The sequence below is a fragment of the Staurois parvus genome, unplaced genomic scaffold (assembly GCF_062004578.1).
Source record: "Staurois parvus isolate SC_StPar_1 unplaced genomic scaffold, SC_StPar_1.0 ptg000211l, whole genome shotgun sequence".
NCBI lineage: Eukaryota > Metazoa > Chordata > Amphibia > Anura > Ranidae > Staurois > Staurois parvus.
Genome location: NW_028318007.1, coordinates 920136 through 1064314, shown reverse-complemented (window position 1 = coordinate 1064314; position 144179 = coordinate 920136). Strand labels below are relative to the sequence as shown.

Genomic DNA, 144179 nt, shown 5'->3' with positions numbered 1-144179 from the left:
ATGTTTTCCAAAGGGTGTGCAACCAAATATTAAGTTAAGGGTGCCAATACTTTTGTCCAGCCCATTTTTGGGGTTTTGTGTGACATTATGTCATATTTGCTTTTCTGCCTCTGTTTTATATTTGTTCCAATACATACAAAGGGAATAAACATGTGTATAGCAAAACATGTGTTAATGCAATACCTTTTTTGTGTGAAATACTTGATTTTCAGGAAAAATATCAAGGGTGCCAACAATTTCGGCCATGACTGTATGTATGTATGTGTGTGTGTGTGTGTGTGTGTATGTATATATATGTGTGTGTATGTATGTATATATATGTGTGTGTGTGTGTGTATATATATATATATATATATATATCTATGATGCACATATTTTATTTTTATATATATATTATATGCCTACAAAAAGGATCAGGGAGATGGATCTTTCGAAGGACAGGAATGGGGCGATATTTGGAGGAACAGGAAAGGGAATTGATTTTTCGAGGGATGGAAAAGTTAACACTGGCACTCATTTTGGGCTTGTAAATCTACCAAAATAAAAGTCACAGATGCAACAGTACAGACATACTTCAGCCACAAATGGCCTTACTCATAGCCATGGCTGAAACATGTCAGCACTGTTGCATCTGTGACTTTTACCTGGGTGTCTAATAAAGAAGATTTACAAGACCGAGGATGAGTGCCAGTTTTTACTTTTCAGTTGGATAAGTAGGACATATGGGAGCCCTTATCACAGCTCCACCTACCTACAGATATCAGGTCTGGCCAGGTTGAGCATGGTGAGATGGAAAATGTGGAGTGATGGGGCTGAGGGTGGATGTTTTGGCGCTGATCACAGGGGAATGCAAGTGCCGGTTCTCGGCTGCACTTTCCTCACGCTGTCAGATCGTGAGGAAAGTACTGCCGAGAACCGGCAGTTGTCAGAGCGGGAATCGGCACCGATCATCAGGGCACTGATGATCAGTGCCCTGATGATCGGTGCCCAGCAGTGCCACCCACAAGTTCCGCCCACCTGTGCCCAGCAGATCACCCACCTGTGCCCAGCAGTGCACCCGCCTGTGCCACTCTGCAGTGCCACCCACCTGTGCCCACCAGTGCCACCCACCTGTGCCCACCAGTGCCCACCAGTGCCACCCACCTGTGCCCACCAGTGCCCACCCACCTGTGTCCACCAACCTGTGCCGCCCACCAGTGCAGCCCAGCAGTGCTGCCAGTCAGTGCCACCAGTCAGTGCCCAGCGGTTGTGCCAGTCAGTGCCGCCAGTAAGTGCCCAGCGGTTGTGCCAGTCAGTGCCGCCTATCAGTGCTGCATATTAGTGCCGCCTATCCGTGACACCTCATTAGTGCTGCCTATCAGTGCCGCCTATCCGTGCCACCTCAGTACTGCCTATCAGTGCCTTTTAGTGCTGCCTATCAGTGCCGCCTATCAGTGCCCATCAGTGCTGCCTCATCAACGCACATCAGTGAAGGAGAAAAATTACCTGTTTGAAAAATTTTATAATAGAAACAAACTTTTTTTTTTTTTTTTTCAAATTTTTTGCACTTTTTGTATTTATAGCGCAAAAAGTAAAGCGCCCAGTGGCAATTAAATACCACCAAAAGAAAGCTCTATTTGTGAGAAAAAAATGATCAAAATTTCATATGGGTACAATGTTGCATGACCGCACAATTGTCAAAGTGCGGCAGCGCTGAAAGCTGAAAATTGGCCTGGTAAATAAGGGGGTATAAGTGCCCGGTAGGCAAGTGGTTAAGTATGTTCTGCCATTCCCTCTGCAGGTATCTAATGAGCCTGGAAACCGCTACAGCATCCAGCTGATCAATGCGCTGGTACTTTACGTTGGCACACAGGCTATTGCGCACATCCACAACAAAGGCAGCACACCTTCCATGAGCACCATCACCCACTCCGCCCACATGGACATTTTCCAGAACTTGGCGGTGGACCTGGACACTGAAGGTGATCTATCCTCAAAATGAGGGTTATTTACTAAAACTGGAAAGTGCAAAATCTGGGTGCAGTTCTACATAGATACCAATCAGCTTCCAGGTTTTATTGAACAAGCTGAAGTTAGAATCTGGTGCAGCTATCCATGGTAGCCATTCAGCTTCTGAGTGCACCAGTTTTTAGTAAATCTACCCCAATGTCTCTCCTGTCATTATTATGGTAAGCAGGTTCTCTCATAGCTGACATGTTTTCTCCCACGCAGGGCGCTACCTCTTCCTGAATGCCATCGCCAACCAGCTTCGGTACCCCAATAGCCACACGCACTACTTCAGCTGCACCATGCTGTACCTCTTTGCTGAGGCCAACACGGAGGCCATCCAAGAACAGATCACTCGGTGAGACTTGAAATAGAATTGTAAAACGGACATCTTTGCCAGGAAAGGGGTGGTGCTATGTATGTGGGGATGGTACCAATGGTGTAGGAACTCTTTGGTGATTGGTCCATTTAAGTGACTTGGGTATATATTTCATGTGATCTGCTGTGGGCTTTGTCTTTTAATGGTTTTCTGGCTTGTAGGGTCCTGTTGGAGCGACTGATTGTGAACCGACCACATCCGTGGGGTCTTCTCATCACCTTCATTGAGCTGATCAAAAATCCTGCTTTCAAATTCTGGAATCATGAATTTGTGCACTGCGCCCCGGAGATTGAGAAGTAAGTTTACCTTTCTGTTGGATGGGGCACACGCAGCTACTCTTGTTGGTGGGGCGGGGTACAGGCAGCAATCCATGTTGGCAGGGTGCAGACAGTAAACTCTTCTCTTTTACAGGTTGTTCCAGTCGGTGGCTCAGTGCTGTATGGGCCAGAAGCAAGCTCAGCAGGTGATGGAAGGTTCCGGTGCCAGCTAGGTGCCCACATTGCCCTCATGGACTGATAGTGCTGGCCACGCAAGCCGGCCGGAGCAGCGTCCGCAATGTGAAGAGTCGTTTAATCTCCGCCCAGCATTGTCACCCCCCCCTGGTGACCCCGATCGTTCTGCCCGGCATTGTCTGACATATCTTCCCGGTTCAGAGGGGATGAGCGCTGACATTTTGGATAATTTTTTTTTTTTCTTTTGCCCAAAAAAATCGACTTTTGGCCAAACAAAGTGTGAATATATATAATATTTTTTTCTTGATCTCTTGTAAATATCGTTCTTCTGAAATGCAACTTAAAAAAAAAACACAGCAAAAGCTTTTAGTCTTGGCTTTGTCTTTTCAGTGGCGTGAGACTGAGGGGGGGAGGGGAGGTGGTCATAAAAGGAACCCAGCCCAGGGGCGGAAAACTGGTGCATTCTTTGGCAGTGTATGAACTCAATGGGTGGTCCTGTTGTGGTGGGTGGGGGGTAACCAGCTGGGGCATAACTCTGTATTTAAAGGTGCCTCCCCAAAAACTTTCTGCTGCTCCGTTTTGTTTACAAACTTAGCTGTGTCTCCTGTGCTGCTGGTTGCGGCGAGATGCGTAGAGCCGTTTTTGCTTGTAAAGAGACCTGAACACTATTTTCTGAGACTTGTACATTTTGAGGCTTTTAGTTTGATTTCAGCGGGAGGAAGAGGAGCCATGATGGGCCTCTCTCTTCACTTTGTATAAAAGACACACACAGATCCCTGGACCAATACGAGGCCGTTTTGTAAGAATTTTGGATGTTTTGTAAATGTATTGGTCCTGTGTTGTATTTTGTAGGCTTTCACTTCTCACTTGTATGTATGGATTCTGTAGTTACACATTAAAGTCTTCAGCTGCAGCACCGGCCATCTGTCCTCGTTCTTCTGTTGTGTATGTGACACGGTGGGAGAGCTGTGCTGTGCTCGCCATCTCCTGTCTGGTGTCCTTTTTTAATGAGATACGGTTTAAACTGTTAGTGGGACTTTAAAGGTATCAAAAACGTATCAACACATTAAATATGATAACATTCAAAAGTCTATTACACAGAAATCTATATATTTTGAAAAAAGCTAGTCACATGTTGGAGTTTGTTTTTTGTGTGTGTTTTTTTTTGTTTTTTGTTTTTTTTTCATGCGTACTGAATCACTAAGAGCAAAATACCTCCTTGCTCAAAGCCCACCGCAATATACTTTATATCATATATCTATTTAAAGGAATAGTTCTCATTATCTATGAATGCAATTTATCCTCCACAATATTTTGTTAGATCAGAGGCCACTTCAACAGCCCATAGGTGCTTTTGAGACCAGGAGTTCAGAGGAGGCTGTTGGACCAGCGGACCGCCTCGGGAGTACAGAGGTTTCTGGACCGGCGGTCCGCCTCGGGAGTACAGAGGTTTCTGGACCGGCGGTCCGCCTCGGGAGTACAGAGGTTTCTGGACCGGCGGTCCGCCTCGGGAGGAGTACAGAGGTTGCTGGACCGGCGGTCCGCCTCGGGAGGAGTACAGAGGTTGCTGGACCGGCGGTCCGCCTCGGGAGGAGTACAGAGGTTTCTGGACCGGCGGTCCGCCTCGGGAGTACAGAGGTTGCTGGACCGGCGGTCCGCCTCGGGAGTACAGAGGTTGCTGGACCGGCGGTCCGCCTCGGGAGTACAGAGGTTGCTGGACCGGCGGTCCGCCTCGGGAGTACAGAGGTTGCTGGACCGGCGGTCCGCCTCGGGAGTACAGAGGTTGCTGGACCGGCGGTCCGCCTCGGGAGTACAGAGGTTGCTGGACCGGCGGTCCGCCTCGGGAGTACAGAGGTTGCTGGACCGGCGGTCCGCCTCGGGAGTACAGAGGTTGCTGGACCGGCGGTCCGCCTCGGGAGTACAGAGGTTGCTGGACCGGCGGTCCGCCTCGGGAGTACAGAGGTTGCTGGACCGGCGGTCCGCCTCGGGAGTACAGAGGTTGCTGGACCGGCGGTCCGCCTCGGGAGTACAGAGGTTGCTGGACCGGCGGTCCGCCTCGGGAGTACAGAGGTTGCTGGACCGGCGGTCCGCCTCGGGAGTACAGAGGTTGCTGGACCGGCGGTCCGCCTCGGGAGTACAGAGGTTGCTGGACCGGCGGTCCGCCTCGGGAGTACAGAGGTTGCTGGACCGGCGGTCCGCCTCGGGAGTACAGAGGTTGCTGGACCGGCGGTCCGCCTCGGGAGTACAGAGGTTGCTGGACCGGCGGTCCGCCTCGGGAGTACAGAGGTTGCTGGACCGGCGGTCCGCCTCGGGAGTACAGAGGTTGCTGGACCGGCGGTCCGCCTCGGGAGTACAGAGGTTGCTGGACCGGCGGTCCGCCTCGGGAGTACAGAGGTTGCTGGACCGGCGGTCCGCCTCGGGAGTACAGAGGTTGCTGGACCGGCGGTCCGCCTCGGGAGTACAGAGGTTGCTGGACCGGCGGTCCGCCTCGGGAGTACAGAGGTTGCTGGACCGGCGGTCCGCCTCGGGAGTACAGAGAAATCCTTTATAGATGTACACAGGAAGTGCATTGCTGGTCTAACAGGATTATTAGACTGACGGTGCACTTCAGGAATACAGAGGCCAAGACTAGGTGTGCATGTCACGTGTACAGATGTTGGGACCAGCGGTCCACTTCAGTAGTCCAGAGGCTTTGACCAGCGGTCCACTTCAGTAGTCCAGAGGCTTTGACCAGCGGTCCACTTCAGTAGTCCAGAGGCTTTGACCAGCGGTCCACTTCAGTAGTCCAGAGGCTTTGACCAGCGGTCCACTTCAGTAGTACAGAGGCTTTGACCAGCGGTCCACTTCAGTAGTACAGAGGCTTTGACCAGCGGTCCACTTCAGTAGTACAGAGGCTTTGACCAGCGGTCCACTTCAGTAGTACAGAGGCTTTGACCAGCGGTCCACTTCAGTAGTACAGAGGCTTTGACCAGCGGTCCACTTCAGTAGTACAGAGGCTTTGACCAGCGGTCCACTTCAGTAGTACAGAGGCTTTGACCAGCGGTCCACTTCAGTAGTACAGAGGCTTTGACCAGCGGTCCACTTCAGTAGTACAGAGGCTTTGACCAGCGGTCCACTTCAGTAGTACAGAGGCTTTGACCAGCGGTCCACTTCAGGCATACAGATCAGTTAGATGAGCAGTTCACTGTCAGGAGTACAGGGGGGTGGGGGGGTGTTGTTGGACCAGCTATCCACCTCTGCAGGACTGGAGGAGGCTGTCAATCTACAGTTAGACGAGTTGGGTCATAGGTTGGGCTTTTGCTCTTATTGAACCAGTATACAAAAGTACAATTTTAAGTCAGACGTGACTGGCTTTTTTTTTTTTTTTTCTTTTTTTTTTAACATCTATGTAATAAACTCATGAATTTAACACATCAATTCAGATAAATGTTTTGTGTTTTTGGTACCTTGAAAGTACCACTTTCTATTTAAATTGTAATAATTTGTGGTGTTGGTGCTTCTAGACGCATTCTGACTGCAATATATCCATCTATTTTTGTGGGTATTTATTGTGCCTGTAATGATGTAGCAGCTCCTGTTTGTGGGGTGACACCGGATGTTGTGTACTGGTCATTAGACCTGCCATGTCTCTTTAGGGCGGGTGAGGCCTGTCTAGGATGGTGTGGTGATGCTCCAGTCTCGGGTGGGTTCTGTTTTTCAGGTCTCCTTTTGTGAGCTTTCTGGGCTACTCTACTTCACCACCTGGTGAGTCAATAACTAGGCCCAAGCACGCAGCCAGTGTAGGAATGCACTGTATCTAGCAGACCACTAAAGTATTCAGACCCCCTTCATTTTTTTCACTTTTGTTATGTTGCAGCCTGATACAGTTGTTTAAATTCATTTTTTCCCTCAATCTACACCTGGTACCCATAGAGACAAAGTGAAAACAGAATATTAGTTTGAATTTATTAAAAAGAAAAAACAAATATCACATGTACCGAAGTATTCAGACCCTTTACTCAGTACTTTGTTGAAGCACCTTTGGCAGCACGTACAGGCTCGAGTCTTTGGGTATGACGCCACAAGCTTTGCACACCTGGATTGGGGGATTTTCTGTCATTCGTCTTTGCAAATCTTCTCAAGCTTAGTCAGGTGGAATGGATACCGTCGGACAGCCATTTTCAGTTCTCTCCCAGAGCTGTTCAAATCGGGGCTCTGGTTGGGTCCCTCTAGGACATTTACAGAGTTGTCCCTAAACAATCCTAAACACACAGCCAAGACAATACAAGAGTGGCTGTCAAGTTGGGAGATGAATGTTTGGCCCACTCTGAGGTCCTGAGTGCTGTGGAACAGGTTTTCATTGAAGATATCTCTGTACTTTGCTCCATTCAGCTTTCCTTTAACCCTGACTAGTCTCCCATCCCTGCTGCTGAAAAACACCCCCACAGCATGATCCTGTCACCACCATTCACTTTTGGGATGGCATTGGGCAGGTGTTGTGATGCCTAGTTTCCTCCAGACATAACAGCTCAATCTTGATTTCATCAGACCAGACTCTTGTTCCTCACAGCCTGAGAGTACTTTTAAGTGCTTTTTTTTTTTTTTTTTTTTGCAAACTCCAAGCGGCTTTAATGGGTTTTGCACAGAGAGGCTTCCATCTAGTCACTGCCATAAAGCCCAGATCGGCTAAGGACAGCAGTGATGGATGTCCTGGAATTTTGTCCCATCTCCGCACAGGATCTCTGGTGTTCAGTCAGAGTGACTATCGGGTTCTTGGTCACCTTTTTCTAAGGTCCTTCTCCCCTGATTGCTCGGTTTGGCTGGGCAACCAGCTCTTAGGAGAGTCCCTGTTGTGCCAGACTTTTTCCATTTTGAGAATTCTAGAGGCCACTGTGCACTTGGGAACCTTCAGCGCAGCAGAAAGTCGTGTTGTGTTTTTTTTGGTTTTTTTGTTTTGTTTTTTTTTAGCCTTTCCCAGATTGGTGCCTTGCAATAATCCTGTCTCTGAGCTCTGCAGGCAGTTTCTTTTGACCTCATGGCTTTTGCTCTGATACAGTATGCATTGTCAGCTGTGAGGCCTTTTTATAGAGAGGTGTGTGTGCCTTTCCAAATCCTGTCCAATCAATTGAATTTACCACAGGGGGACTCCAGTCAAGGTGTAGAAACATTTCAGCAATGATCAAGAGAAATGGGAGGCACCTGAGCTAAATTTCAAGTGTTGTTGCAAATGGTATGAATTACCCTCTTCCCTGCCATGGTTGTCTAGTTCTGAGAGGACGTCTAAAGACGTCCTCCCAGAACACTCCCCCAGCGGCGTACAATTGCCGGTTATCAGCTGCACTTTCCTCACGCTGTCGCAGCCAGGGGCGGACTGACCATTTGGAAACTCGGGCACTGCCTGAGGGCCCGGGGTCAGTAGGGGGCCCCATGATATGCCCCTGGTACCTTTTTCATAGGCTTTTTTGAGTTTGGGCAAGGACATGGGCCCCATGATCCCCTATTGAGGGTCCGGGGTCAGTAGGGGGCCCCATGAGATGCCCCTGGTACCTTTTTCATAGGCTTTTTGAGTTTGGGGAAGGACACGGGCCCCATGATCCCCTATTGCCTGGGGGCCCCATGAGTTGTCAGTCCGCCCCTGGTCGCAGCTTGAGGAAAGTACTGCCAATAACCGGCAATTGATCAGTGCCACCCACCTGTGCCCCCAGCAATGCCACCTCATCAACGCACATCAGTGACGGAGAAAAATTACCCGTTTGCAAAATTATAATAGAAACAAAAAAAATGTATTTTCTTTCAAATTTTTTTGCTTTTTTTTTTGGTTTATAGCGCAAAAAATAAAACACCCAGTGGCGATTAAATACCACCAAAAGAAAGCTCTATTTTGTGTGAAAAAAAATAAAAAATTCATTTGGGTACAGTGTTGTATGACTGCACAATTGTCAAAGTGTGACAGAGCTGAAAGCTGAAAATTGGCCTGGGCAGGAAAGCGGTAGAAGTGCCCGGTAGGTGAGGGGTTAAGTTCATGTAATACTCCAGTTTTTCAAACATTTCTAAAGTTTTTGGTTTGCATTTTGTCATAATGGGGTACTGAGTGTAAAGTAAAGTTATACTAAAGCTAAAAAAAACATTTTTTACCTTTTAATGCATTCCTTGCATTAGGGTAAAAAAAAAAAAAGTGTTTTATTTCTCTGTGCTCCTCCTTCCCTGTGTGAAGGGGCAGAGAATAGATCCAGTGCTGTGATTTCTTCTCTTCACATAAGAAGCAGTGGGGGTGGTCCCGGGATAGGTGGCCACCTGTGCAATAAGTCCATCCGTGACATTTCCTGGCTACTAAATATTCCACGGTCAACTGTTAGTGGGTTATAACAAAGTGGAAGCAACAGCAACTCAGCCACCAAGTGGTAGGCCAGGTCACATGACAGGGCGGGGTCAGCGCATGATGAAGAGCACAGTGCGCAGAAGTCGCCAACTGTCTGCAGAGTCAATAGCTAAAGACCTCCAAACCTCATGTGACCTTCAGATCAGCACAACAACAATGTGTAGAGAGCTTCATGGAATGGGTTTCCATGGCCAAGCAGCTGTATCCAAGCCTTACATCACCAAGTGCAATGCAAAGCGTCGGATGCAGTGGTGTAAAGCACGCCGCCACCGGACTCTAGAGCAATGGAGACGTGTTCTCTGAAGTGACCAATCACGCTTCTCTGGAACGGTACTTGCCTGACTGCATTGTGCTAAGTGTAAAGTTTGGTGAAGGGGGGATTATGGTGTGGGGTTGTTTTTCAGAGGTTGGACTTGGCCCCCTGGTTCCAATGAAGGGAACTCTTAAGGCATCAGCATACCAAGACATTTTGGACAATTTCATGCTCCCAACTTTGTGGGAAGAGTTTGGGGATGGACCCTTCCTGTTCCAACATGACTGCCCCCCAGTGCACAAAGCAAGGTCCATAAAGACATGGAGGAGCCAGTTTGGGGTGGAGGAACTTGACTGACCTGCACAGAGTCCTGACCTCAACCCTATAGAACACCTTTGGGATGAATTAGAGCGGAGACTGTGAGCCAGGCCTCCTCCCCCGACATCAGTGCCTGACCTCACAAATGTGCTTCTGGAAGAATGGTCCAACCTTCCCATAGACACCCTCCTAAACCTTGTGGACGGCCTTCCCAGAAGAGTTGAAGCTGTTATAGCTGCAAAGGGCGGGGCCAACTCAATATTGAACCCTACGGACTAAGACTGGGGGCCATTAAAGTTCATGTGCGTGTAAAGGCCGGCCGACCAATACTTGTGGCAATATAGTGTATATTATCTCCCATGCTGTAAAAAAAATAAGTCTCTCTGTGACATCAATTGCAATCCACCGCTTTTCATGCCAACCTTCACCTTGTGAATACTCCGTCGCCAAATTTGTACTGTCACCTGGTTTTGATGACCTATAAAGGACAAAGCAAGCATTCCCCTAATGGGGTTTAGAAAGTACCACCCGTTCCTCTATCCTGCGCTCCTCCTGAAGATTATATCACCCAGAGGAAGCAAACAACTCTCACCGTGCTTTCTGTAAAATAAACTTTATTGATTCAAAATCACTTAAATCAGTGTTATGACGTCACTTGGCTCCGCCCAACGCGATCTGACCTGACTCGCTGTCGGTGGGCCATGAGACTCTTCATCTCAAGGTTGTGGGTTCAAGTCCCACGTTGGGCGTATGACACTGCAAACGTTTGGGTGGAGCCGGATGATGTCACCACACTGTTCCAGGAAGTGGAAAAAAAAACCATAGCGGCTAGTTTTTAACAATACCTGATTGTTTTCCATGTGGAACAAAAGCGATTTCACTCACATGTGCTAACAATTTAGGATGAAGCTGGAAGTAATGAGGAATACACCACTTCCAGTTGTGGGCAGGGGTGAACTGACAACTCATGGGGCCCCCTGGGCAATAGGGGATCATGAGGCCCCTGTGTCCTCACCCACACTCAAACCACACCCAAAAAAGCCTATGAAAGGTACCAGGGGCATCTCATGGGGGCCCCCTACTGACCCCGGGCCCTCGGGCAGTGCCGAGTTCCCAAATGGTCAGTCCGTCCCTGGTTGTGGGTCTTTGTTTACAAGGGAGGCAAAAAAACGTTGAAATGCATTTTTATTACAAAACATATAAAAAATATTTTTAAAAATACATTTCAAATATACTGTATGTCTTTAAAAATACAAATCTACATTTTTGGAATGCATTTACAAATATATGTAAAAATATATATTAAAATTACTTTTTTAAATGTTAAAAAAAATCTGAAGAATACATTTAAAAATATATATTTTAAAAAATATATTCAGATTTTTTTTTAACAAAGTAATTTTAACATATATTTATATATATATTTGTAAATGCAATCCAAAAATGTGAGTTTTGTATTTTTAAAGACATGCAATATATTTGAAATGTATTTAAAAATATTTTTCATATATTTTGTAATAATGCATTTCAACATGCAGTATATATATATTTAGATAGTCTGGCTGAAAAAAGACAAGTACATCTAGTTCAACCATAGAGAAAAAAAAAAGGTATCCTACACCCACGGTTGATCCAGAGGAAGGCAAAAAAACCCAGCAAATCATGATCCAATTTGCTCCTGCTGGGAAATAAATTCCTTCCTGATCCCCCGAGAGGCAATCAGATATTCTCTGGATCAACTTTACCTATAAATGTTATATCCAGTTATATTCTGTGTATCCAAGAAACAATCCAGAACTTTATATGTTTATTGAAATATTTTGAATATGGCCAAAACTGTAGCATTTCAAATATATGGCAATATATTCGGGAAGAATATTTTTAAAATATACTTCAAATACATTTTTCTTCCATATGGGGAGGTACACTCCCATAAAGGATTTATATTACAATGCCATTCCATGCTATTGAATATTTTTCTTAAGAATTATCCTCTTAGAGTTGGTTTCCGTTGGGCAAAAAGATGTGGGGACTTTTGAGGAGGAACAGTGGGAAGAGGCCCTACTAGTAGTCCAACAATGTTCTTTAAATGTGGCTCAATGACTTTCACAATTATATTTGCTTCTGAGGGTATGCTATAAAATTATTTTGTATGGGAATGAAGGACAATCCCACTTGCACATGCTGTAGTAGGGATCATAGGGATTTAATACATCTTTATGGTGATGGCCAGAACTGCATTATTACTGGAAGGGGGTCATAGCCACTATTAACAAGGTCTTCCAGGTCCAGATATGTGAAGACCCCAAATATTACTTGTTAGGCATTCTTTGTGATATTCTTGCTGAGAATATACCTAAACAGGCCATCGTTAGGGTGCTTTTCCAGGCCCGTAAGTTAATCTTAAGGCACTGTAAATTGACTGATCCCTCTACTTTGACAGAATGGTGATCCCAGATGGGTGACACTTTATGACTTGTATAATATACGTATCAGCACCAACGGTGTTATGGTAAATTTGATAAACTCTGGGCACCATGGCTGGGTACTCTGGGCACCATGGCTGGGTACTCTGGGCACCATGGCTGGATACTCTGGGCACCATGGCTGGGTACTCTGGGCACCATGGTTGGGTACTCTGGGCACCATGGCTGGGTACTCTGGGCACCATGGCTGGTAACTCTGGGCTTGGCCCCAGTCAATCTAATTATGGATCGACTACTGCTGGGTTGACATGCCACTTAATGTCTTATGTCCTCTGTCCATGAGGGACAAGATCTGGTTGTACATTATGTCTAGATATCCACTTGAGCGATTGCAGGGGCTCTCCTTTGTATACTTTGTGAGGATGTCATAAACCAAGTATGATGCATATGACCCTTTATGCTTCTATGGAATGTTAGTGCTCTGGATGTTGTACTGTTTATTCTCAATGCTCAATAGCGTGTTTCTTGAGATAAAAAAAGTGGAGCACAAGGCTTGGCAGCAAAAGAGTAGACATGTTTTTCAAATTTGAAAATTTGTAGTTTGCCAATACTGGCTTGGGGAGGTCATGTCCCAGCAGCTGGTATCAAGCAGCCTGGAGAGCTCATTCTCCTGTGACGTCTCATAGAGTGAAGACGTGCTGGTCTGAGCTCTCAGAGAATTGTTTTTCTGTGACTGTTTCTGCGATTTTCACTGTGTTTTTTCCATGGGAGGAGAGCAGAAGCATCAGGAGAATTGGATGAGGAATAACACGAAAAATATGATTCCGCAGAAAAGTCAAGAGGCTAATAATGCCTTTCTGCAGAAAAATAGGGACGCCATTGACAAAAGATGTAAGAAAAAAAAAAAGGATGGATTTTTCACAAGGAGAAGGAAGACCCCTTGTGAGGTCTGTCCCCTCCTCCCATCCCTTACCGTCCCTAAGGGCAGACAAATTTTACCTACTGCATTGACTATCATGGATTCTCAGGACAGTACACCATGGCCTACACCAGCATCCTGTAGTAGAGAACAAAAAACAAAGCGCACCAACCTTGTGCATTACCACAGTAAGCAATTCATAAATTTATTGATAAATTATACTCACAAGAGTAGCAGTAAAAAAGACACATAACATCCAAAACCAAACACAGGGTTAGGAGACACGTGCAAGTTCCATCCGGAAGGCAGGTAAACATTTGGTCAACTGACGCATTTCGAAGGGGGTCCCTTCTTCCTGCGCTTTGTTTTTTTGTTCTCTACTACAGTCTATATTGCGCTTCCCCAGCTTTGTGTTCGAGCCGCACAACCTTTGATCAGTGTTGGATGAACAGTTATCATTTTATTTGATTGGCCCCCTTCTGATCTGAGTGCCGGAGGTGGTGGATGTGTGTCTACACCAGTGTCCATCATGGCACCAGTGGACTGTTCTCTGCCTACTGCACTCATCCCAAAAACCCCACTAGGTATGGAGGACAGTTAGAACAGATGAGATCTTTGTACTGAGACTGACCGTTGGCACTAGGAGGAATGATGACCGTTCTACATTCCTCCTGAAAAAGAGAAACATCTCAGCTGTCTTAGACACTGTGCAGGACTCCAACAAACCAGACAAGATGGAAGAGAGTACAACTCCCTCCAACTCTACAGAGGAATGCCGCACCATGAGAAACAGAGTCAATACAAGGCTCATAAAGGACCGACATGATTACATCTTAGGATGGAGAAAGATCGTGGATGAGGATGTGCAATCATCCAATGAAAGCGAAGAAAGACCGCTGATTGCCAACAGACACTGTGACACGGGAATGACAATGGTAAAGCGGCGCAGCAGAAACCGAGGAAGTCACACCTCTCGTGACTCCCCCAAGCTCTGATACTGGAATGGCCATGGTAAAGCGGCGCAGCAGAAACCGAGGAAGTCGCATCTCTCGTGACTCCCCCAAGCTCTGATACTGGAATGGCCATGGTAAAGCGGCGCAGCAGAAACCGAGGAAGTCGCACCTCTCGTGACTCCCCCAAGCTCTGATACTGGAATGGCCATGGTAATGCGGCGCAGCAGAAACCGAGGAAGTCACACCTCTCGTGACTCCCCCAAGCTCTGATACTGGAATGGCCATGGTAATGCGGCGCAGCAGAAACCGAGGAAGTCACACCTCTCGTGACTCCCCCAAGCTCTGATACTGGAATGGCCATGGTAAAGCGGCGCAGCAGGAACCGAGGAAGTCACACCTCTCGTGACTCCCCCAAGCTCTGATACTGGAATGGCCATGGTAAAGCGGCGCAGCAGAAACCGAGGAAGTCACACCTCTCGTAAGTCCCCCAAGCTCTGATACTGGAATGGCCATGGTAAAGCGGCGCAGCAGAAACCGAGGAAGTCACACCTCTCGTGACTCCCCCAAGCTCTGATACTGGAATGGCCATGGTAAAGCGGCGCAGCAGAAACCGAGGAAGTCACACCTCTCGTGACTTCCCCAAGCTCTGATACTGGAATGGCCATGGTAAAGCGGCGCAGCAGAAACCGAGGAAGTCACACCTCTCGTGACTTCCCCAAGCTCTGATACTGGAATGGCCATGGTAAAGCGGCGCAGCAGAAACCAAGGAAGTCACACCTCTCGTGACTCCGCCAAGCTCTGATACTGGAATGGCCATGGTAAGCAGTTTTATGATTTTGATACATAAATTACCAAACAAATCCCACTCAATAAGACAGTTATGAAACAACAATGTCCCGGGAATAGAAGTGTTTTTCCTTTACAATAGACCACCTCAAACAAAAGACATTCACAATGGTTGACTGAATATAGATGACCTCTTTGGAATACAATGAAGTCACACAGCCCTGACCCCACATAACCTGGCTAGTGTTGACCAAAAGTCATAAATGTTCATTGTGAAAACCCAGCATCTGGATACCTGAATCAGAGACATAACAAGTAAAGACAATCAGAGACCTTGAAGATGGCTCTTCCCAAATGACTTTATTAACTAAGTAAAGCCTCCAATGAATTTTACAATTGTTACCCAGGACAAGGATATGAGCTGTCTGCAACCTTAACACCCATTATCAACAGAGTCAAATATCTGCTGGAAGATCAACTGAATGTTTAGCAATGAGCACACAGACAATAGTCCTAGCTACTCACTCCTCAGGTGTTACATAGATTGTGAAACTATGCAATTCACTTCATGGGAACCAAGGTCTTAACCTCAGCAAAATACTCAGCTGACATATTCATACTGTATATTTTATGATCACAGGAATCAATTTAATCAACTTGTGCAACTACAAAATCATAAAAAGAATTAACCAAATATCAACAAGTTATGACATATGGTATGGATTGTGATTTGGGTAGACTGTTAAGAGATATTAAAACAAATGACTTGCTACCAATATGTACCTATCTCAGAGTACGGAGAGATATGAGATATGATATGATGGACTGAAATAACTCATGAGCATCATCCGATCAAGTACCATGACAAATTATGGGAATATTCTTCTGTAAAGCGGAGTTCCTCCTGAAAAAAAATAAAATAAAAGTTAGCACCTACAAAAACTGTAACTGCTGACTTTTAAAATACAGTCACTTACCTGTCCCTCGGTCCAGCGGTGTCCTCACCATGGCTGGTTTCACCGGCCGTCTTTTCTCCCTGGCACCGGCATCATTAGTGTGGGCACCCGGCTGTGACAGCTTGCGTCTTCACAGCCGGGTGCCCACTGCGCATGTGCGAGAAGTGCTGCGCTTTGTGAATGGCCCCGTAGTCGTCTTGGACCTGTCACATGTCCCAGAAGACTACGAGGAGGGGGGGAGGACAACTTCTGCTTCCGATCGCCTAGGTGATCACAGCGGAAGTGGGATCGGGTACCTGTCAAATTCAGGTTCCCGCTCCCCAAAGGTGTCAATCCTTAATGGGGAGCGGGGGAATAAGGCTTAAAGCGGAACTTCCCCTTTTGGGTGGAGCACCGCTTTAATATCTACCAGTTTCAGAATACTTGACAACCATAAAAATATAATTCTCGTCTAATAAGGATAGTCCATACACTTGAACCAACTCAAACAAATGGACATTATCCAGAGGGATATCTATGAGAGCCACTTTGATATTTCATGAAAACATTTATTTTATCAATGCAATACCCCTTCAGATCATACATTAGCTGGGAGATTACTCCTAACCAAGTAGCATTTCTATTCATGGAACATGACTGCCTCTAGTGGACAGGTAAAGAACCTCCAAAATAAACAGCATTCTTGGCTGTCCAAACGTCAGGTACCATGGGTGGATCCAGCAGACAATGGATCTCCATAGTCTATGTACAGGAGGAGAGAACGAAAAAAAAAAAAGGGAGTCAAAAACCTTTAAAGAAAAACTTACTGGAAAAGCTGACTGGAGATACTTTGTTGAATAAACCTCTTTGACTGCTTAAAAGACCCTATTTTTGATCTGAGATACATTTTTGCCTGCTATGACGCCTTTGCTTGCTTTCTGAGAAGAAGAGGACTTCTGCTGATCGGTGAGACTGCTGCTTGAAGAGAAACAACATTGCTGGTCCACCCAAAGATCTCAGAGAAAGCTGTCTAGGAGTGGTGAGATATTGTGGCCAGGTATCAACACTTTAATTCATTCAAAATCATTACTAGAACTTTACTAATATTTTATTGTACCGTGGTGCTGGTATTGTGCATAGTGATATATATATATATATATATATATAAATTGCTAATTATTTCATGATTGCATAAATCTTGTTTAACCATCGAGATTGGATGATGTATAGGGAGATTGGTTGCTAAATTATTGTATTTTATTATGCCGTAGTGCTGGTATTGTGCATAGTGATATATATATATATATATATATATATATATATATATATATATATACTACTATTTCATGATTGCATAAATCTTGTTTAACCATCGAGATTGGATGGTGTATAGGGAGATTGGTTGCTAAATTACTGTATTGGGTTGTTTTGATAGTAGAATAGAGTTTTATCTTTTCTCTTTATTGGTATACTGCGATTGCATTGTTCTTAAGACATATTTGAAGTGTTTCATTGTGTATTATATCAGAAATATTTTTCCTACTTCTCTGCGGCCGCGGGAATTGGGAACAATATACTGAATGCTGACAAATGATATTTACTAATCACTGAGAAAAACAAGGTTTTGTTACTTTACTCTGCTATGATATATATTTTGTGTTTGACCCAATTATCTTAGATTGTAAGCTTCCAGGATCAGGGCCCTCCTAACCCTCTTGTATTGAACTGTATTGTTGCTGTATTGTCTCCCGTTATATTGTAAAGCGCTGAGCAAACTGTTATAAATCCTGTATAATAATAATAATTGCAATTTATTGTGGATTATTCTTTGTGTGTAGGAAATCCTCATCACCAGTAAATTAGTTTGTATTTAAATATATATAAATATTTTTGTACATAAAATGATTTATTTATTAATCAAATTGGCTATATTTGGTAAGAAATCACGTTGGAAAAATGACAGTGTGGTGATATATTTATTCAAGTGTCTATATTATTTAATATTATTAATTAAGTTATTTGCTGTAACGGCTGTAGGCACTGCGTCATAATTATATATGGGAGTCGGACACCGCCCAATTTATTTATAATTGATGATCACAAAAGCACCACAGCGTCACAGCAAAAAGCAAGGAAGTCACATCTCTCGTGACTCTCCCAAGCTGTGATACCGGAATGACCACGGAAAGTGTCACCGCAGAAACTGAGGAAGTCAAATCTCTTGCGACTCCCCCAAGCTGTGATACAGGAATGACCATGATAAGGGTTACAGTAGAAACCGAGGAAGTCACATCTCTCGTAAGGCTCCCAAGCTGTGATACCAGAATGACCACGGAAAGTGTTACAGCAGAAACCGAGGAAGTCACATCTCTCATGGCTCTCCCAAGCTGTGATACCAGAATGACCACGGAAAGTGTCACAGCAGAAACCGAGGAAGTCACATCTCTCATGACTCTCCCAAGCTGTGATACCAGAATGACCACGGAAAATGTCACAGCAGAATCCGAGGAAGTCACATCTCTCATGGCTCTCCCAAGCTGTGATACCAGAATGACCACGGAAAGTGTCACAGCAGAATCCGAGGAAGTCACATCTCTCATGACTCTCCCAAGCTGTGATACCAGAATGACCACGGAAAATGTCACAGCAGAATCCGAGGAAGTCACATCTCTCATGACTCTCCCAAGCTGTGATACCAGAATGACCACGGAAAATGTCACAGCAGAAAGCGAGGAAGTCACATCTCCCATGACTCTCTTAAGCTGTGATACCGGAAATGACCATGTAAAGCGTCACAGCAGAAACCAAGGAAGTCAAATCTCTTGTGACTCCCCCAAGCTGTGATACAGGAATGACCATGGTAAGGGTCACAGCAGAAACCAAGGAAGTCACATCTCTCATGACTCCCCCAAGCTGTGATACCAGAATGGCCATGGTAGGTGTTACAGCAGAAACTGAGGAAGTCACATCTCTCGTGACTCCCTCAAGCCCTGATACTGGAATGACCATGGTAGGTGTCACAGCAGAAACCAAGGAAGTCTCATCTGTTGTGACTTCCCCAAGCCATGATACCGGAATGACCTAGGTAGGTGATACAGCAGAAACTGAGGAAGTCTCATCTCTTTTGATTCCCCCGAGCTGTGATGCCGGCATGACCATGGTAAGTGTCACAGCAGAAACCAAGGAAGTCCCATCTCTTGTGACTCCCCCGAGCTGTGACACTGGAAAGACCATGAAAAATGTAGCAGCAGAGGAGATCACAGTTCCACCTGTTGTGGCTCCCTCAAGCTGTGACACCAGAGAAAGTGTCACAACAGGAAACCTCATTGGACCATCCCATGTGAGTCCTCCACACTGTGACAACCAGCCACCATTCATATTGCACCATCTGCTCGGAGAAGGAGGTTTTGGACAGGTCTTTCAGTCAACCTTCTCTGCAACCAAGACGATGGTGGCCATGAAGTCAGTCGCTAAGACTGAAGAGCAATGGAACATTATCAAAACAGAGCGGAAGATTTTGATGTTATCGACCGTGTGTTCATACCTCACCCTGCTTCACGTCACTTTTCAGACACCCCCTCCGCTTGTTTCGTCATGAATACATCTCTGGAGGCGTTCTGTATGAATTCATCAAAGACCGTTTCCCTCTTGACCTTCCCATCTTAAGGTAAGTCTCATCACCACAATTAGAAAAGAACAGAAAGCATATTTGTTAAGATATGTAGTTTTAAAATCCAGGCTTTGGACTTTAGAATTACACTGGACTCCATGAGAGTGCTTAGCTACATCACTCCACCCAGAACGGACCTAGCTACTTTTGGCTTTACAGTAATGTCAGTTCCCATAAATATATGAGAGAAACAATACACAACAGGTGAGAGCCGTGGTAGGGTTAGGATTCAAAGTAGAGTATCCATCCACATGGTATTTTGCAATCCCAGTTTTCCCACAGTGGCCAGTGAGGGAAAGGAGATGGAGACAATCCAGAGTCACCTAGTAACATGTTACAGTATATATGTGTATAGAGACATGGGAAGAACAAGGGCAGTGTTGGAGGTGTCCATCTTTTATAAATGGGAAGCCTAGATTCTAGCAATGGGTTTTCTTAGGAGACTTCGGAGTCTGAGATCATGGAACAACTTGCACCAGAAATTGTGAGCAGGTGCCATACCCAGAACTCTGACCATATTGTTACCTAAAGAACCTCCAAGGCGGGACCGTTAATAGGATAGTGCCAGGAACTCCCTGCCCCTGCCTCCAACCCTATAAATGTGATACCTTCACAATCTAATTGTTTTCTCTCTTATACAGTATTATTTTTATTATTATTATACAGGATTTATATATTATTATTATACAGGATTTATATAGCACCAACAGTTTGCTCAGCGCTTTACAATATAACAGGAGACAATACAGCAACAATACAGTTCAATACAAGAAGGAAAGGAGGGCCTGATCCTTGGAGCTTACAATCTAGGAGGGAGGGGCTAGTGGTACAAAAGGTAGTAACTGTGGGGTATGGACTAGTAGGAGGAATAGAAGATTCCATTATTAGCTGAGGGCAGGATAGGCTTCCCTGAAGAGAGAGGTTTTCAGAGATCGCCTAAAAGTGAGTAGAGTAGGCAATAGTCTGATAAATTGGGGTAGAGAGTTCCAGACGATAGGGGAGACTCTGCAGAAGTCCTGGAGACGAGCATGGAAGGAGGAGACAAGGGAGCTAGAGAGCAGGAGGTCATGCGAGGAGCGGAGAGGACAGTTTGGGTGATATTTGGAGACGAGATTCATTGCAGTGGAAATAACCTGTGGATTGGAGATCCTCCACAACTGGGGCATCGTCCACAGGGACATCAAGGCGACCAACATTCTACTGGATGGCAAATGTTATGTCTGCATTGCAGACTGCGGGCTGGCAGTATCGGATGCGTATAGACGTGGGAAGGTCGAAGGCGCAGCTGGAACAATTGGATACATGGCACGGGAAGTAGGTAAAGATCTATCTACCCAACATTAGACCTCATCCATTCAATGTATCAGAATTCATTCGCTATCCCTCTGATACTTGCAATATTATTATTATTATACAGTATTTATATAGCGCAAGCAGTTCGCTCAGTGCTGTACATTACAATGGGAGACAATACATGAGACAGTACAATAACAATACAATGCGATACACGAGGGGTTCGAGGGCCCTGCTCCTTGGAGCTTACAATCTAGGAGGGAGGGGATAATGGTATGGGAGGAATAGCTGTGGGGGATGGAGTGGTAGGAAGAGTGGAGGAGATCGGCAATTAGCAGGGGGTGGGGTAGGCTTCCCTGAAGAGGTGGGTTTTCATGGTGCACCTAAAGGAGAGGAGAGTAGGTAATAGTCTGATGGATTGGGGTAGGGAGTTCCATAGGATGGGTGATGTCCTGGAGGCAGGTATGGGAGGAGGAGACCAGGGAACTAGAGAGAAGGAGGTTTTGTGAGGAGCGGAGTGTACGTTTTGGGTGAACATTGTAGACTGCATACACAAGAATGCAATGGAAATCATCGAACGGTTGTTCTTTACTATTCCTCTTGCTTCATGCGAGCCTATCTACAATGTTTATAATAGTGAACATATGAAATACCGAACATATAAAGATGTAAAAAGCTATATCAAGGGTAAAGTTACAATGATTTCTACTGGAGAGCAAATATCGCTACGTGCCCTGTTACACTCTGCAGAGTTATGGCCCATTCATAAAATGCCTGCCACTGTGTAGAGGCTGAGGGATCCTATTATTAATATACAGGATTTATATAGCGCCAACAGTGTGCGCAGCGCTGTACAAAATGAAGGTAGACATAACAGTGACAATACAATTTGGTACAGAGGAAACAGAGGGCCCGGCTTGTTAGAGTTTACAATCTAGGAGGAAGGGTTGAGTGATACTAGAGGTAATATCTGTGGTGGGGGATGAGCTGATGGAGGAAATAAAAGGCAGTTTACTAGGTAGAAGCAGGACAGACTTCTTTAACACCTTGGCAGCGGCGTCTCCCGGCCCTTTAAGGGTTTCAGAAGCCAGGAGGCGGGGCAGAGTTTTAGGGTCATGTGACCGCCGTGATTCGCTGTCACAGCGGTCGCATGATCGGGAAAGGTCCCGATCGAAAGAGGAGATCTGGACCTTTTCGTGAGTACCGGACATGTGTGCTGGGAGTGCGCAGGGCGTACACTCTCAGCACATATGTTTTTCTTAATTGCATGCAAATGTGCAGCCGCTCTGCGTCAAGGTCCAGGTGCCGGGAGGCTGCACATTTGCGTGCAGCCGGCGCAAAGAGGTTAAAAAGAAAGGTTTTCAGGGATCGTCTAAAGGTGGATAGATTAGGAGACATCCAGACAGATTGGGGTAGGGAGTTCCATAGGATGGGAGAAGCTCGGCAGAAGTCCTATGAAGTTCTGTATCCCTAAAAGTAAGTTCACATTACCCGCAGAGAAAAAAACGCAATGTAGTGGTGAAAGCAGGTTCCAGCCGAGGGGGTGGTGCCATTTTTACATCGCAAGGCACTGTTTCCCTTTTCTCTAAGTGACATTTAATTCATTTGTATGGATGAGCTGAGCAACTGCACATAAAAACGCAGGTTCACACAGAGCCCTGCGGAGCGGAAATTTGCAGCTTGTGTTGCACATTTCAACACCGCTCTACCCCGCAGGTGACAGCTGAAGGGAAGTGTGAATGGGGCACATAGAAAAGCATGTTTTGTCAGTGTACCCTTGCAGAGAGCTGTGCTTTTCTTATGCATAAAAACATGGCTCTCTGCTATAGTGTGAACGGGCCCTAACAGAGAGAGCTCTGTGATTGGATTAGGATTGTACACCCATTCACTGTAATAGCACTCAAAGTCCCAATTCCACTGCTGTGCTTTTAAAAATGTCAATTTTATTAGATCAGAGGTATTGCCATAGTAAGGACATAGACTGCTGCTTTGTAAATGCCTCCCTTAGAATACATGTTCAATGAATATACAGTGATACCTCGGTTTACGAATTTAATGCGTTCTCCGGGACTTTTCGTATTACGAAAAATTTGTAAACCGAAATGCGGTTTCTCATAGGAATGCATTGAAAACCAATTAATTTGTTCCAGAGGTCAGCAAAAAGTAAAAAGAAAGTATTTTATCTGTTCAAAACTCTTCATAACGTGCACTTTAAAGGCATAAATACTGTACAGGGACATCATTAAAAATTAATTCGTAAATGCACTGAAAATCAATAATCCATTTGTATTGTGAAAAAAAATTGTAAATGCATTGAAAATCAATTAATCCGTTCTGGAGGTCAGAAAAAAGTAAAAAAAAAAATTCTCATCTGTTTAAAACTCTTTATAAAGTGCACTTTAAAGGCATAAATACTGTACAAGGACATGATTTAAAAAAAAAATTGTAAATGCATTGAAAACCAATTAATCCGTTCGTATTGCGAAAATGTTTTTTATATAATATAAAATAATATTTTTAATAGATTTTCATTCATAAACTGAAAATTAAGTTACTTCTATAGCAGATTTCCAGGACAGGTATTGTGGCGGGAACCAATAATAGAATTGCGTACTCACCGGACGCGCATGGATAATGCGCATATAATCAATCTCCACCAGGATCTCTTAGGTAGGCGGAGTGGGTGAGCTTCCATCTATGGGTTGGTCATATGGTATATGGTAAAGCTGCTAGGTCCAGAGGTCCCCTTAAGTTTGGATGGGTGCTCAGCCTGGATACAGGGCTCCCTCCCTCTGGTAGTTGTGGATCACAATAGGGGTATCCTGCAAGTTAGTTAGCACTGTCAGCAGCTCTACTTCCTCCTCCTCTCTGAGTCGGAAGACCGAGAACTGCGACGTAAACGGGGACCTCTGGACCTAGCAGCTTTACCATATACCTTCCAAGGCAGGATGACCAACCCATAGATGGAAGCTCACTCACTCTGCCTACCTAAGAGATCCTGGTGGATATTGATTATATGCGTATTATCCATGCGCATCCGGTGAGTACGCAGTTCTATTACTGGTTCCCGCCACAATACCTGTCTTGGAAATCTGCTATAGAAGTGGATCATCATAATTACATTTTATGAACTATTTATCCCCTTACTTTTATTCCTATATGTACCTGTGTCTCTTGGAGAATTTTTATCATTCATAATTATTTTATAATGCTGCACTTTACTTATTTATTTGGTCATTTTATAAGGTTTGCTGTGATTACCTTTAGTGCTTTAGCCGCTGACACAAGAGCGCTCACTTTTATATATTATATTGTATTGAATTGAAAATTAAGTTAACCGAGGCATTCGTAAACTGAGGTACGCCTGTATTGCTAAACGTATTGGGCCCGCCCTCCCAATCATGTGATTCAGGTGTTCCAATCCCCTCCATGGCCACAGGTGTATAAAATCATCACCTAGGCATGCAGACTGCTTCTACAAACATTGGTGAAAGAATGGGTCACTCTCAGGAGCTCAGTGACTCCAAGCGTGGCTCATTTGTGCAACACCATTGCACAAAGCAGGTGCGCATAACATGTATGTTATTTCATTAAAAAAAATAGACTTTAGTAATACTTTAACCACTTGTCCTCCAAAGAATCCCCCCCCCCCTTCCTGACAAGGCCATTTTTTGCGTTATGGCGCTGTGTCATTTTAACTGACAATTACACGGTCACGCAAAACTGCACCCAAATGAAATATACATCCTTTTTTTCATTTTTTTCCCCCCATGAACAGAGATTTCTTTCAGTGGTATTTGATCAAAGAACCAGCAAACACAAATGCTCCTGTGCTTGGGGATGGACTCGATGCAGCCTACAACCACATTAAGAATGTCCTGGAACATGCACACCTTGCTGCCCTCAAATGGACCGGGGGAATCCAAATATACTGAATGGGGAAAGAACAAAGAGAGGGCGCACAGGCCGAGTGCATTACCATAAAAAATGTTTAATAAAAAATAAATAAAGTAGGTGTTGTACTCACAAACAACAATATAGTCAAGGGACATCATAAAGAACAGCTGGGTCAACACCGCGCTGAGTAACAGTCTGCAATAGGGAGTTTAGACATCCAAAAGGCTGATGCGTTTCGAGGACTTTTGGAGGCTCTGAGGAAGAGGCAAGTCCTCGAAACGCGTCAGCCTTTTGGATGTCTAAACTCCCTATTGCGGACTGTTACTCAGCGTGGTGTTGACCCAGCTGTTCTTTATGATGTCCCTTGACTATATTGTCGTTTGTGAGTACAACACATACTTTATTTTTTATTAAACATTTTTTATGGTAATGCACTAGGCCTGTGCGCCCTCTCTTTGTTCTTTCCCCATCAAGTGGTATTTGATCACCTGTGCATTTTTTATTTTTTGTATTATAAAAAATAAAAAAAGACCGCCAATTTTGAGAAAAAAACTATATTTTTGACTTTTTGCTATAAAACATATCCAGTAAAAAAAATATAAAAAATTTAAAAAATCTAATTTTGTCATAAATTTAGGCCAAAAGGTACTCTGCTCCATGTCTTCGTGAAAAAAAACCCCAATACGAGTAAATGAATTGGTTTATGTGAAAGTTATAGCATTTACAAATGGTGGTATATATACCGGGATTTTAAATTTTTTTAAATTTTTTTACTAGTAAGGCGGCAATCAGAGACTTATATGGAGACTGCAGAACTGCGGCGGGCATTCAGACACTGGGGGGGGGGGAACTGATTTGGTGTCACTGACATCCCCAGTAACACCAATACAGTGATCAGTGCTAATAAGAAGCACTGACACTATACTAATGGCCGGGGCTGCGAACAGTGGTGTGGGTAGGGTGCGCACCTGCCTTGTGCGCGCTCCCTGCCCATAAATGCGAAATCACACACACGCGTGTGTGTGTGATTTTGCACACCCGTGTCGCCGTGTAGCAGTACTTCTTCTATTGGGGTGATGGGAAGCGGTTAATAAGGAAAAACAATCACTGAGAACTGGCGAGTAATCACCGGCCAGGACCTGGTGACTGACAGCCGAGGCCGTGAATGGCAGCGTGGGAATGACACGCATGTGCCTTGCGCGCGTTCCCTACCCGGAAGTGCAAAATCACATATATATATGTATGTGTGTGATTTTGCACACCCGTGCTGCCCTGTAGCAGTACTTCTTCTATAGGGCGGACGGGAAGCGGTTAATATGGAAAAAGAAATGAATTTAAACAAGTTTAGTGTCAGGCTGCAACATAAAACTCATCAAAAAAGTGATGGGGGTCTCAATACTTTATGAATGCTTTGTATGTCCATGCTTGTTCCAGGTGCATAACAGCCAAATTGTAAATGAAAGATAAGAATGACCTCTTAAAAACATGTCTGCAATGGTAACCCCCCTCCCCATCCCCGTCCTTGGATTCCTGTTCTATATGGGTGTAGACACTGTTGCCTGCCTGTGCTTGGGGGCCAGATTTCGGGTGTTGGACTCTCTGCAAGGTGAACTGAACAGGTTTATTTCATGCTGATGTTATAATGCAGATGTTCTGTAGGTGGTGTAGGAAGATGGGTGAAGAATCCCCCTTCACAGGGCGTCTCTTTAGTGTGCAATGAGCGGACCACCCTGTAGCACTGGAGAGCATTGCATAAATGGCAGAGCAATGAGCTCCCCCTATGGCCCTGGAGGATATTCTGCAAACTCCAGAGCAATGAGTGGGCTCCTCTTGTGCCCCCCTGGCAAACATGCCATAAACTTCAGATCAATGAATAAACTCCGTGTCCCTGGAGGATATTCAGTAAACTGCAGCGCAATGAGCGGGCTTCCCCTGTGCCTCTGGAGGATGTTTCATGAACAGCAGAGGAATGAGCGGGCACCCCTTTGTTGCCCCAAATCAATGAGCTGCCATCACCCTGCCTGGGCAGCAGAGCTTACTATCAGCTGGCTACAGTGTCCTTCTATACACACATTTGGTGTTCAGCTGTCTGGGATGGATTATGTGTTGGATATCCGGTCTCCTCTGATGTCAGGGCTCGGCTGCAGCTGCCACCTCAATCTCCAGACGATGAGAGCCATCAATAGACTCCTTATTATCCAGCTGGCTGGTGGGAACTGATATCTGAGATTATCCTTCACTGCCTATACATAGCCTGATATGGACATTGAAGGGTACCGGTCACATGCTGCTGGCAGCCATCTTGTGGGAGGGGCCTAGTGCCATCAGACATGGACGTTACCTCAGTGGTCTCTCGTGTCTGTCCCCATGGATGCAGTCAGCAAGACGCTGTCATGCTGTTCCTTGGTGTTATTGAATTTCTGTTAGATGAAAGAAGAACATTGTAACATGAAACAGTCTGCAAATGTAACAATCATCCAGAGCACTCTTCTCCCATATACACTATAGTGCCAAACATATTGGGCCCCCCCTCCAAATCATGTGATTCAGGTGCTCCAATCCCCTCCATGGCCACAGGTGTATAAAATCATCACCTAGGCATGCAGACTGCTTCTACAAACATTTGTGAAAGAATGGGTCGCTCTCAGGAGCTCAGTGACTCCAAGCGTGGTCCCGTGATAGGTTGTCACCTGTGCAATAAGTCCATCCGTGACATTTCCTGGCTACTAAATATTCCAACTGTTAGTGGGATTATAACAAAGTGGAAGCAACTGGGAACAGAAACTCAGCCACCGAGTGGTAGGCCACGTCACATGACAGAGCGGGGTCAGTGCATGCTGAAGCACACAGTGCGCAGAAGTCACCAACTGTCTGCAGAGTCAATAGCTAAAGACCTCCAAACTTCATGTGGCCTTCAGATTAGCACAACAACAGTGCATAGAGAGCTTCATGGAATGGGTTTCCATGGCCGAGCAGCTGCATCCAAGCCTTACATCACCAAGTGCAATGCAAAGTGTCGGATGCCGTGGTGTAAAGCACGCTGCCACTGGACTCTAAAGCAGTGGAGACATCTTCTCTGGAGTGACCAATCACGCTTCTCTGTCTGGCAATCTGATGGACGTGGCTGGGTTTGGCAGTTGCCAGGAGAATGGTACTTGCCCGCTCTCAGCACATATGTCCTTTTTTAATGGAACGCAAATGGCGGCCGCTCGGCGTCTAGGCCCAGATGCCGGGAGGCCGCACATTTGCGTTCAGCAGGCGTGAAGAGTTCACTTCTTCATTGTTCAGTGATTCATACATTTTGACTTAATGATATTAGTTTCAGTACATTTAAATTAGAAGTGACTCTCTATCTGTATATCTGTTACCAATCGCACAACAACTGGATCGCACTTATTGAGTATTTGTATTGGTATCGCTGAGTGCGGTTCTTGTTTCAGTTTGTTTTGTTTTATGGTTCACAATTTGGATTTTTTGGCACTCAGCGCAGTTAAATAATTTTCACACTCTACTATATTTTTTACTGAAACTTTGCGTATCTTAGACCTTTGCGGTAATATCGTGTGGCATAAAAAAATTTGAACTACCACTATTTTATTCTCTAGGGCGCCTGCTTTCAGAAAATATACACTGCTCAAAAAAATTAAAGGAACACTTTTTTAATCAGAGTATAGCATCAGGTCCATGAAACTCCTGGGATATTGATCTGGTCGGTGAAGTTGCAGAGGGGGTTGTTAATCAGTTTCAGCTGCTTTGGTGTTAATGAAATGAACAGGTGCACTAGTTGGGCAACAATGAGACGACCCCCAAAACAAGAATGGTTTTACAGGTGGAGGTCACTGACATTTTTTTCCCTACTCATCTTTTCTGACTGTTTTTCACTAGTTTTGCATTTGGCTAGGGTCAGTGTCACTACTGGTAGCATGAGGCCATACCTGGACCCTACAGAGGTTGCACAGGCAGTCCAACTCCTCCAGGATGGCACAGCAATACATGCCATTGCCAGAAGGTTTGCTGTGTCTCCCAGCACAGTCTCAAGAGCATGGAGGAGATTCCAGGAGACTGGCAGTTGCTCTAGGAGAGCTGGACAGGGCCGTAGAAGGTCCTTAACCCATCAGCAGGACCGGTATCTACTCCTTTGTGCAAGGAGGAACAGGATGAGCACTGCCAGAGCCCTACAAAATGACCTCCAGCAGGTCACTGGTGTCAAAGTCTCCGACCAAACAATCAGAAACAGACATCATGAAGGTGGCCTGAGGGCCCGTGTCCTCTAATGGGCCCTGTGCTCACTGCCCGGCACCATAGAGCTTGATTGGCATTTGCCATTGAACACTAGAATTGGCAGATCCGCCACTGGCACCCTGTGCTTTTCACAGATGAGAGCAGGTTCCCCCTGAACACATGTGACAGACGTGAAAGAGTCTGCAGAAGCCGTGGAGAACGTTCTGCTGCCTGTAACATCGTTCAGCATGACTGTTTTGGTGGTGGGTCAGTGATGGTTTGGGGAGGCATATCCATGGAGGGACACACAGACCTCTGCAGGCTAGACAATGGCACCCTGACTGCCATTAGGCATCGGGATGAAATCCTTGGACCCATTGTCAGACCCTACACTGGTGCAGGGGGTCCTAGGTTCCTCCTGGTGCACAACAATGCCTGGCCTCATGTGGGGAGAGTATGCAGGAAGTTCCTGGAGGATGAAGGAACTGATACCATTGAATGGCCCCCACACTCGCCTGACCTAAATCCAATAGAACACCTCTGGGATGTCATGTTTCGGTCCATCCAACACCACCAGGTTGCACCTCAGACTGTCCAGGAGCTCAGTGATGCCCTGGTCCAGATCTGGGAGGAAATCCACCAGGACACCATCCGTCGTCTCATTAGGAGCCTCCCCCGACGTTGTCAGGCATACATACAAGCACATGGGGGCCATACAAACTACTGAGGACCATTCTGAGTTGCTGCAATGAAATTTCAGCAAAATGGAGAAGACTGTTGCATGATTTTTCACTTCGATTTTCTGGGTGTCTTTGAATTCAGTCCTCTGTAGGTCGATCATTTTCATTTCCGCCAAACAATGGGGCGTCCTTACATTCCTAACACATTACCCCGTCCATATCAGTATAGAGATCCAGGAGAAGATTCTTCCCCATGGAGATCTGATGTGTTTTCAAAGTGTTCCTTTCATTTTTTTTATTATTTAAATATTTATTGATTTTTCACGTTATTACAAATATCCATCAAAAAAAACAAAACACATATAAATATCTATAACATTTCTACATTTCCCCCTCAAAAAACTATTTTCTTTCCCGGCCCCCCCCGCCCTTTCCCAAACCCCCCCCCCCCCCTCCTCCCCTTTGCATTCTCTCTCCCACTCTGTTCTCTCAAAGCCTGATGACTTTAGCTATCGTCCTGGTTTATACCTTTCTATATTTCTCTTTCAATCCAGATTTTTCCCATTCTTCCCATCTCTTTTAATATACCCCCATCCTGTCTTCCTGCATATGGTTAAGTTTTTCCATTCTACCAATCTGGTTTACTCTATTGACCCAATCTTCCTCCTTCGGCACCTCTGTTTTCTGCCAAAACTTGGGTATCAAACCCTTTGCAGCGTTTAGATCAGGGGTGGGCAAACTTCTTGACTTGAGGGCCGCAATGGGTTCATATATTGGACCCGGGGGCCGGACCAAGAGTAGATGAATGATGTGTATGTGTCATCCATAGTAAGTATAGTAATATTCCCCCATAGTAAGCATAGTAATTAATCCCCCATATAGTAATTTATCCCCCATATAGTAATTCATCCCCCATATAGTAATTCATCCCCCATAGTAATTCATCCCCCCTATAGTAATTCGTCCCCCATAGTAATTCATCCCCCATAGTAATTCATCCCCCATATAGTAATTCATCTCCCATAGTAATTCATCCCCCATAGTAATTCATCCCCCATATAGTAATTCATCCCCCCTATAGTAATTCATTCCCCATATTAATTCATCCCCCCTATAGTAATTCATTCCCCATATTAATTCATCCCCCATATTAAGTCCCCAAGTCCCCCCTGTGTCAATTCACTTACCTTTGCTGCGTGCGTTCCTCTTGCCGTGTTCCCGCGCCGTTCCGGTGTAGCATGAAAATCTGTCTCCTATGAGGATCTGTCCCCCTCGACGTATCTGCGCATGTGCCAGTTTCAGGCATTAGCAGCCGATCGGCGATCTCCGGCACATGCGCAGATACGTCGAGGGGGACAGATCCTCATAGGAGACAGATTTTCATGCTACACCGGTCTTCAGGGCGGACTGTGAGAGGAGCCTAGCTCCCTTCACGTTCTTCACGCTGCCCCGCCTACACAGATCCTGACAGCCATCCTGACAGTATCACGCTCCGCGGGCCGGATTAAAAGGTCCGCCGGGCCGTAGTTTGCCCATTGCTGGTTTAGATAGTACCATACGCCTGATTCTTTGTATTTATTTACTGATGTCTCGACATTGTGTAAGAGGCAAATCGTTGGGTCTAACCCTATGTCATTTCCAGTTTTCATTTTTTTGAGCAGTGTATGTTTTTTTTTTTTTTTGAGGGGGTTGGGGGGGGGGGGGGGGGGCTGAGGGGGGGTCATGTAATCTTCAGTCTTAATTGATTTTTTAAGAAGGTTTGCAAGTAATGCAAAAACGGCTCTAGGACAGGAAGTGTAGGGAAATCTCACATTTGGCACAAAACAAAAAAAAACTGTCAGGGGTTATAACCCTCACTTATCCTATCTAAAAAAAAAAAAAAGTTTAGCCTATATTTTTACTTTCAAGTATGGAGAGTGGGAACAGCCAATAGGCATCCAGCATTTTCCGGAGAGCTCAGCGGTGTCAGGCTGTATTTGTCTCGGGAAAACAGAACATTCTTCAGCTTTAGTGAGAGGTGAGTGACTGCTGCCTGACCTCAGAGTCCGTCTCCCAGAACAGACCAATGACCGTGATCTTTGCCAGTCTCCTGCAACATTCTCAGTCTCTGACCATCCCCTGTAGTATGTCCGCAGTCTTGGATCGTCTCCTGTAGTATGTCCGCAGTCTCGGATCGTCTCCTGTAGTATGTCCGCAGTCTCGGATCGTCTCCTGTACTATGTCCGCAGTCTCGGATCGTCTCCTGTACTATGTCCGCAGTCTCTGATCGTCTCCTGTAGTATGTCCGCAGTCTCTGATCGTCTCCTGTAGTATGTCCGCAGTCTCTGATCGTCTCCTGTAGTATGTCCGCAGTCTCTGATCGTCTCCTGTAGTATGTCCGCAGTCTCGGATCGTCTCCTGTAGTATGTCCGCAGTCTCTGATCGTCTCCTGTAATATGTCCGCAGTCTCTGAACGTCTCCTGTAGTATGTCCGCAGTCTCGGATCGTCTCCTGTAGTATGTCCGCAGTCTCGGATCGTCTCCTGTAGTATGTCCGCAGTCTCTGACCGTCTCCTGTAGTATTTCCATAGTCTCTGACAGTCTCCTGTAGTATGTCCGCAGTCTCTGATCGTCTCCTGTAGTATGTCCGCAGTCTCTGACCGTCTCGTGTAGTATTTCCATAGTCTCTGACAGTCTCCTGTAGTATGTCCGCAGTCTCTGACCGTCTCCTGTAGTATGTCCGCAGTCTCTGATCGTCTCCTGTACACTGTACAGTTTTGGCCCTTTGGTGTAGGTATGGGCTTCACTTGACATCATGTAGTAGGGATCAGACAAGGATCGTAAAATCTATGGGGCCCCCTTCCAAGATTGGACATGGATCTGCTGGTCTATGGGGCCCCCTTCCCATGATTGGACATGAATCGCTGGTCTATGGGGCTCCCTCCCAGGATCGGACATGGATCGCTGGTCTATGGGGTCCCCTCCCAGGATCGGACATGGATCGCTGGTCTATAGGGTCCCCTCCCATGATAGGACATAGATCGCTAGTCTATGGGGCCCCCTCCCAGGATCGGACATGGATCATTGATCAATCGGGCACCCTCCCAGGATCGGACACGGATCGCTGGTCTATGGGGCCCCCTCCCAGGATCGGAAATGGATCGCTGGTCTATGGGGCCCCCTCCCAAGATCGGACATGGATCATTGATCAATCGGGCACCCTCCCAGGATCGGACACGGATCGCTGGTCTATGGGGCCCCCTCCCAGGATCGGAAATGGATCGCTGGTCTAGGGGGCCCCCTCCCAGGATCGGAAATGGATCGCTGGTCTAGGGGGCCCCCTCCCAGGATCGGACATGGATAGCTGGTCTATGGGGCCCCTTCTCAGGATTGGACGCGGATCGCTGGTCTATGGGGCCCCCTCCCAGGATCAGACATGGATCACTGGCAGGGGCGGACTGACAACTCATGGGGCCCCCGGGCAATAGGAAATCATGGGGCCCGTGTCCTCACCCACACTCAAACCACACCCAAAAAAGCCTATGAAAGGTACCAGGGGCATCTCATGGGGCCCCCTACTGACCCCGGGCCCTTTGTCAGTGCCCGAGTGGCTAAATGGTCGCTGGTCTATGGGGACCCCTCCCAGGATCAGACACGGATCGCTGGTCTATGGGGACATGTCGGGATCTGATGTGAATCGCTCCTCTATGGGTCCCCAGGGATTCGGCAGTGAAAGGGGGTATGTCGCTCAGATTGTCCAGCAGGTGGCAGACTATACACACTCTGCAGATACTGGACCCAGGAGCTGACACTCTACCCAGGGTAGCTAAACAGGACAGAAGAGGGAGGGGCAGTGACATGCCACCATTAACCCTTTCCCTGCTGGGGGCGGCACTGGGCGGAACAGGGGAGGTGTTGTCCTACTGTGGGCGTTGCCGGATAGGCTCTCCTAATGGTGGGATTCGGTGGCCGGACCCCTGAGGGTTGCAGCCCCTTGGGGATGGGGGGGATCCTGGTGTCCGGGGTGGTTCTGTTCACCTCGATCCGGAGCCGGAGGTTGTCAGACGCTCCCTGGCAGTGCCCGTCCAGGGGCGAAGTGGGCGGGGTGTGGGTGGGGCCTGGAGACCCGGCCGCGGATGGGGCGGTCAGGGAGCGTCTGACAATCCGAGAGAAGAAAACAAAAGGGAGAGAAGCCGGAGAATGGCGGCCCGCGGAGGGGGAGGGGGAGTCCTGCTGGTCTGCAGCCTGGCCGTCCTGTGCTGGGAGGGGAGCCGGGGGAGCGAGGCCGGGGGGGACCGGGACAAGGCCGAGGTATGTACACTCCCACCTCCGGGTGTGTCACCCCATTCTGTATCCCCCACACCTCAGGGTGTGTCACCCCATTCTATGTCCCCCCCACACCTCAGGGTGTCACCCCATTCTATGTCCCCCCCACACCTCAGGGTGTCACCCCAGTCTATGACCCCCCTACCTTCGGGTGTGTCACCCCATTCTATGTCCCCCCCCTCCACCTCTGGGTGTGTCACCCCATTCTATGTCCCCCCTCCACCTCTGGGTGTGTCACCCCATTCTATGTCCCCCCCCACACCTCTGGGTGTCACCCCATTCTATGTCCCCCCCACACCTCAGGGTGTCACCCCATTCTATGACCCCCCACCTCTGGGTGTGTCACCCTATTCTATGTCCCCCCCCCACCTCTGGGTGTGTCACCCCATTCTATGTCCCCCCCCCCCCACCTCTGGGTGTGTCACCCCATTCTATCTCACCTCTCCAGTCTCCTGCATGCTTGTCCCCCCCCCCTTCACTTCATCACCCCTCTGTCATCTCTGTACCCCACTTCACCCTCCGCCCTTCTTCTGCTCCTCCATGGCGTTGTCACCTTCACCCCAGTATATCCATTCGCTCTTCTGTTGGATCGGACTACACAGCCGCCTTTACTCCCCATCAATGAGTCTTGGCCACCCATCACCCTGTCGCTGGTTTTCCTTCCTTGGACCACTGGAGCCCGGGATCATCCCACAAGAGATGCAGTTTTGGAACCATTACAAGCTGGTCCTTGTCAAAGCTGCTCAAACCCTTACCAATTTTTCTGCTTTCAACTTCAGGGACAACATGTTCACCTGCTGCCTAATATATCCCACCCACTTTCAGATGCCATGGTAACAAGAGAATCATTGTTCTTCACTTTACCTGTCAGAGTTATGGCTGATCAGTGTGTACAGACCAGACCCTGAGATCCCACCTCTGTGACCCCCAACAAGAGAGGAAACCAGTCCTGACACCTGGTACCCCCAACAAGAGAGGAAACCAGTCCTGACACCAGGGACCCCCAACAAGAGAAGAAACCAGTCCTGACACCGGGGACCCCCCAGAGGAGAGGAAACCAGTCCTGACACTGGCAACCCCCTACAAGAGAAGAAACCAGTTCTAGCCTCGGAGACCCTCAACAAAAGAGGAAACCAGTCCTGACACTGGGGACCCCCCAGAGGAGAGGAAACCAGTCCTGACACTGGGGACCCCCCAGAGGAGAGGAAACCAGTCCTGACACTGGGGACCCCCCAGAGGAGAGGAAACCAGTCCTGACACTGGGGACCCCCCAGAGGAGAGGAAACCAGTCCTGACACTGGGGACCCCCCAGAGGAGAGGAAACCAGTCCTGACACTGGGGACCGCCCAGAGGAGAGGAAACCAGTCCTGACACTGGGGACCCCCCCACAGGAGAGGAAACCAGTCCTGACACAGAGGACCCTCAACAGGAGAGGAAACCAGTCCTGACACCAATGACTCCCCAGTAAGGCACCAAGACCCAGAGAACCTCCACAGTGATGTGTCTCTTGGGGTGACCGGTCCTGTGTAAGGAGTCCTACCTGCTTCCCAGCACAGCCTTGAGCTTCCCTACTGCCATGACAGAAATTCGTCAAAACTGGTCTGATCACTCTGATCCATCCACAGAAGGGTTAATATGTCCAAGTGCTGGTTTCTGTGTCCTTGACTGGTTAATAATTACTGATCAAACAACATCAGTATCGGTTGGGGGGGGGGGGGGTCATCTTTGTCCTATAGAGTCATAGAGGTTACCCACCCCATTTATTGATTGTATAGATCGATATTTATGCCAAAAAATGTTTAATATCTGATCACTCCCTAACACTGTAGAAGCTCTGCTCCATCATCAACCACTCCTTCTGTATAATAATACTTCCTAAGGTTAGTTCTGAACTTCCCTCATGATAGTCTGAGGTCCTATTCCCATGTTCTTCATGTCAGTTGTCCCCACCCCCGGAACCCCCTGAACCTTCACTAGGGACCACTCTATATAATAATCTACATAGAGGAATCAGGACCTCATTGCTACTGCTAGTGACCCCTCTAGTGATGTAAAGATCTATATAGAGGAATCAGGACCTCCTTCCTCCTCCTGATGACCCCTCTAGTGATACAGAGATCTATATAGAGGAATCAGGACCTCCTTCCTCCTGGTGGAGATCCCTCTAGTGATACAAAGATCTATATGGAGGAATCAGGACCTCCTTCCTCCTGCTGGAGATCCCTCTAGTGATACAAAGATCTATATGGAGGAATCAGGACCTCCTTCCTCCTGCTGGTGATCCCTCTAGTGATATAAAGATCTATATGGAGGAATCAGGACCTCCTTCCTCCTGCTGGAGATCCCTCTAGTGATATAAAGATCTATATGGAGGAATCAGGACCTCCTTCCTCCTGGTGGTGATCCCTCTAGTGATATAAAGATCTATATAAAGGAATCGGGACCTCCTTCCTCCTGGTGGTGATCCCTCTAGTGATATAAAGATCTATATGGAGGAATCGGGACCTCCTTCCTCCTGGTGGTGATCCCTCTAGTGATATAAAGATCTATATGGAGGAATCGGGACCTCCTTCCTCCTGGTGGTGATCCCTCTAGTGATATAAAGATCTATATGGAGGAATCAGGACCTCCTTCCTTGTGCTGGTGATCCCTCTAGTGATATAAAGATCTATATGGAGGAATCAGGACCTCCTTCCTTGTGCTGGTGATCCCTCTAGTGATACAGAGATCTATATGGAGGAATCAGGACCTCCTTCCTCCTGGTGGAGATCCCTCTAGTGATATAAAGATCTATATAGAGGAATCAGGACCTCCTTCCTCCTGCTGGAGATCCCTCTAGTGATACAAAGATCTATATGGAGGAATCAGGACCTCCTTCCTCCTGCTGGTGATCCCTCTAGTGATACAAAGATCTATATGGAGGAATCAGGACCTCCTTCCTCCTGCTGGTGATCCCTCTAGTGATATAAAGATCTATATGGAGGAATCAGGACCTCCTTCCTCCTGCTGGTGATCCCTCTAGTGATATAAAGATCTATATGGAGGAATCAGGACCTCCTTCCTCCTGCTGGAGATCCCTCTAGTGATATAAAGATCTATATGGAGGAATCAGGACCTCCTTCCTCCTGGTGGTGATCCCTCTAGTGATATAAAGATCTATATGGAGGAATCAGGACCTCCTTCCTCCTGCTGGAGATCCCTCTAGTGATATAAAGATCTATATGGAGGAATCAGGACCTCCTTCCTCCTGGTGGTGATCCCTCTAGTGATATAAAGATCTATATGGAGGAATCAGGACCTCCTTCCTCCTGCTGGTGATCCCTCTAGTGATATAAAGATCTATATGGAGGAATCAGGACCTCCTTCCTTGTGCTGGTGATCCCTCTAGTGATACAGAGATCTATATGGAGGAATCAGGACCTCCTTCCTCCTGGTGGAGATCCCTCTAGTGATACAAAGATCTATATGGAGGAATCAGGACCTCCTTCCTCCTGGTGGAGATCCCTCTAGTGATATAAAGATCTATATAGAGGAATCAGGACCTCCTTTCTCCTGGTGGAGATCCCTCTAGTGATATAAAGATCTTTATAGAGGAATCAGGACCTCCTTCCTCCTGCTGGTGATCCCTTTAGTGATATAAGGATCTATATATAGTAATCAGGACTTCCAGCTCGGTGCCCTAATATTGATGCACCCCATAATGCATGCCACTATTCACCTTGTGCATGCTACCTGCTGGTAGGTCTCCTTGGATCACTTTTCCCATCTCCCCACTTTTTGTTGTATTTTAGGAAATAAATACATCTGTAAATCAGAGAATTCAGACTGTAATTGGAATAATGACGATAAATTGAGACTGTCATCGGAGACTCCATAAGTCGTCTGTCTGTGATCTCCGCTGATTGGATGATGTTAGGTGGTTGGTTCCAGGCAAATGGTGCCCAAAGAACTTCCTAAATATAAATATGTAGCTGTAGGAATTTTGTTCCAGTCCATCATAATGTTGGTTTCTCTTGCAGTCCTGGCTCCGCCTCTATGGGTACCTCCCACAGACCAGCCGTCAGATGTCCACCTTGCGCTCCGCACAGATTCTTTCCTCCGCTATTTCTCAGATGCAGCAATTTTATGGGATTCCGGTCACAGGGGAACTAGACAAAGCCACCACAGAGTAAGAGCCACTTAGATTATCAGGGCTATTTGGGTGGGCTGGGGAAGGGGTCTTAGGCTCTTCTCACTATGCAGTGATCCTCCATCCAACTAACTGACTTTCTCAATGACAGGTGGATGCAGAGGCCACGCTGCGGTGTCCCGGATCAGTACGGTAGTAGAGCCAAATCGAACATGCGTCGGAAACGGTACGCTCACACAGGGCGCAAGTGGAGCCAACAGCATCTGACATACAGGTGAGTGTGTTCATCTTTGGTGTGCAGGGAGCCCATGTACTAGCAGGATCCTGCTGACATAAGTGATGACCTTCTGACATCTGGAGATATAAACTAATCTGCAGGGTAAAAACTCTTCATTCCGAGTGGGGGGGATCTGTTATGTGCCTGTAGCCCAACATCACCATTCAGTTTTTACTTTGCTTGGGATGTGTGTGTATAAGAGGTTCTATAGCTCCTCTGTAATAGGAACACCAAAGAGTAATTTCATCATACCCTCTGGTGGATCATTACAGGGTAGAGAAGAAGGTCATTAGAAGAGAAGGGGAGGCCCTCCAGAAGATCATGGGAGTTCTTTATAGGATGAGGAGGGACCTCCCAAAGATCCTTCTAGGATGAGGGGGGATGCTGCCAGAGATCCATATATGATGAGGGGAGACCCTCCAGAAGATTATAACAGGATGAGGGGAGACACTGCAGACGATCATTATATGATGAGGAGAGATCCTTCGGGGGATCAATATAGGATGAGAAGGAGATGATCATTAAAGGATAGAGAGTGAACCTTTTAGAAGGGCATCATCGGGTGAGGTGAGACCTTCCTTGGTATCATTATAGGATGAGGGGGGATGCTGCCGGAGATCCATATATGATGAGGGGAGACCCTCCAGGAGATTATAATAGGATGAGTGGAGACCCTATGGACGATCATTATATGATGAGGAGAGATCCTTCGGGGGATCAATATAGGATGAGGGGGGACCCTTCAGGAGATTGTCACAGGATGGGGAGATGATCAGGGTGATCATTAAAGGATAGAGAGTGACCCTTTTAGAAGGGCATCATCGGGTGAGGTGAGACCTTCCTTGGTATCATTATAGGATGAGTTGAGACCATTATGAAGGGGACACATCCATGAGATCAGTATAGGATAAGGAAGAGACTCTCTGGGAGATTGCCCCAATGATCTGCCCCTCGTCTTATGACAATCATTACAGGATGGAGTGGAAGACCCTTTTAGTTTCTCTTTATAGGATGAGGGGAGACCCTCGGGCGGGATAATTAGAGGATGAGGCTGGACACTCCGAGGGATCATTATACGTTAAGGGGAGATCTTTGAAGAAAAGGGAAAAAAAGATGAATTAGTACATGATGGGAGATATTCTGTAATGCTGACAGATGGGTCTATGAGAACCTGAGGATGGTCACTGCTCTCCTTCCTCTATGGAGGATGACATCACCACTCCATCCAATAATTGGGGAACTCTGACAATGCTGATCATGTTCACTTCTCTGACATTGGGTGAAACTAAATTTGAATCTTTTTCTTCCACATATCACAGAATATGCCATAGTCTCCATTCTCGCCACTATCACCATTCCCAACCCATCAGCACAGTTCAGCTTGGTGAATGCAGCATATGTACAGAACCACCCTCCTGGCCCATCTGCAACATTCCGGCCCTCCCTGTCCCCTGTGGACATTTGCCCTCCTCTCCCATCCCTTTCCTCTCATGTCCTCTCCAGTGTTCTCTCTCCAATCTCCTCCATGGTTGTCCTCCCTTTTCCAGGTAGTGATGTAGGTTAGAGATGAGCTCCTCCCAAAATGTATTAGTTTCTGATAATTTACCATAATTTCTCTTTCCACAGCATCCAAAATTACTCCGACAAGCTGGGTGTGTACAACTCTGTGGATGCCATACGGAAGGCCTTTGCTGTGTGGTCCAGTGCTACTTCCCTAACCTTCAAGGAAATTCCCTACGAGTCCCTGCGACAGCACCAGGCCACCGCCGACATTGTCATCCTTTTTGCCTCCAGCTTCCATGGTGACAGCTCCCCCTTTGACGGCCCTGGTGGCTTTCTAGCACATGCCTACTTTCCGGGTCCAGGGATGGGTGGTGACGCCCATTTTGACTCTGAAGAACCGTGGACAGTGAACAATGCAGACATAATGGGTGAGGAAATCTTTTTTTTTTTTTTTTTCTTTCATTTATAGCTTGGCAACATGTACTGCGGTGCTGTGCAATAAATATAAAGGGGTGGCATGTACAGATTTCCAGTATAAAAGATGACAGGGAGAAGAGGTCCAGGCCTAGTCGGATCGCAACCTGACAGCACCCAACCCCAATGTCACAGTGGGTGCAGCTATTACAGAGGCGGCCGTTGGGTGGGGCTGTCTCAGGGGCGGCCGTTGGGTGGGGCTGTCTCAGGGGCGGCCGTTGGGTGGGGCTGTCTCAGGGGCGGCCGTTGGGTGGGGCTGTCTCAGGGGCGGCCGTTGGGTGGGGCTGTGCTAGATGCAGTGGGTGGAGCTATGTCAGAAGCAGCAGTGGGTGGGCTTATTCTGGAAGCAATGGGTGGAGCTATGTCAGGCAAAATGGTTGGGGCTATCCTTGAGGCTGTGGATGGGGTTATTTCAGATGGAGCAGTGGGTGGGGCTGTCCCTAAATCTTGGAGTAGAGGGCCTGCTCTGACTGGCTGTCTGTCCATCAGCAGGATGTAGTATTTTGGATTCCCAACCCCCACCCCTGGTCTGTGTATTATAATAGCCAATGTCGTCCTTGGCAGGGAATCACCTTTTCCTGGTGGCTGTTCATGAGCTCGGACACTCGCTGGGCCTAGAGCACTCTAATAACCCCAGCGCCATCATGGCTCCCTTCTACCAGTGGATGGACACCGACAACTTCCAGCTGCCCGATGACGACAGACGAGGAATTCAGCAGCTCTATGGTAAGACCTGATTGGCTGAGTCTTCTGCCCTGCCTTCCCCTCCCCCATCCTCACAGAAATTTTAGAATTTTGTTTTATAGAAATTATCTTTTTTTCAGTAATACATAGCAACCCAGTGACCACACCAATCGCCTACCAGCACCTGTTGTTATGGCACATCATGAGCCCAATAGAGTGATGAATTGTACCATGATGGTTCTGCTCACCTCTCCATGCTCCTCTCTCTGAATGAAAGTAACTGGACTTTTTCTTTTTTCCCAGGGAGTACGGACAATGAGGCCCCCAGCACCCTGTCTCCTGTCCCCACCCCAAGGAACCCTGACCAAAGAACACCAAGACTGCCTCCAGGAGGCCGACCAGATAGGCCAGGAACCCCATCCCCCCCGGAGCGCTATGGGCCCGACATTTGCCAGGGCAACTTTGACGCGGTGACGGTCCTGCGCGGAGAGATGTTTGTGTTCAAGGTGAGCACTGATAATAGTTATGACCTCCTCCCCCGCCAACTGACAGATGAGTCCATCTCCCATAGCAACAGCATTCCAGCCATCGTCTTCCCTGAGGGTTGGACAGAAGAAGACGACTTCTGGTTGGTTGCTCTGGATGACAGATGGTTTTCTTCCCTCCAGTTGTCACTTGAGTGGTGTTGTGCCTCTGAGTCGCCGTTTGCGGCTCATCACATCTCGGTTTCCATCGGCAGGGCACCTGGTTCTGGAGGGTACGACATAACCGTGTCTTGGATAACTACCCCATGCCGATCGGACACTTCTGGAGGGGGCTGCCGGGTAACATCAGTGCTGTCTATGAGAGACACGATGGAAAATTTGTTTTCTTTAAAGGTGAGCAATGACGGCCCCGCCGTCCACCTGAAAACAAGACGCTGCTGACCTCTGACCCCTGACAGCTGCTAACCTCAGGACACTGCTGACCCCTTAAAGTGGTATTAAATACAGAAACAAAAAGGTAATATATTGCAGCTTACCGATCATTAGATGTGGTGGCTGCATTAGTTGTCTTTTTTTAGGCTTTCTTCTCTCTGTTTTCACCTGGTGATTTGGCCAGTAACACATCTCATGTATTAGAGTGTCTCCACTTTGGACGAAGGGGCACAACAGACAGCAGCATTGTCAGTCTGGGGACGGTTGGGGGGGGTGTTACTGTATTTAAAATTTCAAATAAGAATAACACTAACAAAATAAAGCCAAGTACCAGCTCACACTTTATAATCCGTTTCAATAAACATTAATTTTCCTTTTGTGATAAAGGTTTTACAGGAATAAAAGGTGACTATTTTCAGCCCCTCTGCCACTGTTAGTGCTCTCATTTGTGTAACTGATACATTCTGCTGGAGAGCTTGTGCTTTTGAAAAACAAACTTGCTGGCCAGATCACCAGATAAAAACAGAAGCCTAAAAAAGAAAAATTAATGCAACAATCACATATAAGAATTAGTAAGATGAAATATAATAAATGTTTGCTTTTGGGTTTAATACAGCTGTAATGCTTCTGACCTCTGACCCAAGGACTCTGATCGTGCCCACCTCCAGTCCCAGAATGCTGCTAACTTCAGGACCCTGCTGAACCCAGGATACTGCTGACCTCGGGACACTACTAACCTCTGACCTGTGACTCAGAATGCTGCTGACCTCCGAATGCTTCTGACCCCTGCAGACTGCCTCTGATGTGGAGGTCCGGGAGGCTGCCAAATGTTTCTGTGACCCCCGACATGCCGATGACAGGTTTAGTGGGATGCTAGTGATTTACACAGTCTGTCCACAGTAAAGGCATCATATGGAAAAGTCTGTCACCAGATCTGCTTCATTTCTGCTGATTAATTCATACGGTTTTGTAACTTATCAAAGCCATAATCATTTACTTCCATCACTGGAACCTGACCTTTTTGTTCTTGTCGGATATGTCACCTTCACACAAGCAATCCATCTGTATGCAGATAAATGGGAGGGGGGCTCGCCCCATCCCACCACCTTCTGTACTGATATAAATGGATGGGGTTCTCACTCTCCTCCTTTTTTCTCCCTTTCTCCCCCCCTTCTCTCTCCTCCCCCCCTCTTCTCTCTCCTCCCCCCCTTCTCTCTCCTCCCCCCTCCTTTCTCCCCCCCCTTTCTCCCCCCCTCTCTCCCCACCCCCCTTCTCTCTCTCTCCCTCTCCCTCTTTCTCCCCCACCTCTCTCCTCCCCCCATTCCCCCCGCCTCTCTCTATCCCCCCTCTCTCCCCCCACCCCCCCTCTCTCTCCCCCTCCCTTTCTCCCCCCCTCTCTCTCCCCCCCCCTCCCCCTCCCTCCCTCCCTTTCTCTCTCTCCCTCCCTTTCTCTCTCTCCCCCGCCCCTTTCTCTCTCCCCCGACCCTTTCCCCCCCTCTCTCTCTCCCTCTTTCTCTCTCCCCCCTCTCTCTCTCTCCTCCCCCCTTTCTCGCTCTCTCCTCCCCTCTTTGACACTTGCCATTTGGTTGATTTGTATAATTATTGATTTTCAGGTGACAAATATTGGTTATTCCGGGAGGCCCATCTTGAGAGCGGATACCCCCAGCCTCTAACCAGCTTCGGGTATGGGATTCCCTATGACCGGATTGATACAGCGATTTGGTGGGAACCAACCGGACACACTTACTTCTTTCGCGGCGACAGGTAAGAGTCTGGTTATGTGACTAAGCGCCCGCTATGACAGGACTGTTCACACAGTACATGCAGGACACCAGAATGCAGATAATATCTGGATATGATGTGGTGTTAGGCCATTATTGGGCACACATTGTTACAGCAGCTGGCTGACACGCGGCCTTGTTGGGGCTCGCAGGAACTGTGTTGACTCTCAGAATCTCAGGGTTGTGGATGAGTGCTTCTGGGGAAATCAGCTGTGTGACGGACGCAGGCAGATACAGCGGGATGTTTAGATAAATAAGTCTAAAAACAGGAAAAGTTTAAGAATAGTGGAGGCCGAGTAGAGGACAGGAAGGTCTCCCCTCCCCCACCAATTATTCCTGGGTCACAAACCGACAGGAAATTGTATGGAATCATATAGAGTGATATATTCCTGACTGCCGTCACTCCCCCATTTACTATTAACTGTGTATCGCCAACGCATTCTGCAGCAATGTGCAAAGACCGCTCATATGACTTGACTGTGTGGGAGGAAACAGTTCTGGTGGGAAGTGAATAGAGGACCCTAGTGCTGCAAGGCTACAGTTCTAACCACTTTGCCAACATGCTGCCCTGCACTCTCCTTTCTGCTCCCCATTCAACAGTTCCTGTGCTAGCTCCATCCTCCTCTGGTCCCTATGACAGCTCCACCCCCCAGTCCCTGCTTCTGCCCCTTTCTGGTCCCTGCTCCCCCTCTTTTCCCTCTCTGGTCCCTGCATGCTCCCCTCTCCTCTTGTCTGTGCTTGCTGTCTTCCTCATCTCCGATCCCTGCTTGCCTCCCCCCCCCTTCTCCAGTCCCTTCTTGCCCTCCCGCTCATCTCTGGTCCCTTCTTGCTCCCCCTCCCGTCCCACTCTGGTTCCTGCTTGCTCCCTCCCTATGGTCCCTGCTGTACTCCCCCCCCCCCCCCCCCCCCACACCTCACCCTTTGGTCCCTGTTGTGCTTTGTCCAGCTCTCTCTAATCCTGCATACTCTCTGTCCAGCTACTGGCGCTTCAATGAGGACAGCCGCTCGGTTGATCCAGGTTACCCCAAATCCATTAAAGTTTGGGCCGGTATCCCAGACACTCCGAAAGGCGCCTTCCTGAGCTCCGATACATGTGAGTATAGACTGGGCCCCTCCATTAGAGCTTTATGTATGGTGTCTGCTGGGGGGGCACTCTGCAATGAGACTTTACAATGCAATTATTTTACAAATGCCAAGTTCCCAGAGTTTTGGGGGTAAAGGGGGAGGGGAATTATAGAAGAGGCTAGAACGAGGGAGAGTGTAAAGAGGGTGTAGACTGGGGCAAGCACAATGAAAGGCAGAAGAGAGTGGAGAGAGAGAGGTGGTAGAACATTGGAAGGTATGGAGGGGGCACATGGTGCCATTGGGTATGGAGGGATCACAGAGTGCGGTTGGGTATGGAGGGGGCACAGGGTGCCATTGGGTATGGAGGGATCACAGAGTGAGGTTGGGTATGGAGGGGGCGCAAAACAAGTGTGGGTGGAGGAGGAAGTGAGGAAAGCATGGAGGTTGGGGATGACTCTGCTCTCACAGACAGTAGCATTACCCTTCTCCTCTGCAGAGTCCACCATTAATGATTAATTCTCCTTTCTATTAATGGCGGAGTCGGCTTGATCATCTCTATCATTGTCTGGAGGGCCCTTGAGGGAGGACATTGAAGAGGGGAAGGAAAGGAGGACAGTGAAAGGAGTGATGAGAGGACATTGGGGGGGGAATGGAGCATAAGGGGGTGATCAGATAGAACAGTGAAGGGGTGAGATAGAAGGGCAGAGTCTCTCCAGCAGTGGTTGAGGTCTTCCAATGCCTCGTGCAGCTCTCCAGAGTTAAAGAAGGTCTCTGCCTCCAGTGTAATGAAGCAGAATACGGTGAAGCTGAGCGGTGACGACTGATTGGATAACAAACTGTTTCTCTGTTTCAGCTTACACCTACTTCTATAAAGGAGCCAAATACTGGAAGTTTGACAATCAGCGTCTGAAGACCGAGCCGGGGTACCCCAAGTCTATCCTGCGAGACTTCATGGGGTGTCAGGAGGAAGTGCACAAGGACCCGGAGACTGCCCCTCAGTGGCCTGACCTGGACCGAACTCCATTTAACCCAGATGGTGAACCTGATGAGGTTGATGATGGCGGGGAGCCCGGGGGCGGGGAGGACACTGGACGAGATGTAGATGTCGTCGTCCACATTGACGAGTACACTCGTGCTGTCAGCGTTGCCATGGTAATCGTGCCGTTACTACTGGTGCTGTGCATCCTGGGACTTATCTATGTCATTGTGCAGATGCACAGGAAGGGTCCTCCAGGGCACTGCGATACTGTAAGCGTTCCCTCCAGGAATGGGTATGACCCGCCCCCACTAACTTCTTTATTTTCCTTTATCAAACTGTTTTTTGTGGTGCTAACCCAGGGAATTGTGGGAGCGGAGCGCCCCCCCCTCCACTCCGAGGGAAGATATGAAGGAATATTGCATCCTCTGACACATAATGCCAAAACCTCTGACCTGCTTGTGCCCCATGTGGAGGCTGCGCCCCCTGCTGGCCGCTATGAAAGTTGCCGGGCTGTGCACGCCACCTTGTGGCAGCTCTGTGAATTGCACTTGATGGTGGATGGTACACTAATTGCACTCTCTGCCCCGATTCTGCATCCTGAGCACTGTGAGGACAGAAAAAGAATGTTCCTAGAAATCTGCATTTTGCACTGAAAAAAAAAAAAACCCTGACGTGGCAGCCGGACAGAAACCAGAAACACACTGACCTCAGTTGCTGCCCTTCCTCCAAGCCCTACATGGCTTGTATGGGGTCCTTTGACCTTCCCCCTCCCTGAGCCCTCCACAGTTAGTCCTGGGTCCTTGGGGGATAGAATGGGGTCCTGTGACTCCCACTGAGCCCTCCACAGTCACTGCTGACCTCATGACACCTTTTGAGACATCCATGGTCAGTCCTGGGTCACTGGAGGATGGAAAGGAGCCCTTTGACCTCTGCTGAGTCCATTGAGGTTAGTGCTGGATCACGGATGAATAGAATTGGGTCCTGTAACCCCTGCTGAGCCCACTGAGGTCCACGCTGGGCTTGTGACGTCTAAGTCATCCATGGTCAGTGCTTGGTAGCTTGGAGATAGATTAGGGTCCTGTGCACTACCTGAGTCCTAAGAGGTTAGGGCTGGATCCCTGTGGAATAGAAAGGGGTCCTGACATGAGCCCTGCATGGTCAGTCCTGAGTCTCTGGGTGATAGAATGTGACACCCTCCCCTGGGCCTCTGAGGTTGGTGTCAGGTCACTGGGGGAAAGAATTAGGGTCTTGTGACCTCTGCTTGGTCATGGCAAGGTTCTGGGTGAATTAAATGGGGTCCTGTGATCCCCGCTTAGCCCTCTTAGGTCAGTGCTGGTCACATGACCCCTGCAGAGTCCTCCGAGGCCAGGGCTGGGTCTCCAGGGGATAGAGGGTTAAGCGCGGGTCACAGGACCACATGCGGAGCTGGGAAAATTGCCTCTGCTAATTTCTCCAAGGTCAGGGCTGGGTCTATAGGGGATAGAATGTGGTCCAGTGACCACCGCTCAGGCCTCTGAGGTCAGTGCTGGGCATATGACCCAACTGAGGTCAGAGCCGAGTCCCCAGGGGACAGAATGTGGTCCTGTGATCCCTGCTGGGCCTTCTGAGGTCTGTGCTGGGCACGTAACCCCAGCTGGGTCCCCTGGGGACAGAATGGGGTCCTGTGATCCCTGCTGGGCCCTCTGAGGTCTGTGCTGGGCACGTAACCCCAGCTGGGTCCCCAGGGGACAGAATGGGGTCCTGTGTCCTCTGGTTTCTGTAGCAGGCTCCATTGTTCCTGTGGAGTTTTACTTTATTAGGAAGGGAAAAGGCTGATTTTAAGTTATAAAAATCTGAATGTCTCGATTCTGTACGATTTTCTTCACGCGAATGTGTTTTTCTTTTTTTTTTTTTTCTTTTTTTTTTTCTTTTTGTTTTTTTAATTAAATATTATTTTTAACAGTGTTCTTATTTCCTGTGCCATCTGTCACATCCACCCCAGACAGGAGAGCCAGGCCTGAGGCAACTTTGGACTCCAATCTGGGGGCAGAGACACAAACTACTGGTGGGAAGTTGCACCATGGTGGTAGGGCAGAGACACAAACTACTGGTGGGAAGTTGCACCATGGTGGTAGGGCAGAGACACAAACTACTGGTGGGAAGTTGCACCATGGTGGAAGGGCAGAGACACAAACTACTTGTGGGAAGGCTCACCATTGTGAGAGGGGCAGAGACACAAACTACTGGTGGGAAGTTGCACCATGGTGGAAGGGCAGAGACACAAACTACTGGTGGGAAGTTGCACCATGGTGGTAGGGCAGAGACACAAACTACTGGTGGGAAGTTGCACCATGGTGGAAGGGCAGAGACACAAACTACTGGTGGGAAGTTGCACCATGGTGGAAGGGCAGAGACACAAACTACTGGTGGGAAGTTGCACCTTGGTGGGAGGGCAGAGACACAACCTACTGGTGGGAAGGCTCACCATGGTGGGAGGGCAGAGACACAACCTACTGGTGGGAAGGCTCACCATTGTGGGAGGGGCAGAGACACAAACTACTGGTGGGAAGGCTCACCGTGGTGGGAGGGCAGAGACACAACCTACTGGTGGGAAGGCTCACCATTGTGGGAGGGGCAGACACAAACTACTGGTGGGAAGTTGCACCATGGTGGGAGGGGCAGAGACACAAACTACTGGTGGGAAGGCTCAGACATTGTGGGAGGGGCAGAGACACAAACTACTGCAAGGAAATAGACAATAACTGCCCCATTAAAGTGTATGTCCAGGCATTGTGTTGTATGTTTTCTTCCTTTAAATTGCTGAAAGTATAGATTAACATCTGTTGCTCTGCCAGAACTCCAGTGATCTACTAACTTCCTTCATGCTCTGACAACACTGCCTGTTTTCTGCACTTACATCTCAAGCAGTGGTGTCAGACCTGCTCAGTTCTCCTATGTGGACTACAGTGCTCCCCCCATAACTCCTTCCCTCATCTCCATAATATAACGTGTGGGTAAACAACGCTGCTTGGAAGTTCCCTGCCACAGGGGCGGTGTTGTCGGGTCATTACTGGAAGTTGGGAGCTCTCTGCATTTCTGGCAGGTCACCAGGTATTTGCAGTGTTTTAAAGGAATACACCTAGGGAATGTCCCTTTACTGCAGATAGGCAATTGATGGCCTGCAATGTGCGGCTCTGCATCGCCCTTCCTGGGATCAGTGATGGGGTGACGCAGGAGGAAGCCGTATTATGTGACCCCATCACAGACATGATCGGAGATTTCTCTCTCCATACTCTCCCATCAGATCTGTCTCTGCAGCGGAAGAGGAGAATCTGGGAGAGTGGGGGTTAATCGCACATCCTCTTTCACAATTACATCATTCATTTCCTCTTTCCATAAGGGGGGGGGGGGAGGGAAAGGGGCTCCCAGGATCCTCTGGGGTCTCTGCTGTGACCTTCACAATGGAGTTTGTGCAGCGCTGTGCATGGGACAATCTGAGCAGCGGCCACCTTCCACCTCACTAGAGCCCATCAGCGGAAACTGAAGAGCAACTATGTATTGCACAGAGGAGAATGAATATCAGAGATAAACCTCATCCACAGGATGGGACATCATGAGTGTTAAAAGAAGGGGGTGATAGTACATACTGTATATGTAATAACAAGGGGGGGCTACTACATACTGAATGGTATAATGGGGGGGGGGTGGGATATACTGAGCATTATCACTGGATGGGGAATAGTGCATACCAAGTGGTAAAATGAGGGGAAGATAGTGGGATATACCAAACGAGGGGGCAGATGGACATACTGAGTGTTATAACACTGAGGAGCTGGGATATACTGAGTGTTATAACTGGGGAGGGGGTAGGTGGGAACATCCTGAGTGTTATAACAAGGGGGGGGGGGGGTGGACTTAGTGCTCTACTTCCTCATAACACTCTGTATGTCCATCTCCAACTTATTATAACACTTGGTTTATCCAAAAAACCCCCCCCCCCATTATAACACTTTGTATATCCACCCCCCCTCATTATAACACTTCGTATGTCCATCCCCCCTTTGTTATAATACTCAGTATATCCATCTCCCCCTTGTTATAACACTAAGTATATCCCATCTCCACTTCCTTATAACACTCGGTATGTCCATCCCCCCCTTATTATAACACTTGGTTTATCCAAACCCCCCCCCCCCCCTCGTTATAACACTTTGTATGTCGACCCCCCCCCCCCCTTCATTATAACACTTTGTATGTCCATCCCCCACCCTTGTTATAATACTCAGTATATCCATCTCCCCCTTGTTATAACACTTGGTATATCCAATCCCCCATCATTATAACACAATGTATGTCCATGCCCCCTTATTATAACACTTGGTATATCCAATCCCCACCCCCTTGTTATAACACTTGATATATCCAATATCCCTTCATTCCTTCATTCCTCCTACCACTCCATCCCCCACAGCCACTTCCTCCTGTACCACTACCCCCTCCCTCCTAGATTGTAAGCTCGAAAGAGTAGGGCCCTCTAACCCTCGTGTGCTGTTTGTAGTTGCTGTAATGTTTCATGTATTGTCCCCCCCCCTCTATTGTACAGCGCTGAGCAAACCCTTTGGCGCTATATAAACTAGATGTAATAATAATAATAATAATCCCCCTCATTATAACACTCGGTATTGTCCATTCCCCCCCCCCTTATTATAACACTTTATATCCAATCCCCCCCTTGTTATAACACTCGGTATTGTCCATTCCCCCCCCCCCCTTATTATAACACTTTATATCCAATCCCCCCCTTGTTATAACACTCGGTATGTCCATCCCCCCCATGTCCCTGTCACTCAGTATATCTCATCTCCCCTTCATTATAACACTTGGTATGTCCATTCACCCCCCCTTATTATAACACTTGCTATATCCACTCCCCTCCTCAATATAACACTCGATATGTCCATCCCCCCCTTGTTATAACACTTGATATAGCCAATCCCCTCCTCATTATTATACAGGATTTATATAGTGCCAACAGTTTGCTCAGCGCTGTACATTATAAAGGGAGACACTCGGTATTGTCCATTCCCCCCCCTCCTTATTATAACACTTGGTATATTCAATCCCCCCCTTGTTATAACACTCGGTATGTTCACCCCCCCCCCCCCCCCAAGCCCCTGTCACTCAGCATATCCCATCTCCCCTTCATTATAACACTCGGTATGTCCATTCCCCCCCCCCTTATTATAACACTTGATATATCCAATCCCCCCCTCATTATAACACTCGGTATTGTCCATCCCCCCCAATCCCCTGTTATAGCACGCGGTATGTCCACCCCCCCTTATTATAACACTTGATATATCCAATCCCCCCTCATTACTGTACTAATGACACTGGTTTTGAAAGGAATAACATCTAGAGTAATCAAAGGGTTAAGTGTGTGCCTAGTTATGTGCTTGTTGTACACTAGATGGTGATGGTACAAGAGGAAGTGATGGATCGTGTTCCCAGCTCTGCAGGTACACATGATCCATCACTTTCTATGTATGTAAACATAGGCACAGCTCTGTTCTTTCTCCCTGCCTGATGATCTGTAGGTGCCGGCAAAGATCCGTTCGCTGAGACTCATAGATCAGCTTCTCCTGTGACAGGACAGCAGAAGTGATCTGCTGGTGGCGCGCGCCCCCATGAGGCGGAAGGGCAAAATCACAAGTGTGTGTATATATATATGTGTGTGTGTGTGTGTGTGTGTGTGTGATTTTGCACAGGAGAGCCACCCTGGAGCAGTAAAACGTTTATAGGGCGGATGTAAGGTGGTTAAAAAAATGGAGGATGATAATACCTACTGAGGATTATAACAAGAGGAGATGTGACACACCAAGCGTTGTAACAAGGTGGATACTACGACGGGCATTCAAGCCAAGACGGGACTTTTGAGTTAATATAATAAAAGAACAAATATCAAGCAGTGAAAACTGCATTCATGTTTAGCCCACTGTTTAACGAATGCCTGTAAAGCTTCAGCACAGAAAGATCTGTCAGGACGCCTGAACCATCTTTGGACAGCCGACTTCACTTCATCATCATTGTGTTCACTGTCCCCACAGAAAGATTCGTCTCTTGTGCAATTTCACAAAAGTTCTGCGTTGATTATCCAGGATCAGGCGTTCCACTCGCTGAACGTTCACAGGAATGACTGCTGTGGGCTGGGAATCACCATGGCCGGGATTGTCACTGACGGACGGACGGCCATCGCTGAAACCTTTTTACCATTCAAATGTCTTACTGCGGCTCACCGTCTCATCACCGTACTTTGTTTGATTGATTGATACATTGATCACATCTGGATTAGTGTTGCCACCTCGTCCCTTTAAAACTAAACACATATTAAATACACAGGTTCTGGGGCTGATTACGGTGCTAATTAAACTCACCTAGTGCCCTATCTGTATTCAATTAGCCCCACAATCTGTGTAATTCATATGTGTTTGGTGCAGGGGTTGACTGACCATTTGGAAACTCAGGCAATGCCCAAGGGCCCGGGGTCAGTAGGGGGCCCCATGAGATGCCCCTGGTACCTTTTTCATAGTTTTTTTTGAGTTTGGGCAAGGATACAGGGGCCCCATGATCTCCTATTGCCCGGGGGCCCCATGAGTTGTCAGTCTGCCCCTGGTTTGGTGTTACAGGGATAAGGTGGCAGCCCTAATCTGGATGGATATTGATGATGATGGATTGGTAGATTGATCAGATCTCATTGGATATTGATGATGAATTGATAGATTGATCAGATCTGGTTGGATATTGATAATGATAGATTGATCAGATCTGGATGGATATTGATGATGACGGATTGATGGATTGGTCAGATCTGGATGAATAGATGATAGACTGATTAGATCTGGATGAATATTGATGACGAATTGAGAGCTTGATTATAGCTGGATGAATATTAGTGGTGGATTGATCAGATCTGGAGGTATATTGATGATGATGGATTGATAGACTGATCAGATCTGAATATTAATGATGATGGATTGATAGATTGATCAGATCTGGTTGGATATTGATGTCAAGATTGATAGATCAGATCTGGTTGGATATTGATGATGATGGATTGGTCAGATCTAGATGAATATACGATAGATGATAGATTGATCAGATCTGGTTGGATATTAATGATGTCAAGATTGATAGATCAGATCTGGTTGGATATTGATGATGATGGATTGATAGATTGATCAGATCTGGATGGATATTGATGATGATGGATTGGTCAGATCTGGATGAATATACGATAGATGATAGATTGATTAGATCTGGATGAATATTGATGACGAATTGAGAGCTTGATTATAGCTGGATGAATATTAGTGATGGATTGATCAGATCTGGAGGTATATTGATGATGATGGATTGATAGACTGATCAGATCTGAATATTAATGATGATGGATTGATAGATTTATCAGATGTGGTTGGATATTGATGGCAAGATTGATAGATCAGATCTGGTTGGATATTGATGATTGGTCAGATCTGGATGAATATACAATAGATTGATTAGATCTGGATGAATATTGATGACGAATTGAGAGCTTGATTATAGCTGGATGAATATTAGTGGTGGATTGATCAGATCTGGAAGGATATTGATGATGAAGGATTGATAGATTGATCAGATCTGATTATTAATGATGATGGATTGATAGATTGATCAGATCTGGTTGGATATTGATGATGTCTAGATTGATAGATTGATGAGATCTGGTTGGATATTGATGATGATGGATTGATAGATTGATCAGATCTGGATGGATATTGATGATGACAGATTGATGGATTGGTCAGATCTGGATGAATATACGACAGATGATAGCTTGATTAGATCTGGATGAATATTGATGATGAATTGAGAGCTTGATCATAGCTGGATGAATATTAGTGATGGATTGATCAGATCTGGAGGGATATTGATGATGATGGATTGATAGATTGATCAGATCTGAATATTAATGATGATGGATTGATAGATTGATCAGATCTGGTTGAATATTGATGATGACGGATTGATTGATCAGATCTGGATGGATATCGATGATGACGGATTAGTAGATTGATCAGATCTGGATGGATATTGAGGATGGATTGGTAGATTCACCAGATCTGGATTGATCCATACATGGACAGAACAAGGTTATGGGATAAGCAGACAAGCCCTTAACACCCCCTGCCTGCAGCAATGACGTGTATGAGCAGTGGGGGAAGGGATGCTTTTTCCTTAATGAAATCAATTGGATGGTCAGGGACTCATTAATGAGATGGAGAAGAAGCTGAGACATGACATTGTGTACTGCGCCGCTACAGCTGCAGGTAGATCTCCACCTGTCTGAGCAGTGATAATATCACCACGTAGAGAATTCTTTGCGTCGAATCATTAGGGCAGAGTCGGGTGTAACAACTTCCTATATGTCCGCCCTATGGGGGGCAATCTTTTCACCCTACATGTGAGACCAGGGACCTAATGCCAGCCACACATCTTCCAGTCTGATTGTACAATCTCCTTTTGGTCTACCAACAGCTGAGTAATCCAAGAGTCTGTTGAGTTGGGTGGGGAGGATCTAGTAGAGAAGATTGTACAATCAGATTGTACAGTGTGTGGCAATAAGGTATTTTCTGATTAAGAATCTGTGTGCTAAAATGCAGCGATCCATCAGCAGCAATCAGAACCCTCCAACTCTGGGGGAGCATGTATAAATCCTCCAAATCATACCTGATCCATATCCCAGGAAAGGAAATGATTGGTTGCTGTGAGTGATGGCACTTTCTGAATGATGGCAGCTGATTAGCCCTCCTGCATAGAAGGATCATTATGTGGGGTGGTGCAAGGCAATCGGTGTTCTGCATTCTCTGTATTTGATGCCTCTGTCACAAGACCGGAAAGAAATGTTCCCGCCATTGTCCCCACGCCTCCTATTATATCACTGCCAGTGGTTGCTATGGGTTACGACTCCACCCTTAATGCCGCACCTGTTGGTATCTGCAGAAAGCGGTAAGGCCACACTATGGGTGAGCGTTGTCCCTAGTCCGGCTCTGACACTGACAACCATTGGGGGAGGGCAGATTTGGATTGTCAGCTCTTCTGCCCAGACAGAGAAGCAGATAATTTGGATCCTGGTCTCTGAGAGAAGCTGTCCTATCCTGATTCCCAGGCTGGGATCTGATTCCATTCTTCATTCTGCAGTGGTAGGGGGAGGTTGGGCCCCATGTCTGTCTATTTACAGGGATAGGAAATCTCTCTGATGGTGACCACACACAGAATGATTTTATATCTGATCAGAGGATTGATACATCATACACTTAACAGTTGCATTCAGGGCTGAAACCACGGGGCCCCATATGGCCAACCTGACAGCCCCCTCCCCCCCCAAAAAAAGAAAAAACTCTTTACTATGCTTAAGCTATGAATGAACATAGTGAGTGATCAGTACTGATCACTCGTGTTCATTCAGGAAAGAAAAGGGCTGGTATATGTGACATATTTCCTTGACTCTTCTCCATCATGAAGGTCCCTATTGTGTTTGCAGCAGGGAAGGAGTAGAGGGAAGCTGGCAGCACTGTAGGGGTGGGACACACAGGGGGGCCTGGGCAGCAAGGGAGAAACATATGGTGCACAGGGAGGGTGATGAGTGAGGCAGAGGGGCAATTACTGGAACCGATCCCCTGTATGGCTCTTCTCTGCAGCAGCTGAAATCCAGTGGGAGGGAGAGAAGTCGTCCGCTGCTGCAAAGAGAGCCATACAGGGGATCGGTTCCAGTAATTTCCACCCCACTGTGACGATCACCCTCCCTGTTTCACTCAGTTGTCTGGGCCCCCCTGCTGGCCTGGGCCTGTACGGGAGGGCTGGTGGTACCTCCTTATCCACGGCCCTCATTGCATCCAATTATCAGCTTTGCTAGTAACGAATATTCTGTCCATAGCGATTGGAATAATTTCAGTGCAATTGATCGATGAACTGGTGAGCATCTTCCCATAAAATCCATACATGTGATCACATGATCCAATCCGAGAAGTCATTTCAGCAAATCATACTGTACATGGCTGCCATTACAGTGCCCCGTGTTGAGGTCCCCTCCCCCGAAATACTTCAATCTAATCAGTGGTGGTGCTGATGGAGGGGGGGTCTCTTTAGTATCAGCACCCCCCTCCCCCATGATGATATGATATAACCATGAAATATGGTCTGCAACTTTGGTGGAGAGGGGCAGGGGTCTCGCACAATGAATTGCCCCCTATGTTACCGAATAGAAAATACAGCGGGAGAAGTGAGACTCCTGCTACATCCGCACACATATATATATATAAAATTCTCAGAAATCCTTAAAGTCATATCAATATCCTTCCCCTGAAGTACTAATAAAACATATATTCATTGACTTAAACACAAAAACCCACAATTATAGTGAAAAAATCAAGACCCAAAGAGATTACCCAAAATAAAAAATATCAAATATATATAAAAGAACAAAAATAAAGTCCCAATATGCAAAGTGTCCAAATAATGTGTCCAAACAAAGATCAATTTCTTGATAGGAAGACGCTTCCTACTCCACTGAAGAAGATGCAAATCAATCACAGGTGCTCTTCAAATACCTCAAAAAACAAAATCTCAACATAGTATATTACCTTTTAAATCCCAGAACTAAAGTGCCACACGTGTATCATGCAAAAAAAACACTCCAGTGTCACAGCACTCATGTGAAAAAAAAAAAAATTAATAAATATCACTGCAAACTATATATAAAGTGCATAATTACCCTAAAACAAACAGATTCCACCTTGTAATCAACCACATATGTACAGAGTGTCTTAGATTGGTATCCTCTTGTCCTCAGGACCTCACAAACAGACCAGGAATCAGTATGTGAATTATAATCATATATAAAATTTATTTGTAGCCACTTACATATAAAAACGATAAGATCAGCAAGACAGCATCCAACTCCTCATGCCCAGTATATGATCCTCTTTCCGTGTGTAGAGGGTCTCCCGATCACCAGGTAATTCCCCTTGCTACTCCTATCCAGCACTATCACTTTGTAGCTCTGGGGGACACCTGAAGTGCACCGTTACTCTCCAGACCTCCAACACACAGGGATTCCAGAATCCAAAATGCTGCCGCAGCACTTCCAGGAACGTCACGTGCCCTGGACGCGTTTTCGTCTCTTCCGGACTTTGTCAACAAGGATTACAAGGTGGAATCTGTTTGTTTTAGGGTAATTATGCACTTTATATATAGTTTGCAGTGATATTTATTAATTTTTTTTCACATGAGTGCTGTGACACTGGAGTGTTTTTTTTGCATGATACACGTGTGGCACTTTAGTTCTGGGATTTAAAAGGTAATATACTATGTTGAGATTTTGTTTTTTGAGGTATTTGAAGAGCACCTGTGATTGATTTGCATCTTCTTCAGTGGAGTAGGAAGCGTCTTCCTATCAAGAAATTGATCTTTGTTTGGACACATTATTTGGACACTTTGCATATTGGGACTTTATTTTATTTTTTGTTCTTTTGTATATATTTGATATTTTTTGGTAATCTCTTTGGGTCTTGATTTTATCACTATAATTGTGGGTTTTTGGGTTTAAGTCAATGAATATGTTTTATTAGTACTTCAGGGGAAGGATATTGATATGACTTTAAGGGATTTCTGAGGATTTTATATATATATATGTGTGCTGATTTATACTTATTCTGTTTTAACACCAGGGGGTGTTAATTGAAGTTGGTTTACACATTTGGTTTAATATGACTTTAAGGGATTTCTGAGGATTTTATATATATATGTGTGCTGATTTATACTTATTCCTGCTACATCCAACCACAACTGGAATATCACCCCTTTCTGTGTCACATCAGCAGAGGAGCACAGTACACAGAGCGAGGGTTCACATACTTTCTCCCACTGGTACAGAACAGGTTAATCGTTCGCTCTGGTCTGGTGTTCCTTATCTGTAGGGCAGTGCTTTATAATAGTGAAGCTACTGGATGTGTATGACAGGATTTGGTATTTTTAGGGCCACAGTAATGTCATTGTCTGTATAGCTGTCCTGTAGAGACAGTTACTCTGTAGAGATCAGTGGCTCTGGAATGGCCACTCAGTATACAGATTTGTAGTGTCAGCAGCCCCATCTAGCGGTGAGGAGCGAGATGACAGCTCTCCTGTTTGTTGGTATTCCGCATTTCAGGAAAAGAAAAAAAAATCAATTTGTGATGAACCAGAGCTGATCACACTGGGCCCACCAGGCAGGGGTGGGAAGTTTATTGAGGGGTTCTGGTACACAGAAGGGGGTGCAGGATAACAGTGGGGCACGCCCCAGGATCACAGGAGAGATGGGATGCAGCATCATCATGAGTCCAGAGGTAACAAGGAGAGACACCCCAAAGACACATATGACCGGTATATGTACATTGGTTGACCATCCGGGATGTGGACAGTGGGCATGCAGCACTTCACGGGTGATTGGCTGTTCAGACACCCAGAGCTGTTCCGTGGGGGCAGGGCGAGGTCTTCCACACCCACACAGGACCTCCTCTCCAGAGCAGTCAGGGAGGGCCCTCTGGTATTCAATAAATCACAGCTTCACTTTAAATCTGACCTTTGGGCCTTCAGCCTTGCCCAGTTGTACCTCTACTCTACTCAGATTGCTTACTCTGGTTTGACTGCACACTGTGAGCTTCTGCAGCAAATTAGATAGAGCCCTCCTCATTTCCTGGAACCCAGCATCTTGCATAAATCCTTCAAGAGCCAGCTCACTGCTTTCATCAGGACTGAGGGCTCTTGAAAGGAGTACTGGAGCAGGGTACTCAATATTTTCAGGAAGCCCTGCCTGCCTCCCAACAGCCATGATCTTCCTGCATTTGCATAGAGAAGGGCAGAGACCCAGTGATAACATCACATGTAACAAAATCAGAAAGGTTTTATTTAAACATTTCATTATCAGTGTTGGGGAGGGGGACCTGGGAAGGTTAACTACAAGCAGATTATACTTCATCTTTAGGTTTCTGTAAGCTGCATGTCAGTGGTACACTCGGGCTCTTCTGAAGACGGTGAGGCAGCTTTTAAACATTTTCACACCAATCACATGACGCATGGGGTCCTCTTTGGGTCTCCTCCTGGTGGCAGGCAGCTACCAGTGATTACACCAATGGTGGTCTCCTCCTGATGGTGCGCAGGCCCCAGTGAAGACACCAATGGTGGTCTCCTCCTGATGGTGCACAGGCCCCAGGGATGACACCAATGGTGGTGTCCTCCTGATGGCACGCAGCCGCCATTGATCACACCACTGGTGGTCTCCTGATGGCACACAGCCGTCAGTGATCACACCACTGGTGGTCTCCTCCTGATGGCGCGCAGGCCCCAGTGATGACACCAATGGTGGTCTCCTCCTGATGGCGTGCAGGCCCCAGTGATGACATTGGTGGTATCCTCTGATCACACAGGGAATTCAGGGTACCAAACGCAGGGGCTGAGTCAATGACACCCTACACACTGTATGCTGAGAATGATCCAAATGTGGAAAACTAAGAACATCCGATTGTGTATAAGAGGTACTGCAGAGACCGTGTTTTTTTAAAATTTTTTCCCGGGCTTGGACTTTAATATATCCCTTCTGATAATTGCTATATACTTCTCCGTGTTCAGATAAACACTAGCTCTGTATTCTGTTGTTGTTGCAGTTTACGCTTTTAATATGAAAATGATACAATATCACCAAGCTCCCCTCACTGTCCTGTGTGGGCTCTGTACACCACAGCCTTCAGAAATCCTTCACTCATATGGGGACCCTCCTGACTAATCCTTTTGTCCATCCATAAGAATCTAGTATACAGTACTGGGCTCAGCTGAGTCCTACCCAATCCCACCACAGCAGCCAGGGACCAGTCGGTCCAGATGGAGAGGGTTCAAGTACTGTCTAGACTCCACTCTCCCACCCAGGACAGGTATTTAAAAAAAAGGAGGCACCTGCTAGGGCCCCAGACTCCACCCAGGACAGGTATGGATGGAAAAGCACTTGTTTGGGCTGCAGCCTCCACTCTCTGCCTTTTCCTGCCCAGGACAGGTATCGATGGGAAGGTACCTGCTGTGGCTTTAGCAGTGTCCAGACTCTGCCCTATCCCACCAAGGGCAGGTATTGATGGGAAGGCATCTCCTTGGGTTCTAGTCTCTGCTCCCTGCCCACAACACCTATGGACAGAAAGGGTCCAGACTCTGCCTTGTCCCACCTAGGGCAGGTATAAATGGGAAGATTCCTGCTGGGGCTCCCAGGGTGTCCAGATTTCACACGATCCTGCCCAGTACAGGTATGGATAGGAAAACACCAGCTAGGGCTCCCGGGGTGTCCAGACACCACCCCCTCCCACCTAGAACACCTATAAATTACGACAACTGCTGGGGCTCCTGGGGTGTCCAGACTCCACCCTCTACCAGCCAGAAATCTGTTGGGACTATTTAACAATCTCTCTATAATGTGCAGTCAATGTCAGATGAGTGACATGTTGAGATTTCCCACATGGATGCCATCTCCTCCGGTAGGCAGCTTCATGTAAAACCAGAAAGCAGTAAGCTCTCTTGTCATATGACCTGGGGACCTTTAGGGGTGCATACAAAATTGGTATGGTTGAATAAAGACTGTCATCTATCAAGGGTTGTGTGTTAAGATACTCATCTAGAATTGTATTGCTTTTGCTGGCACTGCCACCCCCAATTGTGGAAGGGTATTCCACATCCTTACCTCTCTAACCGCAAAGAATCTCTTACACAGTTTAAGGTTAAATCGTTTCTCATCCAACTTCATTGAGTGTCCTGTTAAGTGACCTAAGACTGAATATTATTCTCTTCATATCTCTGCAACAGGAAATTCTTAAATGTAACTGGAGCTGGTGCAGCTCAGGGGAAAGCAGATATTTGTCTCTAATAGCAGCCTCCAATTTGTTGCCCACAACACACACAATCTGATTGCATAAGCTTCCTAAAGAGCACCATACACTGTACAATCAACTTTAGATTTACAAATAAAGATGTACCTACTCTACCCAATCAATCTGCACCTATCAAGGGCAATAGATCAAAAGGGAATTGTACAGAAAAACCAAGTTTATGGCAAGTTAAATTAATTTCACTGATATCCAAACCGGAAGGTCATTTTTACAGATCAGCCAGTAATCCCCTCACTCCTTGTTTGATTAACACGTGCTCTATCGCTGGTTGTCTCAGCAAAAGTATTCACCCTTATGTCTGAGCCATGACATGACATCCAACAGTTTTCTTCCTATGGTCAGGGATATGTGTGAATCTTTGCTTAAAGTAGAAGAAAACCAGAAATGTTATTGTAGATGAACAGGGCAGGAAGGATTGGTCTGGGCCCCTGATGTGGCAATTCACCCATTTGTCACCATTGTAAATATTACACTCTTATCAGGACTGAAAGTGATGGGAAACCCAAAGAACAAGAATAAGGAGAACCCTGCTAGGGACAATTGTCTAAGCGGCGAGTTCCGCTCACTTCCTGCTGTGTCCTAGTGAAGAGATTTCTCAACACTGCCTGTCACAGAGGATGAGGAAAATTCAGGGGGAACCTCTATTGCATGCCCCAGGGAGCACCAGACTCATCCACCTCTGTGTGCATAAAGTCCTTCTCTCACCAGGCACCTGGACAACACTTACTCATCACTTTGGACCAGTGCATACATGGCTTACACATACTCAGACCTGAGGACACTTGGCATACACACTCACAGCCCCATGACAAGGGAAAATTTGATATGTGCACATCCCTGTCCCCTTGCTATGTATGTACACATAGGGGTGCATACAATACAGCACCCTGGAGCAGGGAACAACTGGCATGTGCCCCCCATCCCAGAGAACACTTAATAGGTGGGCATGCACACAAACACACCCACCCACCACCCCAGAAAAAAGGTGCACTGGGCCTATAGAACTCATGCATACACAGCTCTCATCTCTTCCAGCGCCTGTACAACATACACACAACAGTGAAGGAGACAGACACTGAGATGCTGAACAGAGGTATTTATAGACTGGATTCCAAGTGGGTGGCAGAGCAGTCAGGCAAGGGCCAGTCTGTACCTCGCACCTCACCCTGCTGGGCACTGGAGGGGGAAGAGAGACAATGGGTCCCACCGACCCACCTGAGAAACGGAGGAGAAAACACGGCCGAGACAGAACACGGCGCTCGTGTTATGTGTAACAGCAACAAGACCGTGAGCGGGGAACACGAAGCTGACCCCCCCCCACCCGCCCCCCACAAACACGCCGTACCAGGCCAGCCAGCCGAGCACGGGCATCTATACTGCAGACATCTAAGGAGGAGAGCCGGAAGCCCCACATAACACTGAATTCCGACAGTTCCACAGGAAGAGTCCGCCGGCACCGCACAATGTGCCCTCCATGAAATCGCTCTCATCCACCTGGAGGATTGTATTACGTAGCTTGCATTGCACAGACAGCAGATCACCGCGGGGCCGGTCTCCGAGGTAGCTAAAGAACAAACACTGAACGTGTCACTGGAGGGGGGATGTCATGTGACATAGATAGGGGGTGACATATAGCTACAGTAAGCCCCTCGAACACAATGCCCCGTGTCTCCATATCCAAACCTCCAATCAGGGCCTCGGTGTCCCCAAATCCCCTCCGCTCGCAGTGACACAGCCGCACTCAGAAAACACAAAATTAAGACTGGTAATGGCCCAGAGCTCGGAATCTTGGCATCATAACTTAAAACTTCCCTGGATATTGGTCATACAAAAAAAAAAAAAAAAAAAAAAGAAAGAAAGAAAAAGCAACACTGGAGGGGATATTGCTGCTTGAAGAAAGGTGGGTGTACCCTGTAACAGCACAACTAGTAAGTGGACTACCCACCCAGGGGAAGGGCACCTACCTGGGCCCGTCATAGGCTCAGCTCACCCTGGTAAGACCTGACAACCCTACAAGGAACTCCGTCCAGAAGGCAGAGGGTTAAATCAAGGTACAGAGAAGCTTCCTGTCCTCGGATGGAGGAAGGGCGGGGGAAGGGCTGAGACTTGGGCCCCCACTGGGTTTACACATGGCTGTTTCACTCTGGTTGGGGGGCTCAGACAGCCTGTCCATTGCAGTGTCTCAGTAAAGGAAAGGGTACTGGGATTCAGGAGCCGCTGGGATCGGTCACACACAATGTCCACATTCAATGTTCTGGAGCCCTCTCCTGGTACTGCTCACGGAAACTAGGTGGAAACGGCAGCGGCATCCTGCAGAGAAGGAGAAAGGATGGTGAATGACGAGGAAGGAGCCCAAGCCCACCCAGATGGCAATTCAACTATCCACACAATGGACAAATAAAAAAAAAAAAAAAAAAATATATATATATATATATATATATATATATATATATATATATATATATATATATATATATATATATATATATATATATAATCTCCACAGGACAGGCAATATTCAAGTGTTTACAAGCAAACCCTGATTGAGGAATGAGCAGATACTAACCCACTATGCCCAGTCCTCATCGAGCTGTTGACATGTTGCCAGGGAGCAGATTTGGGTCTGTTTGAGCCTGCTGCTCCTTTACTACTGGATCTGAGGAGGGAGAGATGAGAAATTAATCTACAAAGAATAGCTTTCAACTGGAAATGAATGGAAGAAATAAAGAATACTGAGCCACTTTGACATTTAAATCCACACAGGTAGCACAGATACAGTGGGGATCGAAAGTTTGGGCACCCCAGCTAAAAATGTGTATTAATGTGCATAAAGAAGCCAAGGAAAGATGGAAAAATCTCTAAAAGGCATCAAATTACAGATTAGACATTCTTATAATATGTCAACAAAAGTTAGATTTTATTTCCATCATTTACACTTTCAAAATAACAGAAAACAAAAAAATGGTGTCTGCAAAAGTTTGGGCACCCTGCAGAGTTAATATCTTGTACTGCCCCCTTTGGCAAGTATCACAGCTTGTAAATGCTTTTTGTAGCCAGCCAAGAGACTTTCAATTCTTGTTTGAGGTATCTTTGCCCATTCTTCCTTACAAAAGTCTTCCAGTTCTTTGAGATTTCTGGGCTGTCTGTCACGCACTGCTCTTTTAAGGTCTATCCATAGATTTTCAGTTATGTTGAGGTCAGGAGATTGTGAAGGCCATGGCAAAACCTTCAGTTTACGCCTCTTGATGTAATCCCCCGTGGATTTTGAGGTGTGTTTAGGATCATTATCCATTTGTAGAAGCCATCCTCTCTTTAACTTCTGCTTTTTCACAGATGGCATCAAGTTACCATCCGACATTTGCTGAAATTTTATTGAATCCATTTTTCCTTCTACTCGTGAGATGTTCCCTGTGCCACTGGCTGCAACACAACCCCAAAGCATGATTGATCCAACCCCATGCTTAACAGTTGGACAGAGGTTCTTTTCATTAAATTCTGTGCCCCTTCTTCTCCAAACGTACCTTTGCTCATTCCGGCCAAAAAGTTAAATTTTAACCTCATCGGTCCACAGAACTTGTTTCAAAAATGCATCAGGCTTGTCTATATGTTCATTTGCAAAGTTCAAACGATGATTTTTTTGGTGAGGACGTAGTAGAGGTTTTCTTCTGATGACTCTTCCATGAAGACCATATTTGTACAAGTATCTCTTTATAGTGGAATAGTGTACCACAACTCCAGTGTCTGCCAGATCTTTCTGGAGGGATCGTGCAGTCAAACGTGGGTTTTGAATTGTTTTTCTCACAATCCTGCGAGCTGTTCTGTCTGATATTTTTCTTGGTCTTCCAGATCTTGCTTTAACTTCCACTGTTCCTGATGACTGCCATTTCTTAATTACATTCCGAACAGAGGATATTGACATCTGAAAATGCTTTGCTATCTTCTTATAGCCTTCTCCAGCTTTGTGAGCGTCAACTATTTTCAGTTTCAGTTTTCTAGACAACTGCTTAGAAGAACCCATGGTGCTGATTGTTGGGGCAAGGTCAGATGAGTCTGGGCATTTAAAACCTTTGAGATTGACATCACCTGGTCTTCCCAGACAATGATTGAGAACAATCCATGACACTGGCAGGTCTCAGCTTGGCAAAGGGGGCAGTGCATGCTATAAATTCTGCAGGGGGCCCAAACTTTTGCAGACGCCATTTTTTTGTTTTCTGTTATTTTGAAAGTGTAAATGATGGAAATAAAATCTAACTTTTGTTGACATATTATAAGAATGTCTAATCTGTAATTTTATGCCTTTTTGGAGATTTTTCCATCTTTCCTTGGCTTCTTTATGCACATTAATACAAAATTTTAGCTGGGGTACTTTCGATCCCCACTGTACAGTCACTCAACAACTGTGGAATACGACAAGGCAGATGCTGATTGTCCAAGGCCAGGATGGGAGGTGGAAGAAACCCCCTTTTACTAGTTCCATCATCCCATTTTTGGGGTCAGGAAGTCTGGATGTGTATATACGCCTGAAGGTGTGAATCGTTCCCAGATCTCAGAGGTAAAGATCATAAAACAGCATTATATGTGGTAGACAGATGGTGTTGGACGCCCCCACCCCCTTTCAATGATGGAGGTTCCAGTGTGACATAGATGGCCTCTTTCACTCCTGACCTGTAAAACGTGTCCTATGTTGGGTTATTTGTGGATAGGTTACCTCATCACACCAATGTACAGGTCTTTGTATTCCTCACTGCACTGCATATACCGAGACACTTCCCTTATGATGGGTGTTTGGGATGTCCACCTTTTGTTTGGGATGGGAGGACACAGAGATTAGATATTAAAGAGCCTGCTGAGTTTTTTCTGACACTGGCTACATATGGAATATCCGTATCACGCCATAGGGGAAATTTATCAAAACTTAGGAGACAACTTATAGAGCCGTCATTCCGTGAGATCTTCAACTGAACTGAACATTAGAGAGATCATGGAGGCAGTTGACATCATATTCTTTGTATATTCAGTATGCCTTGGTGGACTGCATGTCCCAGGATGCACTGGGAAATCAGTGATGAAAGGGCACTGACAGTTCTTATGGTTTAGTCCTCTGTGTCTGTAAGAACGCTGAGTGCAGGTAAGTGTATTTGAACAGGTTGCCCATCAAGTTATGCAAGTGGGGTCCTCCAACTAATGAGAGCATGGCCTTAACCGCGCTGACTTGAACTACACAGGGACCAACCAATTACACCACCAATGCAGCAGTTCTCAGCAGACTTCTATAGAACCCTTCCCCAAGTATTTCCAACATCATACAGATCCATCTTAGAGCTTGTTTGCAGCTCTGGTCCTGCCTGTACAGTAGTTCCCCGCAGACTTCTAAAGTACCCCCCCCCCCCCCCCAAAGTGTCTCCAGCCCCTACAAGTCTATGTATAGCTTCTTTGCAGCTCTGGCCCCACTTTTGCAGCAGCTACTCACAGACTTCTATAGAAAGCTCCCACAGGCATCTATAGCCCCATACAAGTCTATAGGGAGCTTTTGTGCAGTTATGGTCCCACCCATACAGTATCTCCCTACAGGCTTCTATAGTACCCTCCCCCAAAGATATCCAGCCCCATAAAAGTCTATATGGAGATTCCTGCCAGCTTTGGACCCATTTAGTAATTGCCCTGCAGACTTCTGTAGTACTCTACCCTAAGCATCTACACCCTACACATGTCTATATGAAGCTTTTGTACAGCCCTGGCCTATAGAATCTCCACCCCCGTACAAGTCTGTAGGAAGGTTCTGTGCCGCTCTGACTTCACCTGTGTAGACTAGTGCCCTCCCGGGAACATCTCTGGTTCTATACAAGTCTATAAGTTGTATGTGTGCAGCTCTGACCCCACCTGTGCAGTAACTCCCCACATACCTCTATAGTACCCTCCCCTGAGCACCTCCAGACCCGTGTGCAGTTCTGTTCCCACCTATGCAGTAAGCTCCCCTAGACCTATAAAGAACCCCCCCACCCACATCCCATCACCAGCCCCATAAAAGTCTATAAAGGCGCTTATGAATCAGAACCTGCTCTTTCTAGATGGCATTACTGAGATATCTGGATCTCTGCAGACCTCGTACACCCTGAACAGTCTGGAAACAGTACTGACAGAGCAAGACACAACAGTTCATTCAGATGCAAAATCAGGAAGGAGATAAAGTGATATATTCACAGAAGCAAAGATAACACAGATTATTGGGTTGACTTACAGAAATAGGGGTGCTCCATGGCTTCTCTGGCGGTCAGTCTCTGCTGATGGTCGTAGCGCAGTAATTTATCCAAAATGTCTAGAGCCTCTGCGCTCACCAGATGCCGGTTCTCGCTGTGCAGGAAGTTCTCCCAACGTTTCCGCGAGTGTCTGGGGGGGGGGGAGGGGGGGGGGAGAGCAGACAGTGATTGATGGGAATGGTCACTGTGCTGGTGGCAGAACTGGTGATTCATACTTACTGTCCCAGAATATCATTAAAGTGGGGATCCAACTCTATATGGTACTTCTTTAGGTAATTGTACAGATCATCTGTACCCAGGACCTTGGCAATACGGACCAGCTGCAGAAATACAAAAGGGAAGTCAGAGCAAGACAGGGGAGGCCCTCTCGACAATGGAGGAGCCTATAACAAACAGAGGAGGCCTGTCTGAACAATGGAAGTGTGATGGATATGGTAAAATGCCTATTTGGTCTCTTGTTGAATATATACATTTTTCTATATATATCTACTTTTATATTTTTATATTTCTAAATGCTTTGTATGAACAACAACCCCTCCCATCGAACCAACTTGAAGACAAAGGAATATTTTTCTTTCTATAGATAAGACCTCGGCCAAGATTACGCCTATACTCTGAAGAAGGTTGTTTTTGTGTAGAGTGACCAATCAAAGACTAATATAATGCTTATGCTGGTCTCACGTGATGTTCGCATCATTTTGCACATATAAACTCACTTTTTAATTTCAATAAATTAGAGAAGTTTTCACAGACCAAACGTGTCAGTGTGAGTTTCTTTATGTGCGCACATTCCTGAGCTAGCCAGCAAGATTAATTAGGACAGGAGCAGATAATCACCGGACACTTAGTCCTCATCTAAATCAGAAGGAGCCCATCACAGACAGATAACACCCATGTAGAACTTGCCTGCAATAGGCTCCTTCCATTGTTCAGGTGGGCCTCCTCTGTCTTTTGATAAGCTCCATCTGACCATGTGGGTGTTATCAAAAGACAGAGGAGGCCCACCTGATGACAGAAGGAGCCTACAGCAGACAGAGCAGGCCCACCTGATGACAAAAGGAGCTATTGTAGAAAGGGGGGCCCCACCTGAATGACAGTGGAACTTATTGCAGCCCTCCAATCTAATCTCCGATTTGACTAGGGGCAGCTCTCTTACAGTCTGACCGCAATAGACAGTACATACATACTAAAAGGTTGGCCCATATAGATTTCCCTCCAGTCTGTCAGTTGTAGACTGACAAAACAAACAGATAGGCTGGGGGGGGGGGTCTCAATTCCCTATGGGAACACATCTCCCCATCACTAGATATGAACATTAAACCCTTCCCTGCCATCCAGACAGATGTACATTGCAGCAGAGATATGAGCTTTATTCTGTACGGCCACATAAATGTCATTGCTTCGTGCTGGGAGCATGCTCAGTTCACTTTTTCCAGCACTGTGACTGCATTATCATCGACAGTTTGCTCAGACAACTGGTAGCCAATAGGATGGGTGCCTGGTCACATTATCATTGGGACATCCAATATAAGTGATTACATGATCAGGAAGCCTATTAAACGCCTTCCCTATATATCTTTCTCCTCTCTTCCACATGAAGAAGCTCACCTGGTCGTAGTTGTCCTGACCGTGGAAAAATGGCTCCTTGCGGAAGATCATGCTGGCTAACATGCAGCCGAGACTCCACATGTCCAGACTGTAATCATACATCTGGAGAAGAGGGAAAAGATGATCAACGTGAGCTTGGAGGGGGAGCAGTACAGGGGAAGAGTCATTCACATTGACTAAAGATAGTTTTTTTAGAGGTTACAAAATAAATTACTGTATCACCCAATATATGGCTTCCATTCAGTAGCCCAAAGAGGCATACAAAAAAGAAGGGTTTGTGAAAAGGAATTCACAGAAAAGCGGCTACATTATGAACAGAATGTGATACTCAGAAAAATTTCCAAAAATTATGCTTTATTACATATAAATATTAGACATATGGGCAATCGCCCTGGTTTACCATCACCTCAGTATGAGACAATACACACAGACCTAAAACCATATAAAATAACACCAAGACCGGTCTGAATAAATGTGCTGCAAAGACAATGACCACTAAGGTCTAAAGTCTTTGTAGCACTGGCACATAGGTTAACACTTCCCAAAGGAGGTGTACACAAAAATTATACCATAGGTATATAGTGTCACATGTAATGAATATAAAGACATGTGTCATGACCATATAGGTTCTATCCCATAGAGGGGAATTCCGAAAAATTATACCGAAGGTATGAAATATCACATGTATACAATGCAGCGAGCACAGTGTGCGTCAAAAGAGAGGCATAACCATAAGCCTATGTTAGGCAGCAAAAAGAATATCACAAATGAAATGCAGTACAGTCCCGTGCCGGCACATGTAGTTGGGGCCCATTCATCTGTAATATAAGTGACTGATTCTTAGGACTTTTAGATATAAATAACGCCAATAAAGAGTCATTCACAGACTGCTTACCTGGTAATCCACCAACAACTCCGGCCCCTTGAAATATCGGGAGGCAACACGCACATTGTACTCCTGTGCTGGGTGATAAAACTCTGCCAATCCCCAATCTATCAGTCGCAACTGCAAAAGAAAAAGTAAATGTTGCACTGCATATGGAAAAGACAGAGGGACAACGCTATACAGCGATGGAGGGAGGAGGATGGGAGTGAGGAATGGGGGATACATTATTCAGGATGGAGGGAGAGGAGAATGGGCGCAAGGAACAAGGGTACATCATACAGCAATGGAGCGATAGGATGATGGGTGAGGGGAGTGCAAAACATGAAGGAAGAGGTAAATATTGGAGGGTTTATTATACAGCAATGGAGGGGGAAGCAAGTGGAGATCATGGGGGTGAAGATTTGGGGGTTCAATATACAGGAATGGAGGGAGAGGAGGATGGGGGAGGGGAGATATAGGAGGAAGAGGCAAAAAATTGAGTGCTCGCTATACAGCGATGGAGGGAGAAGAGGATATGGGAGGGGAGTGGAAAGGAGATCATAGAGGAAGGGATGAAGATTGAGAGGTTACATGATACAATGATAGAGGGAGAGATCATAATGGGGGAAGGGGCAAAGAATGGGGGGGTGGGGGGCTGTCATCATACTTTTATGAGGAAGAGGAGGGGGGGAGAGATTATACAGCTATGGAGAGATGAGGATGGGGGTGGGGAGTGGTGTGAAGACGGGGGGGGGGGGGGGGAGAGGGGGTTGGGATTTCATTATACAGTGATGGAGGGAGAGGAGAATGGAAGCACATTATGCAGCAATTGGGAAGGGGGGGGTTAGTGGTGGAGATCAGGTAGGAAGGAGGGGGTACATTATACAGTGATGGAGTGAGATGGGGGAGTAGTGGAGAACAGGGAGGAAGAGGTGAAAATAGAGGGTTCATTCATTATACAGCAATGAAGGGAAAGGAGGATAGAAGTGGATATCAGGGAGCAAGGGGTGAACATTGGGGTGTACATTATATAGCAATAGAGGGAGAGGAGGATGAAAGGGGGCTCAGACTACCTTCTTCTGCTGGTGATCAATCATGACGTTATGCGGTTTGACGTCTCTGTGCATCACCCCCTGGCTGTGACAGTAATCCAGAGCCTGATAACAAAACAAACAGCTTTCAATCATGACAGGAGACACAGGCCAAAGCGCAGTCACTATAAATCTAAGAAGAGACCACCATCACCCCTCTGCCATGCCAGACCCCCTGGTCACTATAAATCCGGGCAGAAATTCTTCAGTTACACCATCTCCTGTCTGTCATGCTGAATCCCCCCCAGTTACCCTCTAAGGAAAGATGCTACCAATATGGAGAAAATGGAGACAAGATGCCAGACTCTCACCTTTAGTAGCTCGTACATGTAATATCGAATGTCATAATCTGTCAGGATCTGATATAATTGCTGCAAAGAGAAAACATCTGTTAAAGGAGGAAACGCCACCACTCCCGGCATGCCCCGCCCCCTACCTCTGGCATTCATAGTCATGTACACATAGTTCCCGCCACTGATTCTTTAACATCCCAGACAAACCGAGAATCTCACAGCAAACTTCACACCCCACCCAGGCATAACATACAGACACTCTGGGGGTCATTTACTAAAACTGGAAAGGGCAAAATCTAGTGCAGCTGTGCACAGAAACCAATCAGCTTTCAGGTTTTATTGTCAAAGGTAAATTGAACAAGCAGTCATTGGTTGTTAGCGGCATCAAGGTTGTAATGGTGCACAATGAAAATCTATGGCTTTGTGTAACTAAAAGGCAGGCTTGATCCACCTGCTGGCTTGCATACAATTTTTGGGTAATTTTTAGGCATTTTACCAAAGCACCCCTGAAGAAACTTGAAGGCACACTGGTTAAAAAAGGCTGGCTTAATTGAACAAGCTGAACTTAGAAGCGGATTGGCTACCATGCACAGCTGCACCAGATTCTGAACGCTCCAGGTTTAGTAATCTACCCAGAAAAGCGGCTACATAATGAATAGAACGTGACACTCAGAAAATTTCCAAAAATTATGCTTTATTACACATATATAGATATGACATATGGGCATATGCCCTGGTTTACCATCACCTCAGTATGAGACAATAACACACAGACCTAAAACCATATAAAATGACATCAAGACCGGTCTAAATGCATGTGCAACAGAAAGAATGACTACAAGAGTCTAATACCTCTGCAGCGCAAGCACATAGGTGAACACTTCCATGGGGAGGTGTATCCAAAAATTGTACCATAAGTATACCATAATATAGAATATATAATGAATGACCATATCAATCTGGTGAATCCCAATAAGGGAATCCAAAAATTATACTATGGATATATATGTATATCACATGTATGCAAGGCAGCAGCACAAAAAGCGTGAAGAAGAGAACAATAGGCCTAGGGCCTGTATGGAAAAAGACATAAATGTCCAATATATGATACAATGCATTCCTGTGCCAGCACACGTGGTTGGGGCCCATTCATCTGTAATATAAACAGCTGTATCTCATAGCTTTTGAATGAAAATAAGCCCCAGTTATTCCCAGGATGGGAGAAAAGATGCAAATAGCAACATACTGCTTGAAATGGTGTCTTCACCACTGTTTGTGGACTACACACCACCTTTTGTAGAAAAAACAACAAGACATGTCCCAAGGTATCTTCTGCTTGTAGAAATATATATGGTGTTATATCTTGTGTCCTACATAAAGCACCATGATGTCCCCATCCTGTAGTAAAACAAATAATGTGGGAAGTCACTGACAGAGCTTACACTCAGTAAGATATATAGATCATATAGATCACAGAGGATCATATATCTAATGTCCCGCAACAATCCACTCACCACCTGTGCTGTGGAAAATGAAAATAAAAGAAATGTCCTTCATGGGTATTGCCATACACGGCCACAGAGACCAGGGAGCCACCGCTGACATCCGCCGAGGGTTTACGGCCTGATCAAATGATCTTTAGTACTTCCTTTCTTTGTACAATAATCACATTATGAGATGGCTGTTAAAAAATTGGGAAAGAATTGGGATATTTTAGTCGTAATGACCCTTATGTGAATTCTCAGGTTATATTGCCATCTTGTGGTGGTTTTAGGTAATACAGGATACCTGTTGATAATAGACATTGATTTTTAAGTAACCAGATTTGGTGAATGGAATTGTTGATTCTCTGATCTATATCACTATCTATTGGTGGGAATGTATGAAAGGCTTTAATAGATTGAGAGATATATATAATTTATGATCCATGTGATCAATATGTATATCGGTAAATAATATTCAGCCTCTCCCCTCATTGTTGACTCCAGCCGTCTGTTTTCTTTTAATTTTATTAAGACCAGCAGCTGTGCTAAGTATTTAGCCTCCCCCCCCTTGTTCTTTCCCATTAGAATAATTGCAGGTCATCCTCTTTTGCATAAATGGGTGGGTTCTTACCCACTATAAATAGGATATTGAAATGCAGTTATCTCATTGGTCCTGACGAAGCTGAGTGAGATACGCCCATCGGCGAAACGCGTTGACGTCATACGTCAGTTACGTCACTTCCGGCCATGCGCACTAGGTGGAACGCACGCTGGTCCATGAGGAGGAAGCCATCTTCACATGCCATGAGGCAAGTGTGAGCAGCACAAGCGCCAAGAAGGGGCTGGAGCCCGCGGTATATCGGCGGATGTCAGCGGTGGCTCCCTGGTCTCTGTGGCCGTGTATGGCAATACCCATGAAGGACATTTCTTTTATTTTCATTTTCCACAGCACAGGTGGTGAGTGGATTGTTGCGGGACATTAGATATATGATCCTCTGTGATCTATATGATCTATATATCTTACTGAGTGTAAGCTCTGTCAGTGACTTCCCACATTATTTGTTTTACTACAGGATGGGGACATCATGGTGCTTTATGTAGGACACAAGATATAACACCATATATATTTCTACAAGCAGAAGATACCTTGGGACATGTCTTGTTGTTTTTTCTACAAAAGGTGGTGTGTAGTCCACAAACAGTGGTGAAGACACCATTTCAAGCAGTATGTTGCTATTTGCATCTTTTCTCCCATCCTGGGAATAACTGGGGCTTATTTTCATTCAAAAGCTATGAGATACAGCTGTTTATATTACAGATGAATGGGCCCCAACCACGTGTGCTGGCACAGGAATGCATTGTATCATATATTGGACATTTATGTCTTTTTCCATACAGGCCCTAGGCCTATTGTTCTCTTCTTCACGCTTTTTGTGCTGCTGCCTTGCATACATGTGATATACATATATATCCATAGTATAATTTTTGGATTCCCTTATTGGGATTCACCAGATTGATATGGTCATTCATTATATATTCTATATTATGGTATACTTATGGTACAATTTTTGGATACACCTCCCCATGGAAGTGTTCACCTATGTGCTTGCGCTGCAGAGGTATTAGACTCTTGTAGTCATTCTTTCTGTTGCACATGCATTTAGACCGGTCTTGATGTCATTTTATATGGTTTTAGGTCTGTGTGTTATTGTCTCATACTGAGGTGATGGTAAACCAGGGCATATGCCCATATGTCATATCTATATATGTGTAATAAAGCATAATTTTTGGAAATTTTCTGAGTGTCACGTTCTATTCATTATGTAGCCGCTTTTCTGTGAATCTCTTTTCACAAACCCCTCTTTTTTGAATGCCTTTTTTGGCTACTGAATAGAAACCGAATATTGGGTGACATGATAACTTAACTGATAACCTCTTAACAATTACCTTTAGTATATGTATCTTTTTGGGTTCTGATGGACCTGTTCTTTTAGAGGTTAATTGACGTTGATAATTTGGTTTGCCATCACCCCAGATTGTGAGTGTTTTATTTTTATAGACGGCTGGAGCACCCTGAGTGAGGGGCTGGTATTCATGGCATTCATACCGGGAGATGAGGTAGAGTTGGAAATGTATCAAGCCTTTGTAGCAGAAGGCCCAAATCTATCTACTGAAGATGAGGACATTAAGATTAAATTCCGGGAACATAAAAAGCTTGTTATCAAACGTCTCAATCGTAAGTGGGATGTTTGTTTCTTGGAAGCTTATATCAGACAGAGTATTATCCCACGTGGTCTGAGAAGTAAGGTTGTTCCAGCTGAACATTTACATAATGAAAGGTTTTTGGAGAAGTGGAAAGTGCTGTGTATAGAACATGGGATTAATGGTATGAAACTTATTGTAGAGGAAGAAAAATTACAACTTGAAGAACTGGATCAGGCTATCAATAAAAGCGCACTAGATCTAGATCCTTTTAAAAATCAGGAGAATTTTGCAAAATATAATGAACAACTGAAAAAGGAAGTCGAAAAAGTACAGAAAAATCTTAGAACTACTAAACAAACTAAATTTAGACGTGATTTAAAAGACTGGGAAACAGGTGAGATATTTGATCTCACCACAAAAAGAAGTAGGAGTCGATCTAAACGAAGAGTTTTTCGTTCACATTCTAGATCAATGGGAGAAACTATGTCTAGTGAAAGTGAGTCAGAAAATCTTGGGAAATCGGTCTCTTTTTTAGACCAACAGAACGGAGAACCTCCTCGTATCCATCAATTACAGATGGGAAGAGGATCAAAAAAGAAAGTAGAGGAATCCTTAAAAAACAAACATCAGGAGGACAAGGGCAGAACAAGAAGTCAGAGGAGGTAGTAGAAGAGAATATTAATGACAAAAAGGTGATCAATTTGGCTAACTTTCCACTTAAAAGGGAACATATTTCTTTATTAAATAAAGGAATGTCCTTTTCACCAGTGACTCCCATGGACGAGTTCGAGGTATTTAAAGATGTAAACTTATTTCTAAGAAAAGTTTTCCTGAGAATGATACACAGTAATCCCATTATCTTGGAGGATTTGGCCTCTGACTCGTCCACTGAGGATCGCAAGATGCTGGATATGTTGATATCTCTCATAGAAGAAAATGAGGATGATGATGAAAATGTAATAGATTTGGATAATTTTAACAACATTATTAGAAAGGTCGATCTAAACATCAGATCGACAAAAATGCCGAAAATTCGTTCTAATATGAGGATCTCGACATTTCTAGACTTTGTTGCTGATGATCTTAAAAATCTTGAGTGGAAAATGCCAATTGGTGATAACCTCACTAAAAGAGAAAGAAAAGCTCTAAAAGAATTAAAAGAGACTAGAGATATTGTCATTAAGAGAAGTGATAAAGGGGGTAATGTGGTGATTATGAAAGAACTAAACTATGTTAGGGAGGTGAAACGTTTATTGAGTGATTCATCCACATATAGGAAAGTGACTGCGAATCCTTTCCATATGGTGGTTAAAAAACTGAATTCCATTTTAACATTAGGAAAAGAAGTGGGTTTATTAACAAAAAAAGAATATGACTATCTGAGAACTGAAGAATTCAATCACCCTACTTTTTACATTATCCCAAAAATACATAAAAACCAAGAAAACCCTCCAGGCAGACCTATTGTTTCTGCCATCAATGGTCCCCTAGATAAAACAGGGAAATATATTGACTTGTTTCTTAAGGATATGGTTCCGAATCTCGCCTCATATGTTAGGGATACTAAAGATGTGTTGGCTAAAATCAAAAATATGACTATTCAGGACAACTCCATTCTAGTGGGAATAGATGTGGAGTCACTTTACACCTCTATCCCACATGAATGTGGTGTGAGATCAGTTTCCTACTTCCTTGACAAAACATATCCCACTTTAGGAGGACAGAACGAATTCATTAGTGAGTTACTGGAGTTTGCACTGAAACATAACTTCTTTCAATTCAATAATACCTTTTATCAGCAAACTAGAGGTACTAGTATGGGAGCACCGTGGGCTCCGGCTTACGCATGTCTCCATTTGGGGTTTTGGGAGGAACAAGTAGTGTTTAGATCACCAAGATTCCTAGCTAATGTCCAGATCTGGTTAAGATATATAGATGATGTGTTCCTTGTATGGCAAGGAACATCTGAGGAATTAAAATTATTCCTGGAAGAGCTAAATCAGAACTCCTTTAATATTGGACTTACATACATATTTGATGAAAGATGCATTTCTTTTCTGGATCTGGAGATTAGACTGGAAAATGGAAAACTTCTCACTAAGACATATAGAAAACCCACAGCCGCCAATACTTTATTGGAGGCAAGAAGCTACCATCCACGTTCACTGATCTCAGGGATTCCTGTGGGACAGTTTTTGAGATGTCGAAGAAACTGTTCAAACATCAATGATTTTAAAATAGAAGCTCAGGACCTCTACAAAAGATTTAGAGAAAGGGGATATTCCCACTCCCAAATTAGAAATGCTCGGAGGCGGGCATATCAAACTGACCGCGAGGATTTATTATCTACCAAAAAGGAAGAAAAGGCCAAATTGAGTGATCAGCCTGTGAGAATGATAACCCAATTTGGAGCCCAGTGGCAAGATGTCAAATTGATATTGGAAAAACACTGGAAGATTCTCACCCAATGTCCCAGGTTGAGTAAGATAGTAGGTGAACGTCCCCAAATGGTAGCAAGAAGAGCACCAAATCTTGGTGATCTCCTTATTCATTCAGATTATCAACCATTAAAACAAACAACATGGCTAAAATCACGTACTAAGGGAATGTTTAAATGTGGGAAATGTCAAATCTGCAAGTATGTGGATCGCACAGATTCTTTTTATGATTCAGGAAATAATACTCACTACAAAATTCAGAGTCTTATAAATTGCTCTACAGTAAGAGTACTATATATTTTAACCTGTCCCTGTAAAAAGATGTATGTAGGTAAGACTAAAAGACAACTTAAAGTACGAATAGGTGAACATCTTAGAGATATCAGATCTAATGACCCTGATAGTAATCTTGCTCAACATTATGCCAAATACCATGGAGGCAAATTGGATGGTACCAAAGTAAAAGGTTTCTATGCATTGCACTTCCCACAAAGGAGGGGTGACTTTGATAGAGAACTGCTTAAAAAGGAGAAATATTGGATATATAAACTTGATACACTGTACCCTAAGGGGCTAAATGTGGAATGTGATCTCCAAGTGTTTTTGGAAAAATAGATCTATGGGACTATGTACGGGTTCACTACCATGTGACGGTTAGTTGATGGCATTTCCCCATCCCCCTTTGTGGTTGGAATTGTGATCAACTAATCTCATTAACCACACTATATACAGTGGGAATATTTATACAAGTAGGGATGATCCTATGATATGAACTTTCATGTAGCTTGTATAATATATAAGGGTTTACGGCCTGATCAAATGATCTTTAGTACTTCCTTTCTTTGTACAATAATCACATTATGAGATGGCTGTTAAAAAATTGGGAAAGAATTGGGATATTTTAGTCGTAATGACCCTTATGTGAATTCTCAGGTTATATTGCCATCTTGTGGTGGTTTTAGGTAATACAGGATACCTGTTGATAATAGACATTGATTTTTAAGTAACCAGATTTGGTGAATGGAATTGTTGATTCTCTGATCTATATCACTATCTATTGGTGGGAATGTATGAAAGGCTTTAATAGATTGAGAGATATATATAATTTATGATCCATGTGATCAATATGTATATCGGTAAATAATATTCAGCCTCTCCCCTCATTGTTGACTCCAGCCGTCTGTTTTCTTTTAATTTTATTAAGACCAGCAGCTGTGCTAAGTATTTAGCCTCCCCCCCCTTGTTCTTTCCCATTAGAATAATTGCAGGTCATCCTCTTTTGCATAAATGGGTGGGTTCTTACCCACTATAAATAGGATATTGAAATGCAGTTATCTCATTGGTCCTGACGAAGCTGAGTGAGATACGCCCATCGGCGAAACGCGTTGACGTCATACGTCAGTTACGTCACTTCCGGTCATGCGCACTAGGTGGAACGCACGCTGGTCCATGAGGAGGAAGCCATCTTCACATGCCATGAGGCAAGTGTGAGCAGCACAAGCGCCAAGAAGGGGCTGGAGCCCGCGGTATATCGGCGGATGTCAGCGGTGGCTCCCTGGTCTCTGTGGCCGTGTATGGCAATACCCATGAAGGACATTTCTTTTATTTTCATTTTCCACAGCACAGGTGGTGAGTGGATTGTTGCGGGACATTAGATATATGATCCTCTGTGATCTATATGATCTATATATCTTACTGAGTGTAAGCTCTGTCAGTGACTTCCCACATTATTTGTTTTACTACAGGATGGGGACATCATGGTGCTTTATGTAGGACACAAGATATAACACCATATATATTTCTACAAGCAGAAGATACCTTGGGACATGTCTTGTTGTTTTTTCTACAAAAGGTGGTGTGTAGTCCACAAACAGTGGTGAAGACACCATTTCAAGCAGTATGTTGCTATTTGCATCTTTTCTCCCATCCTGGGAATAACTGGGGCTTATTTTCATTCAAAAGCTATGAGATACAGCTGTTTATATTACAGATGAATGGGCCCCAACCACGTGTGCTGGCACAGGAATGCATTGTATCATATATTGGACATTTATGTCTTTTTCCATACAGGCCCTAGGCCTATTGTTCTCTTCTTCACGCTTTTTGTGCTGCTGCCTTGCATACATGTGATATACATATATATCCATAGTATAATTTTTGGATTCCCTTATTGGGATTCACCAGATTGATATGGTCATTCATTATATATTCTATATTATGGTATACTTATGGTACAATTTTTGGATACACCTCCCCATGGAAGTGTTCACCTATGTGCTTGCGCTGCAGAGGTATTAGACTCTTGTAGTCATTCTTTCTGTTGCACATGCATTTAGACCGGTCTTGATGTCATTTTATATGGTTTTAGGTCTGTGTGTTATTGTCTCATACTGAGGTGATGGTAAACCAGGGCATATGCCCATATGTCATATCTATATATGTGTAATAAAGCATAATTTTTGGAAATTTTCTGAGTGTCACGTTCTATTCATTATGTAGCCGCTTTTCTGTGAATCTCTTTTCACAAACCCCTCTTTTTTGAATGCCTTTTTTGGCTACTGAATAGAAACCGAATATTGGGTGACATGATAACTTAACTGATAACCTCTTAACAATTACCTTTAGTATTAGTAATCTACCCCTCTGCTTCCATCCAACCACAACAAACCACCACAATATTAGAGTGCAGTGCGGTCATGTATACCACTTAATATCATGAAACTCTGTGTATTATACATATAAGAGTGAAACTTGTGCATACCACACGATAAATAATACTAAAAATCATAAAACCATAAATTATAAATGATTCCTTTAAATCAGCGGTTCTCAACCTGGGGGTCGCGACCCCTTTGGGGGTCGAACGACCATTTCCCAGGGGTCGCCTAAGACCATCGGAAAACACATATTTCCGATGGTCTTAGGAACCGAGATACCGCTGCTCTGTCTCGCGATCTGTGGGCGGGATGATATGCTGCCCCTGTAACCTGGCCACACCTCCGGGATCACTCAACAGCTCCGCCTCCTCGCCGCTGATTGGCCACCGGAACTGTAGCTCAGGAGAGGCACACAGGTGGCCAATCACCGGCGAGGAGGTGGAGCTTGGAGAGGAGGAGCCGAGCGGCAGAGCGCGCAGATCGAAGAAGATCGAGGGAGCTGCAGGACCGAGTGAAGAGGAGAGAGGCCAGAGAAGGAAGACAGCTGACAGGTAAGTGCAAATTTTGCTTCTGCAGGCTGTAGATGGGAGAGGGAGAGAGCGAGCCCAGGCTGGAGCAGGGGTCAGCAAGGTAAGTATCATTGGTGTCAGTGGGAGGAATAGTGCCCCATCATTTGTGTCACTAATACCAACGATGGGGCACTATTCCTCCCCCCACTGACACCAACGATGGGGCACTATTCCTCCCCCCACTGACACCAACGATGGGGCACTATTCCTCCCCCCACTGACACCAACGATGGGGCACTATTCCTCCCCCCACTGACACCAACGATGGGGCACTATTCCTCCCCCCACTGACACCAACGATGGGGCACTATTCCTCCCCCCACTGACACCAACGATGGGGCACTATTCCTCCCCCCACTGACACCAACGATGGGGCACTATTCCTCCCCCCACTGACACCAACGATGGGGCACTATTCCTCCCCCCACTGACACCAACGATGGGGCACTATTCCTCCCCCCACTGACACCAACGATGGGGCACTATTCCTCCCCCCACTGACACCAACGATGGGGCACTATTCCTCCCCCCACTGACACCAACGATGGGGCACTATTCCTCCCCCCACTGACACCAACGATGGGGCACTATTCCTCCCCCCAATGACACCAACGATGGGGCACTATTCCTCCCCCCAATGACACCAACGATGGGGCACTATTCCTCCCCCCACTGACACCAACGATGGGGCACTATTCCTCCCCCCACTGACACCAACGATGGGGCACTATTCCTCCCCCCACTGACACCAACGATGGGGCACTATTCCTCCCCCCACTGACACCAACGATGGGGCACTATTCCTCCCCCCACTGACACCAACGATGGGGCACTATTCCTCCCCCCACTGACACCAACGATGGGGCACTATTCCTCCCCCCACTGACACCAACGATGGGGCACTATTCCTCCCCCCACTGACACCAACGATGGGGCACTATTCCTCCCCCCACTGACACCAACGATGGGGCACTATTCCTCCCCCCACTGACACCAACGATGGGGCACTATTCCTCCCCCCACTGACACCAACGATGGGGCACTATTCCTCCCCCCACTGACACCAACGATGGGGCACTATTCCTCCCCCCACTGACACCAACGATGGGGCACTATTCCTCCCCCCACTGACACCAACGATGGGGCACTATTCCTCCCCCCACTGACACCAACGATGGGGCACTATTCCTCCCCCCACTGACACCAACGATGGGGCACTATTCCTCCCCCCACTGACACCAACGATGGGGCACTATTCCTCCCCCCACTGACACCAACGATGGGGCACTATTCCTCCCCCCACTGACACCAACGATGGGGCACTATTCCTCCCCCCACTGACACCAACGATGGGGCACTATTCCTCCCCCCACTGACACCAACGATGGGGCACTATTCCTCCCCCCACTGACACCAACGATGGGGCACTATTCCTCCCCCCACTGACACCAACGATGGGGCACTATTCCTCCCCCCACTGACACCAACGATGGGGCACTATTCCTCCCCCCACTGACACCAACGATGGGGCACTATTCCTCCCCCCACTGACACCAACGATGGGGCACTATTCCTCCCCCCACTGACACCAACGATGGGGCACTATTCCTCCCCCCACTGACACCAACGATGGGGCACTATTCCTCCCCCCACTGACACCAACGATGGGGCACTATTCCTCCCCCCACTGACACCAACGATGGGGCACTATTCCTCCCCCCACTGACACCAACGATGGGGCACTATTCCTCCCCCCACTGACACCAACGATGGGGCACTATTCCTCCCCCCACTGACACCAACGATGGGGCACTATTCCTCCCCCCACTGACACCAACGATGGGGCACTATTCCTCCCCCCACTGACACCAATGATAGGCACTATTCCTCCCCCCACTGACACCAACGATGGGGCACTATTCCTCCCACTGATACCAATGATGGGGCACTATTCCTCCCACTGATACCAATGATGGGACACTATTCCTCCCACTGACACCAATGATGGGACACTATTCCTCCCACTGACACCAATGATGGGACACTATTCCTCCCACTGACACCAATGATGGGGCACTATTCCTCCCACTGATACCAATGATGGGGCACTATTCCTCCCCCCACTGACACCAATGATGGGACACTATTCCTCCCACTGACACCAATGATGGAGCACTATTCCCCCCACTGACACCAATGATGGGGCACTATTCCTCCCACTGACACCAATGATGGGGCACTATTCCTCCCACTGATACCAATGATGGGGCACTATTCCTCCCACTGACACCAACGATGGGGCGCTATTCCTCCCACTGATACCAACGATGGGACACTATTCCTCCCACTGACATCAGTGATGGGGCGCTAGTCCTCCCACTGATACCAATGATGGGGCACTATTCCTCCCACTGACACCAATGGCGGGACACTATTCCTCCCACTGATACCAACGATGGGGCACTATTCCTCCCACTGATACCAACGATGGGACACTATTCCTCCCACTGATACCAACGATGGGGCACTATTCCTCCCACTGACATCAGTGATGGGGCGCTAGTCCTCCCACTGATACCAATGATGGGGCACTATTCCTCCCACTGACACCAATGGCGGGACACTATTCCTCCCACTGATACCAACGATGGGACACTATTCCTCCCACTGACACCAATGATGGGGCACTATTCCTCCCACTGATACCAACGATGGGACACTAGTCCTCCCACTGATACCAATGATGGGGCACTATTCCTCCCACTGCAAAATTACAGTTCTGAAGTAGCAACGAAAATAATTTTATGGTTGGGGGTCACCACAACATGAGGAACTGTATTAAGGGGTCGCGGCGTTAGAAAGGTTGAGAACCACTGCTTTAAATGAATATATTTATTTGCAAAAAATTGTCTATTGTGTGTGGTTGTCCTCCCATCCAATGGTTGAAGTGTGCAAATTTTGCTTTCAATCAGTGTTCATGCTTCACCAACATACAGTGGATATAAAAAGTTTACACACCCCTGTTAAAATGTCAGGTTTCTGTGATGTAAAAAAAAAAAAGAAAAAAGAAAAAAGAAAAAAATTTCAGAACTTTTTCCACCTTTAATGTGACCTATAAACTGTTCAACCCAATCGAAAAATAAACTGAAATCTTTTAGGGGTGGAAGTAAACAAACTAAAATAATGTGGTTGCATAAGTGTACACACCCTCTTATAACTGGGGATGTAGCTGTGTTCAGAATTAAGCAATCACATTCAAAATCATGTTAAATAGGAGTCAGTACACATCCGCCATCATTTAAAATGCCTCTGATTAACCCCAAATAAAGTTCAGCTGTTCTAGTAGGTCTTTCCTGACATTTTCTTAGCTTCTAAAGTACCATGGAACACAGTGAAGACAGTCATCAAGTGGAGTAAATATGGCACATCAGTGACATCACCAAGAACTGGACGTCCCTCCAAAATTGATGAAAAGACAAGAAGAAAACTGGTCTGGGAGGCTGCCAAGAGGCCTACAGCAACATTAAAGGAGCAGCGGGAATATCTGGCAAGTACTGGCTATGTGGTACATGTGACAACAATCTCTCGTATTCTTCATATGTCTGGGCTATGGGGTAGAGTGGCAAGATGGAAGCCTTTTCTTATGAAGAAAAACATCCAAGCCCGGCTAAACTTGGCAAAAACTCATCTGAAGTCTGCCAAATGCATTTGGGAAACTGTGTTATGGTCTGATGAAACCAAAGTTAAACTTTTTGGCCATAATTTCAAAAGATATGTTTGGTGCAAAAACAATGCACATCACCAAAAGAACACCATACCCACCGTGAAGCATGGTGGTGGCAGCATCATGCTTAGCACGGTTTTTCTTCAGCAGGAACTGGGGTCTCAGTCAAGGTAGAGGGAATTATGAACCGTTCCAAATACCAGTCAATATTTGCACAAACCCTGCAGGCTTCTGCTAGAAAGCTGACATGAAGAGGAACTTCATCTTTCAGCATGACAACGACCCAATGCATACATCCAAATCAACAAAGGAATGGCTTCACTAGAAGAAGATGAAAGTTTGGAATGGCCCAGCCAGAGCCCAGACCTGAATCTGATAGAAAATCTGTGGGGTGATCTGAAGAGGGCTGTGCACAGGAGATGCCCTCGCAATCTGACAGATTTGGAGTGTTTATGCAAGGAAGAACGGGCAAAAATTGCCAAGTCAAGATGTGCCATGCTGATAGACTCCTCCCCAAAAAGACTGAGCGCAGGAATCCCATCAAAACGTGCTTCAAAAAAGGATTAGTGTAAGGGTGCGCACACTTATGCAACCGTATTATTTTAGTTTTTTAATTTTTACTTCCCCCCACATAAAAAATTTCAGTTTGTTGTTCAACTGAGTTGTACAGTATATAGGTTATATTAGAGGTGGAAAAAGTTCTGAAATTATCTTTGTCTTATTTTTTTTACAAACCTGACATTTTAACAGGGGTGTGTAGACTTTTTATATCCACTGTACACACACTGCTCAAAAAAAATTAAAGGAACACTTTTTAATCAGAGTATAGCATCAAGTCAATGAAACTCCTAGGATATTGATCTGGTCAGTTAAGTAGCAGAGGGGGTTGTTAATCAGTTTCAGCTGCTTTGGTGTTAATACAATTAACAACAGGTGCACTAGATGGGTAACAATGAGACGACCCCCAAAACAGGAATAGTTTTACAGATGGAGGCCACTGACATTTTTTTCCCTACTCATCTTTTCTGACTGTTTTTCACTAGTTTTGCATTTGGCTAGGATCAGTGTCACTACTGGTAGCATGAGGGGATACCTGGACCCTACAGAGGTTGCACAGGCAGTCCAACTCCTCCAAGATTGCACATCAATACGAGCCATTGCCAGGTTTGCTGTGTCTCCCAGCATAGTCTCAAGAGCATGGAGGGGATTCCAGAAGACAGGCAGTTATTCTACGAGAGCTGGAAAGGGCCATAGAAGGTCCTTAACCCATCAGCAGGACCGGTATCTGCTCCTTTGTGTAAGGAGGAATCGGATGAGCCCTTCCAGAGTCCTACAAAATGACCTCCAGCAGACCACTGGTGTGAATGTCTGTGATCAAACAATCAGAAACAGACTTCATGGGGGTGGCCCAACTTCTTCTAGTGGGCTCTGTGCTCACTGCCAGAATTGAACACCAGAATTGGCAGGTAAACTACAGGTACCCTGTGCTTTTCACAGATGAGAACAGGCTCACCCTGAGCACGTGACAGATGTGAAAGGGTCTGGATAAGTCGTGGAGAACGTTCAGCTGCCTGCAACATTGTTCAGCATGACTGTTTTGGTGGTGGGTCAGTGATTGTCTGGGGAGGCATATCCATGGAGGGACCCACAGACCTCTACAGGCTAGACAATAGCACCCTGACTACAATTAGGTATCGGGATTAAATCCTTGGACCCATTGTCAGACCCTACGCTGGTGCAGTGGATCCTGGGTTCCTCCTGATGCACGACAATGCCCGGCCTCATGTGATGAGAGTATGCAGGCAGTTCCTGGAGGATGAAGGAATTGATACCATTGAACGGCCCCCAAGCTTGCCCAACCTAAATCCAATAAGAACACCTCTGGGATGTCATGTTTCAGACCATCTGACGCCGCCAGGTTGCGCCTCAGACTGTCCAGGAGCTCAGTGATGCTCTGGTCCAGATCTGGGAGGAAATACCCCAGGACACCATCCGTCATCTCATTAGGAGAATGCCCCGATGTTGTCAGGCATGCATACAAACACATGGGGGCCATACAAACTACTGAGGACCATTTTGTGTTGCTAAAATGGAATTTCAGCAAAATGGACTAGCCTGCTGCTTCATTTTTTCACTTTAATTTTCAGGGTGTCTTTGAACTCAGTCCTCTGTAGGTCGATCATTTTCATTTCCATCAAACGATGGGGCATCCTTATGTTCCTAACACATTACCCCGTCTGTATCAGTATGGATATCCAGCATATTTTTCCCCATTGAGATCTGATGTGTTTTCAAAGTGTCCCTTTCATTTTTTTTGAGCAATGTATATACTCTCACCTCCTTTATATGACCTATGAAATTTAGGTCAGAAAGCACTTTTCCATTTAACCGGGGTTAGTATAGCCTCCTGCACTCTCAAGCCTCCAGTTTCCGGTGTAACTCAATCCATCCCCATTATCTTATCTATGATCTTCCACGGAGCTTCACTTATTTTTTCGCTTTGTCTGCCATACACCTTCTTTTTGGCAGTATATGGCGGACAAAGCAAAAATTAAGTGAAGCTCTGCAGAAGATTTTGGTATTATTTTTGTATGGTATGCACAAGTTTCTCTAATATATGTATAAGACATCGCACTGCACTCTGTTAATATTGGAATCTGATTGGATGTGGAAACGCATAGAGCAGTGATGGCGAACCTTTTTGAGCCCGAGTGCCCAAACTGCAACCCAAAACCAACTTATTTCTTTCAAAGTGCCAACACTGCAATGAAACCTGAATATCGAGCTTTTGGTTTAGAAAAAACAACTCGTACAGTAGTGCAAACTAATTAACGGTACAGGGATGACCAGAGACTGCGGACACGGTACAGGGATGACCAGAGACTGCGGACACGGTACAGGGATGACCAGAGACTGCGGACACGGTACAGGGATGACCAGAGACTGCGGACACGGTACAGGGATGACCAGAGACTGCGGACACGGTACAGGGATGACCAGAGACTGCGGACACGGTACAGGGATGACCAGAGACTGCGGACACGGTACAGGGATGACCAGAGACTGCGGACACGGTACAGGGATGACCAGAGACTGCGGACACGGTACAGGGATGACCAGAGACTGCGGACACGGTACAGGGATGACCAGAGACTGCGGACACGGTACAGGGATGACCAGAGACTGCGGACACGGTACAGGGATGACCAGAGACTGCGGACACGGTACAGGGATGACCAGAGACTGCGGACACGGTACAGGGATGACCAGAGACTGCGGACACGGTACAGGGATGACCAGAGACTGCGGACACGGTACAGGGATGACCAGAGACTGCGGACAGTACAGGGATGACCAGAGACTGCGGACAGTACAGGGATGACCAGAGACTGCGGACAGTACAGGGATGACCAGAGACTGCGGACAGTACAGGGATGACCAGAGACTGCGGACAGTACAGGGATGACCAGAGACTGCGGACAGTACAGGGATGACCAGAGACTGCGGACAGTACAGGGATGACCAGAGACTGCGGACAGTACAGGGATGACCAGAGACTGCGGACAGTACAGGAGATGACCAGAGACTGCGGACAGTACAGGAGATGACCAGAGACTGCGGAAAGCACAGGGATGACCAGAGACTGCGGACAGTACAGATGACTGCTGACCTTTGGGGAGGGAGGGGGAGCGGGTACCTGAATATGACAGGTACCCGCTCTTACTTCCGCAGAGTTTTTTTTTTTATCTTACCTGTTCCTTTATCCAGCCGCGCGCTGTCTTCCCGGCTTCTGTAGTGTGGGCGCTCGTCAGACAGCCGGATGCCTAGTGCGCATGCGCGAGAAGCGCTGCGCTTTGTGATTGGTCCGGCGGCTTCTGGGATCTGTCATGTGTCCCAGGTACCGCCTTACCATTCACAAAGAGCACTGCTTCTTGCGCATGCGCACTTGGGACCCGGCTGTCACGCACACTACAGAAGCCGGGAAGACAGCGCGCCGCTGGATAGAGGGACAGGTACGGTCCCACTGCAGAGCTGAGCGGCCGGCCCGGTATTCTGACACGGCCGCGGTGGAAATACCGGACCGGCCGCTCTATATTCGCTCCATAAGACGCACTGACATTTTCCCCCCTTTTTTGGGGGGAAAAAAGTGCGTCTTATGGAGCGAAAAATACGGTATTCTCCTGGTGTGCCCACAGATAAGGCTCGGCGTGCCGGCTGTGGCACGCGTGCCACGGGTTCGCCATCACTGGCATAGAGTGTCAGCAGCAGTCGGTGGTAGAGAACATAATAGGGTGACATATATTTGGTCTAATAATCAAACACTGCTTACCTTAAAGTCTGTGTTATTGATGTACTCGAACACCAGGGCCGGAGTCTTGGACTGGAAATACAAGTTATGTCATTAAAGGGGTACTCTACCATCTGCAAAGAGGACAAATACAATTTAATCTGAACACGGACCCCTCACTGCCATATCTGGTGATGACATCATACCTAGTGTTAGGTCTCCTTATTGGTTCTTAACTTGCAACTAAAGTCCAGGGCCCTAGGCACACTAACCATAAGGTGCAACTTGTAACCTAGTTTGGAATCCTCCGACAATGACAGGTCCTGTTGCTCCATTTCCTTGAATCCTGTGCCTGGCATCTTCTCTCTTTTCTCACAATTGATGCAACACTTGCGCATGCACCCCCACCCTCCCTCCATGAAAACTCACCAAAGGGCACCCTACATTGCCCTAAGCTCTCATTAGGCTGGACAGCATTGTTATTATGCCCCCTGCTGGTAAGAAGCCCCAAGTGTACATAAGGGCTTGCTGTAATATGCGGAACCTTGCCACTGTTCCCTCTGAAAAGCAATCTGCAATGGACACGTGGTGAGTAGGCAATGGCAGCCCCTAACACTTAAATAGGTTACATTCTACTGAATGTGGCATGCGGTTAAATTTTTGCTGCGGCGTGCGCAGTCATCATGGCACGGAAAGTGTACTGCACAGCGTACGGACCGCTCAGCGTACATTCTACAGAGGATTGTGAACAGGCAAGTTAGATGGTTTTATCGCAGGAGAGACACTGTATGTCTACATAGCATCATACACAGAATGTCTCTTTTACAATAAACAGCTGGTCTGTTCACAATATTTAGCCTTTAGATCCACCTTAACTGTATTGGAATACATAAAACTATAAGGGGTACTTATGACCCAACTCCACCCCCCCCTCCAATTCCTTTCCTACTCACCACGGGGTCCTTTATGGTGTCCAGCAGACGGATAATGTTGGTTCCTCCTCTCAAATTCTCCAAAATCTTCACTTCTCGCTTTATTTTCTTCTTCTTCACCGGCTGCGAAAGACATTCATGTTACGCGCACAGGTCATGTGACATGGCAGGTTATGGATATAATCACATGCAGAGATCTGCTGGGATGGGGTCCCTTGTAACTTATTAGTTCAGGATGAGTTGTGAGCTGTGCCCCCGGATTGTTTATCCTCTCATTAAGTGGATGTAAAGGACAGGGACCTATTCCTGTGAGATCAGCAGACTGTTGTAGGATTGATGGCTCTTTGAATTGTTATAGAAAGCCCTTAGCCATTGGTAGCTAACCTTACCTAGGACTTGGATCACTGATCATATCTGGATGTAGTTTAACCACTTCCCGACCAGCCGTTGTATATAAACGGCCGGCCGGTGGCAGTGCAGGGTCAGGTGGCAGTTTATAAACGACCTAACCGCACCCTGCTTGTGCGCGCAGCACCGCGATCCGGTGCCCGCTGTGTCCTCCGGACACAGTGAAACACCGATCGTCGGATGGGACCTCTGCACGAAGTCCCGATCATGTGATCACTGATTGGCCAATCAGTGATCACATGCAAAGTAGTAAGCAAGATGTCACTTCTGACATCATTGCTTACTATGTGTGAAATCTGTGAATGATCACAGAGGTCACATGGTACAAGGCTATTCACAACAGCCTTGTACCATGTGACAAGCTGTGACCAATCACAGCTCACTCAGTAGTTCTCAATGGCTGCAAGAATGCAGACAGAGAGAAAGAGAAATAATTGCTTGTACATGCTATATGGGTGTAAAAGCAATCAGTGTAAAAAAAAAAAAAATCATCACCCCCCAAAAGTAGTACAGTGTCACCACTGTACTGCTAGGGTGACAGTATGTAAAAAAATAGATAAATATAAAAAAAAAAAATGTTTAAAAATTATAATTTTTGGTTCTAAACTAATTTGGCTTTTTTTTACTAAAAAGATAACGGATTCAATTTTGGCCAAGATTTATGATGAAATATTTATTTGCAAAATTTTATAAGAAAAACACTTTTTTTTCAAATTGTTTGGACATAGCAAAAAAAAAAAATAATAATCCCAGGTCTGAATAAATATCACCAAAATAAAGTTTTATTGGTCTCAAAAAAAATGGTAAAAAATTCATATGGGTACAGTGTTGCATGACCGCACAATTGTCATTCAAAGTGTGATAGTGCTGAAAGCTGAAAATTACCCTGGTCAGGAAGGGGGTAAAAGTGTCCGGACTGGAAGTGGTTAAGGGTGAATTGATAAGTCCCAGATTACATGTAATTTATTTCAGGTACTCATATAGAACAGTCAATTTACGCAGCACTTTACATATATATTGTACATTCACATCAGTCTCTAACCCTCAAGGAGCGTACAATTTAAGGTCCCTAACTCACATACTAAGGCCAGTTTTTAGATAGTGATCAATGAATCTACCAGCAAGTCTTTGGAGTGTGGGAGTAAGCTGGAGTACCTGGAAGAAACTCACACAGGCACAGGGAGAACATGCAAACTCCAGGCAGGTACTGCTGTGGTTAGGATTCAAACCAATGACCCTAGTGCTGCCAGGCGGACGTGCTTAGCCTTAGAGTAATGATCTGCGATTTACAGAGATCCCCTTCATTCAGCAACTAGAATGTGTCCACATACAGTCTAAGACCAGGTTCACATATGTGCGGGTGGTGCCGCTGCGGATCTGCACAAAAATCCGTGCAGCCGCACCACCTACACAGAATACGGACCTGCGCTGGAAATCGCAATCGTTCTGGGAACCGAGGTTTCTGTGCAGGCTGCGTTTTTCGAAGTGCAGGGACTTCTTCCCTGCGTGTCCCAGGGCATGGGAGTCCATTCAAATGAATGTACCCGCGCTAACCGTGGAATGCAGATATGTGAACCAGGGGTAAGGGTCTATCTATTCACACCAGAGTGTGATAGGACTGCGTTGGGCAGCTATTCCAGTTCAGTCCCACCGCAGTCCTACCACAATCCAAGGCTAAATGCCTTGTCCCTTACTTGGACGGTTCACACCCCTGCATTGTGGGGAAGGAAAATGCAACCAACACCACCATGTTTTTCTATAAAAACATTAAGTCAATCTTACCGCCAGTCCAGTGAACTTCTCACAATGTGCATTAGGAGCTGAATCAAGTCAGATAGAGCCTGCCTCATATCCTGGCTGGAGGACATTTAGTATTGTCTAGCCCTTTCTTCCCCAGTCTGACTTGTCCCTAGCCCACCCTATTCATTTAGTTCTGTTAATAGTGGAGGCTAAAGCTCAACATGTGGGTGGTCCACATGCAAATACAGTCTGCCTAGAAACACTAACTGCTCCAGGCAAACACCCACCCAAGGCATTTTGATTTTTGCGCAACTCCTCCCACGTCATCTCACTACCTATAACAGAACTAAGGGCTCTCAAGAGAAGTCCTGGGGCAGGGTGCTGTGATGCTTTCTGGAAGCTATGTACAGCACCCTGCCAGCCCCTTCCACCAGCCAAGATCTGCCTACATTGTATAGAGAAGCACAGAGAACCACTGATATGAACAGGTCTATAATAAAGTAAGTAAGGAAAATGGAAAGGATTTAATAATGTCATTGTCATGTTAATAAGAGGAAGGCAAAATATAAGCCAATTAAGCTTCACCCGGCAGCATATCAGAGCGCTTACACCAATCTATATAGACCCACATCCGTGGCTTTGGTACACTTTGGTTTATAGTCCCTTAATTACACTAAGATATATCAAATCTCCATAGGATGCTTCACGCCACCAGTTGCCTGCCAGCCTGGCCTCTGAACAGGAAAGGAGTCTCCTGCCAGCTTGGGGAGAGGAGTCCCTTGACATCTTAGGGGAAGGGGACTCCAGTCTCTGGGTTCTAAAGGGGGAGTGGTTTCCTCGTGCACTATACTATTGGAGCGAGAGAGGACCAGTCAGTAAAAAGTGGACATTATCCAGTGAGCAAATGGGACGATTAAGGTGTGGGAGGAGACAATAACAGACCACTCCCCCTCCGCACACAGAAGTCATTCTCCACCAACCTTCAGTATCTTCACCACCACACGCTCATTGTTGGTGATGTTGATCGCCTCAAACACCTCGCTGTACTTCCCACGGCCCAACTTCCTCACCAGCTGATAATCTTCCTGATTCCTGCGAAGGAAAAAAGTGTGGCATCAGTGCTGAGAGTACCGGAGGAGATAATACAGAGAGTGGCATCAGTGCTGAGAGTACGGGGGGAGATAATACAGAGAGCGGCATCAGTGCTGAGAGTACCGGAGGAGATAATACAGAGAGTGGCATCAGTGCTGAGAGTACGGGGGGAGATAATACAGAGAGTGGCATCAGTGCTGAGAGTACGGGGGGAGATAATACAGAGAGCGGCATCAGTGCTGAGTATCGGAGGAGATAATACAGAGAGCGGCATCAGTGCTGAGAGTACGGTGGGAGATAATACAGAGAGCGGCATCAGTGCTGAGAGTACGGGGGGAGGTAATACAGAGAGCGGCATCAGTGCTGAGAGTACGGGGGGAGATAATACAGAGAGTGGCATCAGTGCTGAGAGTACCGGAGGAGATAATACAGAGAGTGGCATCAGTGCTGAGAGTACCGAAGGAGATAATACAGAGAGCGGCATCAGTGCTGAGAGTACCGGAGGAGATAATACAGAGAGCGGCATCAGTGCTGAGAGTACCGGAGGAGATAATACAGAGAGCGGCATCAGTGCTGAGAGTACGGGGGGAGATAATACAGAGAGCGGCATCAGTGCTGAGAGTACGGGGGGAGATAATACAGAGAGCGGCATCAGTGCTGAGAGTACGGGGGGAGATAATACAGAGAGCGGCATCAGTGCTGAGAGTACCAGAGGAGATAATACAGAGAGTGGCATCAGTGCTGAGAGTACCGAAGGAGATAATACAGAGAGCGGCATCAGTGCTGAGAGTACCGGAGGAGATAATACAGAGAGCGGCATCAGTGCTGAGAGTACCGGAGGAGATAATACAGAGAGCGGCATCAGTGCTGAGAGTACGGGGGGAGATAATACAGAGAGCGGCATCAGTGCTGAGAGTACGGGGGGAGATAATACAGAGAGCGGCATCAGTGCTGAGAGTACGGGGGGAGATAATACAGAGAGCGGCATCAGTGCTGAGAGTACCAGAGGAGATAATACAGAGAGTGGCATCAGTGCTGAGAGTACCGGAGGAGAATAATACAGAGAGTGGCATCAGTGCTGAGAGTACCGGAGGAGAGAATACAGAGAGCGGCATCAGTGCTGAGAGTACGGGGGAGATAATACAGAGAGTGGCATCAGTGCTGAGAGTACGGGGGAGATAATACAGAGAGCGGCATCAGTGCTGAGAGTACAGGGGGAGAGAATACAGAGAGCGGCATCAGTGCTGAGAGTACAGGGGGAGATAATACAGAGAGCGGCATCAGTGCTGAGAGTACAGGGGGAGATAATACAGAGAGCGGCATCAGTGCTAAGAGTACAGGGGGAGATAATACAGAGAGCGGCATCAGTGCTGAGAGTACATCAGTCCTGAGGGCACTAAAGGGGACAGTACAAAGGCTGGAGTCAGAGCTGAGAGTACCAGAGAATTTTATGCAGAGTACAAGGTGGGGGCTAGTGATGGAGGGGAAACAGTAGAGAGTGGGGTCAGTATAGATGGAGATCAGTGATGAAAGGGGACAGAATGGGGTGGAGACATTACAGAGTGGGGTCAGTGTTGAGGCAGAAGGAACAGTACAGATCAGTGTTGGGGGGGCACAGCAAAGAGTTGGTCATTGCTGGCAGCATAGTACAGTTGAGGAGTCATTATCGGGGGCAGTACCGAGTTGGGTCAGCATTGGAGGGGGAGGAAAGTACAGAGCAGGGTCAGTGCTGGGGAGAGGGGAACAAGTACCAAGTGGGGTCAGTGTTGGGGGAAGAGTACAGCGCAAGGTCAGTGTTTTTGGGGGGTGGGAGTCCAGAGCACGATCAGTTTTATTTTGGGGGGGGGGACAGTACAGAGCAAGGTCAGTAATGGGGGGGGTGGAAGTAGAGTGGGGTCAGGGTTGCAAGGGGGGGAGGGGAACAGTACAGAGCGGGATTAAGTTTGGGGGGGGGGCGCAGGAACCAGTATAGAGTGAGGTCAGTCGGGGGGGGGGGGGCAGTACAGAGTAGGGTCAGTGTTGGCAGCACAATACAGAAGGGGAGTAATTGTTGGGGGGAGGGGGGGGGACAGTAAAGAGCAGGATCAGTTTTGGGGGGCAGGAAACAGTACAGAGCGGGGCCAATGTTTGTGGGGGAAACAATACAGAGCAGGGTCAGAGTTGTGGGGGGCGGGGGGGAAGTATTGGTCAGTGTTGGGGGAAGGGAGCAGTACAGAGCGGGGACAGTGTTGGGGGAGGGCAGTACAGAGCGGGGACAGTGTTGGGGGAGGGCAGTACAGAGCGGGGACAGTGTTGGGGGAGGGCAGTACAGAGCGGGGACAGTGTTGGGGGAGGGCAGTACAGAGCGGGGACAGTGTTGGGGGAGGGCAGTACAGAGCGGGGACAGTGTTGGGGGAGGGCAGTACAGAGCGGGGACAGTGTTGGGGAGGGCAGTACAGAGCGGGGACAGTGTTGGGGGAGGGCAGTACAGAGCGGGGACAGTGTTGGGGGAGGGCAGTACAGAGCGGGGACAGTGTTGGGGGAGGGCAGTACAGAGCGGGGACAGTGTTGGGGGAGGGCAGTACAGAGCGGGGACAGTGTTGGGGGGGGGGGCAGTACAGAGCGGGGACAGTGTTGGGAGGAAGGGAGCAGTACAGAGCGGGGACAGTGTTGGGAGGAAGGGAGCAGTACAGAGCGGGGACAGTGTTGGGGGGGGGGGAGCAGTACAGAGCAGGGTCAGTGTTGGGGGGGGGAGCAGTACAGAGCAGGGTCAGTGTTTGGGGGGGGGGGTAGCAGTACAGAGCAGGGACAGTGTTGGGAGGAAGGAGCAGTACAGAGCGGGGACAGTGTTGGGGGGGGAGCAGTACAGAGCGGGGACAGTGTTGGGGGGGGAGCAGTACAGAGCAGGGACAGTGATGGGGGGGAGCAGTACAGAGCGGGGACAGTGTTGGGAGGGGGGGAGCAGTACAGAGCGGGGACAGTGTTGGGAGGGGGGGAGCAGTACAGAGCAGGGTCAGTGTTTGGGGGGGGGTAGCAGTACAGAGCGGGGTCAGTGTTTGGGGGGGGGGTAGCAGTACAGAGCGGGGTCAGTGTTGGGAGGAAGGGAGCAGTACAGAGCGGGGACAGTGTTGGGGGGGGAGCAGTACAGAGCGGGGACAGTGTTGGGGGGGGAGCAGTACAGAGCGGGGACAGTGATGGGGGGGGAGCAGTACAGAGCGGGGACAGTGTTGGGAGGGGGGGAGCAGTACAGAGCGGGGACAGTGTTGGGAGGGGGGGAGCAGTACAGAGCAGGGTCAGTGTTGGGAGGGGGGAAGCAGGGTCAGTGTTGGGAGGGGGGGAGCAGTACAGAGCAGGGTCAGTGTTGGGAGGGGGGAGCAGTACAGAGCAGGGTTAGTGTTGGGGGGGGGAGCAGCACAGAGCAGGGTTAGTGTTGGGGGGGGGGGGGGGAGCAGTACAGAGCAGGGTCAGTGTTGGGGGGGAGCAGTACAGAGCAGGGTTAGTGTTGGGGGGGGGGCAGTACAGAGCAGGGTTAGTGTTGGGGGAGAGCAGTACAGAGCAGGGTTAGTGTTGGGGGGGAGCAGTACAGAGCAGGGTCAGTGTTGGGGGGGGAGCAGTACAGAGCAGGGTTAGTGTTGGGGGAGAGCAGTACAGAGCAGGGTTAGTGTTGGGGGAGAGCAGTACAGAGCAGGGTTAGTGTTGGGGGAGAGCAGTACAGAGCAGGGTTAGTGTTGGGGGGGGAGCAGTACAGAGCAGGGTCAGTGTTGGGGGGGGAGCAGTACAGAGCAGGGTCAGTGTTGGGGGGGAGCAGTACAGAGCAGGGTCAGTGTTGGGGGGGAGCAGTACAGAGCAGGGTCAGTGTTGGGGGGGGAGCAGTACAGAGCAGGGTCAGTGTTGGGAGGCAGGGGGGATAAAAGAGAACAATAAAGAGTGGGGCCAGTAATTGATCAGGGGGTGGAACAGTACAGAATGGGGTCAGTGTTGGGGCGGGGGCAGTACTCAGCAGGATTAAATGTTGGGGGGGGGGGGGGGGGGGGGGAGTATAGAGAGGTCAGTCTGGGGGGGTTTAAAGAGCAGGGTCAGTGTTGGCAGCACAATACAGTAAGGGAGTCATTGTTGGGGGGAGGGGCAATACAGAGCAGGAATAATGTTGGGGGGGACAGGGAAAAGTAAAGAGTGAGAAAAGTGTTGGATTGGGGGGGGGGGGCATTACAGAGCAGGGTCAGTGTTGGGGGGGGGGGGCATTACAGAGCAGGGTCAGTATTGGCAGCACAATACAGGAGGGGAGTCATTGTTGGCAGCACAGTACAGGGAAGAGAGGTCATTATTAGGGGAGGGGGGAGAGTAGAGCAGGGGTCAATGTTGGGAGATCAGTATTGGGGGAGGGGGGAGAGTACAGAGTGGGGTCAATGTCGGTGGTCCAGTATTGGGGGAGGGGTACAGAGTGAGGTCAATGTTGGGGATTTAGTATTAGGAGAGGGGGGATAGTACAGAGTGGGGTCAATGCTGGGAGTTCAGTACTGGGGGAGAGGAGAGAAAACAGAGTGGGGTCAATGTTGGGGGTTTAGTACTGGGGGAGGGGGGATAGTACAGAGTGGGGTCAATGTCAGGGGTTCAGTGTTGAGGGAGGGGGGAGAGTATAGAGTGTTGTCAATGTTGGGAATTCAGTATTGGGGGAGGGTACAGAATAGGGTCAATGTTGATAGTTCAGTAATGGGGGAAGGTACAGAGTGGGGACCATGTTGGGACCGCAGTGTGGGGGAGGGTACAGAGTGGGGTCCATGTTGGGACCGCAGTGTGGGGGAGGGTACAGAGTGGGGACCATGTTGGGACCGCAGTGTGGGGGAGGGTACAGAGTGGGGACCATGTTGGGACCGCAGTGTGGGGGAGGGTACAGAGTGGGGACCATGTTGGGACCGCAGTGTGGGGGAGGGTACAGAGTGGGGACCATGTTGGGACCGCAGTGTGGGGGAGGGTACAGAGTGGGGACCATGTTGGGACCGCAGTGTGGGGGAGGGTACAGAGTGGGGACCATGTTGGGGCCGCAGTGTGGGGGAGGGTACAGAGTGGGGACCATGTTGGGGCCGCAGTGTGGGGGAGGGTACACAGTGGGGTCCATGTTGGGACCGCAGTGTGGGGGAGGGTACAGAGTGGGGTCCATGTTGGGACCGCAGTGTGGGGGAGGGTACAGAGTGGGGTCCATGTTGGGACCGCAGTGTGGGGGAGGGTAAAGAGTGGGGTCCATGTTGTGACCGCAGTGTGGGGGAGGGTAAAGAGTGGGGTCCATGTTGTGACCGCAGTGTGGGGGAGGGTACAGAGTGGGGACCATGTTGGGACCGCAGTGTGGGGGAGGGTACAGAGTGGGGACCATGTTGGGACCGCAGTGTGGGGGAGGGTACAGAGTGGGGGAGGGTACAGAGTGGGGTCCATGTTGGGACCGCAGTGTGGGGGAGGGTACAGAGTGGGGTCCATGTTGGGACCGCAGTGTGGGGGAGGGTACAGAGTGGGGACCATGTTGGGACCGCAGTGTGGGGGAGGGTACAGAGTGGGGACCATGTTGGGACCGCAGTGTGGGGGAGGGTACAGAGTGGGGACCATGTTGGGACCGCAGTGTGGGGGAGGGTACAGAGTGGGGACCATGTTGGGACCGCAGTGTGGGGGAGGGTACAGAGTGGGGACCATGTTGGGACCGCAGTGTGGGGGAGGGTACAGAGTGGGGACCATGTTGGGACCGCAGTGTGGGGGAGGGTACAGAGTGGGGACCATGTTGGGACCGCAGTGTGGGGGAGGGTACAGAGTGGGGACCATGTTGGGGCCGCAGTGTGGGGGAGGGTACAGAGTGGGGACCATGTTGGGGCCACAGTGTGGGGGAGGGTACAGAGTGGGGACCATGTTGGGGCCACAGTGTGGGGGAGGGTACAGAGTGGGGACCATGTTGGGGCCGCAGTGTGGGGGAGGGTACAGAGTGGGGACCATGTTGGGACCGCAGTGTGGGGGAGGGTACAGAGTGGGGACCATGTTGGGACCGCAGTGTGGGGGAGGGTACAGAGTGGGGACCATGTTGGGACCGCAGTGTGGGGGAGGGTACAGAGCGCAGTCACTGTTTTGGGGGGGGGGGTTCAGTACAGGGGGCGGGGCAGACATGGAGAATATCTTCCTTCAGTGAACACTGTGACCCCCCCCTTCATGTCTGACATCAATGGAAGGAGAACTGTCTGTGATGTCCAGATGGGCCAATCAGGTTTGTGCTGTCGTTGTGTAGGATGGTGAGGGGAATGGCGGGCAGTTGCTATGGGTAACGGATCAAAAACAAATATCTCCAGGTGACAACTGACAGAAAATCCCCCAACCACCATACACCCTCAACCACTCCTCCTAGCCCCCCTCCCCCAACACCCTCTTTCCATTCCCCCTACACCCTTCCCCCCTCCCCATCACCACTTACCCCTCACTGACCCCTCCCCCACCCCCACATATCCCGGTCAGTCACCCCCAGGCGGGCTGGTGCGCCTCGTAGTCCCAGTAGTCACGGCTCCTCTGGCTGTTGACATCGGCATACACCCGGGCTCTGCTCCCGGCCTGCGGGCCCGGCATGACGGCTGGAGGGGCGGAGCACAGGGCCCGCCGGCCGCCTCTCAGCAGCAGCTGCAGGAAGAGAGGGGGAGAGGCGGCAACCAGCGCAGCCAGCCCGGCGACACCGACACCGACTTCCGGGAGCCTCGCTGAGGAGGCGGCAACGCACAGCACCCCCGCCGGTCAGGAGGAGGAACTGCAACACCCGATATACAAAACAGAAATGACTGCACATTACACAGCGCCCCTCCGGGCTGGAGGAAACACTGCAATCCCTATACATAGAACAGAAATCACCGCATATCACACAGCGCCTCTAACAGGCTGGGAGGAGGGACTTCACCCCACTTACATTACCGTGGCTAGAGAGCGTTGCTCGGGTGACGGCGCGGCGTGGTGACATCACGTGTTGCCAGGGTAACCATGGCGGAGCCGGACGCTGAGAGCGTGCGGACCGAGTCTCAGGGCGGAGAGGAGCCTTATGTGACCGAGCTGAGCAGGGATCAGCTGCTGGAGGTGACCCGGCTTGTCCGGTGAGCCCGGATCTGGGGGTGGGAGGGCGATAACAGATTTACTTTCTACCAATCCTGACACTTCTCTCAACGCGTACAAATCATTTGTTTGCTAGAAAATAACTCCGAACCCCCGAACTTTATATATTGTTAGGCATAGGCCCGGGGGAATAAAACGGTGTATGCTGCATATTGGTATGTCACACGAAATTAGTGCAATGGGGACACGAGAAGACTGACAATCACATTCACCTGACTCTGATAGGGATGTGACAATCACACTCACCTGTCTCTGATAGGGATGTGACAATCACACTCACCTGTCTCTGATAGGGATGTGACAATCACACTCACCTGTCTCTGATAGGGGTGTGACAATCACACTCACCTGTCTCTGATAGGAGTGTGACAATCACACTCACCTGTCTCTGATAGGGGTGTGACAATCACACTCACCTGTCTCTGATAGGGATGTGACAATCACACTCACCTGTCTCTGATAGGGATGTGACAATCACACTCATCTGTCTCTGATAGGAGTGTGACAATCACACTCACCTGTCTCTGATAGGGATGTGACAATCACACTCACCTGACTCTGATAGGGATGTGACAATCACACTCACCTGTCTCTGATAGGGGTGTGACAATCACACTCACCTGTCTCTGATAGGAGTGTGACAATCACACTCACCTGTCTCTGATAGGGGTGTGACAATCACACTCACCTGTCTCTGATAGGGATGTGACAATCACACTCACCTGTCTCTGATAGGGATGTGACAATCACACTCACCTGTCTCTGATAGGGATGTGACAATCACACTCACCTGTCTCTGATAGGGATGTGACAATCACACTCACCTGTCTCTGATAGGGCTGTGACAATCGTTCATGTTCTGTATGGGGAGTACTGTGGATACACATGCCAAAGACCACACTTCACCTGTCTCTGATAGGAATGTGACAATCGTTCATTTTCTACATGGGGAGTATTGTGGATACACATACCAAGGACCACATGTCACCTGTCTCTGATAGGGATGTGACAATCGTTCATGATCTGCATGGGGAGTATTGTGGATACACATGCCAAGGACCACACTTCACCTGTCTCTGATAGGAACAGGGGCGGACTGACCATTTGGAAACTCGGCCACTGCCCGAGGGCCCGGGGTCAGTAGGGGGCCCCATGAGATGCCCCTGGTACCTTTTTCATAGGCTTTTTGTAGTTTGGGCAAGGACACAGGGGCCCCATGATCCCTTATTGCCTGGGGGCCCCATGAGTTGTCAGTCCGCCCCTGGATAGGAATGTGACAATTGTTCATGTTCTGTATGGGGAGCACTGTGGATACACATACCAAGGACCGTCCTTCACCTGTCTCTGATAGGGATATGACAATCGCTCATTTTCTGTATGGGGAGTATAGTGGATACACATGCCAAGGACCGTACTTCACCTGCCTCTAATAGGGATGTGACAATCGTTCATTTTCTACATGGGGAGTACTGTGGATACACATGACAAGGACCACACTTCACCTGTCTCTGATAGGAACAGGGGCGGGCTGACCATTTGGAAACTCGGGCAGCGTCCAAGGGCCCGGGGTCAGTAGGGGGCCCCATGAGATGCCCCTGGTACCTTTTTCATAGGCTTTTTGTAGTTTGGGCAAGGACACAGGGGCCCCATGATCCCCTATTGCTTGGGGGCCCCATGAGTTGTCAGTCCGCCCCTGGTGCTTCCTATATATGCATTCACTTTTGTGCGCGGAGGCATTTTAAAAACTTTTTTTTTTTTTTACACTGTTTCTTTAATTTTTTTTGTTTTTTTATCACTTTTTTGTTGTCACAAGAAATGTAAACCTTCCTTGTGACAGCAGTAGGCAGCGACATGTCCTCTTTATGGAGACATCTGGGGTCTATTAGACATCCCCGGGTGTCTCCTCTGCCCTTGCAAGCATCTAATCACACCAAGATTGGCGTGCTCAGATGCTTTACCGATTCAAAAATGGCGCTGTTTACATCTGGGAAATTTTAAGTGACGAAAATGTTCATCGCTCCTGGTTTCCTATACCATGGAGATCATCGAGGACCTTCCAGTCCTCCATGATCTCTATGGTCAGCTGGGACAGGATAGCTCCCGAAGGCAGTGGAAGGCAGCAGGAGGGGGGAACTTTGTCTGCACACCCTACCAGGAGCTTACCTCCATCTTGGCCTGCAGCCACCTGGGTCTGTCCAGGGACAAACTGCAGAGTTATCTCTTGGAACTTCCTACACCTTCATGGCCACTGCCAATGTGTGTCCTGCAGAAATCTCTATGTGAAGGAAATGACCAGACATGGAAAGTCTGCAAAATATAAAATTGTCAGAACTTCCCATCGTTCTCCTTTACTGCTTGACCTTCATGGCAGCACCAAACTCCCTGATAATAATGTCCAGATGTAGTACGGGGAGATCCTTCTCCATGAACTGGCTCTCTGCGGTTAACGAGGTATAGGCAAGCATAAGCAGCCACAGAGGCAAGAAAGGGAAGGAGAATTAAAGGGAGAATTATTAAAATGTCGTAATTTTCTATTTCATCCTGTAACACTTTTTTCAAAATTGTCAAACACATTGAAATATCTGACTGTTGTAACCATGGTGCCTCTTCTAGCGATGCCTTGTCTACACTCAAAGCTGAGACAGAGATGTTTGAGAAGTTCTGCAAGCGGCTGGACCCCAAGGACCTGGCACCGGTGGCAGTCTCTGAGGTCGGAGTATCCACCTTAGATTTTAACCAGGTTAGATGTGAGCACACATGGAGGGTTGAAGATGGTATGGGTCTCCAAACGTTCAAAACAAAGGGCTGTCCTATAGATTTTAGGGAGGGCAGGACTGTGGCCAATGGGAGTAGAAAATGTCCTGGCCTCAGTGGGATTAACAATGCCCCATAGTTGGTACCAGTGGGAGGAATAGTGCTCCATCATTGGTATCAGTGGGAGGAATAGTTCCCTATCACTGATGTCAGTGAAGGGAATATGGCCATTATTGGTGTCAGTGAGGGGAATATGGCCCATTATTGGTGTCAGTGAGGGGAATATGGCCCATTATTGGTGTCAGTGAGGGGAATATGGCCCATTATTGGTGTCAGTGAGAAGAATATGGCCCATTATTGGTGTCAGTGGGATAAACAACGCCCCATCATTGGTGTCAGTGGGAGGAATAGTGCCCCATCGTTGGTGTCAGTGGGAGGAATTGTGCCCCATCATTGACATCAGTGGGAGGAATAGTGCCCCACCCTTGATGTTAGTGGGAGGAATACGGACCATTGTTGGTGGTAATGGGAGGAATATGGTCTATTGTTGGTGTCAGTGGGAGGAATGTGGCTCATTGTTGGTGTCAGTGGGAAGAATAGTGCCCCATGGTTGGTGTCAGTGGGAGGAATAGTGCCCCATGGGCCAGATAAATGCTAGAAAAGAGCCACATTCTGCCACATCAGTGACCATTGGTCTAGTATGGCTGACATACACATACATGTCGAGCCTGTACTTACTTATGCCCTCACTAGATAAAATCAGTAGACAAAAACCAAGACCATCCAATCAGAATCGCCTTCACTGAAGTCAGACTAGTACAAAATAAGTTTTGATGGATCACTATGGGGACTGACCGGTGGACTGTTCATTAAATAAATCTGCAGATCAGTCAGGTGATTGCCTCTATATGTTACCATAGATGTATGTAGCCTCAGCATCCTCACCAGCCCTCTACAAAACAAGCACATATACAGGTCAGGAAACACTGGATGTATCACCCTTCCCATAGGAACAAGAGGCCTATACAGATCAAGGGGATTTGATGGGAGGACTAAGGGAAGAGCAGCTGCTGGTCCTCATTTAATTTCCTCTGTTAGATGCGAAGCCGGCGCAGGTCAAAGTCTCGTAGTACGATCTCAGAGCGCTTGTTGAGTCTGAGCGTTGATCAGAAACTTGAGCTGGTGCTGCGGGAACTGGAAGATTCCAAAGAGGAGGCACTAAGGGACGCCGAGAATGCAGATCGGATCCTTCAGGGTTTCAAGGTGCGTCTTCTCACATGGTTTGTCCTTTTCCTGTTTTCTATAGAGATATTTATTATGTGATGAACTTCTCAGCTCAGCTGTCAGGCTCTCTGATGTTGAGTCCAGAAATGACCTGAGACTTCTTTTCTGCCTTATTAGGCCACGATGGAGGAAGCTGAGATCCGCAGCATAGAAATTAGGAAAGCTGTGTATGAGTTTGAACGAGACATCGGGAAGGCGGCTGTAAGCAGCAAAAAAGGTAGAGGAGTTACCCCGGAAAAGGTTCTCCGCTACATGGAGGAGAAGACGAGAGCAAGGGTAATTCTTCCATGTGTACAATAATGTATCATGGTATTGGTATTGATATCACACAGCCAGGGCTGTAGGAACATGACCATGTTATCTCCAATGCTGATCTCCAAAAGTATTGGACATCTCCATCAAGGAAAAGACTAGGACGAGGACAAGTCTCCCACATGTACCATATTGTATCCTGTAATAATATCACACAGCAAGAACAGAAGGAACATGGCCATGTTGTCTTCAGTGTTGATCTCCAGAAGTACAGGACATCTACAGTATATGTAAAAAATGATGAGGGTGAGAGTAAAGCCAGCCATACATTTATCGAAATTCAGTGGTTCAGCAGGGACCTGACAAATTTCCATCCATGTATGAGCAGGCTGGTTGCACTCAAGTCGACCTATCGATTGACTTGTGTACAACCAGCCTGTTGGAAATGTTTTTCTCGATCAGTGCCGCTGTCTATAGTCAGCGGTGTTGATCGGTGTATTCTGACAGCGAGGAAGTCTCCCCACTGTCAGAATACAAAGACTAAGCAGGAGGGATTCCCTCATCCACATCGAGTGTGTGGATGGGGGAATTGAGTCATTTTCTTTCATTCAACCCACTGGTTGAATGAAAGAAATTACTTGTGTGGCCAGCCTTAGTCTTCTCTGTGTACAATAATGTATTATGGTGGTGGTATCACAGCCAGGGCTAGAGGAACATGGTCTTGTTGTCCTTAATACTGAGCTCTAGAAGTACAGGTCATCGACATGGAGGAAAAGATGAGGGTAAGAGTAAGTCTTCCATGTGTACCACGGTGGGGGTATGACAGCTGGGGCTGAAAGAACATGGCCATGTTGTCTTCAATACTGATCTCCAGAAGTACTGGACATCTGCATCGAGGAAGAGTGGTGGGAGTATCACAAAAAGGGCTAGAGGAACATGGTCATGTCTCCAATACTGATCTCCAAAAGTAACAGACATTTACATGGAGGAAAAGGGTGAGGGCAAGTCTCCCATATGAACAATATTGTAACATGGTAGGGAGAGTTTACACAGCCAGGGCAGGAGAAACATGGACATGGTCTCCAATGCTGATCTCCAGAAGCACTGGACATCTACATGTAAGAAAAAAACGAGGGAAGGGTAAGTCTCCCATATGTACCATATTTTATCATGTTGAAAGTATCACAGCCGGAATAAAGGTATGTGGCCATGTTGCCTTCAGTGCTGATCTCCTTACATACAAGACATCTACATGGAGGAAAAGATGAGGGGAAGAGTATGTCTTCTGCATGTACAACAATGTTTCATGGTAGAACTTTCACACCCGGGGCTGGAAGAAAATGGCCATGTTGTCCTCAACACTGATCTCCAGAAGTACCAGACATCTACGTGTACCAAAAGATGAGGGCGAGTTTTTGTTTTTTTATCCCTGTATCCACACAAGCCCCCCCATAAGTATACACTGATAAGCACTGCAGCAGCTGATTTTGCAGCAGGACCATTCAAAAGAAGCCAGTCTAATGATCGGCTTTTGTTGAACAGAGTGGGGTACTCGTGGATTGAACTTCATCTGGTTCCTGCTGAACCAGCTGAATTCCAATACGTGTATACCAAGCTTTAGTCTCCCATGTGTACAATATTGTATCATGGTGGGGGTATGACAGCCAGGGTTGGTGGAACATGATCTTGTTGTCTTCAGTGCTGAGCAAGGCCGTTCAAGTTATGGTATGAGTAATCTGTCATGGTCCACACACACACACCCACAGCGACTAGCTAACCGAGGCGCGCACGTGCGGCCGTGACTTGGGGTAAAAGGGAATAAGGGGGACTTAACTTCTAATATATAAAGTATATAAGACTGGCCGTGATACACTTTCACAGCCCGCACTACGTTTTGGCCACCACTGGAGGGAGACTCCAATCCAGCCGCCCGACCACACACTGGCAGATACAAATCTTACATACAATCTGATGCACTAACTAGGGTTGAGGAGCAGTTTAGCAATCACACACCCTTCTAGGATTCCTCCAGCTATCCTACAAGCCAGAACCCCACTGTCCACATACCCCCACACCAGACACAACACAAACGGTAGCTTGCTACCACCCAACAGTTTATCTGCAGAACGGTCTGTTGGGACACCACACACACACAGATCTCCGTCTGGCAGATCTGCTACCTTTACAATCTTCATGCAATCTGCCAACACACAGTGCAATTGCATACAGATTGGCAATGAACTTGACCGAGCATTTAAAGACACTAAAACACAATACAATCTAATCTCTCCGGAGATATGAGCCCGCTTAAGTACACAGAAGTCACTTATTAATTTTATGATTTAATATCCCGAAAGTGGGCAGTGCATAAAATATGTACAAAATATAAAAAGTTACAGAAAATACAAAAAATACAAGAAGACACACACTTGACTATTCACTATAAAATAAAAGGGAATAAAAAACAGAAATAAAACTTTTACCAAGATTTATCCTGCGACTGGAGCAAGTCAGGGAAAGTCAGCAATCTGTTAGTCGATCGAACTAGCTCCATACGAATCACAACGTCCATATCCCAGAGTCCTCAATTTATGGGAATATGGACGTAGGCGGGACATTCGTCCTCAGCCAATCAACCCTGGGGGGTGTTCTCGTACCAGCCCACAGGACGTTCTGGGTGCTGAGCTGCCCAAAGTCGATTGGACCAGGACCGGTTTGAATCACCAAGTCGGGAATTGAATTTCCGACACCAGTGCATCAGTCCGATCACGGCAGTACCAATCACTGTTCAGCTATCGCGATCCAGCGCCACATAACCATTTCCTGCATTTTTCTGGCATTCTACCTAGGCCACAAATACAGTTTTTACATGCCGATGTAGCCTACAGAGTGTCCAATCAGAAGGAAGTATTTTCATCTCTCTGCAACTAATATTTTAGCTTTTATGAGAGATGAAATCTACTCCTTTGATCTATGTATATTTGTCAGGGCTCCCCAGACATGCAATCTGACACATCGGAGCCCCCCTGGTGTCATGAAGCCGAAATGTCTGCGTTCCTCTTTTAAACTTCAGGAAGGTGGCAAAGTCTGATTATAGACAAATCCTATTGGCACCTAGGTGTCCCTTCAGATGCTAATGGCTGAGCACGTCTCTGAATACCTATGACTGAATATATCTTTAATAACAAGGAATGAACTAAATTTACGATTACATATTGCTAAAGGTCACATCTCAGCTACTCAAATCTGTACATTTATGTCACAGTGTTGCTCAGTAATGTTTTTATTGAGCCATTCTTCATTGTTCTTTGGCTTCTTTCTCATCAATGGGAGCACATGGAAAGCCAGGACCTGGGCAGAGTGTGGACTTCTCATTCCTCATAGGATCTCATTCCTCTTCTTTCTATGACAGGACAGCTTGGTAGACAAATTACGACTGAAGAATGCTGCATTGAAGATCCAGAAGAAGAAGCTGCAGATGCAACTGAAGCAGGTAAGACAGTGAGACACACTGTAGGGGGAGGTGACATTCATTCCCTTCCCTTGAGTATGAAACCCCCAGCACATATTATATCTAAACTGACACTCTTCTCCACAGCCGTTATGTTTGGTGCTCGAAAAATGGAATAACGGGTACAAATTTGCTGGTTGTGGAAACATAGTAGATGTACAATCTAACTACAAAATACATAAACTCATATCACTGGTGGCATCTCTTACATGAAGGTGTGTGGGAAAGACATGACAGATACACCAGCCAATCCTTCACAATTCTGCAGGTGACGTTCAGCTCTGTAAAACTCTTTCAGCCCATAATGACCTGAAGACAGTTCTTCAGATGAAACCAATGCCTGCTCTGGAGAAAAGGACTCTCTCAAATCTGATCTCCAGCCTTTCCTTCAGTCTTGTGCAGTTGTAAAGACTCCTCTATTGAAATTCCTTACTCTGATTTCACTGCACACTGTGAGCTTCTGACAATGTGCATTAGAAGCTGCAACTAGACAGACAGAACCCACCTCATTTCATGGCTGGAGGACGTACAGCATCATTTAGTCCTTTCCTTCCCAGCCTGACAGTCCCTGGCCTGCCCCTTTTATTCATTGGAATTCAGTTCTTCCAGTCATAAAGGCTCAGGATCACATGTGGGTATTACCTAGGGAGATCTGTATGCAACTACAGGCCGCCTTCCCATTCTTTCAGACTGACACCCACTCACACCATCCCATCTTGCTATTTGCATAACTCCTCCTGTGAGCCAGCCCACTACTTTCATCAGAGCTGAGGGTTTTTGAGAGAAGTACTTAGGCAAGGTGCTGTGATGTTTTCACAGCACTCTGCCAGCCCCTACCACCCACCATAATCTGCCTGCATTGCATAGAGAAGCACACAGTATTTTATACCCAGTGATGACGTCTGGGTCACTGGGTATAAAATAATGTATGTAATGAAAACGGAACGGTTTTATTTAAAATTGTCATTATTATGTTGATGGTGGGACAGGGGATCAGGGAAGGCCAAATATAAGCAGATTAAACTTCAGATACAGGTTTGGAAGTGGGGGGAGTCATCTGGCTGTAGTCTTTTACAAGCAGTTTTATACATTATTATTATTATACAGGATTTATATAGCGCCAACGGTTTGCGCAGCGCTTTACACTACAGTGGAAGACAATACAGCTTCAATACAAGAGGGATTTGAGGGCCCTGCTCCTTGGAGCTTACAATCTAGGAGGGAGGGGTGAGTGGTACAGTAGGTAGTCACTGTGGGGGTTGGAGTTGTTGGAAGATTAGAGGATTCCGGAATTAGCAGAGGGCGGGATAGGCTTCCCTGAAGAGAAAGGTTTTCAGTGATCACCGAAAGGCAAGTAGAGTAGGTGATCGTCCGATAGGTTGGGGTAGAGAGTTCTAGAGGATGGGTGCCGCCCTGGAGAAATCTTGGAGACGAGCATGGGAGGAGGAGATAAGGGAGGTAGAGAGTAAGAGGTCTTGCAAGGAGCAAAGAGTACGGTTTGGGTGATATTTAGAGATGAGATTGGTTATGTAAATTGGGGAAGTGTTGTGGATGGCTTTATATGTCATTATTAGAGTTTTGAATTTTATCTGTTGGGCAACTGGGAGCCAGTGGAGGGATTGGCAGAGAGGGGCGGCGGATACAGAGCTGTTAGTGAGGTGGATGAGGCCTGTTGTCGCAGTTTGTTCTTTTTCTTGTCTGCATGGTTCCAGTGAATTTTCACTTCCATGTACATTCCAGGGAGCTGAGCTTATAGGCTGCATTTCACAAGGCAGTGTGTACTCCTGGTGACTTCGGAGGCCATATACTGTACAGAATATGTTCTAAGTCTTGTTGTTGTTCACAACTTGTTAGATCTGCAACACCTTGTGTTACAGTAAAGTCACCCTGAGATTACACATTCTCTCTTTCAGAAGGAGGAGATGGGTGAGGTTCTGAATGAGGTGGATTTCCAGCAGCTGAAGATAGAAAATGCCCAATTTCTGGAGAGAATCGATGAGCGAAATCAGGACCTTCTCCAGCTGAAGCTGACTGCAGGAGAGACATTACAGGTTCTCAACTCCTACAAAGTGAGTGAGTGCTCAGAGGAGATCCTGGGAAGTCATGTGATGAGATGGGTCTCTGGGGGTCTCGTTTTCCTGCCAATATGTAATGATACAGAAATAAGCCAGTCATACATGGCACTTGTGAGGTCTGTTCATCTCCATACCAGCTTTTCCTTTTATTTACAGAAGAAGCTTCAGCACACCACAGCAGAGTCCACTTATCTAAGAAAAGAGATCTCAACCAGGAACGACATGCTGCAACGGATCGAGCAGGAAACCCAGCAAGTGGAGCAGGTACATTGCAGAAGAGTTTGAGAGTTCCTACCTCCATTGTGGGTGGAGGAAAGTGTTATGTTGCCATGGGGTGGAGGGTTCAGGGTTATGGTGAATTAGCGGGGCAGTTGTTGATCTTCAGAGATTTTAGTTGTGGAATGTTTTGAGTTAAGGACATAGAAGTTCTCATATCTGCAGATATGGGCTGGTGTCACAGTGGGTTAGAAGGACAGCAGCTGGCTCTCAGAGACTGCAGTTGAAGAATATTATGGGTTGGATTGTTGAAGTTCTCATATCTACAGGACTGGGCAAGTGTCACAGTGGATCAGAGGAGAAGCAGTTGGTCTCCAGAGATGCTTCAGTTGAAGGAATGTTCTGCGTTTGTTATAGAAGATTATGTATCTGCAGGGATGGGCTGCTGTCATAGTGGATTAGACGGCAGCAGTTGGTCATAGGCAAGACCTCAGTGAAGGAAAATTCTGGGTTGGGTTAAATACGTTCTCCTGTATGCAGGAATGGGCCGGTGACAGAGTGAAATTGTGGAGCAGCAATTGGTCATTGGGGACACTACAGATGAGGAATGCTCTGTGTTGAGTTATAGAAGTTCTCCTCTATGAGGGAGTAGAACAGTGTCACAGCAGATTAGAGGGGCAACAGTTGGTTTTCAGAGAGACTACAGTTGAGTAATGTCCTGGGTTGGGCTATAGATGTTGTCCCTTATGAGGGAACAGGCTGGTGTCAAAGTTGGTTACTTGATCATCAGAGAGACTTCTGTTGAGGAATATTTTGGGGTTATAGATATTCTCCTCAATGCGGTAATTAGAGGAGCATCCGCTGGTCATCAGTGAGAATTCAGTTGAGGGATATTCTGGGTTAGGTTTTAGAAGTTTTCACATCTGCAGGATTGGGCTGTGTTACGGTGGATTAGAGGGGCTGCTGCTGGTTGTCAGAGACTTCAGTTAAGGAATGTTCTGGGTTGAGTTATAGAAGTTATCATGTCTGCAGGAATGGGCCAGTGTCAAAGTGGATTAGAAGGACAACAGTTGGTCATCAGACTTCAGTTGAGGAATGTTCAGGGTTGGGTTATAGAAGTTTCCCTCTATGCAGGAATGGGCCAGTGTCACAGTGGATTAGAGGGGCAACAATTGGTTGTCAGAGAGGCTTCAGTTGCGGGAATGTTCTGGAGTCATAGATGTTCTCCTTTATGAAGGAATGATCCTTTGTCACAGTGGATTAGAGTGTCAGCAGTGGGTCATCAGGTAAATTAGGTTGAGGAATGTGTAGCAGTTATAGAAGTTCACATGATTGCACTTGTATCTGCAGGAACGGGCCAAGGCTGAAAGTCTGAATAAAAAACTCCGGAAACAGCTGAGTGACTATCGTGTCCCAGATGTCCTGAACTACGTCCATGAGAAGATGGAACAGGAGGAGCTGGAGAAAATGATCAGAGCATGGGAGAGGAAGGTGGAGATTGCTGAGGTAATTGATGCTGTAGTATGATGGATAGGAGACCTACCTGTGCTTCATGAGCCATTGTGTAAGACCTGAACCTGAGCGCACACAATATTTCAGATAACAAGTACTAAACATGTCTGTATCTGACCTGCAGCTCTCTCTGAAGACGCAGCGCCGGTCCTGGGAGCAGCTGAAGGCAGCCAATGTGATGTAAAGTCTTTTCTGGATCCACCAGGGGCTCGCTCTCTGCTGTTCACCTACGGGCCAACTGAGGACGAGTTATGATCTAAATAAATGTTTTGTCACATTATGTATATCCTGTGTGTTCTTCTGTAATTATCAAAGCCGGATGTGTGAAGTATTGTGACCAATATACAGCAAGGAACAGTTTTCTTCTTACAAAGTAACTTACAGCAGAAGAGACACTGTACACTGTCATATGATTTCCCTGAGATGGTGGAACAGTGCTGGGACAAGATCCTTTACCACCTAATGGAAAAAAAGCCTAAGCCCCCTACCCCAAGATGTGCTGTAAAATACTTCAACAGTATAGGCTGCAGGTCCTACCTTTCTTGTTCCCCCCTCTGCTGAAGCATTCAAAGCGGCCACCTCTTCTGTCTACTCCTAGGCCCAACTCTGTGTTGGAGGCATCATCAGATGAGTTGATGGAGGTGAAACCATCTTGGAAAATTCGATTAGTGATTTATTGTGTGAAGAAACAACGTATCTAGTAGTAGTTGGTCATATTCATCTGGATTTGCCACATCTTTAGTTCTAATGGGTGTCGGGAATCTACTCCAACATTTATACCCACACAGCTACCACAAACATCTTCCTCCAATTATCATGGAATGCATCAAGGCAGATGTTGATTGTCTGAGAACAGGATAGAAGCTGTGAGCATTGAGGTCTCTCCAATGTATTCCTCCCCACCCTGCATTGCATACAGTCATGGCCAAACATATTGGCAACCCAGCATCTCTGTCAGATAATGTATCATTTTGTCCAGAAAATTGTTGCAATTACAAATGTTTAGGAATTCTCATGTTTTTTTTTGTTGTATTCGTATGACACAAAAAAAAGCTGAGAAACAGAAAGCCAAATCTGACACATTCCACCCAAAACTCCAAAAATGGACTGGAAAAAATTATTGGCACCTTCAATGTAATATTTGGTAGCACACCCCTAGGAAAAAAATAACTGAAATCAATCGCTTCCTGTAACCATCAGTGAGTTTCTTCCACCTCTCTACTGGAATCTTGGACCACGCTTGTTTTGCCAACTGCTCCAGGCCTCTCAGACTGGAAGGGTTCTGTTTCCCAACTGCTGTTTTGAGATCTCTCCACAGGTGCTCAATGGGATTGAGATCTGGACTCATTGGTGGCCAGTTCAGTACTCTCCAGCACTTTGCCTGAAACTATTTCTGGGTGAATGTTGACGTGCTGTCAGGCACCGCCCGGCGGAATCTCTAGTGATCCACAGAATGGGATTCCCCAGGACGCGGAGTCTAAGTCCCAGTCTGCCTTTTCACCAGAGCCCCTGATGGTGGGGATGGACTTGGTGCGAGACTGAAACCAGGTCGTGACCCCTGAGTGCACCCAACTGTGGTAGAGGGGTCCCGCCGAGGGTACGTGCCGGGGGGGTGAGCCTGCTGTGAAGAGGCTGACAAGTCCAGGTCCCGAGCGGGATGGATGGATGACAGTCAGGAATGAGCGTAGTCAGACTAGCCAGGTCGGTAACGGTGGAGGCAGGTAGGTACCAAACAGTAGACAGAGAGCAGCCGGGTCACGAGCCAAGGTTCAGCAACGGGAGGTCCAATAGTAATATACAACAGGCAGGAGAGTAGTCAGGGACGAGCCGGGGGTCAGAGCAGGAGAAGGTCAACACAAATCAGGACACGCAGGATCGGCAACAGGAACACACTTCAGAACACGGGTACAGGAACTAGACCTTGCGGCAACCTAGTCACCGTCTGGCCGGTTTAAATAGTGCGCCCTGCACTGTCATTGGTGCAATTGCCGACGCCCAGGTCCTAGTGCCTGCACATTAGTGCACCTAGGCAATCTGTGTATGTGCAGACCTGTGCGCTGCTGCGAGACCCGCAGTCCCTGACACGTGTGCTTTGGGTCATTGTCCTGCTGTAAGACCCATGACCTCTGACAGAGACCCAACTTTCTGACACTGGGCCCTACATTGCACCCCAGAATTCTTTAGTAGTCTTCAGATTATATAATGCCATGCACACGGTCAAGACTTCCAGTGCCTGAAGCAGCGGAGCAACCCCAAAACATCAGTGAACCTCCGCCATGTTTGACTGTAGGGACTGTATTCTTTTCTTTAAAGGCCTCATTGCTTTTTCTGATATAGTAGAATGATGGGCTTTACCAAAAAGCTGTAATGTTGTTCCGTCTATTCACAGCATATTCTCCCAAAAGGATTTTGGCTTCCTGAAGTAAGTTTTGGCAAACTCCAATCTGGCTTTTTTATGTTTCTGTCTCAGCAGCGGGGTCCTCCTGGGTCTCCTACCATAGCGTCCCTTTTCATTCAGATGGCAACATGTAATGTGAGCCGACACAGTTGTACCCTGTGCATGAAGGTCAGCTTGAATTTGTCTGGAAGTCGATCGAGGCTCTTTATCCACCATTCAAACAATCCTTTGCTGCAATCTTTGTTCAATTTTTCTCTTTCATCCATGTCCAGGGAGATTAGCTACATTGCTATGGGCTGTAAACTTCTTGACAATGCTGCACACAGTGGACACAGAAACATTAAGCTCTCTAGAGATGGACTTGTAACCTTAAGATTGTCCATGCTTTTCCACAATTTTTGTTCTCAAATCCTCAAACAATTCTTTGCTGCTCTTTCTCTTCCCCGTGCTCCATGTGGCACACAGAGACACACAACAGAAAGGTTGAGCCAATTTTTCACCATTTCAACTGGTTGCCGGTGTGATTTCTATATTGTCAGCACCTGGTAATTGATACAGGTGAGTTTAATTACAAATTCCAGGAGCATCACAAACTTGGAATGCAATTATTTCCTACAATTTTGAGAAGGTGCCAATAATTTTGTCCAGACAATTTTCAGGGTTTTGCGTGGAATGTGTCAGATTTGGCTTTTTGTTTCTCCACTTTTTTTGTGTCATTCCAATAAAAACCAAAGAAATAAACATGAGAATGCTGAAATATTTGTAATTGCAACAATTTCCTGGGCGTAGTGGTGCATTACCTGACAGACATGCAGGGGGGACGAGATCTTTGGCCATGACTGTATGTCAAGTCACTGCACTTGTGTTTGGGTGTTGGGTCTTTGGGATGTGTTGTCTGGTGTATCTTCCTGCCATTAGAACTGGGAAAAATTAAAAATATCTTCGACATTAACCGCTTCCCTTCCACCCTATAGCAGAAGTATTGCTACAGGGTGGCACGGGTGCGCAAAGTCACGTATCTATAGATGATTTTGCAGTTCTGGGTAGGGGGTGCGAACGCCATACCTGCCCTGCCATTCACGGCCTTGGCTGTCAATCACCGGCTGGTGATTACTGGCCTGCACCCAGTGATCGCTGAGTATCTCCGACGTGTACTGTTTATACACAGATCTCTCCCGTCAGCTCCTGCACACTGCTTTGTATGGTTCTGCATAGCACAGCCATACAAAGCAGTGTGCTTACAGCGGAAAGCACTTAAACAGCCCCCATAGTAAAACAGCACACAGTTAACCCTTTGATCGCCCCAGATGTTAACCCCTTCCTGCCCAGTGACATTAGTACAGCGTCATTGCTTTTTATTAGAACTGATCACTGTATTGGTGTCACTGGGGATGTCAGGGACACCAAGTCAGTCCCCCCCCCCCCAGTGTCAGAATGCCCACTGCAGTCCTGCTTTAAGTCGGTGATTGCCGACATTACTAATGACAAAAAAAAAATCCCAGTATGTATACCACCATTTATAGATGCTATAAATTTCACGTAAACCAATTAATTTACACGTATTGGGATTTGTTTAGCAAAGGCATGGAGCAGAATACATTTTGGCTTAAATTTATGCCGAAATTAGATTTTTTTAAATTTTTTTGACTGGACATGTTTAACCACTTCCCATCCGGCCATTGTATATAAATGGCCAGACGGTGGCAGTGCAGGATCGAGTGGCTGTTTATTAGTGGCCTCCCCACCCCCTGCTTGTGCGCGCTCCCTGGGAACGTGCAGCACCGCGATCCAGTGCCCGCTGTGTCCTCCGGACACAGTGGAACACCGATCCTCGTACGGGACCTCTGTGCGAGGTCCTGATCATGTGATCACTGATTGGCCAAACAAGATGTCACTTCTGACATCATTGCTTACTACATGTGAAATCTGTCAGAGGTCACATGGTACAAGGCTATTCACAACAGCCTTGTACCATGTGACAAGCTGTGATCAATCACAGCTCACTCAGTAGTTCTCAATGGCTGCAAGAATGCAGCCAAAGAGAAGGAGAAATTGGTTACATTGTGTCCAAATGATTGCTTTTACAGCCATTATGGGTGCAAAAGCAATCCGTGTAAAAAAAAAAATCTTCACCCCCACAAGTAGTACAGTGTCACCATGGTGACCGTGCAATTGTCAGTTGCGGTGCTGCGTTACTGGTGATTGGTTACATTGGGGTTTATTTACTAAAGCTGGAGAGTGCAAAGTCAGACTCCCTTCTGCATAGAAACCAATCAGCTTCCAGGTTTCATTGCTGAGGTTAGAAGCTGATTGGTTTCTATGCAGAAGGGAGTCTGACTTTGCACTCTTCAGCTTTAGTAAATAAACCCCATTGTGTCCATGTTCCCCGGTTACTGGTGATTGGTTACATTGTGTCCAAATGATTGCTTTTACAGCCTTTATGGGTGTAAAAGCAATCAGTGTAAAAAAAAAATCTTCATCACCCCCACAAGTAGTACAGTGTCACCATGGTGACACTGTACTGCTAGGGTGACAGTATGTAAAAACAAAAAACAAAAACCATAAATAATAATATGAAAATGTAAAAAAAAGTTTAAAAATTTAAATTTGGTTATAAACTAATTTGGGTTAATTTTTTCCTTTTACTAAAAAGATAACGGAATAAATGTTGGCCAAGATTTGATGAAATACTATTTATTTGCAAAATTTTATAAGAAAAACACTTTATTTCAACATTTGTGGACTTTTTCATTTGCATAGCAAAAAAAAATAAAAATCCCAGTGGTGAGTAAATACCACCAAAATAAAGCTTTATCTGTTTCAAAAAATGCTAAACAATTCATATGGGTACATTGTTGCATGACCGCGCAATTGTCATTCAAAGTGTGATAGCGCTGAAAGCTGAAAATTGGCCTGGACAGGAAGGGGGTGAAAGTGTCCGGACTGGAAGGGGTTAATAGCAGAAAGTTTTCTCAAAATTGTCGGTCTTATTTTGTTATTATTATTTTGTATAGCACAAAAAATAAAAATCGCACAGGGGATCAAATACCATCGAAAGAAAGCTCCATTTGTGGGAAAAAAGGACATAAATTTCAGTTGGGTGCAGTGTTGCATGACCGCGCAATTGTCAGTTACGGTGCTGTTACTTTAACGCAGACAATGGCCTGGTCAGGAAGGGGGGTAAATCCTCTAGAGGGCAAGTCCAGATGAATGTGACCAAATACTATTATCGGGACCAGGGGCGGACTGACTATTTGGAAACTCGGGCACTGCCTGAGGGCCCGGGGTCAGTAGGGGGCCCCATGAGATGCCCCTGGTACCTTTTTCATAGGCTTGAGTTTGGGCAAGGACACAGGGGCCCCATGATCCCCTATTGCCTGGGGGCCCCATGAGTTGTCAGTCCACCCCTGACTGGGACCAGGATACAGGAGGACCTCCAGAGACACAAATGATGTGAGATCTGGGGTGTGATGGCAGGGTGTGGCCATGTAGTGTGGTTGAAGTGGATTCTATGGGGAAGTGTATAGAATGGTGAGGTCACAGTCTGCCAATACACACACGTGCAGATGGAAGGAGAGCCCAACACCTCACCCAGCATCTCACACACCATACTAACAATGGAAGGAGAGCCCAACACCTCACCCAGCATCTCACACACCATACTAACAATGGAAGGAGAGCCCAACACCTCACCCAGCATCCCACACACCATACTAACAATGGAAGGAGAGCCCAACACCTCACCCAGCATCTCACACACCATACTAACAATGGAAGGAGAGCCCAGTCCTCACTCTGCATCATAAGAATAGTAATAATACAGATAGCAATCACAGGAGGAGATGGGATGATGCGCACAGCCGCGTTCAGTCGCTCTCTATGGTGCGCACACATCCAGAGGCGGTGGTAGTAGCAGTGTAGCGTCCAACAGGTGGCGATCGCTCGCTGTCCCTCCTCTGGCTGTCAGTGAGGGGAGGTCCCGCCCCGTCTCCATGGTGACGCGGAAGGCGGGAGATTCGCCTGGTCGGTCGGTCGTACGATGTGGGAGTCGTACCGTGCGGTGGAGGCCGGGTTGGGCCGGGAGGAGAATTTTCTGTCCCTGGAAGATGTTCTCATGTCTCAGGAGAAGCTGCCGTGCCGTCTGGAGAGCGGACTGGCCCGCCTGGGCTTCCTGGACAAAGGAGGGGACACGGAGCACATTCCCGAGGTCAGAGACCCCGATATTACCACCCATAAAGGGGAGGGGGGCTATCACCTCAGACACTGGAGGGGGGCGGTATTGTCTGTACTCCTATCCATCACCCCACAATGTACCCCCCTCATCATCCGTCATCCCACTATGTGCCACCCCCCCCTCATCATCCGTCACCCCACAATGTACCCCCCTCATCACCCATCACCCCACAATGTGCCCCCCCATCATCCGTCACCCTACAATGTGCCCCCCCCTTTAAGCGTCACCCCACAATGTGCCCCACTCATCATCCGTCACCCCACAATGTGCCCCCCCTCATCATCCGTCACCCCACAATGTGCCCCCCCCTATCAGCCGTCACCCCACAATGTGCCCCCCCTATCAGCCCTCACCCCACTATGTGGCCCCCCTCATCCCACAATGTGCCCCCCATCATCCCTCACCCCCACAATGTGCCCCCTCCTCAAGCGTCGCCCCACAAAGGGGAGGGGCGGTGACGTCATCACGCATCCACAGAGGAACGGCGAGTATACACACTGAAGGCAGACACACCTATAAGGCTGACCAAAATACGATTTGGATACATTTTATGTAAAGCGCTACTTTATCTTTCACAATGTGAGTGAGAAATCAAAGCACATTAAACAACTGAAATCCCGGATAGGACACTATGTTTCTTTTCCCTTCTTTTCATGTCCCATATATGGAGGATTAAATCAAGCAGCCAGCGGAGAAAGATTGACTGAGAAGGCTGAGCTGAGGAGAGAGAGGTTCACGCAGTGGACACAGATCCTTAATACAATCCAGTCAGAATAATACCATCTCTATTCATATAAAGGAGAACTTTCATTCCCACTTTATTCTTTGTTTTTCCACATTCATAGAAATTTAATTTCACCACCCCCCATTGACTTCTCCATCACGTCCAACAACGCCACCATCAAACCCGCCCCGCAGGTCAGAGTACTGGGTGTCATTCTGGACTCCAACCTATCCTTCCAGCCCCAAGTCCAATCTATAACAAACTCATGCAGACTCCACCTCCGCAACATCGCCAAAATCCGCACGTTCCTAACCCCAGAAACCACTAAACAGCTCATCCACTCCCTCATCATATCACGACTCGACTACTGCAACTCCCTCCTCACTGGCCTGCCTCGCCGCTGGGTATCCCCGCTTCAGTCCATCCTAAATACGGCTGCCAGACTCATTCACCTTTCCAACCGCTCCATCTCCGCCACCCCCCTCTGCCAATCCCTCCACTGGCTTCCGATTGCGCAACGGATCAAATTCAAAATCCTAACACTGACGTACAAAGCTGTCCACCATACTGCCCCGAACTACATCACTGACCTAATATCCAAGTACCACCCAGCACACACACTCCGCTCCTCACAAGACCTCCTTCTCTCTAGTTCCCTGGTCTCCTCCTCCCATGCCCGCCTCCAGGACTTCTCCAGGGTGTCACCCATCCTCTGGAACTCCCTGCCCCAACCCATCAGATTATCACCTACTCTCCTCTCCTTTAGGCGCACCCTGAAAACCCATCTCTTCAGGGAAGCCTACCCCACCCCCTGCTAACTTGCCGACCTCCTCCACTCTTCCTACCACTCCATCCCCCACAGCTATCTCCTCCTGTGCCACCATCCCCTCCCTCCTAGATTGTAAGCTTGAAAGAGCAGGGCCCTCAATCCCCTCATGTATCGCATTGTATTGGTATTGTTCTGTCACATGTTCTGTCCCCCTTTGTAATGTACAGCGCTGAGCGAACTATTGGCGCTTTATAAATACTGTATAATAATAATAATAATAATAATTTTATATTTACACAAATTATGGATTTAAGTATTTCTGTTTGATGAAATTGATTGGTAATTGGTGGCAAACACAGGTATTCAATATATCACAAGAGGTAGAACCTATTAGAGCGCGGTACAATATTGGATTATATGGTTAACATTTACACACCTAGAGAGGGTGTATGAAGTACCTTGCGATCTAATATCAAATCAATTTTTTAAGTACACAAATTAAGTAATTTTTTTCTTTTTATGCACGCAAACAATTGGTATTATAGTTTGTATACAGAAAATAACCCCCAGTGGCTCACAAGTAATTATCCAATTTCCCACAATGTGCCCCACTCATCATCCGTCACCCCACAATGTGCCCCCCTATCAGCCGTCACCCCACAATGTGCCCCCCCTATCAGCCGTCACCCCACAATGTGCCCCCCCTATCAGCCCTCACCCCACTATGTGGCCCCCCTCATCCCACAATGTGCCCCCTCATCATCCGTCACCCCACAATGTGCCCCCTCATCATCCGTCACCCCACAATGTGCCCCCTCATCATCCGTCACCCCACAATGTGCCCCCTCATCATCCGTCACCCCACAATGTGCCCCCTCATCATCCGTCACCCCACAATGTGCCCCCTCATCATCCGTCACCCCACAATGTGCCCCCTCATCATCCGTCACCCCACAATGTGCCCCCTCATCATCCGTCACCCCACAATGTGCCCCCTCATCATCCGTCACCCCACAATGTGCCCCCTCATCATCCGTCACCCCACAATGTGCCCCCTCATCATCCGTCACCCCACAATGTGCCCCCTCATCATCCGTCACCCCACAATGTGCCCCCTCATCATCCGTCACCCCACAATGTGCCCCCTCATCATCCGTCACCCCACAATGTGCCCCCTCATCATCCGTCACCCCACAATGTGCCCCCTCATCATCCGTCACCCCACAATGTGCCCCCTCATCATCCACCCCACTATGTGCCTCCCTCTGCATCCTCCGTCACCCCACTATGTGCCTCCCTCTGCATCCTCCGTCACCCCACTATGTGCCTCCCTCTGCATCCTCCGTCACCCCACTATGTGCCCCCCTCCTCGTCTGTCACCCCACTATGTGCCCCCCTCCTCGTCTGTCACCCCACTATGTGCCCCCCTCCTCATCCTCCATCACCCCACTATGTCCCCCCTCCATCATCCGTCACCCCACCACTATGTGGTGATTGGTTACATTGTGTCCATGTTCCCCGGTCAGAGAAATGCTCTCACTGATGATTGGTATCCATGTTCCCTCTCCACTGGTGATTGGTTACATTGTGTCCATGTTCCCCGGTCACTGGTGATTGGTTACATTGTGTCCATGTTCCCCGGTCACTGGTGATTGGTTACATTGTGTCCATGTTCCCCGGTCACTGGTGATTGGTTACATTGTGTCCATGTTGTAGAATGTGCCGTCTTTTTGTCCCATCCCAGGGCAGTAAGATGGAGCTCCCCCTGTGGCTGGTGAAGGGACTGTACGACAACAAGCGGCGAATCGTCTCTGTGGAATTGCCGAAGATCTACCGAGAGGGCTGGCGCACGGTGTTCAGTGCTGACGCCAATGTGGTGGACCTCCACAAGATGGGGCCACATTACTACAGCTTCGGCTCACAACTCCTCAACTTCGATAGTCCAGAGAACACAGAGATCGCACAGACGCTGCTACAGGTAACCTCACTCACATAGGATATACCCAACACCTCCTGCTGATAACAGCTGACTACACTACAACTCACAGCAAGAACATTGGTCACGTGTGATGGAATACAGCCTAGAGAGAGGATAACCAGTCAGGTGTACACGCTGCACCCAGAGAGAGGATAACCAGTCAGGTGTACACCCTGCACCCAGAGAGGATACCAGTCAGGTGTACACCCTGCACCCAGAGAGAGGATACCAGTCAGGTGTACACGCTGCACCCAGAGAGAGGATACCAGTCAGGTGTACACGCTGCACCCAGAGAGAGGATACCAGTCAGGTGTACACGCTGCACCCAGAGAGAGGATACCAGTCAGGTGTACACGCTGCACCCAGAGAGAGGCTTACCAGACAGGTGTACACGCTGCACCCAGAGAGAGGCTTACCAGTCAGGTGTACACGCCGCACCCAGAGAGAGGATACCAGTCAGGTGTACACGCCGCACCCAGAGAGAGGATACCAGTCAGGTGTACACCCTGCACCCAGAGAGAGGAATACCAGTCAGGTGTACACGCTGCACCCAGAGAGGGGATACCAGTCAGGTGTACACGCTGCACCCAGAGAGGGGATACCAGTCAGGTGTACACGCTGCACCCAGAGAGGGGATACCAGTCAGGTGTACACGCTGCACCCAGAGAGAGGATACCAGTCAGGTGTACACGCTGCACCCAGAGAGAGGCTTACCAGACAGGTGTACACGCTGCACCCAGAGAGAGGATACCAGTCAGGTGTTCACGCCGCACCCAGAGAGAGGATAACCAGTCAGGTGTACACGCCGCACCCAGAGAGAGGATACCAGTCAGGTGTACACGCCGCACCCAGAGAGAGGATACCAGTCAGGTGTACACGCCGCACCCAGAGAGAGGATAACCAGTCAGGTGTACACGCTGCACCCAGTGACAGGATACCAGTCAGGTGTACACGCTGCACCCAGAGAGAGGATACCAGTCAGGTGTACACGCTGCACCCAGAGAGAGGATACCAGTCAGGTGTACACGCCGCACCCAGAGAGAGGATGCCAGTCAGGTGTACACGCCGCACCCAGAGAGAGGATAACCAGTCAGGTGTTCACGCCGCACCCAGAGAGAGGATACCAGTCAGGTGTACACGCTGCACCCAGAGAGAGGATACCAGTCAGGTGTACACGCTGCACCCAGAGAGAGGATACCAGTCAGGTGTTCACGCCGCACCCAGAGAGAGGATACCAGTCAGGTGTACACGCTGCACCCAGAGAGAGGATATTAGTCAGGTGTACACGCTGCACCCAGAGAGAGGATACCAGTCAGGTGTACACGCTGCACCCAGAGAGAGGATACCAGTCAGGTGTACACGCTGCACCCAGAGAGAGGATACCAGTCAGGTGTACACGCTGCACCCAGAGAGAGGATACCAGTCAGGTGTACACGCTGCACCCATAGAGAGGATACCAGTCAGGTGTACACACTGCACACAGATCAGGGCTGCATTTAGTTCAGTAAAAAAAAAAATACCTGTATGTCTGAAAACTAAGCGTTTGCAGGCAGCAATGTTCAGGGGGCCTAAGATTTGGAAGGACAGGCGTGAGATGACAAGCTGAAAATGTGAGTTAATGTTTCCCTCTTCTCAGACTTTCGTCGGGCGCTTCCGTCGCATCATGGACTCCTCCCAGAACGCCTACAATGAGGACACCTCTGGGTTGGTGGCCAAACTGGATGAACTTGAGCGTATGTTATTTCGGGCTGGACAGAGGGGTCTCAACACTTTTCAGAACTGGGAAAGGGGGCAGGCGGCTCAGATCACAGCCTCCAGCCTGGTGCAAAGTTACAAGAAGAGAAAGTTCCATGAGACAGATACATGACGCCTCTCCTGAGCCTGCACTGCCTGTTCATCACTTAGATCTTCTATGAGCGAGTGATGAAGGACACAATTCTCTGAGTGGATCACTTTGAATACAAAGCCAATTGCTGCAAGGGTTTCTGATCTACGTCTTTACATTTCCTGATTGTACATACAAATAAAATATAAACGCTGAGCAGGACCGGGGTTGTAAGGTCTATATGTTTTATACCACTTTGTTTTCTCACCTCTCCTAAACTGATGCTCTAAGACTGTGGTGGTCTACCTGTTTGTTATAGGTCCCCTGACCTCACCAAAGGGCCACACATATTGTGCAGAATTTGCAATGTTACAGAATATTGTCAGAGACTGTGGGTATACTACAAGAGATTGTCAAAGACTACAAACATGCCATAACTGAAAGAAATAAATTATATCCAGAGGAATATTTTTATGAATATTTCCTTTTAACGTTCCTGAGTAAACACCTAGGCAGGGAATATGACTACTGCCTGGTGGGGTCTCAGGGTTCTACAGTAAGTACCAAAGGGCCACCTGTTGCCCTCATGCCATAGCTTGGGCACCATTTGCTCTAAGTAGTGAATAATAATAAAATGCCTGTTATAGAAATATACAGTATTTGATAATGAACTCCTGTGTTCTCCTCCCACGCCCACCTCCAGGTCTTCTCCAGGGTGTCACCCATCCTCTGGAACTCCCTGCCCCAACCCATCAGATTATCACCTACTCTCCTCTCCTTTAGGTGCACCCTGAAAACCCATCTCTTCAGGGAAGCCTACCCCACCCCCTGATAACTTGCTGACCTCCTCCACTCTTCCTACCACTCCATCCCCTACAGCTTTCTCCTCCAGTGCCACCATCCCCTCCCTCCTAGATTGTAAACTCGAAAGAGCAGGGCCCTCAATTCCCTCATGTTTTGCATTGTATTGGTATTGTTCTGTCCCCCTTTGTAATGTACAGCGCTGAGCGAACTATTGGCGCTTTATAAATACTGTATAATAATAATAATGTGTTTGGCCCCTTTTACACGGGCAGACTGATTGGGTCCGCCTGTCTGTTTTTCAAGTGGACCCTCCATTGCTCTCTAGGGAATGGCTGGTGTAAACGGACATGCGTCCATTTACACTCGCCTGCATCCAATCTGATCTGCTAAAAACAGATAGGGATCTGTTCCCCATCCGTTTGGCTGATCGGATGACCATCAAATGGAAACGGACAGGCGGTCCGTTTCAATCCGACAGCCCATAAAGAACAGTGGGCTGTGTCCGCGTCCACTCTGCATAAGCGGAGCGGACATGGACCTGTCATAAAACATGTTTATTTACCATTTATACTAAAATTCTTGTAGGGAACTAATAATAACAAACCACAATAAACTATATGACATCCATCCACTCAGTTGTGGGCAATATATTGTATATGTAGATGAAAGTATGGAACCCTCAGGAAATACATCCGGTGTATTGGGTTAATCCTGTTGTGTCCGGACCTTTGCCCTGTGTGGACTTTAACCCTCTCTGCCCAGATCTGCATCCTGTGTATTGGATTAAACCCGTTGTGCCCAGATTTCTGCCCTGCATTGAACTCAATTCTCTCTGCCCTGTTCTGCATCCTGTGTATTGGATTAACCCCGTTGTGACTGGACCTCTGCCCTGTGTTGGACTTAGCCTGATTCTGCCCGAAACCCTTGCCCATGGAGTCCAACCCCTGCGGTAACCCCCCGCTCTGTCCTATTGAACCCGGTGGACTTTCGGCCTCCTGTTGTCCCATATTGCTATCATGAGAATCCTTCTGTATCGTTGTGTCTTGTGTTGTTCTGTGGACTAGCTGTTCTATTGTCTGTACCCTGAAAAACTCCCCAATAAACGCCCGCCCGTTGGGTTCCGAGTGATCTGTCTCTATGTGCTCTCTCTCTGCGCTCTTAATTTGTCACAACTGGTTGGCAGCAGCGGGATGAGAACGTCGAGATGGCTGATGAGAGTCTACACACCATGAAGGAACTTCCCAGTACAGGCAGTCAGAGCCCTTGGGTCATATGGTATGAAGAAGAGATGGCCATTCTAGGAGAGGAGGCCACCACGGAAAGGAAACTCCCAGAGATCTCTTTTAAAATGTTTGCGCACAAGATGTCTTTAGCATGTTGCCAATGGCTGGCGGGGGAGAAATCTGCCTCCCCTGAGCAGATTATTCAAGCAATCCTAAAAGAGCAGTTCTTGTTCAAGTGTCCTGAGCTCCAACAGTGGGTGCGTGAATGGAAACCTGAAGGAAGCTGCGGCCTTAGCGGGTGAGGCCCTCATGATCAACCCTCAATGGAAGCTGACAGCTGCCGAGGCCCCCAGATTTGCCAGGATTCCCAGCCCCGCATTTGTGTCCTCTATGCCTCTACACTGCCAGAGGAATCCCCAGGCAGTGCCACCCCCTTGGCTAACATTTTCAGACAATCTTGCCTCCCCACAGTGGGCCCCCAGGCCTACTATAGAGAGAGACGCTGTTTTGGCTGTGGACAAACCGGTCACTATCAGGCCAGATACCCCACTAAGAAAAAGACTCTCCGGCCCAGCTTTTTCTAGACTGCGCATTATGTGGACATGTACCCAGCTTCTGAGGAAATGCCACTCCAACCCCAGTCCTCTGGGTTGCCCTTGCATCAACTGTGCTACAGATATGGACAACCCCACCATCCCCAGGCTAGATGCCCAAGGAACTTCCACCCTCAACAGACTAAAACTACTTGCATTGATCCTAGTGTAGTGCCGGTGCCATGATTAGAGCGCCTTTCACCATCTCAAAGTGAATGTCTACAGCAATAACCAGCGCCCTTCTAAGAGCTTGTGGAGTACAGCCACTTACCCCAAGTTAACCAGAGGTAAGGCAGCAGAATGTACAGGAGGTCTGCATAGATGGAAAAAAAGTAATGGGTTCTGGGACACAGGCACCTTCCTGACCATTGCTGATCTCTGTGTGGTGAATCCGGCAGCAATTGAGAAAGGCCTTGGATTTTCTATTGAACTAGCTGGGAGTGCCAAGAAACGCATGCCAAGGGTGTGGTTCTCCTGGATTATGGTTTTGGGGAGAAACTTTGTTCTATTGGGGTAATGGCAGGACTACCTGCTGACATTCTGCTGGGGAATGACCTGGGAGAACTTAATTGTCAGTTTTTAGGGAGTGTGACCCAGAGCCACTCTCTGGGAGAAGAGAAAAAAATCAGACAAGATGCAGGACACACATTTATCAAGGATTTTACCCGCTCAACTATGTAAAGGTTCATGTCAATCCACCAGTGCCCCAAGGTTTAGAGGGGATCCCTTGGTTTGCAACACAGGTGGAGACATACAAGAAGAGCATAGTTGCAGAGAATGGGGGCACCTGCAGGCTAATTGCCCCAAGAAATGTAGGGGGGTATCCAACTCCACAGTTTCACTTTGGTGGAGAGGTAATGGTAGTGGATCAAATTATCCCCCCAGTGGCTCAAGTGTATGCCTAGGCCAGGGGTAGGCAACCTGCGGCTCTCTAGCTGTTGTGGAACTACATTTCCCATGAGGCATTGCAACATTACAAAACTGACAGTTACAGCTATGACTTGCAGAGGCATGATGGAACTTGTAGTTCTGAAACAGCTGGAGAGCCGCAGGTTGCCTACCCCTGGCCTAGGCCAACACCTTCTGTACCCCAATGTGATGCCCTGCTGGAATAAGCTTCAATACACACTTGGCCCTCAGATAACAAGTAGTTATGTATATAAACACTTAGATAGTTCTGCTTGAGAACTGCTACGTGTAACTTGCACAAGGCCTGTTAAGGCCTCTTGCAGGTACATGTTTTGGAAAAGGAGGAGTTGTGACAGAGATCAGATATATTTTATTTTTGTGTTTTGAAATCAACAAGCGTGTCAAGCAGTCAGATTGCTTAACCTCCCTAGCGGTCTGATTATGTCCATATTTCTGTGCTCAAAGCGGTACTTTTTTTGCACGGAAATATGTATTTTTTTTATTGTAGGCCTGTTATATTTAGGAATAACTCACTGAAATCTGTCTGAACAAGAGTCTAGTAAACATCCCCGGTATGTTACAATTTGAAACACAAAATCATAAATTAAAATTTATTAAATAATCATAAAAAATAATATATTAAAAAATTTAATTCAATAATATAATCAAACCAAAAACACTGAAATTTTAAATAGAGCGCCAAGTTCGCACATCACTGAGCAAAGTCACACAATCGTTTTCAGTGCCTGATAACAAATTTCCTCACGAATCATTATCACTCAATTCTGCAAGTGGTTCTGATTTACTATCGCTGTTCTCTAGCTGATCTAAAACCGCTTTTCACCTAAAGGGACGCTTTTTGGACGCCATGGACATTTCTCAGTTTCCAGGCAGAAAGAACAGTAAAAATGCAGGCAGGGCGCAGGACAAAGCACTCGGGACAAAATGTATATGAAATGGTTTGATAGAGTAATGTTTTACTATGCGATTTTAGTGTATTTAGTGAATGTCATTTTTTGTCATTTTCAAATTTCCCGCCGTTCCGTCCCCCGTATGTCCCGACGCTCGCAGGGGACGGACCCAGAAGACAGATGCCGGCATCCTCCAGAGGACATTGCAGGGGACACTGCAGGAGGGACATCGTGGGAGCGCAGGACAAGGTAAGTGATCGAGAGATCTCGGAGCAACGCTGCAAGGTATTCCCGAGTGTAGCTCGGGGTTGCCGCTTGTTTTGCTGAAACTTTACCCCGAGCTACACTCGGGAATACCGCCAGGGAGGTTAATAAAATTCTTGTGTCCTGCAGGGGTGGGAGATGAGGTTGATCTCAGCAGGAGGCACAGACAGCATGGTATCCTGTGACTGTGAAAAGCCAGATTTGTTGGCACCAGGGGTTTGAGGCTTGGTCAAATTGAAAGAACCATATAATGTCTCTATGGTGTGCGATAAAAACTCTCAGAACGTGCAGAGCTTGAGTCTGGATGGAGAGCAGCTCATGGCTGCAGGCCTTGCTAGGAGAAGCATTGAACTGTGCTTTGCTTTTTGCACTGTTGGGACTCGTGGTCCTACATTGTCTGTGTGGCTTTCTTGATACTGGGACTTTGTTCTACCTTCTGCTCTTCCATCAAGTGTTGCCTGTGTGGTCTTGAAGCTGCGGCCAGGACACAGCCCTCTGAAGACCCGTGAGGAGTTGGTGCCTATATGCCTAGACTTCCTCTGCTGGGGCCAATGCTGGCTGGTGAGTCCCTGAATTGCTACCCTGTGCCAAGAACTTAACCTTCTCTGCCCAGATCCGCATCCTGTGTACTGGATTACCCCGTTGTGCCCAGACCTCTGCCCTGTGTGAACTTTAAGCCTTTTTTGCCCAGATCCGCATCCTGTGTACTGGATTACCCCGTTGTGTCCAGACCTTTGCCCTGTGTGGAATTTAACCCTCTCTGCTCAGATCTGCATCCTGTGTATTGGATTACCCCCGTTGTGCCCAGATTTCTGCCCTGCATTGGACTCAATCCTCTCTGCCCTGCTCTGCATCCTGTGTATTGGCTTAACCCCATTGTGCCTGGACCTCTGCCCTGTGTTGAACCGATTCTCCTTGAAACTCTTGTCCACGGACTCCAACCCCTGCGGTGCTCCCGCCGCTCTGTCCTATTGAACCCTGTGGACTATCAGCCTCCTGTTGTCCCATATTGCCATCCTGAGAACCCTACTGTATCGCTGTGTCTTGTGTTGCTCTGTGGACTAGCTGTTCTATTGTCTGTAACCCGAAAAACTCCCCAGTAAACTCCCGCTCATCGGGTTGCGGGTGATCTGTCTCCGTGTGCGCGCTCTCTCTGTGCTCCTAGTTCTTCACATCCACAAATAATCTTTTATTATGTGACCTGAAACCTAGGCATAGACAACGGAAGAACCAGCAAGGGGCATTGTGGATGTTTCATGTCACTGGATCTTGCTATTTTACATTCCAGAGAGTCCTCCTATGAATGATAAGATATTCTGAGGCTGCTGAAAGGGAGGAATAATGAGACCTTGAGCCAGCCAATCTTTTCTCTGGGGACTCCAGCTCCATTTTTCATCATTCAGCCCCTTTCTGAATGTCCACGGGGCAGCCATGTTGTGTTCTGGGACCCTGATCTGGAAAGGCCGAACACAGGGCCCCATTATAATGAATGCTGCCTCTGCCAGGTTCACATGACTACTGTCTATCACTGGGAGATTGCAGGGAGCTGGCTGTGTCTCCTGTATATCCTACATATATAATGTATGTACCGAGCACGTGGACAGAGATATGGAGCGCTGTTTTCCCGCACTGCTAGGGCCTGCAGCCAATATCTAAGAGCTGCAGGATGTGATTGATGGCATTCTGCCCCTCTTCCTGGAAGGCACAGGCTTGTACATTCAGCTGCAGTCTATATAGAGAGAAAAATTACTGGGAGCAGATACTGTTCAGAGAGGATAGCCTGAGTTCAGTCATGTAACACATCATGGGTAGAGGAGATGTACTGGAAGCAGGGTGCATGGGGGATATGGAGAGCTTAGCCTGAACTCAATATGTGAAATAACACACCATGGGTAGAAAAGAAATACTGGAAGTGGGGTGTATGGGGGATATGGAGAGCATAGCCTGAGCACAGGATGTGCAACAACACATCATAGGTAGAAAAGTACTGGGAGCAGGGTGTATGGAGGAATATGTGGAATAACACATCATAGGTAGAGGAGAAGTATTGGGAGTGGGGTGTATGGGGGGATATATGGAATAACACATCATAGGTAGAAGAGGAGTACTGGGAGCGGGGTGTATGGGGGGATATGTGGAATAACACATCATAGGTGGAGGAAAAGTACTGAGAGCGGGGTGTATGGAGGAATATGGTGAATAACACATCATAGGTAGAGGAGAAGTATTGGTAGAGGGGTGTATGGGGGGATATGTGGAATAACACATCATAGGTAGAAGAGGAGTACTGGGAGTGGGGTGTATGGGGGGATATGTGGAATAACACATCATAGGTAGAAGAGGAGTACTGGGAGTGGGGTGTATGGGGGGATATGTGGAATAACACATCATAGGTGAAGTACTGGGAGCGGGGTGTATGGGGGGATATGTGGAATAACACATCATAGGTGGAGAAGTACTGGGAGCGGGGTGTATGGGGGGATATGTGGAATAACACATCATAGGTAGGAGTACTGGGAGCGGGGTGTGTGGGGGGATATGTGGAATAACACATCATAGGTGGAGGAGAAGTACTGAGAGCGGGGTGTATGGAGGAATATGGTGAATAACACATCATAGGTAGAGGAGAAGTATTGGTAGAGGGGTGTATGGGGGGATATGTGGAATAACACATCATAGGTAGAAGAGGAGTACTGGGAGTGGGGTGTATGGGGGGATATGTGGAATAACACATCATAGGTGGAGAAGTACTGGGAGCGGGGTGTATGGGGGGATATGTGGAATAACACATCATAGGTAGAAGAGGAGTACTGGGAGTGGGGTGTATGGGGGGATATGTGGAATAACACATCATAGGTAGAAGAGGAGTACTGGGAGTGGGGTGTATGGGGGGATATGTGGAATAACACATCATAGGTGAAGTACTGGGAGTGGGGTGTATGGGGGGATATGTGGAATAACACATCATAGGTGGAGAAGTACTGGGAGCGGGGTGTATGGGGGGATATGTGGAATAACACATCATAGGTAGGAGTACTGGGAGCGGGGTGTGTGGGGGGATATGTGGAATAACACATTATAGGTGGATGAGAAGTACTGGGTGCGGGGTGTATGGGGGGATATGTTAAATAACACATTATAGGTGGAGGAGAAGTACTGGGAGCGAGGTGTATGGGGGGATATGTAGAATAACACATCATAGGTAGAGGAGTACTAGGAGCGGGGTGTATGGGGGGATATGTAGAATAACACATCATAGGTAGAGGAGTACTAGGAGCGGGGTGTATGGGGGGATATGTAGAATAACACATCATAGGTGGAGGAGTACTAGGAGCGGGGTGTATGGGGGGATATGTAGAATAACACATCATACGTAGAGGAGTACTAGGAGCGGGGTGTATGGGGGGATATGTAGAATAACACATCATAGGTAGAGGAGTACTAGGAGCGGGGTGTATGGGGGGACATGTGGAATAACACATCATAGGTAGAGGAGTACTAGGAGCGGGGTGTATGGGGGGATATGTAGAATAACATCATAGGTAGTGAAGTACTAGGAGCGGGGTGTATGGGGGGATATGTAGAATAACACATCATAGGTAGAGGAGTACTAGGAGCGGGGTGTATGGGGGGACATGTGGAATAACACATCATAGGTAGAGGAGTACTAGGAGCGGGGTGTATGGGGGGATATGTAGAATAACACATCATAGGTAGTGAAGTACTAGGAGCGGGGTGTGTGCGTGTGGATTTATCACCTTATTAAAGTGTATATGAAGCACTACCCCCAGAGGAGCCACTGGATTGTTTGAGTCCTCCTGCCTCCTTCCTGTTGATGGCCCACCCTGTACCTGGACCCAAATGACATTGACATTCCTGGCACTTTTAAGTTGGGTTTAATACCAGGAAAAGCCCAGTAGAAATAAAGGGTGGGTTAAATAAAAATGAACTACAATAGTAACTAGATATTGTATATGACAATTGTAGTAATAGCTTCAGGATTAATGAATATGTAAACCCGACATATCCTATTCCTGATATGTGCCTGCTGTACCATGTACTTATTTGAAACAGTCTCCTGTTCTCTTTCTTTGTGTGAAATCCATGGTGTTCCTGCCAGTCCCTCTGCTATCCTATTAAAAATGGACCACATTAAGCAGGAGAGCACAGCATGGTCAGTTGTCTAGCTGTGCAGGGAACTCAGCCTGCTCTCTAATGATCAGACTTGTCCTTGTCTGAGCCCCTCCACCACAGTCATTCACTGGGAAGCTCAGTGTGATGCTGTGTCACCTCCTCCAGCCCATAGGCAGCTGAGAACAGAGGGTATGTGATCGCTTATAAAAAAAAGGGGGGGGGGATAAGGGTATGTACAGTATAATGTATTTTTACAAATGTTTTACCTTTCATTTCTATTTCAATCTGAATGGGTTGTTTTACAAGGTGAGGGTTTACAACCACTTTAAGCACCACAATAAAGAGCAGCAGTACTAGTAGGATGGCATGTCTTCAAGCAAGAGGCCCTGCCTATGCCACTGGCCAGTGGGATTAAACTCAGTCTCTGCCAGCACTGGGCTCTGATCCTCAGGTTAGAGCGTTCTTTCCCCAGCAGGGGAAATTGTAATCCCCGAGACAAGGAGAGCACAGTCCCCTCCTGCCAGGAATCCTCAGCAGCTAGGGAGTGCTGACAACAATAACATATAAAGGTGGCCCTTAGGCCTTCCATTGCTCAGGTACTCTGGTGAGGTCTGACTGGGCGCTGTGCTGTCCACCCTGCTCTTAACTTCCCCTCTACTGTCCACTTTGTTAAGAGGTTCTCAATACTGCCCACCCTGTTCTAGGGTTCCCTCTGCTGTCTGCCTGTTCTGGGCTCCCTTCTGCTTTCCACCCTGGTCTAGGGTCCCTCTGCTGTCAGCCTGTTCTGGGCTCCCTTCTGCTTTCCACTCTGGTCTAGGGTCCCTCTACTATCTATCCTGTTAAGGGGTTCTCTTTACTGCCCACCCTGTTCTAGGGTTCCCTCAGTTTTCCATCCTGGTCTAGAGTTCCTCTACTGTCCGCCTTGTTAAAGGGATCTCTACTGCCCACCCTGTTCTGGGCTCCCCTCTGCTTTCCACCCTGGTCTGGAGTCCCTCTACTGTCCGCCCTGTTAAGAGGTTCACTCTGCTGTCCACTTCGTTCCTGGCTCCCCTCTGCTTTCCAACCTAGTCTAGGGTCCCTCTACTGTCTGCCCTGTTCCTGGCTCCCCTCTGCTTTCCACCCTGGTCTGGGGTCCCTCTACTGCCCACTCTGTTAGGGTTCCCTCTGCTGTCTGCCCTGGTCTGGGGTTTCCTCTGCTGTCCACCTTGTTCTGGGGTTCCATTGGCTTTCCCCCCTGTTCTGGGCCTCCCTTCTGCTGTCCAACCTGTTCTTGAGTCCCTTCTGCTATCCAACCTGTTCTTGGGTCCCTTTTGCTGTCCATCCTGTTTTTAAATCCCCTCAGCTGTCTGTCCTGCTAAGGGGTTCCCATGACTGCCCCCGCTGATCTGGGCTCCCCTCTGTTGTCCACCCTGTTCTTGAGTCCCTTCAGCTGTCTGCCCTGTTAGAGGGTCCCCTCTGCTGCCCACCATGTTCTTGGGTTCCCTTTGCTGTTTGCCCTGTTCTTAAAGTGGAACTTCACTCTCTCAATCAACATGTTGAATCCGTATGCGGCTAATAGCAAACAGATAGGAAAGTATATTACATTTACTTGTTTTCAACTCTTTTTTTACATTTCTTCAGTAACTTCCTGATTTCCATGCCTAGGGAAATGATGTCATACATCCCAAGAGTCTTTGGGAGGGAGTAGGGGCTTTCTCAGCTAAGCATACGCTCCTGTCTGAGATAAGGGCAGATTGCTTCCAGACTACAGGAAGTTAATTCATCTGCCCTTACTTAAGATGGCCATAAATACAAGAGGGGCATTTTTCAAAGTGATTTCCCAGCAAAATAAAGCATGGATGGATAGGGGGTGTTTGCTTTGAATATTAAAAATGACTTAATGTTTTTGGTTTGTGCTGTTCAGATACAGTATAGTTCCGCTTTAAGTTCCCTGTCCACCCTGTTAAAGGCTTCTTTCTGCTGCTCCCCCCTCTTCTGGGCTTTCTTATACTACCCCCCCATCCCATTCTGGGTTCCCTTTGCTGCCCCCCCCCCCCCCCGTTCAGGGCTTCCCCTCCTCTGTCCTCGCAGAGGTCCCTGGGGAACAAATGGGAACTGGTGAGTGGACTTGCACTGTGAATTCATTCTTGGTGTCTTGAGCGTCTTCCTTCTCAGATCTGTTGTGTAGGTGTTGATGGCTCGTCAGCGTCCTGCTGACACTGTGCTGACTTTATCTGCTCTTCACATATTTTCCGTGAGCTAATTGTCATTGAGCCAAATAAAAAATTCACACCAATGTGTCATTAAAGCGGAGTTCCAGTTTTTTTATTAAAAGTCATCAACTACAAAAACTGTTGCTGCTGACTTTTAATAAACACACACTTACCTGTCTCAGAGTCAGGGGCGGGGTCAGTAGGGGGCCCCATGAGATGCCCCTGGTACCTTTCATTGACTTTTTCATAGGCTTTTTTGGGTGTGGGCTAGGACACAGGCCCCATGATCCCTTATTGCCCGGGGGCCCCATGAGTTGTCAGTCCGCCCCTGCTCAGAGTCCAGCGTTGTTCTCACCCACGCCGTACCATCTCTACCTCTTCTCTCCTCCATGGTGCCGGCATCACAACTGTGGGCACCAGGCTGTGACAGCTTGCGGCTTCACAGCCAGGTGCCCACTGCTCATGCGCAAAGTCGCGCTGCACCTCCTGATTGGTCTGGCAGTCTTCTGGGACCTGTGAAGGTTCCCCGGAGACTGTGGGAGGAAGGAGGGGGCCGAACTTCCGGCTCACTTTGCCGAACTGAGCCGGAAGTAGGAGCAGGTACCTGTCAAAACCAGGTACCCACTCCCCTCCAAAAAAGGAGGGGGGGAGGAGGCAACCACTTTTGAGTGGAACTCCACTTTAATAATCTGCACGGACTCTGTTCAGTGTGAAATAAAAACTGCCAGTATTGTCTCTGAGCAGATGGAAGTACAAGGCTGCTTTGAATGGAGTTGTTTATAGTGTAGTATTGACACATCACACCTCTGGTGGGACTCTGTGACTTCATGATATTTATTAGAGACATTTCATATCATACAGTATTATATCATGGACAGTATGGGTTTTTTTTACTAAAACTGGAGTCGGAAAAATCTGGTGCATAGGAACCAATCAGCTTCCAGGTTTTATTGTTGAAGCTTAAATGAACAAGCTGAAGTTAGAAGCTGATTGGCTGCCATGCACAGCTGCACCAGATTATAAATGCTCAATTTTAAGTAAATCTCCCCCTTTATGTCACTGCGCACCTCTAGTGGGACCGCATCCACAGCTTATCTGGATCCTCTTCTCCTGCATATGAGGCCTGCAATGCCAGGAATATCAGCAGGATACAGATCTGATGCCTGAACATATAACTGCAGACCACTCCCTGCCATTAGAGAGCAAATCAATAAACCCCTCACATCCCCAAAGAGATCAATACAACCACACACACTGCCATCAACAATTAGATTAAAAATGAAGGAAACTCCTCCATCAGATTGCAGCTTGACTGGGAGGTGTACATAAGTGCCTGTTTCCCAGGGTGGATAGTAAGAGCAGAGGAAGGAGGCCATCTGTCATTGGTTATCTTTTGCGCTCTGTGGTTAAAGTAACTAACCTGGTAACATAAACCACTCTGGTAAACAAAGCTGTTCTATGGTTGCAATATTGTAACTTTGTAGCAAGTCACAAGGGGAGACGCTGCAGCAGGGGCTGATCTGTGTCAAACATTTGTGAACACAGCCAAGAACTGCATGGGCAACAGGATATACATGATTGTGTCATCTTTGCGCCAGCACGCTTACCTTATTCCTCGCTTCCTCAATAGCCGGTGCTCTTTTCCCTCCTGCTCCAGCCATGTAATGCCAGAGAACCCTCAATGTCCTCACATACAACGTTGGTCTGCTGGTCCTACATTGTTTCTGATTATGTCTGTGAGAGAGCAGCTGCATGACCGGGGAAGAGAAGCGGCTGATCTAAACCAACTGTGAATACCTGCAGTGGCAGGAGCTTCCTGTTCAGTAGTGTGTCACATAGACTACTGAGCTCTGCCTGAACATACAATGCTTGCCTTGAAGTTGGTCCTCACTCTGCTTGTTCAGTATGACAGATTACATAGTCAGTATTCCAACTGAAGGCTCTATAGGGACTGCCTGATTATTAGGTGAAGTGTTTTTCCCAGTGAAAGTGGGGAAGACCCACACTGAACTGACTTGGCATATAACTACCCATCAGATTTAGGAGAACATTGGTGGTTCTATTGTCACAACTATCCTTACCTACACAGGGTTCAAAAATGTACTAAGTCCCAGAGACAAGGCTCCTGCACAGTGTACTCAGCCCCAGGGACAGCACTCCTGCACAGTGTACTCAGCCCCAGGGACAGCACTCCTGCACGGTGTACTTAGCCCCAGGGACAGCACTCCTGCACGGTGTACTCAGCCCCAAGGCCAGCGCTCCTGCACGGTGTACTCAGCCCCAGGGACAGCACTCCTGCACGGTGTACTTAGCCCCAGGGACAGCACTCCTGCACGGTGTACTCAGCCCCAGGGACAGCACTCCTGCACGGTGTACTCAGCCCCAGGGACAGCACTCCTGCATGGTGTACTCAGCCCCAGGAACAGCCCTCCTGCACGGTGTACTCAGCCCCAGGGACAGCACTTCTGCACGGTGTACTCAGCCCCAGGGACAGCACTCCTATACACTGTACTCAGCCCCAGGGACAGTGCTTCTGCACAGTGTACTCAGCCCCAGGGACAGTGCGTCTGCACGGTGTACTCAGCCCCAGGGACAGCGCTTCTGCACAGTGTACTCAGCCCCAGAGAGAGTGTTCCTAAGCAGTGTACTTGGCTCGAGGGACATTGCTCCTCCACAGCATACTGGGCCCCAGGGACAGCACTCTTGCACAGTATACTCTGTCCCAGGAACAGCCCTGCTGCATAGCATTCTTGGCCGCAGAAACAGCACTCCTGCACAGCATACTCAGCCTCAAGCCTAGTACACACGTCTATTTTTTTTTTTTCATTCAACCCAGCAGGCTGAATGAAAATAAACCTGAGAGCTCAGGAGGAGCCACGGTACTATCTGATGTTAGTACAGAGATCTCCAACATTGTGATATTGTGTTCTGCCAGAACACAGCGGTCAGGCGCTGATCGGGAGCCGATCTGCAGACCTTTTTCGGTCACGCCCCTTCTTGGTCCATTTCTTAATAAGTGATTGAACAGAACTGACTGGCATATTCAAGGCTTTGGATATCTTTTCATATTCTTTTCCATCTTTATAAAGTTCCATTACGCAGTTCTTTTCTGCTCCCCATGGCTCAGTATCTAGCCTGCTTAGTGTATCCATGTGAGAGCTAAAACCTCATTAACTATTTATACACAGACACTAATTGCAAATGAAAAAGCCAGAGATGGGGAAAATTAACCTTTAATTGCCATTGTCATTTTTGCCAAACATTCCAGGGGATGTAAACTTGTGATCAGGGCCATTTGGGTGATCTCTGTTATCATTATGATTTAAAAAGGAGCCAATCACGATGTGGCAAAACATTGCTTCATATGATTACTATCCTTAAATAACACACAACCTTTTAGCATGATCAGTCATAATTTCAATATCAATGCCGAAATTTTACAATTTCTGCCAGGGGATACAAACCTTTGAGCACAACAGTAAAACATTATTTGTACCCCAAGGTTCAGTGTTGTTAGTGGGGTTCCCCTAAGGTTGTGTTAATATTGGGGTACCCTAAGGTTCAGTGTTATGAGAAATGTACCCCCAAGGTATAGTGTTTAGTGGTGTACCCCAGGGATCAGTGTTATTAGTGTGGTACCCCAAGTTATAATGTCACTAGTGGTCTTTCCCAAGGTTCAGTGTGATTAGTGATGTACCCCAAGGGATCAGAGTTATTTGTTTGGTACCCCAAGGTGCAGTGTTGTTTGTGGTGTACTCCAAGGTATAACATTATTTATGGTGTACCCCAAGGGTACTCTAAGGTTCAGTCTTATTATTGGGGTACCCCAGGGATCAGTGCTATTAGTGGGTTACCCCAAGGTATGTCATTAGTGGTCTGTCCCAAGGTTCAGTGTCATTAGTGGTGCACCCTAAAGTTCAATAGTATTGGCGTTGTTATTCTGCCCACGATCCCAAATCGCGAGATGGAAATGGGGCCTTATTGATGAGGTCCTCAGTTTCCTCATAGGCTACGTTCACACTAGCGTTGTGTGCAGGCGGCAGAAAGGTGTTTGGGAAGCGTTTTTACCGCTTCCTAAACGCCTCGGACAATTCTGCACATTGCAGCACATGGTGCTGTTCTAACGGGAGCGTTAGTGTCGCGTTGCGGCAAAACGGACGCCTCTGGTCGAGTTAGGAGGCGTTGAAGCCTCCTATTCTAGTCTACGGTGCCAGGCGTTTGCGGTGCGGTTGCGACGCGGTTGCGGGGCGTTTGCGAAGCAGTAATACCATTCAAACTTCATTATAGGCGTTTGTAGGGCGTTTTTAACGCTCGGCAAACGCCTAGCAACCGCCGCTGAACCGCGCATGCGGCGTTTGCAGAGCATTTGCCGAGCGTTAAAAAACGCTCCACAAACGCCGGACCAACGCTTGCCAAACACTATAGGGGCGTTTGGCAAGAGTTGGTAAAACAGTCAAGTGTGAACGAGCCCATACTCTGATATTCTGTCATGAAAATGCTCACCATTTTCTCATGAATCATAATCCATGAAAGCTTGGTTTTACCTAACACTAGATTGTTGTTGAATGATCTGGATTTTCTGGTAGATCATAGACTTGGAGTCAATGATGGTGAAAGATCTGGGTGTTTTGGTAGATCATAGACTTGGAGTCCATAATGGTGAAAGATCTGGGTGTTCTGGTAGATCATAGACTTGGAGTCAATGATGGTGAAAGATCTGGGAGTTGTGGTAGATCATAGACTTGGAAGTCAATAATGGTGAAAAATCTGGGTGTTCTGGTAGATCATAGACTTGGAGTCAATGATGGTGAAAGATCTGGGTGTTCTGGTAGATCATAGACTTGGAAGTCAATGATGGTGAAATATCTGGGTGTTGTGGTACATCATAGACTTGGAGTCAATGATGGTGAAATATCTGGGTGTTGTGGTAGATCATAGACTTGGAGTCAATGATGGAGAAAGATCTGGGTGTTTGGTAGATCATAGACTTGGAGTCAATGATGGAGAAAGATCTGGGTGTTCTGGTAAATCATAGACTTGGGAGTCAATGATGGTGAAATATCTGGGTGTTCTGGTAGATCATAGACTTGGAGTCAATGATGGTGAAATATCTGGGTGTTGTGGTATATCATAGACTTGGCGTCAATGATGGTGAAAGATCTGGGTGTTGTGGTAGATCATAGACTTGAGTCCATGATGGAGAAGGATCTGGGTGTTCTGATAGATAACAGACTTGGAATTAATAATAGGTAAAAATGTGGGTGTTCTGATAAATAGTAGACTTTGAGTTAATGATGGAGAAAGGTCTGGGTTTTCTGGTAGACCATAGACTTGAAGTAAATGAGGGAGAATGAGCTGGCTGCTCTGGTAGACCATAGACTTGGTGTCAATGATGGGGAAGGATCTGCACAGACCAAAAACGTGGAGTTAGAGTTGGAGAAGGATAAGGATGTTCTGGTAGACCATAGAATTAGATCCTAGACTAACTCTAATCATAGACTGAAGTCAATGATGGGGAAGGATCTGGGTGTTGTCTTAGACCAGGGGTCTCTAAACTTTCTAAACAAAGGGCCAGTTTATTCTCCTTCAGACTTTAAAGAGGCCAGACTGTGGCCAATAGGAATAGAAAATGTCCTGGTGTTGTTAACAATGCCCCATCATTGGTGTCCATGAGAGGTATTGTACCCAATTATTGGTGTCAGTGGGAAAGAATAGTGCCCCACTGTTTGTGTCAGTGGGAGGAATAGTGTCCCACCGTTGGTGTCAGTGGCAGGAATTATGCCCCGTTTTGGTGTCAATAGGAGGAATAGTGCACCAAGGGCTGGATAAAGGCAAGCAAAGGGCAGCATTCTGCCCCCAGGCCGCAATTTGGAGACCACTGTCGTAGACAATAGACTTGTCAATAATGGGGAAAGATCTACCCTGAATTATTATGGGGCTGGGTGAATGGCACACTAGGGAGGGAGGCTCCATACAAAATAATATTAGAGAGGGGTGACTGATATATTGAGGAGGGTGGCTCCGCCCTGAATGATGCCAGAGAAAGGCGAGTGGCACAGTGAGGAGGCTGTACCTTTAATGAAGCCAGGGAGGGGTGAGTGGCACAGTGGGTAGGGAGGTGAATGATGCCAGGGTGGCAGAATAGGGAGGGAGGCTCTACCCTGAATGGTGCAAGGGAGGGAAAGGAAAGTTGAATGACAAAGTGGAAAGGGAGGCTCCATGAATTATGCCAGGGAGGGGTAAGTGACATACTGGGGAGGAAGACTCCTCCATGAATGATGCCAGGGAGGGGTGACTGGCACCCTGGGGTGGGAGGCTCCACACAGAATGATGCCAGGGAGGGGTGACCCTGGGGAGGGGGGCTCCACAATGAATGATACCAAGGAGGGGTGAGTCATACACTGTGAGGGAGACTCCACCCTGAAAAATGCCAGGAAGCAGTGAATGGCAGAGTGGGGAGGGGAGTGGGGCAGATGCTGGTGTAGCAGTACATTTGGCACTTTCTGCGCCCCCTTCACATGCTCCAATTCAGAACCTTTTCATCAAGTGATCGAGACATAGTGCGGGAAGGATCTGAACGAACAGCGGAAACCAATTAACCCCTCAACTGCCGGGCAGATTTGCTCACAGAGGAGAGCAAATGGGAGTGGAACAGCCACAGACATCAATTAACCCCACAGGTGCCTGCGAGGAGACTGAGCGGGCCGCACACAATTAACCTCACAACTGCTGGATAACTTCACTGTGTAACCAGCGGGCGCTACTTAAAGCAACATGTCGCAGGGAGAGGAAGGGATGTTTCATCCGATCACCCCCCCCCCCAGCAGCCTCCTCTCCCCCTGCTGTATGATTGTATCTCTGATCACTCCAGCTGGTAGTTGTTGGCTAGGAAGGGGGGGTTGCAATTGTCTGACTTTCTGAGATTTAAGTGTTTGGAGAGGTGTCAGTCTGGGGTGTCAGTAGTTAGTAATGGGGGGCGGGCATCAATCTGGAGTTTTAGTAGTTGGTGGGTGTCAGTCTGGAGTGTCAATTGTCTCAGTCTGTGGGAGGGGGATGGGCATTGCAGTTGGTTGTCTTACTTTCTGAGGCGTGTCAGTCTGGGGTGTCAGTGGGAGAGGGTGGGGGTCTATCAGTCTGGGGTATTAGTGCATTGGGGGGAGTGGTGAGTGTGGGGTTCAGTAGTTGGGGGTGGGCTGGCATCGGTCTGGGGTGTCAGTGGGAGAGGGTCTATCAGTCTGGGGTGTTAGTGCATTGGGGGGAGTGGTGTGAGTGTGGGGTTCAGTAGTTGGGGGTGGACTGGCATCGGTCTGGGGTGTCAGTGGGAGAGGGTGGGGGTCTATCAGTCTGGGGTGTCAGTGGGAGAGGGTGGGGGTCTATCAGTCTGTGGTGTCAGTGGGAGAGGGTGGTCTATCAGTATGGGGTGTCAGTGCATTGGGGGGAGTGGTGTGAGTGTGGGGTTCAGTAGTTGGGGGTGGGCTGGCATTGTTCTGGGGTGTCAGTGGGAGAGGGTGGGGGTCTATCAGTCTGGGGTGTCAGTGCTTTGGGGGGAGTGGTGTGAGTGTGGGGTTCAGTAGTTGGGGGTGGGCTGGCATCGTTCTGGGGTGTCAGTGGCTAAGGGTGCAGGGGAGGTGAGGTTTGGGGGTGTCAGTCTGAGATGTCAGTAGTTGGGGGTAGGCAGGTGTTGGACTGGAGTGTCAGCAGTTGGATGTAGGCGGGTATCTATCAGTATAGGGTGTCAGTGGTTGGGGGAAAGTGGGTGTCATCAACACCACCCCATCACATCGACAAACTTATGGTACATTCAACACCCTCTGACACCTACCTGCCCCCAACCACTGACACCCGCCTACCCCTAATCACAAACACCCGCCTAGCCCCAACCACTGCCACCCGCCTACCCCCAACCAGTGACACCTCAGACTGACACCTGCCTACCTCCAACCACTGACACCCCCCAACCACTAACACCTGAGACTGACACCCGCCTACCTCCAACTGACACCTGAGACTGACACCCACCTACCTCCAACCACTGCCACATCAGACTCACTCCTCCCCCACCACTGACACCCTACCCTGTCCCTCGAACACCCCTCCACTTAAATCCCAGAAGGTCAGACATTCAGTTGCAGCCCCCATACACCCAATCCCCCCCCCAGGAACAACGACCAGTTGGAATGGTCGGAGATCTGCTGATACAGCGGGGGAGCGGACGCTACTAGAAGTGGGGGTGTCGGATGAAAGGTCCCCTCCTCTCCATAGGGAATGCGGCTGTAGGCAGCGCCCGCTGGTTCCATAGCGAGGTTCTCCGGGCGGGGGGCGCAGTGACAATTGTCGCTCGACTCTCTTCCCGGCAGCGGTGGGGTTAATGGATGTGCGCTGCCCGTTCGGCTCCATCCCCCACCACGTCACCATCACTTGATTGCACAGTTCGGAATCAGCGCATGTCACGGCAGCGGAGGGGCGCAGAATTCCCCGGGATCCAGAATTCACTGTAACACCGGGCAGGGCGGCTCCCGGTGGGGCAGACAATTGACAGCCGGCTCCGCCCTCTTCTGCACAGTGACGCAGCACTGATCAGCTGGCAGACGCGGCTGTGTGCCCGGAGACGGTGAGTGCTCTGCATTGTGCCATGAGACTGCTGCGGCACAAGATCCAGCTGTGGGCAGGTACCAACCGGGGGGGTGGGGAGGGACATCACTGGGGGCACTGAGGGGGAGGGAGCATGACCATAGGGGGGCATCACTGGGGGGCATCGAGGGGGGAGTGAGCACTGCCATAGGGGGGCATCACTGGGGGCACTGAGGGGGAGGGAGCATGACCATAGGGGGGCATCACTGGGGGGCATGGAGGGGGCAGTGAGCACTGCCATAGGGGGGCATCACTGGGGGGCACTGAGGGGGAGGGAGCATGACCATAGGGGGCATCGAGGGGGGAGGGAGAACTGCCATAGGGGGGCACTGAGGGGGAGGGAGCACTGCCATAGGGGGGCATCACTGGGGGGCACCGAGGGAGGAGGGAGCACTGCCATAGGGGGGCATCACTGGGGGCACTGAGGGGGAGGGAGCATGACCATAGGGGGGCATCACTGGGGGGCATGGAGGGGGCAGTGAGCACTGCCATAGGGGTGCATCACTGGGGGGCACTGAGGGGGAGGGAGCATGACCATAGGGGGCATCGAGGGGGGAGGGAGAACTGCCATAGGGGGGCACTGAGGGGGAGGGAGCACTGCCATAGGGGGGCATCACTGGGGGGCACCGAGGGAGGAGGGAGCACTGCCATAGGGGGGCATCACTGGGGGGCACTGAGGGGGAGGGAGCACTGCCATAGTGGGCATCACTGGGGGCATTGAGGGGGAGGGAGCATGACCATAGGGGGCATCACTGGGGGGCATTGAGGGGGGAGGGAGCACTGCCATAGGGGGGCATCAAGGGGGGAGGGAGGACTGCTATAGGCAGCATCACTGGGGGCACTGAGGGGGGGAGCACTGCCATAGGGAGCATCACTGGGGGGCACCGAGGTGGTAGGGAACACTGCCATAGGGGGCATCACTGGGGGCACCGAGGGGGGAGGGAGCATAACCATAGGGGGCATCAAGGGGAGAGGGAGCACTGCCATAGGGGGGCACTGAGGGGGGAGGGAGCATGACCATAGGAGGACATCACTGGGGGCACTGAGGGGGGAGGGAGCGCTGCCATAGGGGGGCATCACTGGGGGCACTGAGGGGGGAGAAAACACTGCCATATGGGGACATCACTCAGGGGGGAGGGAGCACTGCCATAGGGGGGCATTTCTGGAGGCTCTGAGGGGGAAAAGGAGCACCCCTATAGGGGGCATCACTGGGGAGCACCAAGGCAGAAGGGAGTACAACCATAGGGGGCATCACTGAGGGGGGGTTGCAGAGCATTCCCATAGGGGGCATCACTATGGGGGCACTGAGGGGGGAGGGAGCATGACCATAGGGGCATCACTGGGGGCAGTGAGGGGGAGGGAGCACTGCTACAGGGGCATCACTGGGGGCACTGAGGGGGGAGGGTGCACAACCATAGGGGGCATCACTGGAGGCACTGAGGGGGGAAGAAACGTTTCCATAGAGGACATCACTGGGGGTACTGAAGGGAGTGTGGGAGCACTGCCATAGGGGGCATCACTGGGGGCACTGAGGGAGGAGGGAGCATGACCATAGGGGGGGTATCACTGGGGTGCATCGAGGGGAGAGGGAGCACTGCCATAGGGGGCATTTCTGGA

The 144179-nt window shown here is 47.7% G+C and overlaps 6 protein-coding genes and 1 long non-coding RNA gene across 9 annotated transcripts in view; 5 read left to right on the top strand and 2 right to left on the bottom strand.

Moving 5' to 3' along the window:
• CNOT1 (CCR4-NOT transcription complex subunit 1) overlaps positions 1–3730 on the top strand; it is a 26247-nt gene extending 22517 nt beyond the window's left edge. The window contains exons 26-29 of the mRNA XM_089678916.1: positions 1781–1961; positions 2212–2344; positions 2527–2661; positions 2777–3730. Coding sequence (XP_089535042.1) covers positions 1781–1961; positions 2212–2344; positions 2527–2661; positions 2777–2855 — 528 coding nt within the window. The 3' untranslated portion in view covers positions 2856–3730. The remainder of the gene's footprint in view (positions 1–1780; positions 1962–2211; positions 2345–2526; positions 2662–2776) is intronic.
• Positions 3731–15169: 11439 nt separating this feature from the next.
• On the bottom strand, positions 15170–27048 carry LOC149461066 (uncharacterized). The gene is made up of 2 exons (XR_016312958.1): positions 26967–27048; positions 15170–15734 (listed from the first exon to the last, which is right to left on the bottom strand). It is a non-coding gene; the product is annotated as an uncharacterized LOC149461066 (long non-coding RNA).
• Positions 27049–33668: 6620 nt separating this feature from the next.
• On the top strand, positions 33669–46077 carry MMP15 (matrix metallopeptidase 15). Its single transcript, XM_089678915.1, is given in 11 exon segments — positions 33669–33815; positions 37850–37998; positions 38111–38233; positions 39863–40167; positions 40778–40939; positions 41201–41403; positions 41637–41775; positions 43428–43578; positions 44573–44688; positions 45514–45891; positions 45894–46077. Coding segments are annotated over 11 exon segments (1881 nt in total). The 5' UTR covers positions 33669–33704; the 3' UTR covers positions 45938–46077.
• Positions 46078–61698: 15621 nt separating this feature from the next.
• CSNK2A2 (casein kinase 2 alpha 2) lies at positions 61699–98965 on the bottom strand. Its single transcript, XM_089678914.1, has 12 exons — positions 98735–98965; positions 92157–92268; positions 89050–89151; positions 88139–88189; positions 70750–70809; positions 70421–70504; positions 69378–69488; positions 68483–68584; positions 67094–67194; positions 66856–67004; positions 63184–63273; positions 61699–62927 (listed from the first exon to the last, which is right to left on the bottom strand). Exons 1-11 carry the CDS (start codon positions 98836–98838, stop codon positions 63200–63202), a joined length of 1050 nt encoding a protein of 349 aa, XP_089535040.1. The 5' UTR covers positions 98839–98965; the 3' UTR covers positions 61699–62927; positions 63184–63199.
• Positions 98966–99216: 251 nt separating this feature from the next.
• On the top strand, positions 99217–111253 carry CFAP263 (cilia and flagella associated protein 263). The gene is made up of 9 exons (XM_089678913.1): positions 99217–99350; positions 101983–102109; positions 103222–103386; positions 103525–103683; positions 107072–107152; positions 109084–109239; positions 109402–109509; positions 110812–110967; positions 111098–111253. Exons 1-9 carry the CDS (start codon positions 99241–99243, stop codon positions 111155–111157), a joined length of 1122 nt encoding a protein of 373 aa, XP_089535039.1. The 5' UTR covers positions 99217–99240; the 3' UTR covers positions 111158–111253.
• Positions 111254–117368: 6115 nt separating this feature from the next.
• Positions 117369–124833, top strand: GINS3 (GINS complex subunit 3). The gene is made up of 3 exons (XM_089678911.1): positions 117369–117578; positions 120843–121076; positions 122713–124833. The coding sequence occupies exons 1-3, from the start codon at positions 117411–117413 to the stop codon at positions 122941–122943; spliced, it is 633 nt and encodes a 210-aa protein (XP_089535037.1). The 5' UTR covers positions 117369–117410; the 3' UTR covers positions 122944–124833.
• A 15309-nt stretch (positions 124834–140142) lies between these two features.
• Positions 140143–144179, top strand: part of NDRG4 (NDRG family member 4) — a 53742-nt gene continuing 49705 nt past the window's right edge. The window contains exon 1 of one of the 3 annotated variants that reach the window (XM_089678906.1): positions 140143–140170. In XM_089678906.1, the coding sequence (XP_089535032.1) occupies positions 140158–140170 (13 nt within the window). In that variant the 5' untranslated portion in view covers positions 140143–140157. Of the gene's footprint in view, positions 140171–142200; positions 142601–144179 lie in introns of those variants that run through there. The other 2 variants (XM_089678905.1, XM_089678908.1) reach the window with 2 other exon arrangements.

Coding starts and splice junctions, on each gene's coding strand:
- CFAP263 (XM_089678913.1), top strand. CDS start 99,241: ATGGCGGAGCCGGACGCTGAGAGCGTGCGGACCGAGTCTCAGGGCGGA. Junction 99,351..101,982: donor GAGGTGACCCGGCTTGTCCG/GTGAGCCCGGAT, acceptor TGCCTCTTCTAG/CGATGCCTTGTCTACACTCA. Junction 103,387..103,524: donor GGATCCTTCAGGGTTTCAAG/GTGCGTCTTCTC, acceptor CTGCCTTATTAG/GCCACGATGGAGGAAGCTGA.
- CSNK2A2 (XM_089678914.1), bottom strand. CDS start 98,838: ATGCCGGGCCCGCAGGCCGGGAGCAGAGCCCGGGTGTATGCCGATGTC. Junction 70,810..88,138: donor TCAATAACACAGACTTTAAG/GTAAGCAGTGTT, acceptor TTCTCTTTGCAG/CAATTATATCAGATCCTGAC. Junction 63,274..66,855: donor CATGGAGCACCCCTATTTCT/GTAAGTCAACCC, acceptor CTCCCTCCTCAG/ATCCAGTAGTAAAGGAGCAG.
- GINS3 (XM_089678911.1), top strand. CDS start 117,411: ATGTGGGAGTCGTACCGTGCGGTGGAGGCCGGGTTGGGCCGGGAGGAG. Junction 117,579..120,842: donor ACACGGAGCACATTCCCGAG/GTCAGAGACCCC, acceptor GTCCCATCCCAG/GGCAGTAAGATGGAGCTCCC. Junction 121,077..122,712: donor TCGCACAGACGCTGCTACAG/GTAACCTCACTC, acceptor CCCTCTTCTCAG/ACTTTCGTCGGGCGCTTCCG.